The 144,179-nt window shown below is 46.2% G+C and overlaps 5 protein-coding genes across 6 annotated transcripts in view; 1 reads left to right on the top strand and 4 right to left on the bottom strand.

Annotated features, from left to right (window-relative positions):
• Positions 1 to 17,880, bottom strand: part of LOC120980458 (NAD(P)H dehydrogenase [quinone] 1-like) — a 26,184-nt gene extending 8,304 nt beyond the window's left edge. The window contains exons 1-5 of one of the 2 annotated variants that reach the window (XM_040409584.1): positions 17,775 to 17,880; positions 6,825 to 6,989; positions 6,385 to 6,515; positions 4,406 to 4,519; positions 4,005 to 4,106 (exon numbers count right to left, since the gene is read on the bottom strand). In XM_040409584.1, the coding sequence (XP_040265518.1) occupies positions 4,005 to 4,106; positions 4,406 to 4,519; positions 6,385 to 6,515; positions 6,825 to 6,933 (456 nt within the window). In that variant the 5' untranslated portion in view covers positions 6,934 to 6,989; positions 17,775 to 17,880. Of the gene's footprint in view, positions 1 to 4,004; positions 4,107 to 4,405; positions 4,520 to 6,384; positions 6,516 to 6,824; positions 6,990 to 7,875; positions 8,099 to 17,774 lie in introns of those variants that run through there. The other variant, XM_040409583.1, reaches the window with a different exon arrangement.
• Positions 17,881 to 29,307: 11,427 nt separating this feature from the next.
• Positions 29,308 to 39,508, bottom strand: NOB1 (NIN1 (RPN12) binding protein 1 homolog). The gene is made up of 9 exons (XM_040410168.1): positions 39,412 to 39,508; positions 39,207 to 39,339; positions 34,955 to 35,088; positions 34,654 to 34,725; positions 32,664 to 32,804; positions 32,232 to 32,501; positions 31,168 to 31,265; positions 30,669 to 30,813; positions 29,308 to 30,059 (listed from the first exon to the last, which is right to left on the bottom strand). The coding sequence occupies exons 1-9, from the start codon at positions 39,478 to 39,480 to the stop codon at positions 29,790 to 29,792; spliced, it is 1,332 nt and encodes a 443-aa protein (XP_040266102.1). The 5' UTR covers positions 39,481 to 39,508; the 3' UTR covers positions 29,308 to 29,789.
• Positions 39,509 to 45,008: 5,500 nt separating this feature from the next.
• On the bottom strand, positions 45,009 to 46,215 carry C10H18orf21 (chromosome 10 C18orf21 homolog). The gene has a single exon (XM_040409529.1). It carries the CDS (start codon positions 46,002 to 46,004, stop codon positions 45,357 to 45,359), a length of 648 nt encoding a protein of 215 aa, XP_040265463.1. The 5' UTR covers positions 46,005 to 46,215; the 3' UTR covers positions 45,009 to 45,356.
• Positions 46,216 to 46,291: 76 nt separating this feature from the next.
• On the top strand, positions 46,292 to 100,753 carry WWP2 (WW domain containing E3 ubiquitin protein ligase 2). The gene is made up of 22 exons (XM_040409614.1): positions 46,292 to 46,347; positions 50,448 to 50,519; positions 66,857 to 66,979; positions 67,086 to 67,143; positions 71,175 to 71,260; positions 74,444 to 74,636; positions 80,668 to 80,757; positions 81,131 to 81,305; positions 84,146 to 84,200; positions 89,023 to 89,104; positions 89,482 to 89,610; positions 91,606 to 91,690; positions 91,956 to 92,027; positions 93,650 to 93,738; positions 94,717 to 94,876; positions 94,963 to 95,096; positions 95,691 to 95,831; positions 95,917 to 96,037; positions 96,128 to 96,232; positions 97,076 to 97,172; positions 99,251 to 99,323; positions 100,208 to 100,753. Exons 2-22 carry the CDS (start codon positions 50,459 to 50,461, stop codon positions 100,305 to 100,307), a joined length of 2,229 nt encoding a protein of 742 aa, XP_040265548.1. The 5' UTR covers positions 46,292 to 46,347; positions 50,448 to 50,458; the 3' UTR covers positions 100,308 to 100,753.
• Positions 100,754 to 120,733: 19,980 nt separating this feature from the next.
• On the bottom strand, positions 120,734 to 129,999 carry PSMD7 (proteasome 26S subunit, non-ATPase 7). Its single transcript, XM_040409966.1, has 7 exons — positions 129,863 to 129,999; positions 127,738 to 127,829; positions 126,758 to 126,850; positions 126,582 to 126,679; positions 125,123 to 125,203; positions 123,307 to 123,398; positions 120,734 to 121,253 (listed from the first exon to the last, which is right to left on the bottom strand). Exons 1-7 carry the CDS (start codon positions 129,934 to 129,936, stop codon positions 120,803 to 120,805), a joined length of 981 nt encoding a protein of 326 aa, XP_040265900.1. The 5' UTR covers positions 129,937 to 129,999; the 3' UTR covers positions 120,734 to 120,802.
• Positions 130,000 to 144,179: the final 14,180 nt, after the last annotated feature.

Genomic DNA, 144,179 nt, shown 5'->3' with positions numbered 1-144,179 from the left:
TAAATTAAATGTATATATTTTACATGGATCGTTTTTGTAATCAGCATGATATGACTGAGAACAAAAGAGAAAAAACTTTAGCAAAACAACGCAAAGACACCCGTGTCCCTATCAGCGGTGTCCCCATCAGCACAAAAATGTCCCCATCAGCACAAAAATGTCCCCATCAGCACAAAAATGTCCCCATCAGCACAGCAATGTCCCCATCAGCACAGCAATGTCCCCATCAGCACAGCAATGTCCCCATCAGCACAGCAATGTCAGCATCAGCACAGCAATGTCAGCATCAGCACAGCAATGTCAGCATCAGCACAGCAATGTCAGCATCAGCACAGCAATGTCAGCATCAGCACAGCAATGTCAGCATCAGCACAACAATGTCCCCATCAGCACAGCAATGTCCCCATCAGCACAGCAATGTCCCCATCAGCACAGCAATGTCCCCATCAGCACAGCAATGTCCCCATCAGCACAGCAATGTCAGCATCAGCACAACAATGTCCCCATCAGCACAGCAATGTCCCCATCAGCACAGCAATGTCCCCATCAGCACAGCAATGTCAGCATCAGCACAACAATGTCCCCATCAGCACAGCAATGTCCCCATCAGCACAGCAATGTCCCCATCAGCACAGCAATGTCCCCATCAGCACAGCAATGTCAGCATCAGCACAGCAATGTCAGCATCAGCACAGCAATGTCCCCATCAGCACAAAAATGTCCCCATCAGCACAGCAATGTCCCCATCAGCACAGCAATGTCCCCATCAGCACAGCAATGTCCCCATCAGCACAGCAATGTCCCCATCAGCACAGCAATGTCAGCATCAGCACAGCAATGTCAGCATCAGCACAGCAATGTCCCCATCAGCACAGCAATGTCAGCATCAGCACAGCAATGTCAGCATCAGCACAGCAATGTCCCCATCAGCACAGCAATGTCCCCATCAGCACAGCAATGTCCCCATCAGCACAGCAATGTCAGCATCAGCACAGCAATGTCAGCATCAGCACAGCAATGTCCCCATCAGCACAGCAATGTCAGCATCAGCACAGCAATGTCCCCATCAGCACAGCAATGTCAGCATCAGCACAGCAATGTCAGCATCAGCACAGCAATGTCAGCATCAGCACAACAATGTCCCCATCAGCACAGCAATGTCCCCATCAGCACAGCAATGTCCCCATCAGCACAGCAATGCCCCCATCAGCACAGCAATGTCCCCATCAGCACAGCAATGTCAGCATCAGCACAACAATGTCCCCATCAGCACAGCAATGTCCCCATCAGCACAGAAATGTCCCCATCAGCACAGCAATGTCCCCATCAGCACAGCAATGTCAGCATCAGCACAGCAATGTCAGCATCAGCACAACAATGTCCCCATCAGCACAGCAATGTCCCCATCAGCACAGCAATGTCCCCATCAGCACAGCAATGTCAGCATCAGCACAACAATGTCCCCATCAGCACAGCAATGTCCCCATCAGCACAGCAATGTCCCCATCAGCACAGCAATGTCCCCATCAGCACAGCAATGTCCCCATCAGCACAGCAATGTCAGCATCAGCACAGCAATGTCAGCATCAGCACAGCAATGTCCCCATCAGCACAAAAATGTCCCCATCAGCACAGCAATGTCCCCATCAGCACAGCAATGTCCCCATCAGCACAGCAATGTCCCCATCAGCACAGCAATGTCCCCATCAGCACAGCAATGTCAGCATCAGCACAGCAATGTCAGCATCAGCACAGCAATGTCCCCATCAGCACAGCAATGTCCCCATCAGCACAGCAATGTCAGCATCAGCACAGCAATGTCAGCATCAGCACAGCAATGTCCCCATCAGCACAGCAATGTCAGTATCAGCACAACAATGTCCCCATCAGCACAGCAATGTCCCCATCAGCACAGCAATGTCCCCATCAGCACAGCAATGTCCCCATCAGCACAGCAATGTCAGCATCAGCACAGCAATGTCAGCATCAGCACAGCAATGTCAGCATCAGCACAACAATGTCCCCATCAGCACAGCAATGTCCCCATCAGCACAGCAATGTTCCCATCAGCACAGCAATGTCCCCATCAGCACAGCAATGTCAGCATCAGCACAACAATGTCCCCATCAGCACAGCAATGTCCCCATCAGCACAGCAATGTCCCCATCAGCACAGCAATGTCAGCATCAGCACAGCAATGTCAGCATCAGCAACACAATGTCCCCATCAGCACAGCAATGTCCCCATCAGCACAGCAATGTCAGCATCAGCACAGCAATGTCAGCATCAGCACAGCAATGTCAGCATCAGCACAGCAATGTCCCCATTAATGATGTCCCCATCAGAACAGCAATGTCCCCATCAGCGGAGTCCCCATTAGCAGCTGATGGGGACACCACTGATGGGGACACTGCCTTTGGGGACGCGGTTGATGGGGACACCCGTGTCCCTATCAGTGGTGTCCCCATCAGAACAGCAATGTCCCCATCAGAATGGGGACGCTGATGGGGACATTGCTGTACTGATGGGGACACCATTGATGGGGACACCTTTGTCCCCATCAGCAGTGTGCCAATCAGCGGTGTCCTCAGCAATGTCCCCATCAGCACAGCAATGTTCACATCAGCAGTTTCCACATTAGCAGCGTCCCCATCATTGCTGATGGGGACGCCGCTGTGCTGATGTGGAAACCGATGATGGGTCACCGCTGATGGGGATACCCATGTCCCCATCAGCGGTGTCCCCAGCAATGTCCCATCAGAACAGCAATGTCCCCATCAGCAGTGTCCACCGCAACATCCCCATCAGCACAGCAATGTCCCTGTCAGCGGTGTCCCCAGCAGCATGTGTCCCCATCACCGCTGATGGGGACACCTCTGATGGGGACATTGCTGTGCTGATGGGGACATCGATTATGGGGTTACCGCTGATGGGGACATTGCTATCCTGATGGGGACACCATTGATGTGGACACCCATGTCCCCATCAGCAGTGTGCCAAACAGCGGTGTCCCCAGCAATGTCCCCATCAGAACAGAATTGTCCCCATCAGCAGTGTGCCCATCATCGCTGATGGGGACACCTCTGATGGGGACATTGCTGTGCTGATGGGGACACCATTGATGGGGACACCCGTGTCCTCATCAACGGTGTCCCCATCAGAACAGCAATGTCCCCATCAGCACAGCAAAGTCCCCATCAGCAGTGTCCCCAGCAGCACAGCAATATCCCCATCAGTATGTGTCCTCAGCAGCTTGTGTCCCCATCAGCGCAGCACAGCAATGTCAGCGTTCCCCATTGTGTCCCCATCAGCGTTGTGCAACACTTGCCTCCGCTGTAGCCGGCTTCTGCTCCTCTTCTTTTTTTTTTCTTCTTGGACTCCTGAGTCCCGACTCCCGCCCGCTGCTACACACGTGGATTTGTTATTTCAAACAGCGGGCGGGAAGAGGGGAGGTGCCGCACCTGTGACGTCACTGGTTGCCGGGACATCGGCGGTCCCAGCAGCCAATCAAAAAGCACAGCGTGACAGCATGGGCGGTTGTGCAGCTTTCGTTCCTGCAACCTGTCAGCTGCGGGCGGGCGCGGAATCGAACACACAACACAAGCGTGACAGCATGGGCGGTTGTGCGGATTTGGTTCCTGCAACCTGCCAGCTGCGGGCGGGCCGGATCGAACGCACAAGCGGGCCGGTTCTGGCCCGCGGGCCGGGGTTTGGAGACCCCTGCTCTAAAGGAACAACTTTTAGCAAATGAAACAGTGGAAAAAATGGCCCAAGGGTCATTGGAAGGGGTTTAGGCAGAAACCCTTCTGTCCTTTGTGGGGGGCCTGGTTTGATCCTTGCTATGGGGCCCTTACTTCTCTATGTACGCCACTGCCTGCAGCCAGTAGAAGGGTCCCATGGGACTGAACTGCTAGCCGCCCTTCACCCCCTTGGATGCCATGTACAGAATGTGCCAACCTTGGGGCCACTGAATACGATCAGCATGAACACCATTGATAAAATACCTGTATAGGCCACAGAATAACATTGATGTCTCCATTAATGCCCCTGGGTGTAGTCATCGACCCGGGGCAACCGGAGGAGAAGGATAATAGGGCTTTCTTATTCTGTAAAAATAAAAATAAGAGGTTAGAATGAGATTGCATCATCTAAATTAATTTCACCTGGCATCTGATAATCCAGAAAGACTCATAATCCATAAATTATCATAATGTGGAGTTTCTGAGGAGGAGTGTAGCAGGGAATATTCGATAATCCGTCGTCTATAGGTTTCCTTTCATTCCAGATTAAAGGATGTACGATGTATATAGCAGTAAGCAAAGACCAGGTAAAGCAGTGGTATCTCGGCTTTCATGTGAGTTCATGTATGACGGCTCAATCCTACAAGTCAATGACGGCGGCATACCTTGAACGGTCCTTCAGAGTACATTGTTGGTAAGTTGAACGCAAACCCCATACAGAAGACTCGTTCCGCCCATCCTTTCATTATGGCGGGCATCCCGAACCAGTACAAGGGAAACTGGAACGAATAAGAAATGTCGCTTTTAAGACCTCAGCAGTCAGCAATACTCCGGCATACCACCATTTGAATTGACTAAATGTAAATGTGTTACAATATTTAATTTATGGCCCCATTTCTTCTTCTGCATTACATAACACCATTTGGGATATGGAAAGGGACACAAAAAAGGCCACGGAGAATGTGTGATGGCAGGGGGAGGTCGTGAGTCATGAAGAGATCGACTTTAAGGGGGTCATTTACTATCAGCGGTATGCCAGTTTTTGGCATCAAAAAAGTTCCCAAGACCCCGTTTTGTGACTTTTTAAACGCCCGGGCGACAATATTTGAAGGTAGCGAGGGCCTGGATATTATTGGTGAAAGACTACTCCAGTCAGGGCTCGTCATAAATTAGGTGCTTCCTCTGGTAGTACAGGGAGTATCAAAGACCAGCGTAAAAAAAAAAAAAGGGTCTTTGATAAATGACACCCTAAATATTCTGGCCTGTACAGAGCCAAGGGGAGTACACCTGTCTGATTTCAGGGATCCCAAGTCTCCCGGACGTTCAGGGAGTCTCCCGCTATTAGATAGCGGCTCCCTGACGCCCGCATGTGAAACAATATATCCCGGAATCCTCTGACTGAGCTGAACCCTGTGAAACAGCTCAGTCAGATAGCAGAGCAGAGAGAGCTGGCAGCAGGGAGGAGCGTAATCTGATCCTAGAGTGGAAGCTAGCCCCTCCCCTCCCCGCCCACCTCGGCCTGCAACCAATCAGAGCTCAGGCAAGCAGCACTTAGTCACACACTGTACAGGAGGGAGTCTAAGAATCACTAGAGTCACTAGAACAGTTTACACTGAGGCTGCAGCAGTGATATGGTTAAGGAACAGATGACTCAGAGTTTAGATTACAGGTTCAATTAACCCTTTAGGGTCAAATTGGCTTCTCAAGGAGATATATATGTTAAAGGCATCCCTTCTTCTGTCTCATTCAGTCGCTATATAACTATTGAGAGAGATGTATTTTTTTTTAAAATACATTTACACATTTAACCCTCCATTTTAATTATATTATTTACCCCAGTGTTAAATTCACACCCCCTGGATGCTTTAATCATATACATAAATATGATAATTTGGGGCAGGGTAATGAGCCCAGTCCTCCACACCATAGAGCAAAGTGTGCAGATACTGCATATGTTTGGAAAATGTAATAAAAAGTTTGTGAAAGAAAAAAAAAAGAAAACCTCCCTGAAATGAGTTTTTGCAGGTTGGGATGTCTGTGATTTGGACATTTAAAAAAAATAATAATTGCAGTAGATTCTGGAGAGGTGACTTGACCTGTGCATTAGGTGTGGTGGAAAAGCAGCAGATAGGACCAGCAGAGCCATACTTTTGTTGGCGGAATCAAGGTGTTTCCATCAACAAGGTCATCTCGGTGGAGATCAGGCGGCCCTGTGGTGGGATATGCATGAGCTAGATGGTAAAGGCAGCCATGGCAGAAGGGCATTTAGCTAGTCCCTCAGTATGGGTAGCTGCAGGTGGCCAGCTGCTGACCCAAAGGAACAGGACGAGAAAAGGGTGGTCCTGGCCAGAAAAATATTGGTCAGATGATCGGCAATGTAGTATAGTTGTGGAGTTTGTCCCAGGTTTCCATAAGATCTATAGAGGGTTGTACATAAGAATAAACCACCAGGAGACACGAAGCAAAAAATGATTTAATTTTTTTAAAATAAAGGTCATGTGTGAAACCTACCAGAAGTATACCTTGATGGCCTACCATTACGATTGGTGGTGTCCAACCCCTGAGACCCCCACTACTTGAATGGTGCAGAGCTACACTAGTACCAGCTACATCCACTCATAGTGCTGACATCTAGTACACATACCTGAAAGATTACAAGGTCGGCCTTCTCCACTTTCTTCTGCTCCTCCACAATGTCTTTGGAGAGACGCCCTTCCTTCCACGCTGCCTCAGCCTCTACTTCATAGCTGAAGTTACTCGGATCCTTGGGATTACCTGCATGAAAGCGGAATTGGTCTAAGTAGAGGACGCAGTATATATTGTGGGATGCCTCTTTTCTCTGCAGAGTAGTCAACCTGCTTTTCTATACTTAAAAAAAACAAACTGTATACTGAAACTGGAGAACCACAGGTTGGAGACCACATTTTTACAGTGCCTGTCTAATATTGCAGCCCAGCCCTACTGACTTCAATGAGCTGCAATACCAGACACAGCCTATGTATAAGAGTGGCAGTGTTTCTGAAAAAAGTTTTAAAGAAAATCTTATCCTGGACAGGCCATTGAAGTGCTGCTCATTATTCTTACCTAGGATATCATCACGTGACAGGATAGCATTAAACTTCATCTCGTAAAGATCAGACACGAGAACCGTCCAACCATTCTTCTTAAGAGCTGCCTGAGCTGCTTCCATCATGGCATAGTTAAAAGATCTCCGCTCTTGGTGAGCAAATACAATCAGCGCTGTTTTTCCTATTAATATCATAACACTCAATTAGTCATTTAGCCACAACTGGGACTTTTAAGGAATATCTGTCATCAGGATCAACCCTATTAAACCTGGCGTACTGTCTGGTAGGGTTGATCATGGAGACTAAAATGACCACTTCCTCTCTGCAATCGGTATGACCGATGCTGATCAATTCTGAGCACCGATTCACCTCCAGCTCTGCCCCTGCCAGTGATATTGATAGGGTCATGCATCCTCACGGTTCCGATGCCTGACCCCGAGTGCCGGTCCTATTGGCGCATGTGCAGTGAAGATCTCATAGTGGAGATGAATGCTGTCAGATCTTTGCTGCACCTGCAGAAGATTTCAGGGCAATATATCAAGACTAAGGCCTCATTCCCATGAACGTATGTATTTTGTACACATTCTGCAAAAAGATAGATGTCCTATACTTGACGGCAAAATGCAGTCCACGGATCCATTGGTCAATGGGTCTGCTCAAAAAATGGCTGCAACACGGATGTCTCACCGACATCATCCATATTTTGAGGAATGCAATATATTTATGGTTGTGTGCATGAGGCCCGACCGTGTCATTATTCCGGGCACAAATGCAAAAACCTTGCACACCATTATCTACAGGACTGGTTCTCCTTATGTAGGGTAGAGGGACCTTTTTGGCTCTTGCAGATTCCAGGTCCTATGGACAACAATAAACAACCCGTCCTCCAGGGCAACCGGCCAGCGTTTAGTAAACTATGACCTTGTGACCATATGAATTGCAAAATAGGTAGAAGAACCCTTAAAGAACCCTGGTCACCTGCAATCATTGTAATTGTATATTATATATCAGAAAAATGAGCAAAGCAAGAAAGGTTGGGGTTCCTAGAAGACCCACAAAAGACTCACCAGGCATTGCGTCCTCTGACTTTTTCTAAACCAGAGTCGGGTTCACCTTTGCTCAGTTGAAGTTGCTTTATTAACTTCCACGCTCAAACAGGACATTTGAGGACGTAACCTGTGTTTTTATAGATTAGCTGGCCCAATCAGATTTGACGTCACCAAGACACAGGTAAGAGAGAGGTGATTGAATCTACCTTACAATAAGACTTCATGCACATGACTGTTCCATTTTTTTTGCGGTCCGCAAACCGCGGATAAGCAAAAAACGGAAGCCGCCCGTGTGCCTTACGCAATTTGCGGAACGGAACGGGTGTCCCATTGTCGAAATGCCTATTCTTGTCCGCAAAACGGACAAGAATAGGACATGTTATATTTTTTTATGCTGGGCTATGGAACGGAGCAACGGACGCGGACAGCACACGGAGTGCTGTCCGCATCTTTTGCGGCCCCATTGAAGTGAATGGGTCCGCATCCGAGCCGCAAAAACTGTGGCTCAGATGCGGACCAGAACTACGGTCGTGTGCGTGAGGCCTAAGGCACACACCCCTCAGTGATAGAGCAGACCCCAGCCCAGTACCAGACAGGTTACTCTCGTTATTTCACGAGCAAATATCGATGTGTCTGCTGTATGTAAATCAATGGGAAGAGGAAAATATAGAATTACTATCATAAGCAAGAGGAATAGCAGAGGCGAACTAGAATTAGGTGCCTGTTCACACAGTAGTATATGCAAAACAAACAAAAAAATAAAAAAGGGATTGTATCTTAGCAAAGCACATTCGGTTTTCCAAAATGTGATCTTGCTACAAATTTCTTCGCATGCGGCATTTTTTGTTGCAGGAAAATCAGTTCCCCTCATCTGATCGGGGTTGTTTTGGCAGCAAGGACATTGTCTAAATGAATGGAACCGATTTTCAGTCACATAATCTGCAGTGTGTAAAAACACCCTTAGGATCCATTCACACGTACGTAGTGTATTGCAGATCCGCAATACACCCGGCCGGCACCCCCATAGAACTGCCTATTCTTGTCCGCAAGACAAGAATAGGACATGTTCTATTTTTTTCCGGAGCTGCGGACCGGAAGATCGGGTCTGCGCTCCAGAAATGCGGATGCGGAGAGCACACAGTGTGCTGTCCGCATCCATTCCTGCCCCATTGAGAATGAATTGGTCCGCACCCCTCCCGGATATTGCGGAACGGATGCGGACCCATTCCACGGATGTTAGAATGGACCCTTAGGGCTTGTGCACACAAACGTATTTTTTGTCCGCATCCGACCCGCTTTTTTTTGCATCTCGGATGCTGACCCGTTCACTTCAATGGGGCCGCATGCGGACAGCACACCGTGTCCTGTCTCCATCCCTATGTCTGTTCTGTGGCATCCGCAAAAATATAGAACATGTCCTATTCTTGTCTGTATTATGGACAAGGATAGGGCTGTTCTATTATGGCCCGGACATGGCGGCTGGTATACGTGTTTTGTGGATCGCAAAAGAGGCAACGGCCGTGTGCATGAGCCCTTAAAGACGTGGTCCGAGTGATTAATACTGATCGTCAGGATAGGTCATTATCTGATTGGTGGGGGTCTGACTCCGGGCACCCCTACAAATATGCTGTTTAAAAAGACTGTGGCGCTCCGTGAGGGCCACGGTCTCTTCCTAGACTTGTGATGTCACGTTCATTAGTCACGTGGCCTAAGTGCAACTCAGTCCCATTCAAGTGAATACCAAACACAGCTGCTATCCAATGGGTAGCACTGCTCAGTAAGCTGTGAGGAGGCAGTGCCGCCCACTGGTGTCGGACCCCCACGATCACATACTGATGACCTATGTTGAGCTTTAAACACTTGGAAAACCCCTTGAACAACCACAGATTCTAGTAATACAAATTCAATCCATTCTCGTGCAGACACATATATGACGCATAAACTAAGCCCAACAGAGTAAGGCTACCTTCACACTTGCGGTTAGCACGGATCCGGCAGGCTGTTCCGGCGGCTGCTGCCGCAAATGTGAAAGTAGCCTTCCATAATTGTTTATACCTCTGCTAATGGAAAGAGTCTTGTCTACTCCTTAAGATATATTAGTGCATAAACCGCTACATACTCGTATCTGATGGATATGCGACGCACGGGGGTTAACGGCCATGGGATCCCTTTAAGAGGGAAAAAGTTTAAATTGGTTTGTCGTGACGCCAGTTGCAGTGAAGCAACAAGGGCACAGGGCCCCTTTTAATGATATGGTGTTGGATGGCACCCAGGTGTAGAAATGCCAGAGTGGTGTAGTGTGGCCTAAATGTCCCTTAATGGTGTTGCACGTGTCACAGTGCTCCTACCTGGACACGCTGGAACCCCAGGCGTTATCGTGCGAAGCAGAAAAAGTGATAGTTGATGAAGGGGATGATGAAATAAACTGAGTCCAAACCTTGCAATAAAGTAGATAACGGCTTTACTTGCATAAACGTTCATCAGGAAACAATCTTCCAGCTTTGTCTTGGTCACCAGCAGGCTTTGGCATAAATTCTGGCAGGCAAACAATCTCGGCCGTGCTACATCTGTTGCTCTCTGGCTCTGCTGTGCTAACAGGATTAAATAGGAAACTTTTCCTTTCTGTTGTACTTAGCTTGGTAGTCTGGTCTGTCTCTGGTTTAATCCAGGGAACTTCCTCCTCCTGGCTTTAGAGGCTTCAGGCTTTGGCCTCAATATCCAGCAGAGCTGAAGGTGCTCTAGCTGGCCTACACAAGGCTCGTCCAGGAGGGACGGGCTCCTGCTGCACACCCTCCCTTTGGCAGGGGGTAAACTAGACTACCCTCTAACTAGCTAAACTCCTCCCTAGAGGGGGAGAATAGAATGGAAAGAAGGTTCCATTCTATGTAAGATAGCTCTGCCATGCTTGCTGCCACCTGCAGGTGAACCAGGCACATTACACTTGAACAGTTACATAACATTATTACAGATACACATTTTGCAGGCCCTGGAAATCAATACACAGGGTGACATTGGGCTAACCGTAGGAGATAGTAGAGAGGTGTAAAGGTGATAATGCACCTCTGGGGCGTTATAGATACTCTGATTGTGACTCCTGAAACCAAAGAATGTAGACATCTGTGTGGAGGTATGCCATAGCCGCCTCTAACTACCAACCGGGCATGGATCCACAAACTAACCAACCCTGATGACCACGGAGCTGCCCAGTAGTCAGTGCAGAGTCAAACTCATCATTTCCATTAGCTTGGAGAAAAGGGAGCATAACCCTCTTCATGAGCCCATATTCGTTTATTAATAGACCCCCGTTCAGGACCCTCATGTATTAGCCAGAGCCGAGAGAGAGGCTTCTAAGATCGTCTTGCATTCCGGAGGACCTGGCCAATCCATGCATTTAAATCACATTGCTCCCCCAATGTAAAACACGCTACAGTGTTAGGGGTTGAGCCGCTCCTCCAGTATTGCCACTATATTTCTGTGTTTTTGTCTTGTTTTATATGTAGTGTATGTGCCGTTACCTGGCATTCAAACACTCTTTTGCACCTGGTGACCTCCATCACAGGGTCTGATATGGGTGTGGCTTGCAGTCTTGGCTTTGTTCACATTGCACTAGTTGTCCTGCTAGGCATTTGTGTGGAAACCTGGCTGCGAGCTGGATTACATCGCCTTCAGACCGTGTTCACACCATAGGTAGCGTAGTGGTAGGACCCTTTGCCATGCTGAGTGACCGTGACGTGGTGCAATGATGGGCTCCGATATTTTCCTGACAGGAATATATTGGCGAAAGTCTCAGCTTTTAATATCTGCATTTATGACTAGCCAGTATAGTCAGTGGCATATCCGTTTGGTGCATTTTTTCTGTGATTTATATGATTGTATTTACATCCGCACAATGCTCCGTTTTGTGTAGGATGCCCTTGTGGTGCATGTGGACCGCGCCGACATCCTCCACCGTATGCATTTTTTGCTGGGGATAGTCGTTTGCTGCGGTCCACGTGCGGTGGGGCTGCTCCCCCAATGTAAAACACGCTACAGTGTTAGGGGTTGAGCCGCTCCTCCAGTATTGCCACTATATTTCTGTGTTTTAATCCATGCATTACACTAAAAGTCTACTGATTTCAATAAGAATTTTGTAATGCTTTATTTAGGTGCCATAGAAAAAAGTAACTATTTTCCATTGGGTTCTCCCACAGATGACCCTCAATCAATCGCTGGTTATCTCGCCACCAGAAAGCCTAGTGTATAGCTTCTTGTCAGGGGACTCCTTTAGGAAAAGGGTATGGTACAAAGCAGAGATCCCCTTGCAGGTGACTGCCCCCCTCCTCTATAGCTCATGTGACATGCATGGTGCAGTGCATATTACTGGTGCATAGTGCTTTCTATAAACATATCGTGAGACGCTGCAATCCAGATAAGGGTAATAATAGAGTAACTGCAAGAAGGAGCCTCAGCCCCGTGCTGAGTCACTGTGACTGGAACAGTAGAAGATCTGTCTCCCAGGCCGCTCTGGCATAATACTCCCGTCAGGTACATTCAGCTGCCTCATTCACAGCAACCATCTTATAACCCTGCCGCCCTTTCTATATTTGCTCAACAGTCTCTGCACACCTAGACTCTGTTCATCCCTGTCACCATCAAAAGCTGCCGCTAGTGACCAAGCTGAAAAATCAACGACAGCAGCACTATTAAATTTTTTTAAATTAAATTCTACTTATAAAATTTTTAGATAAATCACAAAAAAACATAAATATGGTCAGACATTTTTTTACCAGAAAAAAAGCCATAAAAATAACTTTTTTTTAATGTATTTATTCTTTTACAAATTAAATCTAGAAAAGGGATTAGGTGCATTGTTTTTTTTTTTTTCAGGTGTTTATTTCCCTACGGAGATGTAAAAAAATGACTGAAAAAAATGCTAAAAACTTTAGCATACTGTGTTAAAATAAAAGTCAATATTTGAAGGGTCAATGAGCTTTCCAAAAACTTTTAATACGGTATGTCATAGCAACATATCAAAAGTTTTGATTGTTGCAAGCCCGAGTGTTGAGACCCCTACCGATCGATCACTATAACCAAAAGAGAGAAACCCTTACATAAGTGGCGTACATAGAGGAGTAAGGGCCCCATAGCAAGGATGAAGCCAGGCCCCCCACACAGGACAGAAGGGTTTCTGCCTAAACTCCTTTCAATGACCCATGGGCCATTTTTCAACTGCCTTATTTGCTAAAAGTTGTTACTTTAGGGGGTAGAGTCCAGACCAAGTTTTGAGTTTTGTCCCCCAGTAGAAGAGGAGATGATCCCAACTAAGACTGGGCCCCCTCTTGCGCTGGGCCTCATAGCAGTCGCATGGTCTGCCGCTATGGTAGTTACTCTCCTGTCTTACATATCAGACTCTCTCTCCCCGCAGCAGGAGACGGGCTCAACAGAAATTTTATGGGCCTGTCTCGATTCATTCTCCTGCAGTGAGGAGAGAGAATGCTCTATATGAGTGCTTCTCTCTCCTCGTTCTAGTGATCGGTGGGGGTCTCAACACTCAGACTCCCAACAATCAAAACCTTTGATATGTTGCACCGACATTTTGAAAGGTTTTGGAAAGCTCAGTGACCTTTCCACAATTGTATGTATGCTTTATTATGCTTAAATGGTCACTTTCATTTCAATAAACTTAGCATAAATCAATAGTAGAGGATAAATATAAGAAACTTTGTAATATATCTTATCAAAGAAAAATGCCCTCTTCTTCCTCTAGCAGCTCACTCTACACTCTTCCGCTCTCCATAGTCTTCTGTGGGCAGCATGTAATCTGATCCTTCGGTGAGCTGACAGCAGTCATGTCTCTTAAGACAGATTCAGCATTGAAGTTTCTAATCTTTCATTCTCCTTATAAAAAACATTCAATCCTATGCATGCAACTGTGTAATATTTTTCCTGTCAGATCGTCTCCAACATATCAGCTCAGTGTAAATAATTATGCAATGGAAGAAACCCGTGAGCCTAACTCCCGAAAGAAAAACACTGTAGGCGCCTGTGTGGGGGTGTGCTAGAGCTGCCGAGTACCAGCCTGGCTTCCCACTCAGTTTCCCACCTATCTCTAGAACAGGGCCCCCAAAATTAAGAAGAGAGCACCACGCATGTGCGGCAGGAGCTCTCGGCTATTTTCAGAACTCCCATAGAAGTGAATGGACAGTGAACTACGCAAGCATGATCACCTCTCCATTCACCTCTATGGAAGTTCCAGGAAGTTTCAGCACTCCCATAAAAGTCAATACAGAGTGGGCGTGCAGACATGGTGCGCCCTCGTTCACTTTGGGGGCCGTACCTATCCTATGCCACCAAAGTGCGAGATGGGCCAACCCCTTTAAAAGGGTATTCTGGTAATCTGATAATCCACAGGATAGTTTTATATTTCTGACCACTGGGACTGCCCCATACCCCGAAATGAATGGAGAGGCAGGTGGAGCGTGCGCCTTGGCACTACATTTATTCTCTATGCGACCACCAGAAATAGCCAAGCACTGTCCTCAGCTATGCCCAGCAGTCCGATAGAGAATGAATGGGGCGGCAGGTGCATACACTACCTGCTGCTGCATTTATTTCAGGGAGCGCCATAGGGTATGGGGCCACTTTTTCATTATTGGAGGGGTTCCCAGACACCTAGCAGTCCTTCAATGACCTGGGGCATAACTACGGCACAAGTGGGGGGGTTAGTGCCAGGCGGTCTGTGACTGGCAGGAGCCCCTCTACTTGGCACACTACCCCCATGGCTTCTCTGCAATAAGGTATACAGTAGTTAGTGACGGCACATCAGATTAGCCAATCAGTGAGCAGAATCAAAAGTCTTTCACCTGCATGTGACCGGACACCTGATAGGAGGATGACGTTTGTTGCTATTCTGGCTGGGCTGGCGATGGAGATTCGATGTGTGAAGCACAATGTTTGATGAAAGAGCAGCGGAAGGTCTAGGCGCAAATGGCGACAAGACTACAAAGTCTTTTTGCCATTTTGCAATTCTAAGTCGCATTGGCGACCATTTTGGTCGCCATCTGGAGCCCTGATATATACTCACTGCTTCCTGGTCCTCGGCTGTTGGCTGTGCAGTGGCTGTGCACAGCGTGAGAGAGCTCTATGACCTCACGCTGTGCGCGCCGGTTCACAGCAGGGTTGTTTCGATTCCAAAATTTTGATTCGGTTTCGATATCATAAAAAAATATTGCGATACTCGATACCACACAAAAAATAAATAGAACACAAAAAAAAGCCACGTGCATTTCGCATTTTATGGAATTGCGAATTGCGCAGTTTTTATTAATTTTTTTCTGTTACGGCGTTCACCGCATTGGACATTTTTTTAAATATTTTAATAGATTGGACTTTTCGGACGTGGCGATATGTAATATGTTTATTTATTTATTGTTTATATATTTTATATGTAAAATTGGGAAAGGGGGTGGTTTATACTTAATATTTTGGTGGGGGTTCTTTTGTAACTTTTTTTTTACTTTTTATTTAATAACTATTTTCCCCCTTAGGGGCTAGAACCTGGGATCTTTTAATCCCTTGTTCTATTCACCCCAATAGAGCTATTTTAGGGTGAGTAGGAGCTCACACTCTCCCTGCTGCCCTGTGCATAGTGCACACAGCAGCAGGGAGATTACCATGGCAGCCAGGGCTTCAGTAGCGTCCTGGCTGCCATTGTAACCGATCGGAGCCCCAGGATTACAGCCCGGCGGCATGATGAAGAGGATCGCGCTGGAGGAGAGGAGCGGAGGCGTCCGGGAGCAGGAGAGGTAAGTGCTTTTTTATTTTATTTAATATGAGGCTGATGGGGGCTAATATAACATGGCTGGGGGCTGGTGAGAGGAAATGGTGCTCTTATAACGCTGCTGGGGGATGGTGACAGGCAATGGGGGCTCATATAAGGCTGCTGGGGCTAATGAGAGGTAATGGGGGCTGGTGAGAGGCATATAGGGGACTGATATGAGGCAATGGCATATGGGCGCTGATGAGAGGCATGGGGCTCTTATCTGAGGTCTGATTAGGGTCATTCACATTGGGGTCTGAGGGGGTCTTATTGGGGCTGTCAGCTGAGGTCTGATTAACATTGGGGGTCTGATTGGTGGCTTGACCAGAGGTGTAATGAAATTTTTTTTTTTTCTTATTGTCCTCCTCTAAAACCTAGTGTGTCTTATAGGGCGAAAAATACGGCATGTGTATGTGTATGTGTATATATATATATATATATATATATATATATATATATATATATAGCCAGCACTTTGGAAGGTGCATAAGGTCTTCAATATATCTTAGACATAGCATAGCTTGCTATGACGAAGATCTCTTCTGATCGAAACGCGTAAGCTAGTTATATACTATTGTATTATAGTTGATGAGTTTATGCCACCTTCCGATATATATTTTTATTACTGATTTTGCTTTCCATGATCTTTGGGAACTATATTTCGAGGACTGGGTGAGCTGACTACAAGTGTGCATATTTTCACTAATGTATCAAATTATAGAAAAGATAACTTAATCCTCCAGGTAGAGACAGTCATGCATCCTTTTTTCCAGATTGTTGCTAACCCCCTGTTTAGGACCCTCAGCCTGAGCTGAGGGTGGATTCTAAGATCTGCCTGCATTCTGTAGGGCCTGGCCAATCCATGCACTAATAGCCTATTTGTTTCAACAGGAATGCTGTAATGCTTTATTTGTCCTGCGGGGGTGCTGTAGGGAAATTAAACATTTGTTGTTGGCTTCTCTCGCAGATAATCGCTAGGAGAATCCCTTGTCAAACTTATTGTCAAGAGAACACTTCTAAAAAAAAAATGCATTGTTCAAAGTAGACATGTCTCATGCAGACCTCTCCTATACGGTGGGTCAGAGCAGTGTTTTCTGATGTAATGTGTCAGCGGGTGCAGTGCATATTACTTGTGCATAGTGATTCAGCTTTCTGCATACACATCGTGAGGGCCTGCAGTCTACAAAGGGATAACTACTAGCATGAATCAAAACATTTGTTATATTAATAACAGTATGGAAAGTCAGGAAGCAGCAGGCTTGGCGTCGTTCAGACCGATGCTGAGTCACTGTGACTGACATTAGGAGAATTGCTTTGCCGACACTCCTTCCAAATACGTTGAGCTGCCTCATTCACGGCGACAATCTGTTACCTGCCCCCACATTCAGCTTTAATCTCTCCTCCTTATCACCATCAGAGCTGACCGCACACGACCAAGCTCCAAAATCAATGCTAATGGCACAATAAAAAAAAGTCTAACCTATAGAACATGTCGATAAACTATCAATAAACAGTGCATCTCAAGGCTCCACTTATATGTGCAGCAGTTCCCTGACCATTTCTTAAAGGGGTTGTCCGGAGTGTCTCCTTCGCTCCTTTTACGAGTGGAGCATCGGAGCATTTCCTTGCACCAATGCTCCCCTTACCTTGCATTGCACAGGGCAAGGTCTGTTTGTTGTGAGCCGCTGACATACCGGCCTTCACATCAGTATGCTAGGCGGAGACTTACGCCTAGCAGGGAGCCCGGTGACGTCACCGGCACAAATGGGTGCTGTAAAGCGCTGTTCTGGGTGGTTTTACAGGTAGGTACTAGTGATAGCTGCCTCTAAAACCATCCAGAACAGTGCTTTATACCGCCCATTTGTGCCGGTGACATCACCGGGTTCCCTGCTAGGCGTAAGTCTCCACCTAGCATACTGATGTAAAGGCCGGTATGTCACCAGCCCACAACAAACATACCTTGTACTGCGCGATGCAAGGTCAGGGAAGCGCCGGAGCAAGGAAATGCTCCGCCGCTCTACTCGTACATGGTAAAGGAGTGAAGGGGAGCTTATAGCCGGGCTCAGCCCTGAACCCGGACAAATCACATTAACCGGGGAATGAACAGAACACTTACATCATGGTGTCCTAGATTTGCAGGTCCGCTAATTCGCAGGCTCCTCTTCTGCCATGTGTAGTAGTAACGTCCAGCATTCAGATCAGCACGGATCTAGGATGTGTTCACACCCTTTGAACAACCAGGAGAAAAAAAAAGTTCAATCCAGAAAGTAAAATCTGAAAAGTCTTTATTTCTTCATATCAAAACATTAAAAACAATATTTCCTCCTTAGGAGCATACCTCACGCGTTTCAACCAATTCAGGTCTTAGTCATAGAATAAAATATTACAAAAATATCACTAACTTTTAATTTAAATATCGTTAAAATACGTCCAGTAAAACAAATTCAAACCGGACTAATAAAGTCGTAGTACAGCAGTAAAGTCGAAAAAGCTGTTGCATAGGGACGGTCCGCAGCAGGAAGATTGGGTAACACAAATGGAATAACAGGTCGATAGAGAAATTTTCTGTCCCTATATTTACCCTAAAAAGATCTGCTCAGCCCAGAGATACGCCTTGATGGTAGAAGTACTCTGTCATTACGCAGCCCTATCGCCTATCTGATACAACATACATAATCCCTTGTGTACAGTAAAAACATAGTTCCTTTTCTGATACAGTGTACAAGGTCCCAATTCCTTATCTGATACAGTGTACAAAGTCCCAACGCGTTTTCCCTTGTAATAAACAAGGTTCATCAGGGCACATAAAGTGTAAGTGTAATAAGATACCTAAGTAACTGACAACAACAGAAGATAAAAATACAAAAAACCGGAGCGCCCCAAACCTGCAGTGGTCTGTATTGATATAAAGAGACAATAATAGGTCTCTAAAACAATGACCAAATATGATAATCAGGCAATTCAAAGAGTGACCCACAGATAAAGACCACTCATTTCATGCACGGTTGGAGGGCTCCAGGGGGGCAAAAAGATACAGCTCCATTAGATCTAGGGATCATGCTCACTTTTAAATGTTAAACCCTGGGCGGGTTAAAGCCCCATAGGTGCATCCAGGCTTCCGACCTGGGTATGCGCAGCTATTGGGCAGGTAATCCGTCAGGCTCCTCCCTATGTCATCGCCCCTATTCTATGGGAAGCCGGCTTGGTGGTGGCCGGACTGGAGTCCTCCAGCCACCACCTTGCGCGGCTCCGTTCTCGATATAGGTGCTGGGACACGCACCTATAAGAACACGTGAGCATATCCTAGCGATATGCCACCATTGTCCATGATGAGACAACCCCTTTAAGCCACCTATTAGCCTGGGAGTTTGGGGATATATAGATTGCAGTCACAGAGACGTTACCTATAGAACATTTTAGCAGAAACCTCCCGTCTGGGTCCATAATGGAGTCTTTATAGCCAATACCTATAGCTGTAGAGGTGGAGATAGGGCTCGGAGCACGATCCTCCACCAAACTGTCCACCACATCCATGCACTACAGATATCGGCTGGTGTCTGGCTCATGCAGCTTTATATCTGCTCCCCTACTTTTCCAACATGGCCAGACCAGAAGAAAACAAGCACTTTTACCTTTTGAATCGCCCCTGCCTCCTCATAGATTGTAAGCTCTTGCGAGCAGGGTCCTCGGAAATAGCCGAGCCAGCGCTATTTTGTGCCGGCCCCATAGAAAATGAATGTAGGGCGGGGCCCTGTTCTCGATATAGGTGCGGGTCCCACCTATAAGACAATGGGGGCATATCCTAGCGATATGCCCCCATTGTCCATGATGAGACAACCCCTTTAAGCCTCTTTACACGTCCGTGTCTGTGCTCAAATCCGTGAAAAGGTGGTCAGTGATGCATGCGTGAAGGATCCGTGTGTGGTCGGTGTGCCACGCATGTTTCACTGACCCTGCATAGCTGAAAAATAATTTTCAAAGCATCCCTTCCTAATGATCTGTGAAACATGGATGGCATCCGTGGCTTTCACTGGCCCTTTCATAGACTATAATGGGCGTGATGGATCCGTGCCACGGACAGTGCTAAAACACTAATGTCTGAATACACACATGAAAATGAATGGGGACGTGTACAGGACACGTCCGTGGAACACCGACGTGTGAATAATGAATTATGCCTCCACTCCTGATCAGTCTGCTACATGGGCGGCCCATAAGACAAAGATCCAACTGGATGATTTACTCACTTCGATAGCTAAACAACCCTCCGGAGCGAATTGAAAGACTTGTTCAATATGAAATCTGCCCAGTCATATTTAAGAGCTAGACATAAATATAACGCCTTTTGGTGACAAAGGTGATGGCAAGAGCTAGACAAATATTACGCCCATGGTGACAAGGGTGGTAAAGTGATGGCAGCTTCGGTGCATAGGGCTAAACAACGTACCCTTAGTAAGGAACACATTAGCGATGTCGTCAGGAGAAGTCGGTAATGAATTCTCACAATTCTATGGTGATTGGTACAATCTTCGCCAGGAGTCTCCATCCGATAAGAGATCTTCAGGAGAGAAATAGGACAGGCCTCTCCTACATTACTGAGTGTGAATTATAAGGAGTTGACATCCCCGGTAACAGCCCAGGAAATTAAACGCATCCCAGTCTCTATTCTGAATGGCCCAAAGGCTTATTATAAAACCTTCTTTCCGGTTCTACTACAACCTACTTCAGTTGGTTACTTACCGATGCCCTACCTGCTCCCCATTCCCAAGAAGCTCATCTAAGTCTAATACGGTCCTGATCAAAAGTTTAAGACCACTTGAAAAATGGCAAAAAATCATATTGAGCATGGCTGGATCTTAACAAGGTTCCAAGTAGAGCTTCACCATGCAACAAGAAGAGATGGGAGGGAGACAAAACATTTTTTGAGCATTCAATTTAATGAAAACAACAAATAAACTGAAACAGGCTGTTTTTCAGCTGATCAAAATTTTAGGACCACATGCCTTTAAAAGGCCAAATCTGTGCAAAGATGTGGATTCATTGTCATCTTCTGTCAGGTAGTCACACGTTGTGATGGCAAAGGCAAAAAAAACTCTCCCTTTTTGAACGTGGTCGGGTTGTTGAACTGCATAAGCAGGGTCTCTCACAGCCGCCATCGCTGCTGAGGTGGGACGCAGTAAGACAGTCATTTGGAATTTCTTAAATGATCCCGAGGGTTATGGAACAAAAAAGTAAAGTGGAAGACCAACATTTTTTTTCATCAGCACTGAGCCGGAGGATCCAATTGGCTGTCCGTCAAGACACTGGATGATCCTCGACCCAAATTAAGGCCCTTACTGGTGCTGACTGCAGCCCCATAACCATCAGACGGCATCTGAGACTGAAGGGCTTCAAAAACAAAAAACGTCTTCAAAGACCTCGTCTCCTTGAACGCCACAAAACTGCTCGTTTGGACTTTGCAAGAGAGCACCAAACATGGGACATTCAAAGGTGGAAGAAAGTTTTATTCTCTGATGAGAAAAAATGTAACCTTGATGGTCCTGATGGTTTCCAACATTACTGGCCTGACAAGCAGATCCCACCTGAGATGTTTTCTACGCGCCACAGTGGAGGGGGCGCCATCATGGTCTGGGGGGCTTTTTCCATCAGTGGAACAATGGAGCTTCAGGAAGAGCAGGGGCGTCAAACGGCCGCTGGCTATGTCCAGATGTTGCAGAGAGCATTCCTCATGACTGAGGGCCCTCGTCTGTGTGGTAACGACTGGGTTTTTCAACAGGACAACGCTACAGTACACAATGCCCGCAGGACAAGGGACTTCTTCCAGGAGAATAACATCACTCTTTTGTCCCATCCTGCGTGTTCCCCTGATCTAAAACCAATTGAGAACCTTTGGGGATGGATGGCAAGGGAAGTTTACAAAAATGGACAACAGTCCAGACAGTAGATGGCCTTCTTGCGGCCGTCTTCACCACTTGGAGAAATGTTCCCACTCACCTCATGGAAACGCTTGCATCAAGCATGCCGAAACAATAACGGTGGAGCTACTCATTACTGAGCTCATGTTTGGAAGTTGGATTTCTGTTTTTTTTTTTTTTTTTGGAGGTGTGGTCCTAAACTTTTGATCAGCTGAAAAACAGCCTGTTTCCGTTTATTCGTTGTTTTCATTAAATTGAATGCTCAAAAAATGTTCTGTCTCCCTCCCATTTCTTCTTGTTGCATGTTGAAGCTCTACTTGGAACCTTGTTAAGATCCAGCCATGATAAATAGGATTTTTTGCCATTTTTCAAGTGGTCTTAAACTTTTGATCAGGACTGTATTAATATATTTTTTCTTTTTGTTTTATGCAGGATATATGGTATATAAATATTGAAATATGAATATCGGAAACGTGTCTTCTCTATGTAGAGCTATTTCTACTGGTTTAAGATTGGACTTCTGATCGACATAATGATACACTTGAAGAATGAATTATGATGATTTCTAGCTATCACATATTATATGGTTTCTTTTTTCACTGGATTTTTCATTCACTATGTTGTTTTTAGGCTTTATATAAGGGGATACATAGGTTGTTCACATATTGAAAAGTTATTTGGTCATTGTGATCAATTAACAATGCATACATATTGATTTAATAATAGTAATCATGGGTTTTCACATTTTTTATCTTTTTCTACCCCAAATTTTTTTTTTTTGATATAATCATCTGTAGGCTTCACATTTGGGTTATATTAATCATGGGTGTCATGCAATTTTATTATAAAATGATATGTTTGGTTAATGTATTTTGTGTTTGATCAATTGTCAATAAGGGTATGTATTATAGTATATTGGATTATATAATTTAATTGCATATTTATATCACATAGGGTGCTGATATTTATTACACTTTAACATTGTGAAATATAATATTTTATGGGGTGGCTAGTTATAATATAATTAATCAGATGGGTATTGTCATAAGATGAAATTATTTATCTAGTTGTGTGTGATATTTTTTGCTGCACGTACGTGACATATATGAATAATATAATATGAAGATACATTTCCAGTCTTTCTTATATTTCATCACCTATTTTTTTATTTTATTTCATTGTTCTCTATACATTCCATCTAGGTTTTTATGCTATATGTTAGGGATCGACCGATTATCGGTTTTACCGATATTATCGGCCGATATTGAGGATTTTGACCGTTATCGGTATCTATTTTGCCGATATTCCGATAACGTATGGGGAACACAGATCGCGCTGCTCTCAGCGCTCTCTGTGTTCCCTCCGCAGCACAGGGGAGAAGGAAGCAGTGTCTCCTCCCCCCTGTGATGCTGCAGCCAGTGAGAGGAGAGAAGACAAGAGGAGGGGAGGGGCTGTGGCCGCTGCGCCACCAATGAAGATAAGTCTTTCATTAATTCATATACAGGAGGCGGGAGCTGGCTGCAGAATCACATAGCCGGCTCCCGACCTCTATGAACGGCAGCTGCGGTCCGCGGTAGTTAACCCCTTAGGTGCCGCGGATCGCAGCTACCGCTCATAGAGGTCGGGAGCCGGCTATGTGATTCTGCAGCCAGCTCCCGCCTCCTGTATATGAATGAGAGACTTATCTTCATTGGTGGCGCAGTGCGCCCCCCCCCCCCCCCCCAAGCCCCCCCAGTATTAACCATTGGTGGCGCAGTGCGCCCCCCAACCCAGTATTAATAATTGGTGGCAGTGGCCACAGGATCCCCTCTCCCCTGCTCCTCCGATCGGTTACCATGGCAGCCAGGACGCTATTGAAGCCCTGGCTGCCATGGTAAGCTCCATGCTGCTGTTTGCACAAAGCACAGAGCAGCAGGGACAGTGTGAGCTCCTATTCACCCTGATAGAGATCTATCAGGGTGAATAGGACAAGGGTTCTAGTCCCTAAGGGGGCTAAAAGTTAGTAAAAAATATATATATATATATATATATATTAAGTATAAATGAAAAAGATTTACAAAAAATAAAAAATACACGTTAACAATAAACATATTAATTTTCAGCAGATTTGTGTAGGAATTTTTTTTTTTTTCTCAAAAATAAAAATACCCAGAATATCGGTATAAATTATCGGCTATCGGCCTGAAAGTTCTCAAATTATCGGTATCAGCCTTAAAAAATCAATATCGGTCGATCCCTACTATATGTTATATGGATTGATCCTTAAATTGTATATTGTGCTGGGTGATCTATACACTCTGTTTCCATATCCAAAATGGGGCCCGCAGAGTGTGCGTCTCTCTGCGCAGCCACGGACGTGGTCTTGGCTCCGGCATGATGCATCCCGTGCTCAAGTGAGCGCGGCCGCCTCTTGCCCTCGCCGTGACCGCAGACGTACGTGCCGCCGGTGCGCGGCGAGTTGCGCGCCATATACACAGCGGTGCACAGCGTTAGTTTGGATTCAGGTGAGAACAATAACGTCACTCAGTTCAATCCGTTCTCATAGGCTGAATGTATTAGATTCTGCCCACCTTTTGATTATAAATATCCGGCTATCTAATTAGACGTCATAACCCCTTGAAAAAGCTGACGCGAAACGTGCGTCGGGGCACGGCTTGGCGGTGGTGTGGTGTAGATATTGGGATTGGGTTAGTATGTATTGCGTTAATTATATGCTATCTACCTGATATAGCCTTGTAACTATGTTGTGATCTTGCAGTACCTATTGTTGTATAATACTAGCAGTTGGCATCTATGGAACATCTTTTTGTGATAACGATTTTATCAACTTTATTTATGTACTTTATATAGTACTTATGAGTCTAGTAGAAGCAACACTAGATATCTGCTGTAGAATTTAATGGCATTTATATACCGTTGGTCAGTATTAATACTGTGAGCATTTATTTCCCTTACTACCCTATGTATATGTTTGCACTTGCACTTTACATTAATTAATTAATATCACCATATAACTCCAACCTAAGAGATTTTAAATGTTCTTAATTATGTGAAGCCAGATTCATGTATTTATGAAGTGTTTAATTAAAAAAAAAATATTATTTGAGTATACATTGTGTGGTGAAACTTAAGTTTAAGATTTGATCCATATATTTCTCTTTATTGGTTCCATCTATTGTGATATTGGATCATATATATACATATATATGGGGAAAGTATTCATTGGTTGCTCTCTATCTGCTCAGCTCCTCCTGGTCTATAACACACTGCCTGCAGATTACATGGTGACGGGTTCTCTTTATATATATTCTGCTCAGCTCCTCCTGCTCTATAACACACTGCCTGCAGATTACATGGTGACGGGTTCTCTTTATATATAATTTGCTCAGCTCCTCCTGCTCTATAACACGCTGCCTGCAGATTACATGGGGACAGGTTCTCTTTATATATAATCTGCTCAGCTCCTCCTGCTCTATAACACGCTGCCTGCAAATTACATGATGACAGGTTCTCTTTATATATAATCTGCTCAGCTCCTCCTGCTCTATAACACACTGCCTGCAGATTACATGGTGACAGGTTCTCTTTATATATAATCTGCTCAGCTCCTCCTGCTCTATAACACGCTGCCTGCAGATTACATGGTGACAGGTTCTCTTTGTATATAATCTGCTCAGCTCCTCCTGCTCTATAACACGCTGCTTGCAGATTACATGGTGACAGGTTCTCTTTATATACAATCTGCTCAGCTCCTCCTGCTCTATAACATGCTGCCTGCAGATTACATGGTGACAGGTTCTCTTTATATATAATCTGCTCTGCTCCTCCTGCTCTATAACATGCTGCCTGCAGATTACATGGTGACAGGTTCTCTTTATATATAATCTGCTCAGCTCCCCCTGCTCTATAACACGCTGCCTGCAGATTACATGGTGACAGGTTCTCTTTATATATAATCTGCTCAGCTCCTCCTGCTCTATAACACGCTGCCTGCAGATTACATGGTGACAGGTTCTATGTATATACAATCTGCTCAGCTCCTCCTGCTCTATAACACGCTGCCTGCAGATTACATGGTGACAGGTTCTCGTTATATATAATCTGCTCAGCTCCTCCTGCTCTATAAGACGCTGCCTGCAGATTACATGGTGACAGGTTCTCTTTATAATCTGCACAGCTCCTCCTGCTCTAAAACACGCTGCCTGCAGATTACATGGTGACAGGTTCTCTTTATATACAATCTGCTCAGCTCCTCCTGCTCTATAACACGCTGCCTGCAGATTACATGGTGACAGGTTCTCTTTATATATAATCTGCTCAGCTCCTCCTGCTCTATAACACGCTGCCTGCAGATTACATCGCCTTTTTATGGTGTCAGGTTCCCCTGAAGTTCTTTCATTGCTTGTGTTTGCTTTGTCTCTAATCTCTTCTTTTTATCTTCTACCTTATTATGTACCTAGATCCCTTTTCTGCGCCAAAAAACGCATGCAGAGCTTCCTCATTGATTTCAAAGATGAATCCACGTGTTAAATCATACAACCCTCTGTTTTTTTTTTTTTCTACTTGCGGTTTAAAAAACTGCACCGAAGGAAAAAATAAATAAAGTGTCCTGTCTACTCTTGCCGTGGATTCCGCACCCAGAATTTCTATTGAAAATGGGCAGGAACAAAAATCCTTGCCGAAACCACGTTTTTTTGTGGCGACTGTTTTTCAGCCCACAGTATAGTTTTTTGTTTCGTTTTTAGGATTTCTATGTTTCTATTTTGTGATGTATTTATTTTTTGTAAGGATTACATTTATGCTCCTTTATTGTAATCCACAAAGATAGATCAGTATTATACTCCAAAGAATCGGCCTCCCAAGAAGTAAAGCCGACCCATCCTACTTTTATTTTGACCCCCCAAGATAGATTTCAGATGTGCAGAGTTGTTTTCTCTTCTAGGTATGTAATAAATGTGTTGCGTGGTCTTTGACATCTTTTGGATATTTGTTTGTTTGCTTTGTTCTTGTTTGTTTTCAGCAATATAAGGCACTTCCTAATGTATTGCGATTCTCCATATTGCCTCCTTTGCTGGCTGGATTCATTTTTCCATCACATTATATACTACTAGTTTCCATTTTTATGGCCACCATACAATCCATGAGCAGTGGCTGTGCTTGCACTCGACAGGAAAAAGAGCCAGGACCGCAGGTGTGTGCAAAGGCTGGCACTTTTCCTTTAGTGTGCCTGCACGACCACTGCTGATGGATTGCAGGGTGGTCATAACCCCTGGATAGGATCCCTTTATAATGTGATGGAAAAATGAATCCTGCCAGCAAAGGAGGCAACATGGAGAATCACAATACATTAGTGCCTTGTAGTAACTTTCTCTACATGATAAATAAGGCTGGGTTCACGCCTGAGCGTATTCGAAAAGCGCTTTTTACAGGCGTTTTTGTATTTTGGAAACGCGCGTTTGTGTGATTAACCACAGAGGCATCCAATGAAAAACTGCCACAATACACCCCAAAGAAGCTCCTGTACTTCTTGGGGCGTAGGGCGTTTTACAGCGCATTCGTACTCGCTGTAAAACGCTCAGGTGTGAACCTAGCCTAACACTTGCTGAAGTGAGAGGACCCCTTCAAGGCTACCTGCACACAATGCAGATTTATATGCAGAAAAACCCACACTATTTATCGTGGTTTTGGTGTGGGTTTTTTTCAGCGGTTTTTTATTGTGGATTTTGGTGCGGACTTATATTGAGAAATATAGAGACCGGAGCCCCGCAAAGTGGTGGTTGGAGGACTCAGGTCCGGCCACCACCAAGTTCTCACATATAGAAGTGAATGGGAGCGCACTGCGCATGACCGGCCACTGCTCCCATTCACTTCTAAGGGCCTGACGGAAATAGCCTAGCCAGTGCTCGGCTATTTTCGGCTGCCCCGTAGAAATGAACGGAGGGCAAACCACTTCCAGGTCTCCCTTTAGGAGATAGGAGCAGGTCCCACTGCTGGGACCTATTAGACAATGGGAGCATACCCTAGCGATATGCCCCATTATATCAGATGAGACAACCCCTTTAAGCCTCATTCACACGTCAGTGATTGTGGGACTCCACAGACATCAGGTATAAGGGAAAGATCTGCTCCTGCACATTCGGCAGGGTCTCCAAACCCAGGGAAATAAATGGGCAGGTGCAATGCTCCTGTGTCTGCAATGCAAATGCATGAAAAGCATCAGCCCGCTCTTAGTGCCAGGAGGCAGTACATGCAAACATAACATATATCCTGATGAGTCTTCATATTACTGCTTGTTTGCTTTGAATGTGTTCCCAGAATGCTTCACTAAATTCAGCTTTAGGTGTGAATAGAGAAGAGACCATGAAACTTCAAATGGACATGTACAGCAGAGTACTTACCATGTCACATAGCTCTTACCACTGGGATGTAGTAAATCATTTATCTAAGGTGGAGATTTTTTTTATTTTATTTTTTTTACATCAAACACATACAGAAGGTTTTCCGGATGTTAATACCAGACCACACGTCTCAAAATACAACAATTTTTTTTAACGCTGCTAATTTGCTTAAAGCATCAACTGCGCTTTCATAAAACGTCCGACATGCCATAGTGAAATATGCAAAGTTTTTAATTGATGGGGGCTCGGGTGCTGAGACCACCAAAACTGCTAAAATAAAGTGGCTGGAGCTGAGCCGAGAGCCGTCTATCCTTCTAAGGGTCCATTCACAAGTCCGCAACTGTTTTGCGGACCACACTATGATAGAAATGCCTATTCTTGTCCGTGGCTGCGGACAAGAATACAACATGCTCTAATTTTTTTGTGGGGCAGCGGAACGGAAGTGCGGATGCGGACAGCATACAGTGCTGTCCGCATCTTTTGCGGCCGCATTGAAATGAATGGGTGCGCACCCGTTCCACAAAATTGCGGAACGGATGCGGACCCCTTATGTGGACATGTTAATGGACCCTAGCTGAAGACAAAGCTGATAGAAAATCCATAAACCCATCTTTCGCTAAGGGCTCATGCACACGGCCGTTGTTTAGCTGTGCCCGTATTGCAGCCTGCAAACAGCGGGTCCACAATATGCGGGCACCGGCCGTGTGTACCCCACATCACGGATGCAGACCCATTCACTTGAATGGGTCCGCAATCCGGAAGGTCCGGTGAGGAACCCCACTGAAGCACTAGAGTCCTTCTGTGGGGTTTCTCTCCGTGCCTCAGCACTGCAAAAAAAAAAAAAAAAAATAGAACATGTTCTCTCTTTTTGTGGTGCGGACAGATCACGGACCCATTAAAGTTGAATGGGTCTGGATCCGTCACAGCAGCTGCACAGATGGTGCTCGTGCATTAGAGACCGCAAATTGTGGCCCCCAATACAGGGGACAGCTGAACAACGGCTGTGTGAATGAGCCCTCAGGGTGAGAGACAGCGCTCGGTTAAAGGGGTTTTCCGCTTACGCAAACAAAAAAAACAGAAACACCAGCATTCAACTTTACTGCCGTCAGATGATGAAGTCCCGAGAGCTTGCGACCCACATCCCAGCACAAGACTCACAGGGAGTGTCTGTGGCATCAGGTCTCCGCTTCTCCTTCCCCTCCCAGATACAAGCCTGCTTGAAGCCCTACCGGAAAAAGAACCTACCCTAAATCCATAGCATCATTGCTGCCATCAAGTCTACATGGGGAATGGGCAGGGCAGCGCCCTTTAGAAGTGAGGACATTGATGATGTTATGTCTACATGTGCACGCCATGTCATCGGGCCAGGGTACAACAACAGTGGAAAATGTCAACTGACAGCGATGGACCGCAGGAAAATGGGGCAATCACTATTAGCGATTGAGAACGTGTTGTTTCCGGTCAACTGATGCTGAAAATAGCAAAACGGGAATACCCCTTTAAGCGCTTCTGCCCCGGTGTTTAAGTGATCAGTGGGGGTCTCAGCGCTGGACCCAACCCATCAAAAGGTTTTGCATACCAAAAGTTTTGTGAATGTGCAGTTACATTTTAAAAGGGAACAGGCCAGAACACTAATGTTTGTTTAGCAGCGTAGCCATCGCTACAAATCCAGTCATGTCCACTAGGTGATGACTATACTTGTAATGTAATTGCCAGTCCATATATCACACCCATTCCTCTACAAGGCCAGGCCAACTTAAGGCACATTATAAATAAATGTCCTCAGATCCATCATTCTGCCCTACCCCGCAATTACAGAACTCATCTCTTCTTTACTCCTTTTTTTCGGGGTGCATTAGGGTTCACCCGCCTTCGCCCGGCTCCTATTGCTCCATCTCTGATGTTCAAATTAGCAGCACGGCTGTATATGTCATTTTCTGCAAAGGGCGAGGCTCCAGCAATGTAATCAGGGTTAAAGACGTCCGTTTTGGATCTGGCCTTTCTGGAGAGACGCTGCTGGGGGAATTGTTGATCACAGACTAAATGTGGATTTGATGCATGCTTGCCACCTTGTGGGGCTGGCAAGGAGTACTGCAAGAAGACAACGAAGACATGGTCAGCATGTATTAGCATTACCACGTCCTGCCTGCTAGAAGGTTGGAGCTACAAAGTCGGATTCCTAGCAGCTGTACAATCACAGGAACTTCCGGGGTGCAACGTGACCCCATTCACTTTTACTACACTGATCTTGTGCTGTGGCTAAAGACGTCATGTAGCCCCCAAGCCAAATGTTTTACTCCAAAACGAAAGCGAAATTCTATATGCATACATTTCAGAAGTATGGGCAGCTAAAAGGGGATGACTGCCACCTAGTGGTCACTCTTGAAATAGCAATAGTTAAAAAATAAAAAGGTGGCCAATCATTGTGAAAAAAGTGCACAAAGATAACAAATTCACTATAAAACAGCACATCTCAGATGCCTTGTGATCGCCACAAGTGAGTGAAGAATTGTGCTCAATGAAGGGAGAATATACAAATGCAACTATACAAGTGCCAAAAGCAGCATAGCCATGCTTTTATATAGTAGTATAATAAGAGCTGCACTGGAAGCTACCGTCATATGGGCAACACCGCAAAACGCTTTCCTTTGCCGAATGTTAGCTCTGATATCAGCTCAAGCATATTCTATAATGTCTTACCCGCATCCCACGAGTATTGAAAACTTTGGGGTTTCGGGAGAAGTGCATATGGAGGCTGCCATCTTCATTTACAGACACGGCAATCTTCTTCAGAGTCTTATTCCCACAGCTGGGACAGAACATCTTGGTCACATCGGCTGTAGTCCTGAAAGAGAAGAGCTGTTCAATGGATGCAACTGGGTCACCGACCGACCACCTGAAATCCCAGGTGCCAAGACTAATAGGGTACCCTGCAATTCTCAACTATTTATACCATCCCAGACACATGTGGTATACGGGGAGTTCGCCAATGCTGCCCATGCAGTGTAGTCTGTACACCATTTATGTAAGCCCCCTGGCGATAATGCTGGGAAAGAACACTATGCACACGTTTCCCTGCAGCATTGCATAACGGTGGCAGACACGAAGTCTGTACAGAGCAAGCATGCCAAAAGGCCGTACTGCACACGTTAACAAAGCCAAAGCAATATTCAATCCTACCAGGATAGCCTCCACTCACTTGAAGCAGCCATGACAGCGCAGAACGTAGTTTCTGGTCTGGCGGATCAGCATACCGTCCACGGAGAGCACGTGCAGCCCCATCTGTATGAGTACGTTCTGAGGACAAGAAAACAGAGTGAGAATGACATGCCACGGGTCAGGGTCATCAGTGAGGGTCGTAGGAACCAAAGGTTACATTTTAAAGGGGTTGTCCAAGTTATTTTAATTGATAACCTATCCTGAGGTTATCAGATCTGCAGGGTCAGGACACCCAGAATGCCTGCTGATCAGCTGGTCGAAGAGAAGGCAGCCCGCCGTGCCAGCGCGGCTTCCCTTCATTGTTTACTTGCTTGCCGGTGTGATTACACCTAAGCCGTCCCATTCATTTCAATGGGACGGCTCATTCTTATACACTTAGGAATGGGGCGGCTTCTTGTAATTCCACCTGCTCGCCGCTGCAGTTGGGACAGCGAGCTGGTAAACAATGAAGGGGAAGGCCTCGCTGGCCTTCTCTTCAAATAGCTGCAGGACCCCCACCGATCTGATACTGATGACCTATCCTGAGGGTAGGGCATCAATAAAAATAACTAACTGACAACCCCTTTAAAATGTCAGTTTTTGACTGAAATGTTACATCTGTACTAACTGGAGAGAGATGCGAAGGGGCATCCGACACCGCTTATCTCAGCGATTATCAGTGGATTTTGTTAATATCAACAGCATCTGCCCAATACAACCTAAAGTAGTTTTATTCTAGGAACAAGAACCATTGGCGACAACAGCACAACTGGTAATTAAAAGGGTTCTCCAGGCTTTTACCCTCAGGATAGGTCACCAATATCAGATCGGCAGGGGTCCGACATCCGGCACCCCCGCGCCGTCTCCGGTCTCTGTTCCTGCTCGCTGCTGCTATTTCTATGGCAAGCAGGAAGGGAGAAGGGAGACGGCGTTCCCTTTATACAGCCGATCAGCAGGGGGTGTTGGAGCCCCGACGATCTAATATTGATGACCTATCCCGAGTATTAAAAGCCCAGAGAAACCTTTTAACTGATGGACTGGACGTGGACCATTCTGCTGTAATACCTGCATGGCAAAGTCTGTACACACGCAGCCGACCACCACATTCACTGGAGCCTCCCGACTGCCCATATCCTGCTGGATTTGTCTGATGTTACTGGGCGTTATCCAGCCTCCCCCATCATCCTCCTCCTCCTCCTCTTCTTCACCACCACCATCATCTGCGTTGTCCTCTTCGCCTTCCTCCTCAGCATTGACAAATGTATCTGCTATATGGCCCAGCACAGACACAGGAGCCTCCTCTGGGCTTGTAGTCACAGACACGGACTGGGCATTCTGCAGGGTAAAAACGGGTATAGTGTTATTTACAGGGTGCATACAGGAGATCGAGACCTCCGAGCGGAGAACCCCGACCGCTATTATTATAAAACCCTCAAGAAGTAGGATAAGGCTGCTCAGCTGGGCTCATGCTGTGGTCGGGGAATATGCCATATATACCATTAATTCCAGCAAATCATCCTCGATGTTCGGCAGGGGGCTTCTCCAGAAGGAAAAAGAATTGTACTCTTTGTTCTCTGTGGAGTCTTCAGTCTCCCCCGTCACCGCTGGCTTCAACGAGTCGTCTTTTTTACCTGTGGACTGAAAATGCAGAAATCACTCTACGTTCATGAAAAAAAATGGATGAATTGGCATTTTTATCCCAACCCCTGCAGTGCCCTCTGTATACATAATGTCCCCCATAGTGCCCCCTGGGCATCAAATCCCCCCATAGTGCCACTATTATGATTAATACCCCATTAGTGCCCCTCCAGTATTATGAACGCCCCCCCTCAGTGGCCCCCGGTATTATGAGCATAAAACGACATATGACGTAATAGTACGTCATGGTGAAAAGTGACCGGAGAGGTGACCGCCCCCGATCACTGCAGGGGTCCGGCAGTCCCTGATAGCCGGGCCCCTGCTGTATCCGCCAGCATCGCTGTAAAAGCTGACCGCGGCATAGAAGAGGTTTGCGGCGGATGAGGGAGCCCATCGGGGTGTTGTGGCTGCTGTGGCGGGGGCCTGATGAGTGACAAGGTAGCCCGATGCCATGCACAGGCTGCCCGAAGCCTTTCATGAGGGCCGAGGAGATCCAGCCTCAGGCCCGTCTCCTAGGCAACCTGTTAGTGTAATACACCGAGTCATACACTAACCGGCAATGCATTACAATACAGATGTATTGTAATGCATTGCAGAGGGGACCAGACCCTCAAAAGTTGAAGTCCCAGAGTGGGACAGAAATAAAGTTAAAAAAAAAGTGTTAATAAAAAAAATAAAAAATTAAGTTTCAAGTAAAAAAGAAATGCCCCTTTCCTCTGATTTTATCATAAAAAAAAAATTGATAAAAAAAACAAAAAATAAAAATGTCACAGTAATTTGCATATATCTTTACTAATTCATATACATAATACAACACAATAAAAAACAAAAATCAAAAACTATTTCATACACCCTCTATATGATCACGGTCCCTTTAAATGCGGAGCTCTCGCATATATAAAATTCATATAAAAGTTATCTTAAAAAACTGTTTCTTTGTCTTTTACTTCATCTCTTTGGTGTGCAATTTTTAGTATCGAATTAATATTTACCAATTGCATCAAAGAAAAGATAAAATTGCTAAATATTAATTGATAATAATTGCACACCAAAGAGATGAACTAAGAGACAAGGAAACTGTGAATTTTTATATGAATTTTATATATGCGAGAGCTCCACATTTAAAAGGGGTCATGATCATATAGAGGGTGTATGAACTTTTGTTTTTTTTCTATTTGTTGTTTTTTATTGTGTTGTATTATCTATATGAATTAGTAAAGATATATGCAAATTACTGTGAGCCAGCCATATTAAAATCCATCAGCCCGATCTCTCTTTCCCTTGACAGGTCAGGTCACAACCACACACATTAGCTGCTCAACCAGTCCCGCAAAATTACATTTACCTAAGGACTCATGCACACAAACATATTTTCTTTCCGTGTCCGTTTCCTTTTTTTCCCGAACCGTATGCAGAAACATTAATTTCAACAGGTCCGCAAAACGTGCATTCCATTTCCATTCTGCAAAAGAATAGAACGTGTCCTATTATTGTTCGCATTACGGACAAGGATAGGACTGTTCTATTAGAGGCCGGCTTTTCCATTCCACAAAATACGGAATGCACATGCGTATTTTTTAGCGGACCGCAAAATACATACGGTTGTGTGCATGAGCCCTTACATGTATGACCAACCTCTGGCTCATATTGGCCTGATTTGCAGCCACTGGCCGGATAACCTACCTGAGACAGATAGGAGCGCAATCCATTGGGGTCCTACTGCGCACATTCCTAACGTCTGATATGTCAGACGATATATAAGTGCATGGAAATAGAAGGATTTCCTTCCATCCATATCCAGATAATCCCGTCTATTTTACTACACAAAACTCATGCAAACATTGTTTACCTTGGAGGGGAAATGGAAACCAGCCACATTGAGTGGAGCCTCCGGGTGTTGAGCTGTGGAGCTAACAGAGATCTGGGGAAAAACAAAAAACACATCTTAATCATAGGACCTGTAACATGTATACACTGTATGAATCCTTCCACAGGGCCTTAAGGGGAGGAGCATGACACAGATGTCATCCACGCACCAAGCACTAGACAGTGTATCATTCATCGATATAAAATTTGGCTCAAATTTTTACAAAATTTCAGTTTCTACAGGAATTTTTATTTTGTGTTGTTCGAGTCAGATAGTCACCTACCTTCTGTGGCGGCTCCTTTCTGATATGTTCTGTGCCAACATGTTCAACTTCAAGCTGATAGGTGAGAGCAAGGACCTTGATGTCAGTGGCTGAGAGGCTGACATAATCCCCGGTCTTCTTAGAGAAGTCTGTCACTATAGAAGAAAGATGTGATTACCAGGCAGCTGAGGAATGACCCCCACTGTAGCAACCTCCATACGGAGGCCGCATGCACCGCTGTAACCATAGTGGTCGTCAGCCAGCGTTTCTAAAAAATATATAAAACTATCAGGGCATGTCAACATGGCGGAGACCCCCTTAAACTCCCTAACGCTTGGGCGGCAGGGTGAAGGGTGTGGCCGCTTTAAGCCTTTACACCTCGGCTCTGTAGAAGATAGCGATATGGGCCTGGCAATCTAATCTTTAAAACAAGACCAGAACCGCAGCATTATCCATTCTACATCAAGAGATATAGCAGGACACTTATGAAGACGATGTCGGTTTTCGTCCCTCCTGCACTGGCAGTTCATCCGCCTAAGTTATGTAGAGGCACAGCAAATAACCTTTGCGCCGCAACTTGCGACAGATATACGCTAAAAAGTGACGTATATTTGTTCGTAAGTGACCCCCATAGCCTTTATAATTTGGGTCAGGAGTGACATCAGCTAAACATGAAAAAGCAGCTTTCAACTGCTATCACTCCAGATCTATATTTCCTGATATAGAGGAGATAATTCTGAGATTCTAGTGTTTCAAACAAGCCCAGGCCCATATCTCTATCTTCAACAGAGCCCGAGATATGAAGGGTTAAACAAGTCGTCGTCCCCCCCCCCCCTTTGGCTGGCTGTGATCTCAGCCAGCCTGAAGGAGGAGGGAGAGTCAGTGGGGGAGCTGACAGCCTGCAGTATAATGCTGGGTTCAGACCTGAGCGTCTTTGATATGTGCGTTTAACGCGCGTTTTTGACGCGCGTTTTTTATGCGCGTTTTTTGCAATAGTAAACGCGCGTTTGACGCGCGTTTGTGTGATTGACTGCAATGTCCTATGGCCACAAACGCGCTGTAAAACGCCCCAAAGAAGCTCAAGTACTTGTTTGAGCGTAGGGCGTTTTACAGCGCGTTTTTCAGCGCTGTAAAACGCTCAAGTGAGAACCAGGGCCATAGGGAAGCATTGGTTTTCATGTGTTGAGCGTTTTACAGCGCGTTTGAACGCGCTGTAAAACGCTCAAGTGTGAACCCAGCCTAAGGGTTTGTTCACACGAACGTATGTGTTCTGTTCCGTGCATTGGGCACCGCAATTTGCGGTCCCCAATGCACGGAGAACGTTCGTGCAGGCTCCGGGATGGATCCAGACCCATTCAACTTGAATGGGTCCGCAAAAAGATAGAGAAAGTTCTATCTTTTTGCGGAATGAAAGTACGGAACGGAACCCCATGGAAGCACTCCGTAGTGCTTCCGTAGCGTTCCGCATCTCTGGATTTGCGGACCCATTGAAGTGAGTGGGAGTGAATTCAGTGATGCGGAATTCACACGGAACGGTGTCCGTGTATTGCATATGCAATATGGAAACGGAACTCATACGTTCGTGTGAACAAGCCCTAAGGGTAAAAAAAAAAAGAATCGACCTCTCTCATGATAATCACTGGAGAAGTATATCTAATATATTCGCCCTCACACCGTAAAAATACTCCTCGGTCTTGGAACGCAGCGACACAAAATAAAAAATGGTGTTTTTATTATGCAAGTATTATAAAATAATAAAAACTAGATAAATTTGGCATCATCATAATCATACCGATCCACAAAATAAAGTTACTGTGTTATTAACCCCTTCAGTACCGAGCCACTTTTCACCTTAAATCCCAGGCTGATTTTTGTAAATCTGACATGTGTCACTTTATGTGGCAATAACTCCGGAACGCTTTCACTTATCCAAGCCACTCTGAGATTGTTTTCTCGTGACACATTGTACTTCATGTTGAGTCAAAATGTTTTACCTTTATTTTTTTTAAAATCTAAAATTTACAGAAATTTTCAAAATTTGAATTTCTCTGTTTTTAAGGGCTCATGCACGCGGCCGTTGTGCGGCCGTTCCGCGCATTGCGGACTGCAATTTGCAGTCCCCAATGCACAGTCAACATTCGTGCGTCGGCCGGGACGGATTGAAACCTATTCAACTTGAATGGGTCCGTGATCCGTCCGCACCGTAAAAAAAATAAAAAATAAAATAAAACTAGAACATGTTCCATTTTTTTGCGGTGAGGAGGCACGGACAGAAACACCAGGGAAGCACTCCATAGTGCTTCCATTCCGCACCGCACCTCCCGGATTGCGGCCCATTCAAGTGAATGGGTCCGCATCCGTTTTGTGGGGTGCACACGGCCGGTGCCCGTGTATTGCGGACCCGCGGTCGTGTGCATGAGCCCAAAGGCAGGTAGTGCTGCCTCATTAGTTATTACTTTACATTCCCAATATGTCTACTTTATGTTTGCATCATTTTGACGTAAGAATTTTAGAAGCAAATCTTCAAATTTAAGAAAATTTCCAAAACCCACTTTTTGTTTTTTTTTTAAGGACCAGTTCAGTTCTGATAAGTCACTTTGTGGGGCTTACATAGTAGAAACCACCCCATTTTAGAAATTACACCCCTCAAGGTATTCAAAACTGATTTTACAAACTTTGTTAACCCTTTACGTGTTCCACAGGAATTAAGAAAATGGAGGTGAAATTTCAATATTTCACTTTTTTTTTTGCAGATTTTCCATTTTAATCCATTTTTAACTGTAACACAAAAAGGGTTAACGGCCAAACAAAACACAACATGTATTACAACATTCTGCAGCTTACAGAAACTGGTTGTAAACTGTTGTACGGGCACACGGCATGGCGCAGAAGGGAAGGAGCAACGAATGGCTTTTGGAGGGCGGATTTCACTGGGATAATTTAAAGTTACTATGTTGCATTTGAAGCCCCCCTGATGCACCCCTACAGTAGAAACTTCCAAAAAGTGACCCCCAATTAGGAAACTACGGGATAAGGTGACAATTTTATTAGTACTATTTTGGGGTACATATAATTTTTGATCTACGTTTTTTGTGAGGCAAGCTAACCAAAAAATGGCTGTTCTGGCACAGTTTTTTTTTTACGGTGTTCACCCGCCAGGACAGATCATGTGTTATTTTTATAGAGCAGGTCATTACGGACGCAGCGATAACCCAATGTGTCTATTTTTTATTTATTTATTTCAGTTTTACACAATAAAAGCATTTTTGAAGAAAAAAAAATAAAGATGGTTTTGCGTCTCCATTTTCTGAAAGCCATATTCTTAAAACTTTTTTTGCCGATCATCAGCGAGAAGAGTTGACGTTTTTATTGGTATCATTTTTGGATACATATGTTTTTTTTTTAGTTTGAATCGACTTTAAAAAAAATCACCAAAAGTGCGATACAATTGCCAACAGGACACGTCATGTACCGCGGTCAAATTATCTGGACAAACGATTGCACCAAATAAACTCTAACAGTCAATAACCGGTGCACTGAAAGTTTAGACACAGATAAAAGGTGTGGGACACACAAGGTCGGTGCCCGTATATTGCAGACCCGCTGTCTGCGGGCCGCAATACAGACGTGGCGGGCACACACATGGGCCCTTAGGCTAGGTCTACACACGACATTTTCATAATGATAGTCTATGGCAAGGATGCTCAACCTGGGGCCCTCCAGCTGTTGCAAAACTACAACTCCCATCATGCCCTGCTGTGGGCTGATAGCTGTAGGCTGTCCGGGCATGCTGGGAGTTGTAGTTTTGCAACAGCTGGAGGGCCGCAGGTTGGGCATCCCTGGTCTATGGTGTCGCGCTGCGAGATGGATTTTTCTACGACTGTCGCGTCGCGACACCATAGACTATCATTACAAATGTTGCAGCGTGGTTGTGCCCCGTCTGTCGCGCGACACATGCGGTCGTGTAGACCTAGACATATGCCGGGCCCCTCGCACTGAATATACTTATCTCGCTCCTCGCACGGCCACAGCTGCTTCTCCCCGTTTGCGGATGAAAACATCCGGTGTCATCAGGGAGCAGGCGGTGACAGGGATGAGCCTCCCTAGGGTCACCCGCAATGCTAGGGAGGCGCCCAGAATAGACTTAGACATAAATAAAAAAAATCTAAAATTAAAAAGGGACCTTCCCCCCCCCCCCCTTTAATGCGACAGTTGTGACGTCACTGGCCTATCAGGCATCCTGGGACCTGTAGTGCCTCAGCAGTCTCCTTACCCAGCTGGATGCTCTCCGCCTTGGGCTCCCTGAACAGGAGCTCGTAGGGCAGCACAGCCAGGCGCCTCCTGGTCGGCTTGTCCCGGATCTCGTTCACCACGTCCCGCACGGTGTAGATGTGAGCCCCGATCTCCTGCAGACACATTGAGCATTAGTCAGAGCATACAGACGCGGTACCGGCCCCTCCATGCTCCGTTCCCCTCACCTGTAATGCGGCATTTCTCAGGAACGCTCCGGAATCCGCCACTACGTGCGACACCTTGGAGGACGCCATGTTTTTTGGTTTTTTTTTTTCTGATTGCCACGCGGTTCAGCCAATCAGCAAGCGCTCACCGCTTTTACCCACTTGCTGTGTGTTGCCGCCACCTGCAGACCACAAGAGGGTACTGCAGGCTGCGATGAGTCTGGGAATAAACCATCATCATTATAGAGAACACAGGACGTTCATTTCCATTATTATTATTAATATAGTCATTATTTCAGATTCCATTATTAATATAATCATTATTAAAGTCCATCTGTCAGCAGATTTGTCCCTATGACACTGGCTGACCTGTTACATGTGCACTTGGCAGCTGTGTTGGCCCCATGTTCATACGCGCCCGCATTGCTGAGAAAAATTATGTTTTAATATATGCAAATTAGCATCTTGGAGCAACAGGGGCGTTACCGTTGCTCCTAGAGGCAGCTGCCGCGCCCTCTGATTGACAGGGCCAGGCATTGTGAACATCATCACACCTGCATCTGTCAAGTATGGCGTGTCATGTTTTTTCACGGAATCAGGGTCAAATGACTCGGGAATATTTAATATTCAATCACTAGAACTGGGGCCTGCGTTGCCCCCTTTGCACGGCGAGTTGCACTCAACCCTCTGAGGCTGCCACATATAGCCCTGCGCTTGTATGCAGCTACGGTGCCTTGAAAAAGTATTCACACCCCTTCAACCTTTCCACATTTTTTTCACGTTACACCCACAAACTTAAATGCATTTTATTGGGATTTTATGTGATCGACCAACAGAAAGTAGTGGTTGACAGGTCATCAATATCAGATGAGTGAGGGTCCGACCCCATATCCCCAATGAAAACTATCTAGTGATGGAAGGCACCATGCACTGGGCAGCCTCTGGCACCGACATACTACAGCTCAGCTCCCATCCCCCACACAGTAGATCAGTAGGGATGATGGGTGTTGGAACCCCCCACCAACCCGATATTGATGACCTATCCGGACCATAGGCCATCAACATCCAATTCCCAAAAAAACGCTTTAGGCCTCATGCACCCAACTGTATTTTTTTCTTGCATCAGATCCGCATTTTTTGTGCAGCAGATGCAACAAGATGCGGACAGTACACGGCGCGTATAAACGTGTCTGCAGACAAGAACAGGCATTTCTACAATAGTGCGGGAATGGGAAAATGCAGGGTGCACACGGGCAGTGTCTGTGTTTTGTGGACCCCAAAATGGACACGGCTGTGTGCATGAGGCCTTAAAATAACCTATATTACAGAATTTCTTCCTATGAGTGATTTGACCCTCCAGGAGGGCACCGGTGTGAATTACCCAGCTTTCCTACCAATGTTTCCTTTACTACAGAAACATTAGTATCAGATGGCAGCAGATCCTTACATCTCGCGTCTACACTGGCATTCTGCCTTGTGCCCACAAGGTGATCGCCCTGTACATGGGATTTCCTAACGCACCACACATCTTTCCCTGTGATGCCCACTGTCCCATTGCCGTGTCCAGCCTTGTTCACACAACACAGCGGGACGTTCGTGGATGTCAGTCTGCCAGTACCACGGTGAAGACAGTGAGCGCTACTGCCTCCTGCTAACCTCCAATGGGAAGCTAGGTGACAATCCCAGTGGCAGATATAATGACACGGAGAAAAAAAAAACCACAATGCACTCTGCAAACACAAATAATGTACAATCATGCCATAGTTATAGAAAGTCATCTGGTGCTAATGCTACGCTTATTTTGTAAATTTGATATTCTTGGCAAATACATTTTGTACAAAATTAGTTGGGCCCGTCTGCCAGCGTCAAGGCAATCTCTATAAGACGCGAATCTAACACTAAATACTACCTGTTACGTGCCATACGGGCCGCCATAAAATACAGGTTCCACATGCATGCTAGGTCCACTCTGGCCAGTATGGCACATAACAGGTAGTATTTAGCGTTAGGTTCCAGTCTTATAGAGATTGCCTTGACGCCGGCTGACAGGCCCAAATACTTTTATACAAAAATGTATTTGCCAAGAATCTCAAATTTACAAAATAAGCGTAGCATTAGCACCAGAATACTTTCTATAACTATGGCATTATTGTACGTTATTTGTGTTTGCAGAGCGCTGCTGCGTTGTGGTTTTTTCTTTGTGTTTCTAGCCATGGCGGCATGCACCTGCCCATTGGGATGTGCTGACTGACCCCTTTTTCTTGCAGATAAAATGACAGCCACATTGGTGGTCACCCAAATTTTCATCAAATTGATAAAACCTAGGAATGCTAAAGCTGAAAATACTATTTTAAAAAAGAAAAAAATCATGCATTTTTTTTTTTACAGCATTTACCCGGCCAGGGTATCCCTCTGCCAGCGGTCCCACGTGGGGTTCCCTTCTTTGCGGGACAAGGTGACGCTTTTATTGGTACAATTTTGGGGTACACAGTACCTTTTGATCACTCAATACTATGGTTTTTGCGAAGCAAAAATGGCTGTTTCGGCACAGCGTTTTTATATACACTGCTCAAAAAAATAAAGGGAACACAAAAATAACACATCCTAGATCTGAATTAATTAAATATTCTTCTGAAATACTTTGTTCTTTACATAGTTGAATGTGCTGACAACAAAATCACACAAAAATAAAAAAATGGAAATCAAATTTTTCAACCCATGAAGGTCTGGATTTGGAGTCACCCTCAAAATTAAAGTGGAAAAACACACTACAGGCTGATCCAACTTTGATGTAATGTCCTTAAAACAAGTCAGAATGAGGCTCAGTAGTGTGTGTGGCCTCCACGTGCCTGTATGACCTCCCTACAACGCCTGTGCATGCTCCTGATGAGGTGGCGGACGGTCTCCTGAGGGATCTCCTCCCAGACCTGGACTAAAGCATCTGCCAACTCCTGGACAGTCTGTGGTGCAACGTGACGTTGGTGGATAGAGCGAGACATGATGTCCCAGATGTGCTCAATTGGATTCAGGTCTGGGGAACGGGCGGGCCAGTCCATAGCATCAATGCCTTCGTCTTGCAGGAACTGCTGACACACTCCAGCCATATGAGGTCTAGCATTGTCTTGCATTAGGAGGAATCCAGGGCCAACCGCACCAGCATATGGTCTCACAAGGGGTCTGAGGATCTCATCTCAGTACCTAATGGCAGTCAGGCTACCTCTGGCGAGCACATGGAGGGCTGTGCGGCCCTCCAAAGAAATGCCACCCCACACCATTACTGACCCAATGCCAAACCGGTCATGCTGGAGGATGCTGCAGGTAGCAGAACGTTCTCCACGGCGTCTCCAGACTCTGTCACGTCTGCTCAGTGTGAACCTGCTTTCATCTGTGAAGAGCACAGGGCGCCAGTGGCGAATTTGCCAATCTTGGTGTTCTCTGGCAAATGCCAAACGTCCTGCACGGTGTTGGGCTGTAAGCACAACCCCCACCTGTGGACATCGGGCCCTCATATCACCCTCATGGAGTCTGTTTCTGACCGTTTGAGCAGACACATGCACATTTGTGGCCTGCTGGAGGTCATTTTGCAGGGCTCTGGCAGTGCTCCTCCTGTTCCTCCTTGCACAAAGGCGGAGGTAGCGGTCCTGCTGCTGGGTTGTTGTCCTCCAATGGCCTCCTCCACGTCTCCTGATGTACTGGCCTGTCTCCTGGTAGCGCCTCCATGCTCTGGACACTACGCTGACAGACACAGTAAACCTTCTTGCCACAGCTCGCATTGATGTGCCATCCTGGATAAGCTGCACTACCTGAGCCACTTGTGTGGGTTGTAGACTCCGTCTCATGCTACCACTAGAGTGAAAGCACCGCCAGCATTCAAAAGTGACCAAAACTTCAGCCAGGAAGCATAGGAACTGAGAAGTGGTCTGTGGTCACCACCTGCAGAACCACTCCTTTATTGGGGGTGTCTTGCTAATTGCCTATAATTTCCACCTGTTGTCTAGCCTATTTGCACAACAGCATGTGAAATTGATTGTCACTCAGTGTTGCTTCCTAAGTGGACAGTTTGATTTCACAGAAGTGTGATTGACTTGGAGTTACATTGTGTTGTTTAAGTGTTCCCTTTATTTTTTTGAGCAGTGTATTTTTTAGGGGCTCCTGCCGCTGATTGAGTTGATACAATTTCTGCGCCTGTCTGATCAGTTAGCCGCACACGTACGGCATTTGTCCGGAACTCATTGCCGACTGCACCGTACCCGTATGGCCCATGTCTAGAGGGTGTTTCAAAACTACAGTTCACCCCGCAAAAAAACAAGCCCTCACACAGCACCTTGGATAGAAATGCAAAACAAAGTCATGGCTGCCAGAACATGGAGTAAGACATAAAAACTATATAAACTTGATATCGTCGTAATCGTATTGACCTACAAAATAAGGTCATCGCCATTTTTAGCAGACAGTGAACACTGTAAAAACAGGATCCATACAGTGGACGGTATGCAGCCAAGGATGCGGGTACTTCTGGTCAGGGATGCCTGGAGTCCCCCAGAAAGCAAGTAGATCAGCAGGAAGATGTGTCCCAAGGCGCAAAAAACCTTCCAATGGTTCGGATTCCAGAGATTTATTTAGCAAGTGGTACAACACATTTTGGGGACAATGGCCCCCTTCATCAGGTACGGACTGGTTGCATACAAGCAGTCTGTACCCGATGAAGGCGACTATTGTCCCCGAAACGCGTTGTACCACTTGCTAAATAAATCTCTGGAATCTGAACTGAACCATTGGATGTTTTTTTTTGCGCCGTGGGACACATCTTCCTGCTGAACACTGAATGAAACTGAGCATGTGCGGCCTTCTCAGTGAGCCGGACAAAGAAATAAGAAAAAGACCAAACAGCAGGTGGCGCTATACAGATACTTTTTTTTTTTTTTAAATATAATCTTTATTGGTTTTTGTCATTTTTCATTCCAACATCATGTCACAATGGTATGATAATTTGACAGGTGATAACACATACAATACAATACATCTGGAGTAATATAGACAAAATTTAATATGCATGTAGCTGCATTACAACCGGTACTGCTTGTATATTGTCATGATGATCATTCAAGTCAATACAGATACGTTTTATTGAATAACTCAGTAGTAGGGATGAGCAACCCGAACCCCATTAAAGTCAACGGGGACCCGAACTTCACTTTATTATTTTCCGTTATAACGGAAAATAATAGCATTCTTAAGACAGAATGCTAAATAAAATGGACATTGAGGGGTTAAAAAAAAATCTAAAAAAAATTTCCTCATCCACTTGATCGCGCTCATCTTCTTTCTTCAGGATCTGAAAAAAAAAAAGGACCTGTGGTGACGTCACCGTGCTCACCACGTGGCGAGTGCAGTGACATCACCGAATGAAGAGAGAATCTTCATTCAGCAGGACCTGCTGTGATGTCACCGTGCGCGATCAAGTGGATGAGGTTAGTTTTTTTAATATTATTTTTAACCCCTCAATGTCCACTTTATTTAGCATTCTGTCTTATTATTCGCCATTATAACGGAAAATAATAAAAATCACCCGAACTTCAGTGAAACAGTCCGGGTTCGGGTCCCCGAACTCGCAAAGTCCGGGCTCGCTCAACCCTACTCAGTAGCTAGAATACATTTTTAATTACAGACAATTGCAAAAGTCTTCAGATCCAGGGGCCGGTTTGCAAACTGCAGAATATTTTTCACAGGAGAACCCCTTTAAGTAATTAGAAACGTATTTATACCGTTTATACCTTTGAGTAAACCTTTTTTGAAAAAATGTATATCAATTATGTCATTTTTAGTCAAATCCTATATCTTCTATCGTGCGTATGACAGTCAATGCGATATTTAACAATCCATCAAACGCGGAAACATCCCTATTCGCGGAATAGCGGAGCGAGCGATCGGGTCTTGGCGGTATTGCTATTTTTCGATCCGCAGCATCAGGAAAGAGAGGTGAGGAAATTCAGCAAATTTTGCTTTATATTTGGTTCCTTTTCCTCTTGACTCAGCATCATTTTTAACCTTGAAAAATGGAATTTGCCCTTCTTGGAGGACCTTGCAGCGGTGACGGGTGAAGCCGAGGCGGAGGCGCACAACCTGGGGGTCCGGTTTTTAGGGCGCCGCTTCTCTTCGCTGTAGGACAGGTTGACTTTTTGATTCAGCCCAGCCTTTCTTAAATGAGGGGACACTGAATCGCTCTTGGCCTTGGGCGTGCCGGGGCGGTTTGCGGTGACCACCCTGCTCTCGCCCGGATATTTGGACACCATGTTGCAGGTGTTGCACGTGACCACCAGGTAACTCCTGCTGGATCTGTATTTCCTAAGCAGCCTGGTTTGCTTCAGATTAAGCCTGTGGCACCTGCCCTCTTTTTTGAGCAGATTGTCAATCTGAGGGGTTATTCTCATTTTTGGCTTCAGGCGAACCTTGTGATTACCGGGCAGCCGGATCTGAAAACAAAATGGACACGTTTCTTCTTCATTGCTTTTGCTCCTTGCGGGCAAGGGGTACAGTGACATAAGGTGCCGGGACAGCCCGGGACACGTGTCCTTCACGGCAATGGCCGCTTTTCTAAGAAACGCCGCCGCCATAGCCTTTCAGTTCAGACTGGCTCTCGCACGTGTCGGGCAGCAGGTCACGTGACTGGCGGGACTTCCGGTCCGAGTCTCAGTCTGTATGACCACTTGGGAAGACGTGGCTGCAGGTGACGTCCGCCACACTGGAATGCAGGCGCTAAACAGTGACGGAACCGCGCGGGTGCAAAAGAGAAAACTGCTAGAGAGGACAGGAACTTCCGCCACGCTCAACATGGCCGCGCCGAAGTACCGACCAGCGGCTGTACTTCCGGTGCGCTGTCACACTCACTTCCGGGTCAGCTGACAAAGGCGATGGTCACATGATCGAACGTGCAGGAGGCGGAAGTAGGGAAGACAGGTAATGTCAACACAGACTGACGGGGGATTTATGGCGAATTGAAGGGGGGCACAGTGAGAAAATAGAGAGGGAAAGGGGGTTCACGAGAATGGGGGGAATTGTCCGTACAGTGGGGGCCAGGGCTCGGGCAACCCATTAATTTGCCAAAGTCCCAGCAGGCAGATCATTAAAAGGATTGCTGGGAGCTGTAGTTCTACAGCCTGGGCTTCACTCAGGTTAGTGGGACTGCAGGAGTCCATTAGTGCAGGCAATGGGGCTGATTTATCAAAACCGGTGTAAAGGAAAACAGACTTAGTTTCCCATAGCAACCAATCAGATTCCACCTTTCATTTTTCAGTGCTTCGCTGGACAATGAGAGGCTCAATCTCATTGGTGGCACCATTTTTGCTAAATCTTCTCCAATGACTTGTGGTCATAGTTCACACCTGGCCACAGAGAAGACATTGAACATAAGGACCCTGAAGGCAGGGCCTGCTTTATATAGCGGTTTGATTCTGCAGAAGGATACTGTGGGGACACCTCCCCCCCCCGATGATATCCCCTCTATAGGTAGATATGGCCGACGTCCGCCACTCATCCCTCTACCACTACGGTGTACTGCAGAGGTCCTATAAGGGTGCGTTCACTGCAGTACATGTCAGTCCTATCCACAGGCCCTGACGGAGGCCAAACAAGTGTCCTTTTGCTGTCTATCAGGCCGGTATGTAGTCAACTGCACTGTGTGAGTTGGAGTCTATAGGTGTCCTTTTCTTTAAAGGAGTTCTCTGGCTGAAGACATTGGTGACCCATCCTCAGGAAGGGTCAGTATCAGATTAGTGGGGGTCTGACACCCTCCCCAATCAGATGTTTTGGGCTGCTATGGCGCTGGTAACTGCACAGTGCTCCATACACTGTATGGTTACCGGCAGCCAGAAACAGCTGATCAATAAGGGTGCCGGGTGTCAGACCCCCACAATCTAATACTGATGGCCAGTCCTGAGGATAGGTCATTTATGTTTTCAGCTAGAGAACCCCTTTAACCACCTAACGGTTTTCCCTGAGGCCAGCCGGGGCTGTGGGAAAAGCACTTAAAGGGGTTGTCCGGGTTCAGAGCTGAACTCGGACATACCTCCATTTTCACTCCGGCAGCCCCCCTGACTTGAGCATCGAAGCAGTTCATTCTCTGATGCTCTCCTTTAGCCTGCGCTAAATCGCGCAAGGCAAAGGCATTTTTTGGAGGTCCGGTGACGTACTGGGGCTTCCAGAAAGCCCGGTGACGTCACCGGCACTGATGGGCGGGATTTAGCGCTGCTCTAGCCAGTAAAACGCCCGCCCATCAGAGCCGGTGACGTCACCGAACACACTGTGGGGCGGAAGTTTCTGCCCGGCAGTGTGTTATTGTAAACAGAAAAGCCTGTGCCCTGCGCGATTTAGCACAGGGCAAAGGAGAGCATCGGAGCATGAGATGCTCTGATGCTAGCCTCAGGGGGGCTGCCTGGGTGAAAATAAGGGTATGTCCGGGTTCAGCTCTGAACCCGGACAACCTCTTTAAGTGTTCTGCCTGAGCACAGCTCAGGCAGAAAGGGGGGGGGATAGGGCTAGCTTTAGCGTCTCATACCTCCTGATACATGGCGGTGTTGCTATTTTTCAGCTAGATACATGGGTCTTGTTTGAAAGCTGGCATTTCAGGCTTTCATACAAGACCAAAATGACGGCATTAGCACAATATAAGCAGGAGATATCACTGTTGGAAATCAAGTCTGGGATAAACACGGTAAAACCTTTCATTCTCAGCTGCGTTCACTGCATCCCAATTTCTAACAGCGCTATCTTCTTATGTACTGAAGATATTGCTATGATTCTAGTACTGTTCGAAAGATTGAATTGTCAGCTTTCAAACAATACCTGTCTTTAGCTGCTACCTATCCAGAGATATGAGCAGCTAAAGCAGCCGCCCCCTCCCTTTCAGTCTGGAGGAGAAGAGGGAGCAGTTGGGAGATGATAGCCTGCAGGAGGAACGGAAAAATAATTTAAAAAAATATATAAAAGTTTGACATTATCATCATTGTAGTGACCGACATAATAAAGTTATATTATTTATGCCACACAGTGAACACGGTAAATATAATTTCCCAAAATAATGTAAAAATAGCATTTTTTTTTATCTTTCCCCCTAAAAATAAAATTATAAGTTATTTGATACGCTATATATACCCCAAAATGATTCCAAAAAAAATCTACAACTAATCCCGCAAATTAAAAAAAATATTTAGAGGAGAAAATTAAAAAGTTATGACTGCCGGAACACAAAGTGGGAAATATTACTGGTCCTTAGAGCTAAAATTAATTATATCACTAAGGGGTTAAAAATGCAATAGTGTCCCCTGAGTTGTGCGCCAACAAGAATTAACATAGTAACAGTTTATAAGGCTGAAAAAAAGACATTTGTCCATCCAGTTCGGCCTGTTCTCCTGCAAGTTGATTCAGAAGAAGGCAAAAAAAAAAACTGTGAGGTAGAAGACAATTTTCCTCACTTTAGGGGGAAAAAATTCCTTCCCGACTCCTATCAGGCATCAGAATAACTCCCTGGATCAACGACCCCTCACTAGTAGCTATAACCTGTAATATTATTACGCTCCAGAAATACATCCAGGCCCCTCCTGAACTCTTATAGTGAACTCACCATCACCACCTCCTCAGGCAGAGAGTTCCATAGTCTCACTGCTCTTACCGTAAAGAATCTTCTTCTATGTTTGTGTACAAACCTTCTTTCCTCCAGACGCAGAGGATGTCCCCTCGTCACAGTCCTGGTGATAAATAGATGATGGCATAGATCTCTGTACTGACCCCTGATATATTTATACATAGTTATTAGATCTCCCCTCAGTCGTCTTCTTTTAAAAGTAAAAAACTCTAATTTTGATAATCTTTCAGGGTACTGTAGTTGCCCCATTCCAGTTATTACTTTAGTTGCCCTCCTCTGGACCCTCTCCAGCTCTGCTATGTCTGCCTTGTTCACAGGAGCCCAGAACTGTACACAGTACTCCATGTGTGGTCTGACTAGTGATATGTAAAGTGCATGAGCAACATCCGTGCGGATTCCGCAGATAGATCCAAACCCATTTTACTTTAATGGGTCCGTGATCCATCCGCATCACAAAAAAATAGAACATTCAATTTTTTTGCCGGGCAGAGGCACGGAGATAAGCCCCACTCCGTAGTGCTTCCGTGGGGTTCCGTGCCTCCGTTCCGCACCGGACCTTCCGGATTGCAGAGCCGTTCAAGTGATGCGGGGTGCACACATCCGGTGCAGGCTGCCATACGGGCATGGCTGGGCAACGGCCGTGTGCATGAGCCCTAAGAAGATACCATAATCTTGTTACAAATTTTGCATTGGGGTTCATAAGCTTCAGGTTATGCCTCTGACCTCTGCAAACAGCTCCTTATACCTCAGCTTCCTGGATGTCTGAGTGGGATTATCCGCTGCATCTTTTATCCCGTTTTCTGTAAGTTACTTGCAGTCACACCCACACACACCTTTTCCGTGTCACGCCATGTTTCTCAGTGAAAGCCACTAAGATTGAGTCACAGTCTGCAGAAGAACAAAGACGAGCGGCGCTCGCTGTATTGAATGCAGTTTTATCTTTTTAATTCCCACATGGAGGAACAAATGACGCGTTTGACAAAGACTCGTGTTGAGTCGAAACGCGTCATTTGTTGCTCCATGTGGGAATTAAAAAGATAAAATTGCATTCAATACAGCGAGTGCCGGTCGTCTTTGTTCTTGGATTGATGGAACGCGCGCTCCGCTCGCCATATATACGGAGTGCCGGCTGATATATTTTCTGTGTGTCATCATATTGTAGCCTCTCTTCCTCCATTATTTAGTTCTGTGCCTCGACTTAAAGGTGTAACTAGTGAGATTTAGTAAATCTAGTACCAGGGAGAACCCCTCCACCTTCCTCTCGGGTTTGGATCATTTCCCCCCAGTATAAAGTGATTCGCCGGCGTCTCAGAGTTCATGACGGCAGATGTGGTCTGATGAGTCATTGTCTGAGTGCGCATTGTATGGGTTTCTTCCTCTTAGAAATACTATAAAAGATATTTTTTTTATCTTGCAGGAAGTTGGAAGATGGCGTCTGCAGGATTAGAACAGGCGAATGATGGACAGAAATTGCACCTTAATCTGAAAGGTAAGGGTTTAATTTACTGTGCTATGCCGTGTCGGCTCCAGTGCGGTATTATAGGTTGGCACGTTGCAGTTCATCATGGCCCATAAACCTGGCCAGGTTCAACCAGTATGCCTCGCAACAAGACACTACAGTATACTGGGGGAAAAAAACAGGAAACTGGTGCTGCAGAATAGCCCCTGCCTTACACCCAGGCAGAATTGGAGACTTTAGTTGTATGACTTGAGGATAGTTCTGGCTGTGTTACAATCTGTAATATACTCTAGAGCTGCATTTACAATTCTGCTAGTTGCTATTATCAACACATTTGTTAAAGATACATTACTAGTAGCTTACCTGAGCTCCTAAAAAGCAGGTGGCTCCTTTTCCCACATACGAGTACTGAACGGTGCCTGGTGTAAAGGTGATAATTCCCAGAATGGAAATCACCAGATCAAGCTCTGCACAGGCTCGATGTAATGTATGTACACAGTGGCTACACCAGCAGAATAGTGAGTGCAGCTCTGGAGTATAATACAGGATGTAACTCAGGATCAGTGCAGAGTAAGTAATGTATGTACACAGTGACTGCACCAGCAGAATAGTGAGTGCAGCTCTGGAGTATAATACAGGATGTAACTCAGGATCCGTACAGGATAAGTAATGTATGTACACAGTGACTGCACCAGCAGAATAGTGAGTGCAGCTCTGGAGTATAATACAGGATGTAACTCAGGATCCGTACAGGATAAGTAATGTATGTACACAGTGACTGCACCAGCAGAATAGTGAGTGCAGCTCTGGAGTATAATACAGGATGTAACTCAGGATCAGTGCAGGGTAAGTAATGTATGTACACAGTGACTGCACCAGCATTATAGTGAGTGCAGCTCTGGACTATAATACAGGATGTAACTCAGGATCAGTGCAGGGTAAGTAATGTATGTACACAGTGACTGCACCAGCAGAATAGTGAGTGCAGCTCTGGAGTATAATACAGGATGTAACTCAGGATCAGTGCAGGGTAAGCAATGTATGTACACAGTGACTGCACCAGCAGAATAGTGAGTGCAGCTCTGGAGTATAATACAGGATGTAACTCAGGATCAGTGCAGGGTAAGTAATGCATGTACACTGTGACTCCACCAGCAGAATAGTGAGTGCAGCTCTGGAGTATAATACAGGATGTAACTCAGGATCAGTACAGGATAAGTAATGTATGTACACAGTGACTGCACCAGCATTATAGTGAGTGCAGCTCTGGACTATAATACAGGATGTAACTCAGGATCAGTACAGGATAAGTAATGTATGTACACAGTGACTGCACCAGCAGAATAGTGAGTGCAGCTCTGGAGTATAATACAGGATGTAACTCAGGATCAGTGCAGGGTAAGCAATGTATGTACACAGTGACTGCACCAGCAGAATAGTGAGTGCAGCTCTGGAGTATAATACAGGATGTAACTCAGGATCAGTGCAGGGTAAGTAATGCATGTACACTGTGACTCCACCAGCAGAATAGTGAGTGCAGCTCTGGAGTATAATACAGGATGTAACTCAGGATCAGTGCAGGATAAGTAATGTATGTACACAGTGACTGCACCAGCATTATAGTGAGTGCAGCTCTGGACTATAATACAGGATGTAACTCAGGATCAGTACAGGATAAGTAATGTATGTACACAGTGACTGCACCAGCAGAATAGGGAGTGCAGCTCTGGAGTATAATACAGGATGTAACTCAGTATCAGTGCAGGATAAGTAATGTATGTACACAGTGACTGCACCAGCAGAATAGTGAGTGCAGCTCTGGAGTATAATACAGGATGTAACTCAGGATCATTACAGGATAAGTAATGTATGTACACAGTGACTGCACCAGCAGAATAGTGAGTGCAGCTCTGGACTATAATACAGGATGTAACTCAGGATCAGTACAGGATCAGTAATATAATATAGGGTTACTTATTTTCAAAGATTTAATCACTTGTTAACTTTGACAACCTTTGTGCTTCCAGTCAGTGCTGCAGTTTATTTTTGTCTCAGTGTTTAACTACATACTTTTGTAATTCCTTTGTCCTTCCGGCTTCTTTCAGAATGCTAGTCTCTACACCGATGGCTACAGGACAATACTGATTGATGGGGGTGCCGGGTGTCGGACCACCACCAATCAGATATTGATCTATTCTAGGGGCAGGTCAATACTAGGAGCTCAGAAGATCCCTCTAAGTGCACCGAGGACAGGCCCAAGCCCCTCTGCACAGTTGCTCCTTCTGCTCCTCCCTCTCCTTCTTGATTGATAGGGCCAGGCTCCTGCATAGTCATCCAACCTTATCCTGGCCCTGTCAATCAAGAGTGAGATTGAAGGGCTGACACAGGAAGCAGGAGGAGCAAGGGTCCACAGGGTGACTTGGGCCCCTGGCCATTTGCATATGGATTAAAAGTACTTTTTCCCAGAGTGAAGCCATGGATCCAAGGAATTGTTGAGATTTTCCAGTGTCTAGACCAGCGATCCGCAACCTCCAGCACTCCAGCTGCTGTGAAACTACAACACCCAGCATGCACTCTTACTCGTCTGTTCTTGCATCTCCCATGAAATGAGCATTCTGGGAGTTGTAGTGCCGGAGGTTGCTGATCCCTGGTCTAGACCAACTAGGATTTGGCTGCTTCAGCTTTAGTTCAGAAAAGGCACCACTCGTGGCCAAGGACTTTTCTGGGAATTAGAATAATAGTGACTGGGCTGTTCTGCAACTTATATTACCCTGGTGCCACGAATCCTTTGTGGCACGTCACCAGTGGATGTCCTGCCATTCAGACCCCCACCAAAGCATGTCATTGATATACCATCACTGCTTATGGTGTGAATGCTGTAATAGACTTTGAATCATAGGGGGTAGGATTTTTTAAAAAGGACCTTTGTTATGAAGCGCGGGGCCTAAATGTAGATCTCATCCCAAGAGCCAAATGACAGTGTTCCTCCGCACAGAGGCAAACCATAACCTAGAAGACAGTGGCCAAATATGTCTGTGAACGTGGCTGTGCCCCTGGGTGTAACTGTGTGCCCTTCTGTTTGGTGACTGGCAGCAGAACACATGGTAGACGTCCTCTGGACTCCATCCATGCCCATGATGACATCCCTGGCATAATGGTCATATGTTCATCCGTGAAGGTTCTGTGTTAGGACCCTGTCATTCCTAGGATGGAAATTTAGATTCCAGAGCATCTCCTACCAATGGTATGTGAAGACCACAGACCAAACATGGATGGAATCGGTTTGTGTCCATGGTTTTCACAGACCCATTAACTATACTGTGAGTGAGGGATCCGTTATCATGGACCCCTCCATGGGGTCAACACAGTCAGTGGAAAATCACTGATGTGTGAAATCACACATCAAAGTCAATTGATACGGGAGTGGTCCGTGGAGACCACCGACGGCATACATCTGTGACGCACTGACGTGTGAAAGAGGAATAGAAATAATCAGTTCCCTGACACGTAAAGGGGTGATCCAGAATAGTACAAACACCCCCTACAGTGCCCGGGCCCGTCCTATAGATACTTACCCAGTCCCTGGCACCTGCGTCCATCCGGATCCCTGCAGGGCCACCGCTGCATCTCCCCATTGTGCGGATAAAAGCCAATAGTAGGCTGCGACGGTGACCAGCCTCCCTAGCGTAATCCGCGACGCTAGATAGGCTGGTCACTGTCACGGCTTGCTTTTGGCTGCTACCCCCGCCGCTGGATGTTTTGATCCGCACAACGGGGAGATGCAGCGGTGGCCGTGCAGGGATCCGGAAGGATGTGGGTGCCGGGGACCGGGTAAGTATCATTTATAAGAGGGGCTCGGGCATTGTGGGGGTATTTGTACTATTAGATCACCACTTTAAAGGGGCTTTCTAAGATTTTTTCAAACTGATGACATAGACTGATGACATCACACCCGGGACCCCCACTGATCAGCAGCAGCGCCGCAACCTTCTTGCAGCTTTGCCTAGACCATGTGACATCACGTTCATCGGTCACATGGCCTAGGCGCGGCTGAGCTGCTATACGATGCGCGGTGCTGAGCTTGGTGAGATGAGAGAAGGCCGTGGCACGGTGCCTTCTCTAACAGCGGATCAGTGCTGGACCCCCACTGATCCTATACCGATGACCTAGAGGATAGGTCACCAGTTATAGAATCTCAGAAAACCCCTTTAAAGGGGTTGAAAATGTCCAATCAACTTCATAAAATGTGAAGATAAGCGGCGCCTATCATGTGTGGTAAGTCTGCAGCATCGCTAGTAAGCACTAGGTGTATGCAGTGCAAATATGGCGGCCTGGCATTTACTACCTGTGGGTAGGTGCAGATCAAGAGCCCGCATCTAGCTCATTTATACCCAGCATTACAGGGAAGTTTAACCGCCAGCGTCCGCCATTGCTTATTCTTGCAACTCAAAAAAGCAACCTACCAAGATGGCGGACCAATATTTGGAGGGAGGAGAAACTTATGATGCATAGAGCGGGCTCCTAACCTGGAATACATGTCGATTGTACCTTGCTGTGTCAGGACACAGGGAGCCTGTAATAGTAGAAGCGGATGACACATATCGGGGTTAGGCGCTGGCACGCTGGAGCCTGGTCGCGGAGGCATATCCAGGTTTACACACTGCACTTTTTGTTCATTATGAAGCTGGATATTGTATGGTCCTGGTACAATGGTGGCCTGTGTCAGCCCTCTCCAGGTAGCCTGAGGTTACTGCAGTGAGTCAGCCGGGGACACGCAGCGTTCACAGGCTCATGTAACATTCCTCAGCTTGGTCTGGGGGGAAGGGAGTAATAGTCGTTTCGGCGGTGGCGTGCCGGAGGTGATAATGACATCTCCTCTGGGAGTGCCCAACTTTCAGTTCACGCTCTTCCATTCTCTGCTGGTTGCATCAGCTGAAAGATTTTCACCGGTAATTCATTAATCACCGATTACACGGTAACCTGGTGCAGGCGTTTCATCATAGTCTCATAGATCAGTAAATTGCCAGGACAACATAGCGTTATATAGCAGTACGACAATGAAGTGCGTGGCGTGGACTTCTGACTCCAAGCGGCGCAAGGTCAGGGTCCAAATGCCCCTGAACGGTCCAGGAATGGTCTAAGGCTACTTTCACACCAGCGTTCTTCTTTGCCGGCATTGAGTTCCGTCCTAGGGGCTCTATACCGGAAAATAACTGATCAGTTTTATCCTAATGCATTCTGAATGGAGAGTAATCTGTTCAGGATGTCTTCAGTTCAGTCTTTTTGACTGATCAGGCAAAAGATAAAACTGCAGCATGCTACGGTTTTATCTCCGGCCCAAAAAACGGAAGACTTGCCTGAATGCCGGATCCGGCATTTTCTTTCCATAGAAATGTATCCGGCATTCGAAATGCCGGATCCGTCCTTCCGGTCTGCGCAAAAGGTAAAAAAAAAAAATGGCGGATCCGTTTTTCCAGACGACACCGGAAAGACTGATCTGGCATTTCAATGCATTTTTCAGACTGATCAGTCCTACAAATGCCATCAGTTGGCATACGTTTTGCCGGCGACGGAACTGCTTGCCGGGTCACTCTGCCGCAAGTGTGAAAGTAGCCTAAGGCCTCATGCACACGACCGTTGTTGTGTTCCGTTCTGCAAAATGGGGTTCCGTTGTTCCGTGATCAGTTTCCGTTTTTGTTTCCGTGTGTCTTCCTTTATTTTTGGAGGATCACCAGACAAAAAGGAAATTAAAAATAAGTCTAAGTCAAGTTTGGCATGCAAATGATAGGAAAAAAACGTACGCGGATGACAATCTTGTGTGCCTCCTCGTTTTTTCACGGTCCCATTGACTTGAATGGGTTCGCAAACCGTTTTCTGTGAAAAAAATAGGACAGGTTATATTTTTTTGACGGACTGGAACCACGGATCACGGACACGGATGACAAACGGTGCATTAGCCGAGTTTTCAACGGACCCATTGAAAGTCAAAGGGTCCGCAGAAAAACGGAACAACGGACACGGAATAAAACAACGGTCGTGTGCATGAGGCCTTAGGCAGGGCTCAGCAACCTCCAGCACTCCAGCTGTTCTGAAACTACAACTCCCAGAATCCTCCTTTCACTTCTATGGAAGTTACAAGAACAGCTGAGAGTGTGCATGGTGAGAGTTGTAGTTTCACAGCAACTGGAGTGCCGAAGGTTGCTGATCCCTAGGCTTAAGGGGTGTTTGGTTTAGGTGTATTTCAGGTTCCTAAGTATAGGATCCCATGTTGTAAGTGATCTGACTCTTTAGGGTGTGTTCACATGGGGCAGATACGTTGCAGTTTTTACTTATGCCGTGGGAAAAATGCATGAGGAAAATTGACCTGCGAGGTGGATTTTAAAGGGCACCTATCAGCAGGGTCAACTCTATTAAGCCAGACAAACTGCCTGGTAGGGTTGATCCTGCTGATTAATATGATGCCTGTCTTGCTAAAATTGACATTCCCATCAAAATAGGGTTTAATTCTTTATTTTATTTTTTTTAAACTCGTTTTATTGAAAATTAACAATAAGCATGGTTCAGCATATTTTGGAGCATTGACACCCCACGCAGGGGGGTCTCCAGCTCCACATAGTACAAACGTGATACATAATGTGTCAGGTGATTCTCAGCAATATTTCGCTACTTGGCATCAAACAATACAGCATATCTACTTTCTAGTGTTTAGACATTTAATGCAATGCTACCCTCCGACACAGAGTGCAAGTGCACAGGTTGCAAGGAATGATTTGAAGAGCACCACTCTCCCCACACTTTCTGAAATTTCCCTGGGCATTTTCTATGTATGTATACTACTTTTTCCATATTCATTGCATGGTTCATCAAGGTCTTCCATTGGTTCACTGTGGGGACTCTATCCGCCATCCACCTCAATGCTACAGCCTTCCTAGCCAGGAAGAGGGCTTCCCCTAGGAATATTCTCTGGTGATGTGTCCACTGTTCCTCCTCTAATATCCCTAGGATACATATTTTTGGGCAGGCTCCTATCGATACAGGCACTATCGTAGACAGAATCTCTAAAACCTTATTCCAAAATACTTGTAAGTGTCTGCATCCCCATATCAAGTGCCAGAAATCAGCGCTCCCCTCTTGACATCTATGGCAACTGCTGCTAGGTAGTCTCCCCATCTTATAGAGCCTGAGGGGGGTTAAGTAGCTTCTATGCAATATGAATAATTGTATCAGTTTATTATTTACCGACGGGGAAACCTTAGTGGGTACCAACATAGCCTCCTCCCATTCTTCAGCATCAAGAGTTGGGATATTAACCTTCCATTTCGCTTCTACTTCCAATGGCTGAAGAATCATGCGATCACCTAGTAAATATGTGTACAGTATAGAGATAATGCCCTTAGGTCCCTGCGATCTTAGCACCCCTATCAGAGGATATTTGGAAATACTGCGACCTGTCCCTCTAAACTGATCATTTAGGGCGTGCCGTAACTGAAGGTACCGAAAAAACAAAGAATGGGGAATCTCAAATTTCTCCTGTAGTTGTTGCAAAGTTCGTAATACGCCCTCTTCATACAGCTCAGCTAATGTCAACACTCCGCATCCCTTCCATATCCCTGCACCCTCCAATGTTTCCAAGTGCGGCCACATGGGATTGTCCCAGAGCGGGATTGCATCTGGTAAATCTGCATACGAATTTAATTTGGCTGCTTTCCATATTTGGTTAGCCAGTCTATGAGCAGGAAGTAGTTTCCTGGATACTGTACTTGGGGACTCCAAGACAGGCCACAGATTAGAAAGATTAAGATATTCCCTCAACCAATATTCCGGTCCTGGTAGTTCTCCCTGTTTGACCCATGCCGCTATATATTTCAACTGGCCGGCTAAGTAATATAGAAAAAAATCGGGTAGAGCCGCTCCCCCCCTCGTCTTAGACCTCTGTAATACTTTCTGCGAGAGCTTCCTCCTAGCCTTTCCCCACACAAACGCCGTTATCAGGGAGTGCAGCCTGTCAAAGAAGGCCTTTGGTACCGGGGCGCATGCATGTGACAGGAGATACAGGCCCTTGGGGAGCAGAATCATTTTAACTAGGTTCAATCTCCCCATCACCGAAATCGGTAATGCCTTCCAAGTTTTAAATTTATCAATAAATAAGGACTCTATCGGTTCTATATTTCTCGTCACAGACACTCCAGGGTCCCTTGTGATCACGATGCCAAGATACTTAAACTGGTCCACTACCGGTAAATTATGTATACTCTCCGGCCACCCATGATCCCAAAGAGGCATAATAGCTGACTTCGTCCAGTTTATGAGCAAGCCCGAGTATGTGCCAAATTTCCCTATTACCTCAATTGCTCTGGGCAGAGTCAGCTCAGGCTCGTCCATAAACAGAAGGAGATCATCTGCATATAAGCCTATCTTCTCCTCTCTGTCTCCTCTAGAGATCCCCATGAAGGACCTGTCCTGCCTCACTCTTAATGCCAAATGTTCGATTACCACCGCAAACAAAAGGGGGGAGAGGGGGCATCCTTGTCTAGTACCTCTATGCAGAGTAAATGAATCTGACATGGTGCCATTTACTAGTATATTTGCCTTAGGTCTCTGGTACAGTATCTCCACCCATCTTATGAACCCTGGGCCAAACCCGAATTCCTTCAGGATCCGAAACAGGAAAGGCCACTCCACAGAGTCAAAGGCCTTAGCCGTGTCAAGTGATGCCATGGCCCATTCACGCCCCTCCGCCACTCCTACCTGAGCAATAACCTGAGCTCTCCTGATATTGTCAGAGGTGGTCCTCCCCGGCATGAATCCCGCCTGATCCTGGTGTACTATAGACGTTATTACTTTATTTAAACGAGAGGCTAATAATCTGGTTAGAATTTTGTAGTCTAAATTGAGCAACGAAATCGGCCTGTAAGAGCCACATACAGTTGGATCCTTGTCTGGCTTTAATATAACAACAATAGTTGCATCATATAAGGTCTCGGGCAGTTGGTGACGCTGGAATGATGCTGAGTACAGCTTAAGGAGTTGGGGGCTAAGAGTTTCACTATATCTAGAATAAACTTCAATTGGGATCCCATCCGGGCCCGGTGCTTTCCCAGTTGGTATGTCATGCATGGCTAGCTGGATTTCTTCCAGAGTTATATCCTTGTCCAGGAGGGTCACTTCCGCCTCGCTGAGCTTAGGATGTTCCACCTCTGAAATATAGTTACTTAACTCCCTCTCCGTGTAGTTAGCTGCTGTGCTGTACAGCGATTGATAAAACCGTTTGAAAGCGTCAAGTATTCTCTGCCCGGATTCCTCCAATTGTCCCTCAGGGTTCAGAATTCGAAGTACCGGGGGGGACGACTGGTTGGCTCTAGCAATCTGAGCTAAAAGCTTACCCGCTCTATCACCAGATTCAAATGACTGTTGCTTCATAAAGAACATTTTGCGTTCACTTTTCTCCTTAAGATGCATCATATACTCCCTTCCTCTAGTCATCCACTCTATCCTATTCCCTTCTGTGGGGTCCGAACAAAACAATACCTCCGCCTCCCTACATTTATTATGCAATTCTACTTCCTGGCGGGACGTGTCCTTTTTTACATAGGATATTGAGGACTTCAGACATCCCCTCAGGAAGGCCTTCAGGGTGTCCCACAATAACAATTCCTCTGTTTCATCTCCCTGCACATCCAGGAATACTCTCAGCTGATCGGGGATTCTATCATTTTTTGTCAATAAAGAGAGCCAGAAGGGATGTATTCTCATCTTCCCCCCTCTAGATGCAATCCCGGGAGTGTCAAAACGTGCCACAACTGCAGCATGATCTGAGGGTCCCCGCGACTCATAGTTAATTGCAATCAAGTCCGTATAACTAGCAGCATTTCCCAGGACATAGTCAATTCTCGAGAGTGCCCCCCTAGCGGGAGTGAAACAGGAGTATTCCCTCAACTGCGGGTTTCTAATCCTCCACATATCTATCCATCCCATTTCTGCAGCAATTCTAAACAGAGTGGTCGTCGAGTGGACCCCAGTCTCTCTCCCTTCAGGCGGTCTAAATCTATCTACCTCTTCCTGCATTACCATATTAAAGTCTCCCATGCAAATCAGCCGGGCTGAGGGATATTGCGCCGCAAACCCCAGGATAACATGAAGGAGTGAAATACTCGCCGGGGGGGGATTATATATGTTAATTATTACATACGGGATGTGGTCAATAAAGCCATACGCCAGTATATATTGTCCCTCCGGATCAGCAACTGACTGCTGCGGTTCCCACAGGAGGCCCTTGCGCACTAATATAGCCGCGCCTCTAGAATTTGATGAGCCATATGACTGAAGTGACCACTGAACCCATTGTTTTACAATTCTGTGCCCCGTGTCAGCCGTCAGATGAGTCTCTTGAAGTCCCAGAATGTGAGGGCTATAGCGTCGTATATGCGAGAACACCGCTATCCTTTTGTTCGGATTTCCAAGTCCCCTCACATTCCAGGACATCACTACTAGAGGTCCCATAGTACAATCTTAAAGTTATCCTTCCAGTAGTACAGGATGTCATCCGGCCCTTGTGGAGTAACCTCACCCATTTTAATAGTTCGCCCCCCTCCCACACTACTGATGCATAATTGATGTGACCATGCTTTCAACAACTTACCAAACATATAACATAACAGGTAAACTTCTAATACCTCTGAGCAAACATCCAGTGCATGCATCATAGTATTAACTAGGTGACAATCTATATTCGGAGACCAGTGCGGGGTGAAGATGTTATGCCCGCACAGGTAGCCGAGCATTCCCTGGTCAATGTGAGTTTCATAGCTGCAGGTACATCTAAGCCTCAATAGGTGCAGACACTCATATTCAGACAGCCTGTGAATCAACATCTACAGTAGGACTATAACCATGCTTACAATGATCTGCTATCTGAAAGAGCACCATATTGCATTCAAGTAATGCATATTGCATTCAGGTAAAGCTAAATATTGCACCATATAATAAGGATAAACCACTCAGTGACAAGGCCTCTATAAAGTGCCTTTTCAGAACTCAGTAATACTTGCAACTCAGTCCCAGTGTTTCAGATCAGTGCATTCTTGGACGTCTAGCAACCCAGTCCTCAGCCTCCTTTGGGTCGGTGAAAAATATCGGCCGTTCGCCATCCACTACGCGTAGTCGCGCTGGGTAGGCCATCGAGTATTGCAAATTTAATTCCCTGAGGCGTCTCTTGACCAAGACGAAGGTGGCCCTCTTTTTCTGCAAATCCGCGGAGAAGTCCGGAAAAAGTGACACGTTGGTGTTTTCGTGCATCAATACACCTTTGCTCCTTGCTTGGCTAAGAATTAAATCTCGATCCTTCCAATTTAATAGACGGGCGAGCAGGGGCCTTGGCGGTGCGCCTGGAGGTGGTGGTCTGGCCGGTACTCTGTGCGCCCTTTCAACTGCATAGGCCGCTGAGAATGTGGCTGTAGGGAACTGGGCCTTAAACCAAAGCTCCAAAAAGCTGGCAGGATCTCTCCCCTCCGCTCTCTCTGGCATCCCCAGGATTCTTACATTATTGCGTCGGGCCCGGTTCTCCAGGTCGTCGCATTTCTGCCTCCATAATCCAACGGCTCTTTCCACCTCCGTCAGCCTCGAATCTAGCGGCCTGGTGTAATCCTCCAGCTCCGACACCCGATCTTCAGTGTGTTTAACTCTTTCCCTCAGCTGTTGCACGTCTTGCCTCAACAGGCCCAGGTCGACACGCACCTCCTCAATTTTGCAGGTAAGGGAGGATTGGCAGGAGGAGATCGCTGTGAGGAGCTGCTCTGAGACCGCTTTCAGCGTTATCTCCGGTTCTCCAGCCTCATCAGTTTCTATCTGCTGCGCGGCCTGTCCGCGCGTCACCGCTGCACGTGGAGTGGCGGGAGCCGCGGCGCCATGTTGGTTTTCCTGGCGGGCATATTCTTTAAGTTTGTCGGCCGCGGTCTGCGCCTTGCTGGGACCCATATCTTGGTTCCTGGGTTTCCTCCGTCTCCTCTGCACTTGCCACTCTGAGTCTGAGGAATGCAGCTTGGCAGGATTAGTCAGGATTGATACCAGGGACCGGAGCCGCTCTCAAGTGCGTGCGGTCATGCCGGCAGTTAGCCACGCCCTTAATTCTTTATTTTGCAATAGAAAGCTCCAGTGCATCGAGGGCCGTGGCCTGCATTGGAAAGCTGAGGTCCCAGGCCCCACCCCTTGGTGCATTTAAACACTCATTTGCGTAAAAGATAAAAAAACAAAAGTTTTAGTTTTTTTGAGCACTGCAACCAGTTTGCACAAGACAGGTATTGTTTTAATCAGCTGGATCAACTCTACCGGGCAGTAATAGAGTTGGTCCTGCTGACAGGTGCTCTTCAAAATAAATTTCCACTGCAATGCATAACTTCGGCGGATCAAGCGCCGAAGTGATGCAGCAATCTGCGACTTTTCCCCACTCACTCCAGGTCGACAAAAGTGGGCGTGGCTGGGAAAGGGGAGGGGCCGGCAGGGCCCGTCTCATTCATCATTTTCTATGCCTGTTTTAGGGATAGAAAATGGTCTAAATCTACGGCAGCAAGGAAGCTGGCGTTGATTTAGAGGCGGCGGCGGAACCGCCGAAGTTGTGCAGAGGCCGGCGCCTCGACATGACTTTGGCATATCCAGCCCAGGGGCTTCCTAAGACTTAATAAATGACCCCCTTTGTCTTTTATATGGGGCATTGTCCTTTGATGGTCCAGCACTTGTTCCCATAGCAGGTCACTTTTATGGTGATATTGGACCATTACTGTAAATTAGAGAGACAGATCCAGACCCTTCAGCTTCTGTAGAACTACTACTCCCAGCAGGTCGGCTAAGAGTGTGGCACGTACAAAGAAACTGAGTGTAAAGGTGCCCATGCACATTAGATTACCATCGGCCAAACCTGCTGATTTTGGTAGGAGCGGACGACCGTCTGATAGCTATGGGGGTCGCCTGATTCTGTTGGGGGAAAGAAGGGCCAGGCATTTTGGATGCCTATTCGGAACACATGCATTCTGCATCGAGCCTAGCATGCATGTGTGTGGGGGGTCGGGATGACTCGCTGTGGGCCAGACGAGTGTCTCCAGGGTGTATGGCCGCTTGGGGTTGGCATGGTGAGGGCCGGACGGTCATATTGCGCTCCTTTAGGTTGAGTATTCTCTCCATACTCCATCTCTCCAGGATTCTGGGTTGTACGCCTGCAGGGAGCCTTACTTTACACCCCGCCATCTGTATTTTTGGGTGGTCACATCATCCTTTAGGATATAAAATATTTTACAAGCTTCTTGGGGGGGAGGGGGGGGGTGGATTTCCTTCGTGTTGACATTTTGAACTGGATGCAGGAAAATAAGGAGACGGCTTCGGCATTGGGTCCCGGAAGTGGGGGCGACCTACGGAGGCATCGGCACATTTGCAGCTCGGCGTATAGACGTCCGGGTCATTGGGGGCATTTCGAGATTTCGGCAGTCGCTCACCTTCCAGCTCTAGTGTGATGGGGAGGCTAGCACCCCCACCTTGCAAGCCATGAAAGGGTTAAGCCCGGCAATGAATAGGAAATCTTTGTTCGCCCACCACCAGCCCCTCCCAATTAAAAATGGAATTGGCTTCTATGTGCCGCGAGGGGTCTGCTCTGCTCCACAAACAGCACCGATACAGCGGCTACAGAGCATTGCTGTGTGCCGGGGAGGGGGCACAGAATACCCCTCTCCACTGCCTGTGTTTATTTAACTTCAGAAACAGAGAGGTGTGTGTGAGGGGACGAGGGGGATGGGGGTTAATTCCCCCAATTTGATACACCTTGTAAAAGCGGGGGAGTCTGCTCGGAGCAGACCTACTTCCTCCAAGTCATTAGTGTCATTAGTAGAGGGGGGCGTAACGCACAATGAGCTCTGTGTGCGCGCCACTCCCGTAGAAAGAAGCCTTCATAGACACGTTAGACCCCCCCCCCAAAAAATGGCTATGCACCCCTATCATCTACATACGTGTCATCTCGCACAATTCACATGTGAATGGCATGTTGCGCGTCCCGGGGATCTCCTCAGACATTTTCCAAAAGAATGGTTTTTTTCGGGTTCAAATTTCAAAGAACGGAGCAGATGTTGGGCTAGCGGTAGAGAAGCCCACGTGGGTGGCACGCTGGCACAGTTGTTAAATCCTATGCATTGCGTCACCAGTGTCACCGAACGGATGCCAAACGGGGTCACGTCGGCACCTAGGCAGATATATATCGTCTCACGGCTGAGGGTTTGCTACAGGTGTAGACGGTGTGTACAGCAATTTTTTTTGTGTGGTAGGTAATGATATTCCATGGCGTCCAGTGCACCTTTTTTAAAATTTATTTTTGTAACTACAATGTGCGACATATGCTGCTATGTATGTAGCCCAATTCACTGGGCTAATATGCGTGTAATGATCCGCCGCGGAAATCGCATCAATAATCCACAATGCAGATTTCAGACCCATACACCAAATGAACTACTGCACAGATTTCCATGTAAACCAATGGGCTGCCTAACTATTTTTATGCACGGAAAATGTGCCGGAATTCACATTTACAAAAAAAATTAAAAACACACTGCATCCTCGTACCGTCACAAACTGTGTTGTCTCTATACCAATTTTCAGCTGCTGAATCCAAATCCATTCACTTACAGCAAGCAGATGTCTTGAAATTGGTGAGCGGCGCAAAGAGACTTCTTATACTCGTCTTAATTTTTAAAAAAAATACTTTGGCGTAAGGTGTCCAAAATTTATTAAGTTGTGCATACCTCTTAATAATGTTGGCGCATCTCTGGAGGTCCGCCAAAAACTGAAATGCAGTGTTAACTTTGTTCGGCCCCTGTCCGCGTTTTAGAAAGCGACAGACTTGGTGTAAAACAGCAAAAAGTAGCACATTTTTGCAGATATGGGGGCTTGTGCGAAATTTTGCATCTTCACGGGACTTGATATATTCCCTCCCCAAAGCGTATTAAAAAGTTGCCCTGATACCAAACATGCAGAGGACACACAAAGTCCACCCGGCTACGACGCGGTCGTACGTGTTAGATGTACGTCAGCTGAACCCGCCGATTTCGTCAGGTTTGGGCAACCATTTAATCTGTATAGGGGGGGTCTCCCAATTCTGCCCGACGGCTGATGTTGGGGAAGATGAGGCCTCATTCATGCTTCCATGATGTGACAAGATGGTCAGTGGTTCATCCGTGAAGAATCTGTGTTTGGTCCGTGTGCCACCCGTATTCCACGAACACTGCTAGGTTGACAAATAGTTTCCAGACCAGTCCAGCAACCATCCGTGGTTTTCACAGACTATAATGTGCGCAAGGGATTCCTAATCGCGTACAAAATAGGGCACGCTTCCGTGGTGTCACAATGGCACTGATTTGAGAATCCGCACATTAAAGTCAGTGGATACGTGGAGTCCATGGACTGGTTACTAACTACGAGATTCACTGACGCGTGAAACAGGCTTAGGGCTCATGCACACAACTGTATATGTATTTTGCGGTCCGCAAAAAATACGCATGGCGTCTGTGTTTAGTGGAACGGAACAGCCGGCCGCTAATAGAGCAGTCCTATCCTTGTCTGTAATGCGGATAATAATAGGACATGTTCTATTTTTTTGCAGTACGGACATACAGAAACTGAATGCACACAGAGTAATTTCCGTTTTTTTTTTTCGGCCCCATTGAAGTGAATGGTTCCACATACGGGCCATAAAAAAACGGAACGGACACAGACATGGAAACAAAATACGTTCATGTGCATGAGCCCCTAGGGATCAGTCATATTGGATTTCAGCTGCCTGATCCTTTTGCTCTCGGGGAGATAAGCTGCTGTCAAAAGTGTCTGTCGGCAGCCTTCTTCCTCTCTCCCAATCATTACAAATGCGTACTCGACCGGGCTGAGCATGAATATGTATGGGAAGGATAGCTGTCAGCCAGACCGTCTTATGTGTATTACCCTGCTCTTCTCGCAGGTTGAGGGGCAGGGGTGTCGAACGACCCTTGTAGGCCTGGGAAGCCCCTTAAAGGGAACCTGTCACCGGGATTTTGTGTATAGAGCTGAGGACATGGGTTGCTAGATGGCCGCTAGCACATCCGCAATACCCAGTCCCCATAGCTCTGTGTGCTTTTATTGTGTAAAAAAAACCGATTTGATACATATGCAAATTACCCTGAGATGAGTCCTGTATGTGAGATGAGTCAGGGACAGGACTCATCTCAGGGGACAGGTTCCCTTTAAGGAAATAATATACACAACAGATACAGTTCTGCTGAGTATGGCGACCCTATGTACATTGAGAAGACTCATGTTGGAGGTGACGGTCTGCCAGAGTATAATTCTTCTTTTCTCACTTCCAGTGAAGAATTCCCCCCTGCTGCTGAACGTACAGACCCCCACAGAGCCCCCAGGCAGCCTGGAGAGCGGAGGGGACACGGACTGGGGTAAGCCCTGTGCCGAGCCGGGATCGCCTCCTGAGGACGGTGAGTGCAGAACACGTGTGCGGCTCCTGCACAGCGCTGTGGAAATGAATCACAGCACTTGTTAATCTCCATTACCCTCTGACCGTGTCTGGTTTTTACCTTGCAGAAGCCGCAGACTCTGAGATGATATTTGAGAATGGTCACTTTGCTCTAGACAAAGTCAGGTTTGTACGCCCACTTCCACGTATATCACTGCACACATTGTACGGCCCTGTATACATCTCTGTATCAGAATGACCGCATTGTGCCGGCTTGTATAAACAGCAGCAGCAGCGTTGAATACTTCTTCCTTCTTCGGCTGTTGGCCTAGCGCCTGTTTAACCGCTTCAGCTCCACATTTGCTTTGCTGGTTCCATTCACTGACAGGAGGCAGAGGGCAGAGATCTTGAAATGGGACAGGAACTGATGCACAGAGGGTTAATCTTAAACCAGAGAATTTTTATAAGGATTGTCTGGGCTGGAGCACTTTGCACATATTGCAGTCTCGGTGGTAGGTACATGCTGCAGTATGTTCTTAACAAGGGGGAAGTTCTGTCCTGAAGGAAAGTAGCTCCCTCCGCTGGCTTACTGCCGGATTCACTCTATGCATGATGCTGGGCAGCTGCTTTCCTACAGTGAAGGTGGTTGCTTGCCTGGGAGGTTGCAGTATGCTCACGTTCATGTGATGATAGGATACAGTGCGATACGGTACACTTTATTGTCAAGTAAAGTTCCGTAATTTGCCACCCATTGGTCTGGAAACCCCTCTAAGGCCTCTTTCACACGGGCGTTGCGGGAAAAGGTGCGGGTGCGTTGCAGGAATATGCGCGATTTTTCCGCGCGAGTTCAAAACATTGTAATGCGTTTTAAACGCGCGTGAGCAAAATCTGCATATTTGGTACCCAAACCCGAACTTCTTCACAGAAGTTCGGGCTTGGGATCGGTGTTCTGTAGATTGTATTATTTCCCCTTATAACATGGTCTGAATACAGAATGCAAAGTACAATAGCGCTGGAGGGGTTAAAAAATAAATAAAAAATAATTTAACTCACCTTAATCCACTTGATCGCGCAGCCCGGCTTCTCTTCTGTCTTCTTTGCTGTGTGCAGGAAAAGGACCTGTGGTGATGTCACTCCGGTCATCACATGGTCCGTCACATAATCGTTTACCATGGTGATGGATCATGTGATGACCGGAGTGACGTCACCACAGGTCCTTTTCCTGCACACAGCAAAGAAGACAGAAGAGATGCCGGCTGCGCGATCAAGTGGATTAAGGTGAGTTAAATTATTATTATTTATTTTTTAACCCCTCCAGCCCTATTGTACTATGCATTCTGTATTCAGAATGCTATTATTTTCCCTTATAACCATGTTATAAGGGAAAATAATAATGATCGGGTCTCCATGCCGATCGTCTCCTAGCAACCATGCGTGAAAATCGCACCGCATCCGCACTTGCTTGCGGATGCTTGCGATTTTCACGCAGCCTCATTCACTTTTATGGGGCCTGTGTTGCGTGGAAAACGCACAAAGAGGAGCATGCTGCGATTTTCACGCAACGCACAAGTAATGCGTGAAAATCACCGCTCGTGTGCACAGCCCCATAGAAATGAATGGGTCGGGATTCAGTGCGGGTGCAATGTGTTCACATCACGCATCGCACCCGCGCGGGAATACTCGCCCGTGTGAAAGGGGCCTTAGTCATTGTGCAACACTCTGGATGTTAAAGACAGTCCGTCCATCCGTATTGCTGCCAGAAACCCCCTCCCCGATTTACTGAACCAAACTCAGATTATCATAGGAATCCCCCCCCCCCCCTCCCCGCACAGACACACATGTTACATCTGTGAGGCTATGGCTGGTATGTGAATGGAGATGCCACAGACGTCTGCTCCAAACGGGTCCTTGGACACTTTGGAGCGTGACGGATGCCAAGAGAGAATTTTTTCTCTCCACGTTTGCCGGGCCGGTCTAAAGCTCTTTTTCAGACTGCGTCATGCAGCGCCCTTTTTGAGGTTTCCCGTCAGGAGGATTTACCAATGGGAACCTTGCAATTATCCATTCAACAGATGCCACTGATTGGCACCCATGGGCGCCCATGTTAAAAAATAAATAAATGCTGTGTGGTGTATATTGGATGCCTCTGTATAGAAAACTGCAGCAGATTAAAAAAAAAATGATATCCCTGATGGACAACCAGGGGTGCACCACCAATGAGGCCAGGTGAGGCAATCGGCTCGGGCAGCAGCGGAAGGGCCGTGGGCAATGAGCGCTTTCATTGTGGCAAAGGGGTTAAGTTAAGAAATTTGCATTGGGGGGGGGGGGGGGCCTTTTCAGTTTTCGTCTCAGGCAGCAGAACGGCTAGGTGGACCCCTGTGGACAACGCCCCACCAGAACCCAAAACTCTTCTGGCCTCAGGCACCAGGTGAAGGGTTGCCCGTGAGTCCATATAATGTATGTGCCAGGAGCTTTTCCAGTGCATATGGTAAATTTACAGAGTGAGCGAACCCTAAGCCATTTACCTTTCTATACATCCTTCCCAGTGCAAAAAAATAGTACATTACACCATATACCTATATACACGGGTAGCTTCTGGGCGATGTAGAGTGTATTAAAAAAGTATTCGTACCTCTTGAACTTTTCCACATTTTTTCACCTTACACCCACACACTTGATTGATTTTATTGGTATTTTTACCCACAGGTGGACTCTATTTACTAGCTAGGTGACTTTTGAAGGATCTTATTTAGGGGTATCCGAGTACAGGGGGCTGAATACAAATGCACATCACACTTGTTAAAAATTTTGGAAACCATGTATCATTTTCTTTTCACTTCACACAGTCTTGTACTTTGTGTTGGTCGATCACGTAAAATCACAATAAAACACATTTACGTGAAAAAATTTGGAAAAATTCAAGGGGTATGAATACTTTTTCCAGGCACTGTATGTGACTGTATCGCATACATTTGCATACTTTTGGACAAACGTAAAGCTCATATGGATACTGTAATGCAGCCACAGGACGGACATGTGAATCCCGCCTTATGCAGGACGACACTCCACTACTACGACGAGGCAAATAATGTTTTTTTTCCCCTCTGTAGAATGAATAGTCTTTACGTAATGTACTGGAAACCCAGCTTTCTCATTTTTTCCTAGTGAGCATGGCCTTGCTTTCTTTTCTTGGGCCTGAACAGATCTTTATATTTAATTTATAAAAATGCCATCACTTTTTCCATTGCACCTCCAGTAATTTGATCTATTTTATTTTCGTCTGCTCCTTGTCTCCGGGAGATGTGGCTCGGCCTCGTGTGTTGTCCTTTACTTCACACTGCCCTGTAGAATGTCTCATAGGGTTGTATCTATGAGGCGCTTCTGATGGGGTCATTGTTTCTTTCACCTACTTACTAAAAATTTGCTGAGAATCCACACAGGAGCTGATCCATGGGTATATGCTCCCGGTAGCTTTGGTGTGTGTCTTGAATATTTTAGGATATTTCCCATTGAAACCTTAAAGGGATTGACCTGTCGTCGGGATAGGCCATCTTTTATCTGATCGGCGGGGGTCTGACCCCCTCCGATCAGCTGTTGTGCAGTCATTCCGGCCCCAGAAGTCGCCCATCGCGCGGTGGATGGAGTTGGTTGCTGCAGCGCTGCTCCCATTGAGAGTGAACAACCCCTTTAGAGAATCAAAGTTTTGTGACATGCCCTCGATTGAAGTGGAAAACCAAAACGGGGCTTCTTTTTGGTGCATTTGCTTCATAAATAGGTCTAAAATGTGATGCAACGTTGCACAGCAGAAATGCATCAGATTTTGGTGCATTTCATAACAAAGTCTGGGCGCAGTGACGTTAGTAAATTTGCCGCACTGTAAATTTTGGCTGAAACGTAAGAATGATTTTTGGTTAAACCTAGTTGTGTCCCATGATTGTCGTCAGCTGACCAGCAGGGTGTTCATTCACAGGTCAGAGAAAAGGGTTAAAAAATATATATATATATACCGCAGAATACACGTCAGCAGAGCAAGCACTGTGCAGATATTGAGCCAGCAATGAATGCTGGCAGATTGCAGCTCTGAAGGGAGAAGAATTGTGGTCGCAGCTATAATGCAGGCTTTATCTTTTGTTTATTCTGAATGTGAAGCTATTTTGTCTTTTTTGGTTCTGTTATGTCGTGTTATTCATTTGTTTTGGATGATATTTATTACATAGAGACTACAGCTCTCAGCAAACTACAGAAAACGATTCTGGACAGCCCGTTAAAAGCCAGACGGACACAAACGAGGTCACTGTGATTGGTAAGTGTTAGAATAAGTGCAAAAACAACTTGGGCAGATTATTATTTATCGTCATTGTACCAGCGGCCATCGAAGCTCCCTCCCGTCATAGGTCAGTAGCGTGATTCTGTTGTCCTGGATCAGGGGAGGTATAATGTACTATCCCTTTAGTCCAGACTGTTTATCTCAAAGACGATTGTCTAGACTGGATACAATTGTAGCAATTGGAAAGTGTATTAAAATGCCCGTACACATTAAAGGGGTCCTCTCACTTCAGCAAATAACTTTCTCTACATGATGAATGCTAATACAAGGCACTTCCTAATGTATTGTTATTCTCCATATTGCCTCCTTTGCTGTCTGTGTTCTTATACACGGCTCATTTCCATGGTTATGACCACCCTGCAATCCAGCTTTGGTGGTCGTGCTTGCACACTATAGGAAAAAGCACTAGCCTATGCACACTCCCACGGTCCCGGCAACCAGAGAGGCCAGTACTTTTTCCTATAGTGTGCAATTACGACCACTGCTGCAGGATGGTCGTAACCATGGAAACAAGCAGTATATAATGTGATGGAAAAATTAATCCAGCCAGTAAAGAAAGCATTAGTAAATGGTTTCTATCAACTTTCTCTACATGATTAAATTCCACTTGCTGAAGTGAAACAACCCCTTTTAAATAAAGGGGTTGTGCAGTCAGTTCATAATGATGACCGATCCTCAGGACGGGACGCCAACCCTAGGACACGTGCACCACCACGTAACATCCGTAGTGCCGACCTGACAAATATTATATACTATCCTCAGGATAGGTCATCAATATCTGATCTCCCGGCACCCCCGACGATTATCTGTTTGAAGATGAGGCTGCGCGCATGCGAGCGCTACTTCCTCTTCAAAATTACACTGCGCGGTGTAATTAAAAGTGCTCATCCCATTCAAGTGAATGGAGCAAGCACTTGTGATTACACTGCACCTCTGAGACCAAGCGCATTGTAATCTTGAAGAGGGCCGCAGGACGCCTTTAAGGTTGGCTAAACCTGCTGATTGTGGCAGGATCGGGGGCAAACAACTAATATGTAATGGGGGGTCTCAACTTTCCCCCTACAGATGATGTTGCCAAAAGGAAGTTCAGACATGTTGAATTTCAAGGTCCACTCCTGCTACTTTCACACTTGCGTTTGGGGTTCCGCTTGTGAGATCCGTTTGAGGGCTCTCACAAGAGGCCCCGAACTGATCCGTTCATCCCCAATGCATTCTGAATGGATAAGGATCCGCTCAGAATGCATCAGTTTGGCTCCGTTCTGCCTCCATTCCGCTCTGGAGGCGAACACCAAAACGCAGCTTGCAGCGTTTTAGTGTCCGCCTGGCCGTGCGGAGCCAAACGGATCCGTCCTGACTTACAATGCAAGTCAATGGGGACGGATCCGTTTGACGTTGACACAATATGGTGCAATTGCAAACGGATCCGTCCCCCATTGACTTTCAATGTAAAGTCAGGAGTCCCTATTAATATACCATCGGATCAGAGTTTTCTCCAATCCAATGGTATATTTTAACTTGACGCGTCCCCATCACCATGGGAACGCCTCTATGTTAGAATATACCATCGGATTTGAGTTAGATCGTGAAAACTCAGATCCGACAGTATATTCTAACACAGAGGCGTTCCCATAGTGATGGGGACGCTTCAAGTTAGAATATACTAAGAACTGTGGACATAACTGCCCCCTGCTGCCTGGCAGCACCTGATCTCTTACAGGGGGCTGTGATCCGCACAATTAACTCCTCAGGTACCGCACCTGAGGGGTTAATTGTGCGTATCATAGCCCCCTGTAAGAGATCAGGTGCTGCCAGGGAGCAGACCCCCCTCCCTCCCCAGTATTAAATTCATTGGTGGCCAGTGCGGCCCCCCTCCCTCCCCAATATAAAATTCATTGGTGGCCAGTGCTGCCCCCCCTTCCTCCCCAGTATTAAATTCATTGGTTGCCAGTGCGGCCCCCCCTTCCTCCCCAGTATTAAATTCATTGGTGGCCAGTGCGGCCCCCCCTTCCTCCCCAGTACTAAATTCATTGCTGGCCAGTGCGGCCCCCCTCCCTCCCTCCCTCCCTCCCCAGTATTAAATTCATTGGTGGCCAGTGCGGCCCCCCCCTCTTTCCCCCCCCCCCCCTAATTAAAATCACCCCCCCCCCCCCCATTATTGGTGGCAGCCGAGAGTTCCGATCGGAGTCCCAGTTTAATCGCTGGGGCTCCGATCGGTTACCATGGCAGCTAAGACGCTATTGCAGTCTTGGCTGCCATGGTTACATAGCAATTTTAGAAGCATTATACTTACCTGAGCTGTCTGTGGCCGGCCGGTCGCTCCTGCTACTGGTAATTGAAAGGTCTGTTCGGCGCATTGCTTATAGCACAGACCTGTCACTTACCAGTAGGAGGAGCGACCGGCCGGCCACAGACAGCGCAGGTAAGTATAATGCTTCTAAAATTGCTAAGTAACCATGGCAACCAGAACTGCAGTAGCGTCTTGGCTGCCATGGTAACCGATCGGAGCTCCAAGCCCCAGCGATTAAACTGGGACTCCGATCGGAACTCTCCGCTGCCACCAATGATGGGGGGGGATTTTAATTAGGGTGCGGCACCAGAGGGGTTAATTGTGCGGATCACAGCCCCCTGTAAGAGATCGGGGGGCAGTTATGTCCACAGTTCTTAGTATATTCTAACTTGAAGCGTCCCCATCACGATGGGAACGCCTCTGTGTTAGAATATACTGTCGGATCTAAGTTTTCACAATGTGAAAACTCAGATCTGAAAAAGCTGTTTATGCAGACGGATCCGTTCTGAACGGATGCAAGCGTTTGCATTATAGGTGCAGATCCATCTGTGCAGATACCTGACGGATCCGCACCGAACGCAAGTGTGAAAGTAGCGTTTTAAAAAGAGATAAGCTACTGCCGGTGATGTCTTCACCTTGAAAACATGCATGCGTGGCCAAACCAAGTGTGCATGTGTGTGGTGCAGTCCTGGAGAATAGCTGTCCACCAAGTGAGCATTCAGACCACAGCTATTGAAGGTGTATGTGCTTTTTCAGCCTCTAGCTCCAAACAAGAAAGTTGCTCTCACTAAAGTAGCCCCCCCACCCTCCCACGGATCTGATTTTGTAAATCTGCATGTAATTTGTAATTTTTCTTTTCTCCATCTTCACAGCGAATGGCGATCATGACCACACGTCTGGGTCAAATCCTGTGACCTCTGTAGGAAGCACCTTGACCAGCAGCGTCTCCAGTTCATCACCTTCCCCTGGCTTAGGGTTACCACCCGGGGCGAACGTAGAAACATCCGAGACCAGCTCATTGCTGTCTAATGCTGCCACCCCATCGTCAGACGGCTTGCCATCTGGGTAAGTGGGATGCACAGGATAGTCATTTTTTGTACAGGAGTGGTGTGTACAGGAGACTGCAGTGGAGTCCAAGCAGCCATGAATGCTTCATTATGTATTTGCCTGAAAGACCTTCTTTCTCCTGACACAGTGCCGGCCTGTTTGTGTACATAGGACAATCCCGTCCAGTCACACGCACCTCACTAGAGATGGGGGAGCTTTGTCCGCTCTCAAGTCCTAAACATCTCCACCCCTCTACATGCCACCGTCCATGTTTTACGGTCATGCATACCATTAATGCCCAGATACCCGCTGCGTTGGGACTTGCCATGTAGCTTCAACATAAGCATGAGACATACTACTGAATATATTACAAGGCTAACCTCCGGGTTAACTAGTTCCCTGCTAGGGACTCTTAAAGCAAATCAGGAATATTCTGCATAGCACGGAAGATCACGTACTGTATGAAGAAACTGTGTCCTGTTGATTGAGGTTTCCAGACCCGCAAAAATGACTTTGTTATAATTACCTTCATAGGCCATCACTTTATCATCATTGGGGGTCCAGCTTCTAAAACCAATGATCCGGAGAACGTTTGAGCGCTGCGTTGCTTTCATTGTTATTCCCCGGCCGCCCACTGTACAGTGAATTGCAGTGCAGCCTCGTTCTAGTGAATTGGCGCAGCTGCAGTTTCTAGCACAGCTGCGCGGGGGTGGTAGTGAAAAACGTGGACCAGCGTGTGACACCTTCATTCTCAGGACCCAGAAGTGAGCTAACCACCATTCATAAAATGGTGGCATATCCTAGCTAAAGTGTGCCATCACTTTATAAGATTGGAATACCCCTTTAACATTTCCACATCGGGGCTCCCCCCCCCTCCCCACCACTCTTCTGCACCAGGTCCTGCACATGGTCCGATTCACTTAAATGGGGCCGTGCTGCAGTCCTTTGTTCTCCAGATCAGTGCGGGTCCCAGAGGTTGGATGGCCACCAGTCCTAACAATATACCATCATTTACTGAGATGGGGGTACCCCTTTAACTGTAATTTGCATATGTTTATGACTAGGCATGGTGTTTCTAAAGCAGTACTTAAAGGGGTGGTCTCGCTTTCTCTCCTCTGAATAGGTCATCGGTATCTGATTGGTGGGGGTCCGACACCTGGGACCCCCGCCGATCAGCTGTTTGAGAAGGTACCGGCTATCCTGCGAGCGCTGCGCCCTCTCTTTGCTCACCAACCACAGCGCCGTACATTGTATATCGGTTGTGCCCGGTATTGCAGCTCACTTCAATGGGGCTGAGCTGCTCCTAGGCCATGTGACCGATGAACGTGACGTCACATGGCCTAGGAAAAGCAGGGAGAAGGCCGTGGCGCTACTGCGAGATCGGCGGGGGTTCCGGGTGTTGGACCTTCACTGATCAGATACTGATGACCTACCTAGAGGATAGGGCATCAGTAAAAATATACTGGAAAACCCCTTTAACTTAGTCTACATGATAATTGGCATCTGCTGAGGTGAGACAACCCCTTTAACTAACACGGCAAGTGTTTGCTGACCACAGGGGGCGCTACTGGCAAATGCTGCATGTTTATTTACTTATGCAACAGTGACGCTGGCCCCGTCGGCTCCTCTGCCTGGATGACATATGTATGTAGATGTCTATGTTCAAATCCCGCCAGACACAACATTGCATCATACACTTCGTGTTTGCCAGATCCGCACACAACACTACCACTATTACCGCTAATAATGCTGTATAGTAATTAGAACACCATGCATTTCATGTTCTCTGCTGGGACTTGTAGTGCCATAGCAGCTACTCGTACCTTATCTCTTCTGCAGACCTCCCCATTTGGCATTATTTGGAAGGGGCGCAGCAGAGTTTTTGCTGCTCAGTGGGTCTTTGTACCATCGGTGTTTGTTTGTGTGACAGGGGCGTCAACCTGCCGCTGCTGCCTTTTGTACAGAGAAGGGTTAATTAGCGGCCCGGGAGCCCTTGTTTGTTTGGTCGGTGAGGTCAGAGGCTGGGAGCAGTGTCAGTCACAGGTAATTAGGGTTGCGCTCTCACAGGCTCTTTATGTGCTGTGTGTAAGGGCCTCTGTTCTCCGCGCACGGGCTCTTCCTGCCCCAAACTCCTGGAAAACTTTTGCATCAACTGTGAAAACCCCCTTTATGTGATCTGGGGCCCTTCTATACAGAACATAGGATGGTACAAGGGCAAATGTAGTTTACCCTCTTTCGAAATGACTCGACGTTAGCAAATAAAACAATTTTGACGTAAATATATATTATTTTTTATTTTTTTCCTAGTGCAAGGAAATGAGAAAAAGTGACGTCTGATATTTGGGCATTAAAGGGATTTTTCAGGGTACCTCATAGAGCATTTTTCTCAATAAAAAAAAAAAAATAATCAGTTGAGTTTTTTCATTCATCAGATTAGTTAAAAATCCCGTTTCGCTGTTTTTGAGAAGGCTGAGCGCCGGCCAAAGCCTTCTCCGTTACATCCTAGCTTTTATAGAGCCCAGAACTGCAAGGGACCTTTTACAAGGGCAAAATGACCGCTTGTAAACGCCTTCACACAGGCCGATAATTGCCTGAACGGACGACCGCACGAGCGATCGGATCATTCGCGCGGTTGTTCATTTACATAATTGTGGACAACACATCCCCTATTGACACAGATCAAAGCACTGATGGCGGCAAGCGAGTTTTTACATGGATACATTATTGAGCACAAGCGTTCCTTTTGGTCGATTAATGGCCCAAAAAGGGGTTAGCCATCTTTTAGGGGGTTTTGGGCAAACCCCCCCCCCCCTCCCGCTCCTGGGCACACCTGCTAAGGGAAGCATATTTGCATGGTCCCAGTTTTCAACATCCATTGCAGCAAATCGCTGGCCACAGTGTTGACCTGCTCCCCTTGCGTCATATCAGTGACACAAGGGGACCAGGTCTCCGCTGCAGCCAGCGATGGGCTGCAGTGTGGTCGAAGCAAATATTGATGGGGCCTGAAGAAGGCGGGGAGTGAAGAAACCAGGAACCAGCAGGGGAAGCAGGTAAGTATGCTTCCGTTTGCAGGTCTGCCCAGTAAGGTGGTTTGCCAACCTCCCCCTCCCCAAAAGGTGGCCAACCCCTTTAAGTGCTTCTATATAGTCAGGACACTAATAAGGTTGGGTGACAACCCACCCTAGGAGCTGTTGTTGGACCCTTGTAGTTGTCATCAAGGCTGCTCCGGTCATGGCTTTCTGGCCCATGGGGATTGGAATCCATGCTCAGATTGGTTGCTGCCCAATGGCACTACAACATAAAAAACAAGTGCGATATGCCATTCTGTTCTTGTATGGTTATGTGGTGGCACCAGGAAGGGGTTACATTTTTAAATTTGACTATCAGAGTCCCCCTCTCCTCTAAAAACATCCCTAAAAAAATAAAGCGGAGCGGTAGAAGTCAGTAGACTGAAATAATGAAATGATCTGGAGGCGGCTGCCCCTTTAAGCATCATTGTCTCATCTGGACAGGGTAGGTAAATAAAAATGTGTCAGCCCCATGAATGTTCTTGGCCAAAAGTCCTAGAACACAGACATAGACGTGTGAGATGGGCTGGGCAGAAGGTGGACGGGGACCGTGGAACACACAGACGGAAAGACTAGGTGGAATGGAAATGCAAACATTGGCTCCTCGGCAGCCATTTTTATTGCCTGTACACCGTTATACCTCTTGCTTTTGTTATGGGGGGTGCTTGTTGCTGAATGTATGCTGCAATGTGAGCGTCGTGAAGGCAGAGAGCGTCACGTCAGGGCTGCGGTGTGGGCAGAGTTCTTCTTTCTTCTGCTCACTTGGCTGCTGTTCGGCTCTCTGTCTCACACAAAGACACTCTGTCTGTCCCTCTGGCGCAGAGGCAGCGGTTTCCTCCTGCAGTTAAGAGAGGCTCCTTGGCAGCGTAATTGAAGCCTTGTGCCCTGACTATACAGAAACTGGGCAGAGCTGCTGTGCCACACGACGGCACAACCCCGGCAGCTTCCAGCGAGTGTCTCCTGTGTGCATCGAGCCCATCCTGCGACCCGCTGTGTGCACCACGTCTGTACATTAGGGCAGTACCCACCAATGCAAAGTGCGTTAACCAGACAAAGAGCTTGTAGTTTGTAGGGACATGGCGCGGATCAGATGTCTGTGCCAGGTGTACTGGATGGGATACAGGCATGGGTATGACGGCATTTCCCGTCACTGTCGCAGGCGCACACCAGGTTATGCTTATTTGAGCAATATCCCTGCCGTTTGTTTTATATGAAGTTTTGAAGTTTTATTTTGTAGGTGGCCGAATAGGTGGAATATTGAGGAAACTGGCCACGTTTTTCTGTATGAATATACATATAGCACCACAATTTACCATGGGGGTGCGTGATGGGTTTGGTCTTCCTATAACAAAGTTATAAACAATGGGTAATTCAACCTTCAAGGTTTGTGCCATGAAAAATATTCTACATTTTTTTCTAACCAGCCCCTGGATCTGAATACTTTTGTAAGTGCATGCAATTAAAAATTTTGCATAGCCACTGAGCTATTCAATAAAATGTATCTGTATAGCGCCACCTGCTTTTCCGTATTTCTTCGTCCACCTCACGAAGGTGGTCGCGCGTGCTGAATTTAAATCTTCAACTGCTACCAGCCATATTTTCTGTTGGAAGCTGTTGCAGGGAGAGGGCTGCAGCAGAAAGGCCATGCCCCCTGAGCTGTGATAGGGAGAGAGCTGCAGCAGAAAGGACATACCCTCTGAGCTGTGATAGGGAGAGAGCTGCAGCAGAAAGGACATGCCCTCTGAGCTGTGATAGGGAGAGAGCTGCAGCAGAAAGGACATGCCCTCTGAGCTGTGATAGGGAGAGAACTGCAGCAGAATGGACATACCCTCTGAGCTGTGATAGGGAGAGAGCTGCAGCAGAAAGGACATGCCCCCTGAGCTGTGATAGGGAGAGAGCTGCAGCAGAAAGGACATACCCTCTGAGCTGTGATAGGGAGAGAGCTGCAGCAGAAAGGACATGCCCCCTGAGCTGTGATAGGGAGAGAGCTGCAGCAGAAAGGACATGCCCCCTGAGCGGTGATAGGGAGAGAGAGCTGCAGCAGAAAGGACATACCCTCTGAGCTGTGATAGGGAGAGAGAGCTGCAGCAGAAAGGACATACCCTCTGAGCTGTGATAGGGAGAGAGCTGCAGCAGAAAGGACATACCCTCTGAGCTGTGATAGGGAGAGAGCTGCAGCAGAAAGGACATGCCCCCTGAGCTGTGATAGGGAGAGAGCTGCAGCAGAAAGGAGCTGCCAGCCTGAAATAAATTTAGCAGAACAGTTGGAGCAATGAATGGGAAGATCTCTGGATCCATGTGCTGTACAGGACTGGTTCTAGCTTTGTTAGAAAGAGACTGACCTGTACTGTATGATGTCTGATTTTCATTTTTTGCATCATTTATGGAAGACCCCTTTTAAACAAACACCGATCAACTTGTTGTATCGTCATTTGGCAGTTGTTAGGGGCAGATCCATGTGAAAGGACGATCAAGCCCAGCCTGATTTCTTCAATCTAGATCCTATCGCCGTCTTAGGCCACTTTCACACTAGCGGCAGCCTTCTCCGGCAGGGGAACAGCCTGTCGGATCCGTGCTACCGCTGGTCCACCGTGCCACTGGAAGTCCTCTCCGGCCCCCTTCATTATAATGAGGGAGGGCCGGAGGTCCAGCTGCAGTACGGCAAACATGCCGAGAGGCGGTCAGAATAAAAGTATAACATGTCGTAGTTTTATTCCGGCCGCCTCTCAGCATGTTTGCTGTGCTGTGACCGGACCTCCGGCCCACCCTTATTATAGTCAATGGGGCCGGAGCGGACTTCCGGCTGCACAGTCCACTAACGGTAGCATGATCCGGCAGGCTGTTCCTATGCCGGAGAAAGCTGCTGCTAGTGTGAAACTAGCCTTAAAAAATGGCTGCCTGCAGAGGCTTTGTATGAAGGCCAGTCTTGCATATTCAGCAGTTGATTTAATTTCACTCTAAATAGTTTTTTTCTGATTTAGATGGGAACAGAGACAACTGAGCAATGGCCGTGTATATTACGTGGACCATAACACGAAGACCACCACTTGGGAAAGGCCGCTACCTCCTGGGTAAGACCGACCACACCAGGACATTGTTGGCTCTCAGCCATGCTACATATAAGGGTCCATTCACATGTTCGCGGATCCGCAAAACACTGACATCGGCGATGTGCGTTCCGCATTTTGCGGACCGCACATCGCCGGCACTTAATAGAAAATGCCTAATCTTGTCCGCAATTGCGGACAAGAATAGGACATGTTCTATTTTTTTCGGGAACGGAATTCCAGATCCGGGCACCACATCGTGCGGCCCCATAGAAATGAATGGGTCCGCAATTCCATTCCGCAAAATGCGGAACAGATGTGCGGACGTGTGAACGGACCCTTAATCTCTGCTGCAGTGTTGGTTTCATACATTGACGATTACCGTATCTCTTTGTAGATGGGAGAAGAGGGTGGACAATCGAGGACGGTACTACTACGTGGACCACAACACTCGGACAACCACATGGCAGAGGCCTACTGCTGAATATGTCCGCAATTATGAGCAGTGGCAGACCCAGAGGAGCCAGCTACAGGGGGCAATGCAGCAGCTCAGCCAACGCTATCTATACCAAGTGAGGAACGGCCAGGAATACATTGCAGTAGATCAATGTGTAAAGTCCCGTTGCATTTCATGTCAAGCACCTCACCAGTGCACATTGCAGATGAACAGACTTCGTCATTGTATCAGTCATGGATCCACGATGCCAGTCTGAACAGAGCAGTAGGTTCTGCTTAGGCTTTGTTCACATGAGCTCTGTCAGACGACATCCTGGGTTTTGTCACTTTTGACGGCATAAATAGCACAGCAAGTAGTGCTAGTCTTCCCATCATAAAATTGTGGAACCTAAAAATAAATCATCACATTATAAGTCAATGGGACATGGTTACCCACCAATTAAGAATGAGCCCTCTATGGATGCGAATGGAGCAGAGGGGGGGTGCACATGTGACCACTTCTCCATTCACTTTTATACAGCGCTCGGCTTTCTCCATTGGTCCCACAGAAGTGGACTGCCCAACGATCATTTATTTATCCTCTGTCTATTGGATAGGTGATAAATGTTGTCTGTGGGTCAACCACTTGTGGTAGAGTATCTGACACTGTATTTTTCATTTCGATCCTATAAAAACAATATCTATATATCTAAGGCTACTTTCACACTGGCGTGTTGGTTTTCCGTTTGTGAGATCCGTTCAGGGCTCAGCGGTCCAAAACGGATCAGTTTTGCCCTAATGCGTTCTGAATGGAAAAGGATCCGCTCAGAATGCATCAGTTTGCCTCCGTTCCGTCTCCATTCCGCTCTGGAGGCGGCCTGCAGCGTTCTGGTGTCCGTCTGACGAAACTGATCCGTACAATGTGAGTCAATGGGGACGGATCCGTTTTCTATGACACAATTTGGCACAATAGAAAACGGATCCGTCCTCCATTGACTTTCAATGGTGTTCAAGACGGATCCGTCTTGGCTACTTTAAAGATAATACAAACGGATACGTCTGTGCAGATCCATTACGGATCCGCACCAAATGCAAGTGTGAAAGTAGCCTTATGTCTATCTATCTATTATCTATCTATGTATCTATCTAATATCTATCTATCTTTATAAATTATTATTTTCCTAAATAAACAGCAATTCGGCAGCATTATGCTGTTTCTCTGTTACTCCTCCTATAAACGTATGAATACATTGACAGCTGGGTGGCACCACTCCCATTGTGAAAGGGTTGTGTCCCTGGATACTGTCAGTGCATAGAGACACGTTCCTAACTGGTAACACCCATTTGTGAATTTATTCATAAATTTCCAGGAGGAATAACAGAGGTAAGACGCCGTCCAGAGGTCTAAGAAAAGTTGCTCCAGAATCCAGTTCTTTCTTGGAGAATAGAATTACAAGTCAGGAGAGGCGACAGGTTCCTGAATATTGACTCTTGGTTTCCCTTTAGCGCCCCCGCTGGACAAGCAAAGCCTAGCAGCCTGTCTGTGTAGAAACACGCAAATCGTTTTATATGCATAGGGATTTCCATTTTATATTCCGAGTTGCACCTCTATTCAAAAAGGGTAAATAAGGGAAACTGAAGGTCAGAGGGAAAAGGGACGTTATATGGAATTTCCCCAAAATTGGACATCCCCCTTGTATACCTTTTTTTTATCTAGGCGTCTTTTAACCCCTTAGTGACCACTAATACGCCTTTTTACTGACATAAACAGCAATAATTACATGTACCCAAAGTGGTGCATTAAAAACTATGACTTGTCCTGCAAAAAAAAATAAGACCTCATACAGGTAAATTGATAAAAAAAAATAAAAAAAAGCTAAGGGGTTATTAAGAAGTAATATCCATTCTAGCAATCGTACATTTTCTACGCAGGGTCACGGACTAAATCTGTCTCACCGACTTAACCTTATATCATCTGACAGACGTTGAAATGACGCGAATCTGACATAATATAAGGAGAAACCGCCATTTACAACATGACTTTCATTGCACTAAGAAACTTGAGGAATTGTGAATGCTGTGGAGTACCACAAGTACCAGCACATGGTGCATAAATATGTATATTTTATATCTACGCTATCTATCTAGATATAGATTTATATAGATATAGATACACACTGTGTATACCGTATATAATCCTTTTTTTTTCCTGTTTAATTGCAGTATAAAGCTTGCCGCCATATGACACGTGTTGAAAATACATGCACCATACACCTTTGCATAAAGTCCCCCCCCCAGGTTATAGAATAGCGCAACAATTGCGTGTTTCATCAGGATAAGAATACCCGCATAGACATTACATGTGTTTTCACAACTGTTCTTGTATTTCTGGGGGATCTTTTCAGGAGGTTGATACAAAACTCCTCACAGTGGAGCCTGGTCCTGATTCCCCGGGGACTTCTGAGCTGGTCAGAGGGGGAGTTATATAAACATTAGCACTCCGCACGCCCCCACCGCACCTCCCAGCAGTTTCACACCCCCCTCTTCACACACCTCCTCCTTCCCTCTAAGCATCCCCTCACTGCAGAAAAAGAAAGGTGCATTGTAAGCCAGGATCTAGGGGAAGGGGGGAGCAGCCTGTGCCTATAAGTTGCTGAATATTTCTTCAGTTTGGGCTACTCTTAAACACCGCTCTGCCAAGGGACGGGCTTGGGTTGGGAGGGGAGGAGGTGAGAGGGGCTCTGCTTGGAAAGGGGGCCAGGATCCGAGCCCAAAAAGCCGGGAAGAGCTGGGCGTTTACTGGTGGCTTGTGGGAATGATTTCATTTGAAAGGCCTGCAATATTTTCCCCTCTGGTCTGAGTGCAAGTCGTCCAGCTGGGGACGTCTGCAGAGCGCATAGCATCTCCACCATCCTGCTGACTCCGCTCCGTTACCTGTCTGCCTTCCCTCCTCACCTTGCTGTCTCTCTGTTTGCAGTCTCCAGCCAGCGCTCCGGACAATGACCCACTTGGACCTCTTCCCAATGGATGGGGTAAGTGACTACACATTGTGCGACTGGGCCGTTTGTCAGGATAACTTTCTTTTTCGTATCCACGCTGCTTTCCAGCATTGCCAATGTCAATTCAGACCTAAAGGGGAACTCCATCTTAGCAGCAGTGTTGTTGAAGCAAAAAATAGCTTGGCGCTGTGTCAGGAATGAGTCTATGGCACAGGGCATTTTCCCCACAAAGCTCTTTTCAATATGGGACAAAATTAATAAATTAGGTCGGAACTCCCCTTTAAGTGACTAGCTCTGTGGGCAATTTTCAATGTAGGACACATCGAAATAATGAATGGATTAGAGTGGAACTCCCCTGTATGGGTTCTGATAACATTTTTCCTTTCCCAACTCCAGTCAAAGGGTGTGTAGTACCAGGGGTGTGTATCGCTCCAGAGGGGGTGTAAGTGGCTTGATTTAACTTTTCATGCCAGAACGGAATTTTCCATAGCCCACGTTTTAAGAATATATGTGCAATGGCTGCTCAGCCTGTAGCGAGATTGGCGCATACCCACATTTGCGTAGAACACAGCACGGTTTAATGCAAAGAGTCATTTCCCATAATGCAAGGATGGCCAACCTGCGGCTCTACAGCTGTTGCAAAACGACAACTCCCAGCATGCCCAGACTGCCTACAGCAGGGCATGATGGGAATTGTAGTTTTACAACAACCGGTTGGCCGCCCCTGCCATCATGCATCACTTATGTCCATACTTCATCTGCCTACGGTTGAGCTTGGAACTTGGCATTGTGGGAAAATCCTCAGCGTCCTAACTGATAAAGAGCTCTTTAATCAAAGGGGGGAAGATACCGTTTTCGAACAAGTCGCTTGACATGTGCTAGGGAGGCTGCGGTTTTGTACTTTGGAAAACTGATAAAAGGTAATTGCTCTGCACAGAAGGACGATCTCCTGCCAAAAGCTCTGGAGCGGAGTTATGTCGACGTTAGAAACATCTTGGTCCTGTCTGAGACCTTTTAAGTAGGACCCCGAGGCGCAGCTGCGCTCAAAGTAATTGTTTGTTCCTTGGCTGTAGTTCAAGCTGCACCTGCTCTTATGTAAAAAGAACGGGGTGAAGAGGGGCAGGGTTCTTCTGCTTCTCTTACCACCTCCTTAAATGGCCGTATCTGCGGCTTAATTTTATCAATTCCAATTTAAGTTGGTACACTTTTTTTTTAAAATATTATTATTATTTTATTATGTTTTTTATTGAGATTTTACAGAAGAACACTAACCATAACATATGGAAAACAGTTCTGGACATTATGATGGAGCCCACTAGTCCACATTAGGGTATAGGGCGTATGGTAAGGCTATCAACTGTTAAATCCAGTCGCAAAGGGTTGGTTTTTTTTTTGCAAAGAGTGTCAGATTTGGGCCCGAAATGGTGCACTATATTAATAAATATGAATCGTTGCAAAATGGTTCATATATGATCTTGAAGTTGGCGTTGACTACTTTGTTACGGAGGTTTGGCTCTCTCTATTGTGGCTGCAGGCCATTGCTATCCTCATAGTCCTGTACAGGAGGCTGTGCGCGGTTAGTAGGGGGCACGGATGGAGCCCCACTTCTTGTACTTGATGGATAGCATGCAGAGGAAAGTCTTAGAGACCCCCTTGTTAGTTTCACTGGTTGACATTGTGCTGGGGGAACTTGTCCCATCTGTCCTTGCGGAGTCCCCGTGGTGCTATTTGCTGTCCCGGGTGCGGTCGGGTTCTTTTCCAGCCCCAGCATTGATCCATAAATACTTAGCATTTAGCACTTGAGCGACATCTGAAGAGCCTTATCTGCCCAATCGTAAAGGGGAACCCAAGTTATTGAACCACAAGTATAAGGGGGAACCCTGTCACAATGTGATAATGTATGTGACAAGAAAAGGTAACAGGATACATCATTTACAGCTCCCTGTCCGTAGTTTATCACTGATTTGCTCTCCAGCGGGTTTAAGTTGTGACCGGATGCCCTTAGGTTACAAATAAATTTTCACTTTCTATATGTATGTCTGTCTGTCTGTCCGTTCTTCCAACTATCTATCTATCTAATATCTATTTGTGTCTGTCCGTTCATCTATCTATCCATCTATCTATTTGTGTCTGTCTGTCTGTCCGTTCTTCCAACTATCTATCTATCTAATATCTATTTGTGTCTGTCCGTTCATCTATCTATCCATCTATCTATTTGTGTCTGTCTGTCTGTCCGTTCTTCCAACTATCTATCTATCTAATATCTATTTGTGTCTGTCCGTTCATCCATCTATCCATCCATCTATCCATCTATCCATCTATCCATCTATCTATCTATCTATCTATCTATCTATCTATCTATCTATCTATCTCATATCTATTTGTGTCTGTCCGTCCTTCCAACTATCTATCTGTGTCTATCCATCTTCTCTCTATGCATCTCATGTCTGTCTAATATGTGCCTATTTATTTCTCTCTCTCTCTCTCTCTCTCTCTCTGTGTCTCTGTCTCTCTCTCGCTCTCTCTTTCTCTTTCTTCCTGTTTCGGTAATTTTCCATGAGATCTCACCACACATGGAAATAATTCCACCATATTTTTTCATTCTGCTTAAATCCCATGACTGATGCTTGATGGAGGGGTGGTGGTAGGTGGGGGCTGCCTACACGAGATGGTCCCAGATATGGAGCTTTGATCTCCTCTTATGGTACTCTGCGCTCGGACGTTAAGACCTGAAGGATTTGTCGGTGTGTGACAAGTCCTACAGCTCCATCATGGCGGCTTCTGTTTGAGCCCCGGCCAACGTTAAGCTTTCCCCTGGAGAACAGCGGCACTCAGCGCCTGCCTTAATGACTGCCATGTCTGACGCGCGCGCGTAGGAGACCTGGGCAGGAAGCCGTGGCCGCGCCGTAGAACAGTGGAGCTGTGTACCACATTATATACACACTTCACTAAAAAATACTGTGTGATTTTTGGCATTTCTGTAGGTGTTATATGATAAGCAGCTGGTCCCCCCCATGCCCGGGAGCCCATAATTTAAACCCCTTTCAGGACTTTAGTACAGACTGGAGAATGGGCCAAGTCCAGTGATGAAATCAGTTCTGTGCGCTAAATGGCTAAATTACACCACCGTGTCCATCTCGGGGGAGATGAGCGCAGAAGATGCCATGTCTGGTTGGCGGAGCTGGGTTTATATATAGACGGTCGGGCAGGGAGACTGTGTGGTAAGAGTGAGGTCAGCACAACTGACATAACGCTGTGCAATTAACGAAAACTCAGACTCGTGTCCCCCGCTGAACATAAGTTATGTCATGATTCATACTGCTATTGATTTATATCTATGGCTGTCCAACTGCTCTGCAACTACAACTCCCATCATGCGCAGTTGGAGCATTTATCATATTGTAGTCCAAAAAATACTGGACGGACCTGCTGCACCCCAACATCTGCTGGAGATGGCAAAGATCAGGTACGTTGGGATTCAACATGGCTAATCCATTAGTCCATCTGGAGATAAGCGGTGCCAGAGGTGTCCTATCCAGATGACACGTAGGGACAGCCGATCCAAGCAATAGGGAAGCACGGTGACTCGGTGGTTAAATTTGATGCCTTGCAGTCCTAGGAGGTGGCAAAGATCAGGTATGTTGGGATTCAACATGTCTGATCTATTGGTCTTCTTGGAGATGAGCAGTGCCAGAGTTGTCCTATCAAGTAAGCAGGTAGGCACTAAGCCTGGCTCAGTGGTTAAATTTAATGTCTTGCAGTCCTAGGTTCGAATCCAACCAAGGACAACATCTGCATGGAGTTTGTATGTTCTCCCCGTGCGGTTGTGGGTTTCCTCCGGGTTCTACGGTTCCTCCCACACTCCAAAGACAGACTGATAGGGAACTTAGATTGTGAGCCCCATTGGCGACAGCCGGATGCTAATGTCACCGCTATATAAGTTCGTAAAATAAATTAGAGGTTACCTAATTTCTATATGTAAATCCAGCCATAGCTGGGGGCTTTTACACAGTTGGTAATACTCCAAATGTACAAACAGTACATAACAGTCTTCCGCTAAATGTGGGACGACTGGAAGTACACAGTACAGATTTTTTTTTACAGTATTGTCCGTCAATCCAACGTCTTAGGAGGTCTAGATTTCATAGAGGCGTATGGCTGGCTGTAGAAATGCAGATGGTAGCAAGTCATTCCAGTGTGGTCAGTCATAATGTCTGCTCTGATTTCTCCATTGCTATGTACTTTCAGCCTGTCGCAGCACATAGGTTTATTTCATATTGGCAGGAGATGAGCGGCTGCCTGAGCATCTGATGCCGCTTTATCGAAGAGCAGCAGAATAGGAAAAATCCCACCTGTCTTCTTCTCCCTACATTATGTGTCCGGGAACGTCCCATAGACGTAGAACATTAATATCTAGCAAATTGTCTTCATGGTGATACAACTCCCATCATCTAAGAGAGCAAGTGAGCGGTGTACGGGCTCTTCAGAAGTCTATGAATCTCTGCTCCGAGGACAGATAATCAGAAACGGAGGAGCAGAGCGGTCAGCTGAGTGCGTCTGCCAACTCTTTTTAAGGATTGGTAGGGGGTGGGGGGTCTCAGCACCCATACATCCACTGATCGAAATGTCTGATATGTCACTATGAAAGTTCTATGAAATGAGAGATGCACTTTAACCCCCCTTTACCTGTGGAATAACTGGGTTCTTTCCATGGCTCAGATCTAGCCATTAGACCGACCTCATTTCTCACCCTAATTTTTTGGTCCTAAGAGATAAGTAAATACCGTTTTTCAGGTCCATTGATGAAGTAAGATGTCTTCTCATCGCTGACACCTCCATTTATTTTCTCTTTCAGAGAAGCGACAGGATAACGGGAGAGTGTATTACGTGAATCACAACACACGGACGACACAATGGGAAGACCCACGGACACAAGGGTGAGCGCATGGGACCATCCTGTCTATTATATAAGCTAAAATGGGACATCGGTAAATAGGATGAGGGTCTGTTTGTCGTATGCACCAGGAAAGCTCCTGGGACGTACGTCCAACATATCCACAGACCCTTGTTCACCAGATAGAGGCCAAACGAGTGTCACTTTGGCTTCTGTCAGGGTTGTATACATCGATATACCTTTTCATATTTTAACTTGGGTGCCTATGGGTGACATATGCCACTCTGTGGCATACGTCGGAGGTATATGCTGGAGAATGGAGTCAGACGTATTGTGAATGCACGCAGACCATTAGATGTCCTTAATCCAGCGGTTGAGTATCTGGTGTTGTGAGCTAAACCATCGCCTTCTCCTCCCTAGTATGATCCAGGAACCAGCGCTCCCTCCAGGATGGGAAATGAAGTATACCAATGAAGGGATCAGATACTTCGTAGATCATAATAATCGCACCACGACCTTCAAGGACCCAAGACCTGGATTTGACTCTGGGTAGGTGCAAGATGCTTATCGCCCTAATAGGAGGGCAGCTACATTATCGAGAATTATAAGAAAAGGTAGAACCACAGAGTTTGCAGCATCGTGTATGGACTTTATGTTGTTGTCCTTCGTTCAGGCTGCCGTATAGAAGATTGGGATAGAGGCATTACATGTAAAATGTTTGCTTATAGCACCTACATCAGAGTTATACTTTAGGACCATCACCTGACCTATATCTCCAACATATCCACAGGGCTCCATTAACTCAATGGAAGCCAAGATTGTCCATTTTTTTTTAAATATATGGAATAGCATAATAAACCACACTATTCCATAAAAGGTATATAGTAATAAAAGTATACTGCGCATTACACTTTTACTTTTTTCTATCATGAGAGCCCATTAACCACTTAGACCTGCACAGTGGAATACATTAGGGCTCCCCATGGTAAATGTAACGTATGGTATACTTTTATTACTACGTACCTTTTTATGGAATAGTGTAGTTTATTATGCTTTTCCATACAGCAAAATAGGTATATCACCCCAGTGGAGGCCAAAAAGACAGTCTTTGCTTCCGTCTAGTGAATGGCGCCGTATGGATACGTTTGGAGTCACGAGTTTTTTCGTAGCCTGTAAGGCTCCATTCACACGTCCGCAATTTTGTTTCCGCATTTTGCGGGAACTGAATTGCGGACCCATTCATTCCTAAGGGGCAGCACGATGTGCTGCCCGGACACGGTATTGCGGATCCGGACTTCCGGGTCTGCACAAAAACGTAGAACATGTCCTATTCTTGTCCTCAATTGCAGACAAGAACAGGCATATTCTATTAGTGCTGGCAATGTGCGGTCCGCAAAATGCGGAACGCACATTGCCGATTTCCGTGTTTTGCGGCTCCGTGGATGTGTGAATGGAGCCTAAACGTGTTATTACCAGAGCCATAAAGGTTTTCATACACATTAGTGTATTGAGAATGGCGGGTACGGCTGACAATCTAATGCAGGGATCTGCAACCTCTGGCACTCCAACTGTTTGTGAAACTACAACTCCCAGAATCCTCCATTCCCTTCTATTGGATTCACTAGAATAGATAAGCAAGTGTTCATGCTGGGAGTTGTAGTAGTTTCACGGCAGCTGGAGTGCCGAAGGTTGCTGACCCCTGATCTAATGTGTTTGGGCAGCTCCTGATTATCCCTTGACAGATGATGTTGGGCAGAGAACAGATCAGGTGAATCAAATTTCTTTGGTCTCCCAGGAGATAAGCTGCCACCAGAGGTGTCTGTCTGCCAGCGCCTTTCTTCTCTTTACCCATTGAAAGCACATACATGCTCAGAAGATGTATGTGTGTGTGGGGGGGGGGAGTCAAGAGAGATAGCTGTCGGCCAAACAAGGATTGGACCGATAGATATTGAAGGTGTTTGAGCACTGGAAATATGTCTGGAGCTTCTCAGAACTGATAGGAGAGATAAAGTACGGGTCATGGGAGCAGGGACCTTTTCTGTACTTCTTGTCAGTAACCACTCTGCAGTTAGTCTGCTGATAACTGGGAACAATAGATTGCAATAAAATGTACAGCAAATGTCCATTTGATTAAGGGCCCCTTTACATGGGCCGTTTATTGGGAGAAACAATCGTACAAACACTCACTCCTGATAGGTGTCCTGTGTAAAGCTGCTGCCGATCACTCACATCATTGACGTTGTATCTGGGATTCTCTATGAGGACGTGATCACAGTAGTGATTGCTTGTTCCCATACAAATCAATTCTCGCCTCATGTGATGAGCAAGCAGACGTATTTTTATTTTTTTTTACCAATAATTGCCTGCTCTCTTGGCCTTAGTCAGGCATGCTCAACCTGCGGCCCTCCAGCTCTTGTAAAACTACAACTCCCACTATGCCCTGCTGTACGCTGAGCGGGAATGCTGGGAGTTGTAGTTTTGCAACAGCTGGGAGGGCCTTTTATCTAGGGTTTTTGATTTTAAATGATTTCTTTGTCCTCTCAGAGTCAAGTCTGGGGGCTCGCCGGGAGCATACGATAGAAGCCGAAGCTTCCGATGGAAGTACCATCAATTTCGGTTCCTGTGCCATGTGAGTTTTTAAAGTTGCCTCTTTTGAAAAATCCTTACATCCGTCCACGAGACTCCTACCCACAGGTTTCCTGGCCCATTTCCTCTGCTCCAGAAAATCCCACCCACGTATTTTTCTAAACCACTCTATCCGTACGGATGTATCTGTTGCTTTTATACTATAGCCATCAGTCATTTACTGTATGGATGACATGTTATGATAGAGAATCTGAACCTTCTATGTACTGGCCCTTAATTACTTATTGTTTTCTTGATTCTTTTCCAAGTCAAATACGCTCCCGAGCCATGTGAAAATCAGTGTATCCAGACAGACGTTGTTCGAGGACTCCTTCCAGCAGGTAACGTGAGACAGTATGCTAAAGAGCTATATTCTAGAAGATGATTTTTCCATATAATCCCAGCCTATGGAGTGCAGGTTTAGGATTTCATGCCCCAGGATCCTCACATTACAAGAATATAATGTTCTGACCCATCCAGAGGGATAGGTTGAAGCTCTTGGCCTTCATTGCAAACACTATAACTACACCCTCCACCTAAGCTCGGAGAACATGTGCAATGCTTGGCCAAGATCAGCTGGCATATGTATGGGGGAATTGCTGTTGGCCGACAACTATCTAAAATGTATGGCTGGGTTAAGGAGTCACCAAGGTAGTCTGCTGTTGTAACTGCTACACCTACACACCCTATAGCTACACCACTGGTCCCTATTTTTGCAGGAACTGTAACTTCATTTTATGCTGGGAGCCCATATCTGGCTGATCAATATAGTAAGGTACTTTGCTGACGGTTGCATCTGTCTACTAGGTCAATCCTTATGATAGCCTTTTAATTAGTTCTTTTTTACCTTTTTTAAAAAAAAAAAGAAGCTATATTCACCGGCTCCCCGCCGCTCCGTTCCTACTCCCTGGCTCTGCTTACTGGTTTTCTTGTCCCCGTCTGTAAAGTTGCGGATGGATGCAGTCATATGAGCTGTTGTATGCTGTGAAGTGACCCCCAAGTGGAACGTGATCCAGCAGTTGACATGCCGCTTGAGGACACGTCACCACTGAAGCCAGTCGTTGGCTGCAGCGACACGCGTGACCCCATCCATGCATAAGTTTACAGACAGGAACTGGAAGACCAGTGAAGGGAGCTGTAACAGAGCTCTAAGCATGATTTTATTTTTCCCACAGGTACGGTAGAATGGGAGGGGAATTTGAAAAAAAAAAAAAAAAAAACGCTGGACAACCCCTTTAAGTGTACATTAAATAAACATCAGCCGAACCGGCCACTTTTGGTGGGACCAGCCAACCAGTTAATGCTTATGGGGGTGTTCTGGCAAAGACCTGTAGGATTTTAAGCATGCCCAATCTATTGTGTTTGGCAGCAGCTTACACATGCAGTCTCAGCCGGGCTCAGCATGCATGTGTATGGAGGGGTTGGTAGGAATAGCTGTCGGCCAACAGATGTCTAAGGCTATTTTCACATCACCGTTTTTGCTGGATCTGATCAGTTATCCGTTATGATAATACAACCGGCTGCCTCCATTATAAACAGATCCGGTTGTGTTATCTCTAAAATGACCAAGACGGATCCGGCACTAAAACCATTGTAAGTTAATGGTTTTCTTTTGGATTCGCACCATTGACTTACATCCATCTTGATCAGTATCCCATGACGCACAACAAAAACGCTGCCTGCAGCGCTTTTGTGTCTGGCATGGGAATGCGACCAAATGGAACAGAATGCATTCTGGTGACTCCGTTCCGTTCAGTCTTGTCCCCATTGACAATGAATGGGGACAAGACTGAAGTGTTTTCCTCCGGTTTGGAGATCCTATGACGGATCTCAATACCGGAAAGGGAAGAAACGCTGATGTGTGTGGCAATGTTAGATCTTTAAACTGAGAAAGACCATTGCCCTGTGGGATATGATTACACGGAAGAGGCGTAACCTGTTTTCATTTCTCTCTATAACTTAGATCATGAACATGAAGCCATATGATCTACGACGCCGTCTTTACATCATAATGCGTGGCGAGGAAGGTTTGGATTATGGAGGAATTGCCAGGTAACTAAAGACTGAAGAAATCTATGCGTACTACTCTTTATGTGATCTGACCATACAGCTGCAGGATCTACAAGCTTATGTACGGATCGACTATGTTATATTAAGACTACGCCTTCTCTACTGTATACGTCACTGCCATTAGAAGACATTGATCAATACCGTGACTAGTGAAAGTGTCACTTTCCTGTCTGATCTGACGTGGAGGTGGGGAGATGCAGGTAGTGCGGCGGGTGGTACAATTACAGAGCCAACCAGCCTATGCTTGAGGAGTCTAATGGACGGTCCTATTCTAATTTATAGGACCTTTGCATAGGCTCTTAGCTGCCCTTGCAATTGCAGGTAAAAGGGCAATAGTAAAATGATATAGACCAAGCATACATAAGTCACGTACAGGTGTTTGCACATATGAGTACCGCTTGTGTGCTATGTACAGCTGTATCCATGTAGCATTGTTGTATCTGTCCTTCACATTGTTCTCCCTTTGGTACATTGGCTTTGGGTTTTCTATGTCTTCAGCTCCTTCAGTTCGACAGTATTAGGCATTGCTAATTCTTCTGGTCCATGGCTCCCATGTCTGCACCCAGTTGGCACCTTGACCGGAGTTCTTGCATCCTACCTTCTCTTTAGACTGTTGTGTCTTCCATGGTGCATTGGCTCCTGGCTCCTCTGTCTCTCTCGGTGTCCTCCCAGTGGTTTTACCCTATGGTAGGTTACGTCAGGCTGTTCTACCACAGGGTAGAACCACGGACAGGATACAGGGAGCTCTCACCATTGAGCCCACCGCCGTTGTACTTCCAGCCTGTTGTCTCTGTAGCTGCGGGAGCCCACGCTGCTCGATATCCAGCTTCCAAGATTAATGTCTGAGAAAATAAGTCTACATTTCTTTGTAATGCTGTCAGTCATGTCACACTTATCTACCTACCACCTTTGCATATCATGACGTCTTCATCCATACATCCCCTGTATCTCTCTCCGCAGGGAGTGGTTCTTTCTCTTGTCCCACGAGGTGCTGAATCCCATGTACTGCCTCTTTGAATATGCCGGGAAAAACAACTACTGCTTACAGATAAACCCAGCCTCGTCCATCAACCCCGACCACCTCACCTATTTCCGATTCATTGGACGCTTTATAGCTATGGTTAGTAGGGAAGGCTGGCTCTGCTTAATGCTGGGTCATCCATGGTTGTCTGTTCTAAAGAAGAACTTCTATCTTGTCTTCTTCAGGCTCTTTACCATGGGAAGTTCATAGATACAGGATTCACTTTACCGTTCTACAAAAGGATGCTAAACAAGAAGCCAACTTTGAAAGACCTGGAATCCATTGACCCAGAATTTTACAATTCTATTATGTGGATCAAGTAAGTGCAGAGCTGAGTAGCGCTCATGTTGAGACTGTAGAGACTGCAGCCATCTGGAGACTAGATATACAGCTTTACTGCTGTCTTATGGGTGCATGCAATGCGGCAGTGCTACCAGGCAGTGTAGTCATATGTATGTCAGATAGCACTGCAAATCCAAAGACTCTGTATAGCCCCTGCATCATTACAGCATTGGTATATTGCCTCTAATTTAGCACAACCAACAACATAACCACTTTCAGGGTGAAGATCTAGGACTCCCACTGATCCTGAGAATAAAGGGGCTGCAGTGCTGATTTTAGTCTTTCCCTGCAGTTTGTAAGACTAAATCAATGCTGCATAAGGTTCGACCTCCCCTCCTCAAGTCATAAAGTCATGGCATATCTTACAAATATGCCATCACTTTATTAGATGGAATACCCCTTTAGTTTTGTGGTCACTGATTGCTCCCAATGAACAGTGGCCTTAGATCTTCCCTCACGAGGCTCTGTTTATCCCCCTTTTCCAATGAGCTACTTTCCCCATGTATCTGTTGCATTTGTATTGTCCGTGTTCCCCAATGCCCGACTTTCATTATCAGTTTTATTTCTGCAGAGAAAATAATTTGGAGGAATGTGACTTGGAGCTTTATTTTGTGCAAGATATGGAGATTTTAGGAGAGGTGACTTCTCATAAGCTGAAAGAAGGCGGTGAGAACATTAGGGTGACAGAGGAGAACAAGGAGGAGTTTATCACGTATGTAGGCTGTATATCTTCCTCTTCTTCATCGGTCATCGGCTTGGACGTGTACAAGCTGTTTATCATGTCCTGTGTCTCTCAGGCTCCTTACTGACTGGAGATTCACTCGTGGCGTTGAGGAGCAAACCAATGCTTTTCTAGATGGCTTCAACGAGGTTGCCCCTTTGGAATGGCTGCGATACTTTGATGAGAAGGAGTTGGAGGTGAGATATCCAATCGGCGACCTGTCACATAATCTATGTATCATAAAGCTGATGGCTGTACTAGATCTAAGAACGTATTCTCGGTTTCAGCTGATGCTCTGCGGGATGCAGGAGATTGATCTCAATGATTGGCAGAAAAACACAATCTACCGGCATTACACCAAAAACAGCAAGCAGGTCCAGTGGTTCTGGCAGGTAGGTGGCAAGAAGCAAAAGTTGTGAACTGCAGAAACGCAGTTGCCAGCAGCACCTCATCCATATGTTTTAAAGGCTTCGTACACTAGGTCAGAGATAACAAGCCATCAGCTGAGTTGCCCGAGGAGGAAACAGTAAAATTACATAGCCTGCTACTAGAGAATCTCAAGGCTGTACAGAGAAAGGGGCTCAACATTAATAAAGACCAATAGAAAAAATAATTTTTAGCCCAAAATAAGTACAATGCAATAATAAAAAATGCCCCCAAATGTGTACATATAATTTAATTACATTTCTGGGCATCTTTGAATACCCTGTGAAAGATATTGTCAGTATATAGCTAGGATATGCCATTATGTCAGTTTAGTAGGGGTCTGACCAACGTGACCCCACCAGTCCCTAGAACAAAGTTTCCATCTGCTGCGCTTGGCCCTTTCCAGGCAGCTGCTTGGACGGCCATCGACTAAGGAAAGTGGCATGGCGCCATCCTAGTGCCACTGATACTTTGTTTTATCAGTTGGCTGGGATCTCAGCAGTCAGACCCCTGTCGATTGAGACATTGGTGGCATATTAGGACAGCTGCATCCTTTCCACACTCTCTCTCTGAGATCACCATTCTTGGGCTTGGGATGGCCAACCTGAGGCTCTCCAGCTGTTGCAAAACTACAACTCCCAGCATGTACAGACTTCCTACAGCTATCAGCCTACAGCAGGGCATGGTGGGAGTTGTGGTTTTACAACAGCTGGAGAGCCGCAGGTTAGCCAAGCCTGGATTAGATGGTGGCTTTTCCACAGTCTCATCTTTTACATGATTCTGCTGCTCATTCTGAGATATCTTTACAGGTGGTGAAAGAAATGGACAATGAGAAACGGATCCGTCTGCTGCAGTTTGTGACTGGAACATGCCGCCTTCCCATCGGAGGATTCTCAGAACTGATTGGTCAGTGTTCGCTTTTATATTGATATCATATTGCCAATTATTTTCTTCACTAGAAGAGATATCCAAGGGCACCATGGAATACCCATACCCATTGTAATCCTAGAACCACTATCATTCATGTCACAAGTGTTCTGACATGCTTGAGTTAGTGGGCTAAAATTCTATGATCCAAGATCATTTTATTTTGGTACTACTCTCTGTCCACCCAGAGCAGATTTCTCATTTTAAAGTAGTATTCCCATCTACAGGAATTGCCATAATTGCATGATATATGTGGGTTCCACCTCTAGGACCCTCACCTGTCGGTAGAACAGGGGGGTCCGGAGATTCCCATTCTCTGATTCATGGAGTCAGCCCTCTCTATAGCCTGCAATTGAGAGGTGGCTACGCTTACACTCTGCTCTTCCCACCTGTCATGCAGTTATGAAGGATTAGAATATCCCTTTAAAGAGAAGCTGCCATTTCAACATGCAATGTAATCTGCAGGAAGCATGTTATAGAGCAGAAGGAGCTGAGCAGATATATATAAAGAGAACCTATCACCATGTAATCTGCAGGCAGCATGTTATAGAGCAGGAGGATCTGAGCAGATTATATATAAAGAGAACCTGTCACCGTGTAATCTGCGGGCAGTGTGTTATAGAGCAGGAGGAGCTGAGCAGATTATATATAAAGAGAAACTGTCACCGTGTAATCTGCAGGAAGCATGTTATAGAGCAGGAGGAGCTGAGCAGATTATATATGAAGAGAACCCGTCACCATGTAATCTGCAGGCAGTGTGTTATAGAGCAGGAGGAGCTGAGCAGATTATATATAAAAAGAACCTATCACCATGTAATCTGCAGGCAGCATGTTATAGAGCAGGAGGAGCAGAGCAGATTATATATAAAGAGAACCTGTCACCATGTAATCTGCAGGCAGCGTGTTATAGAGCAGAAGGAGCAGAGCAGATTATATATAAAGAGGACCTGTCACCATGTAATCTGAAGGCAGTGTGTTATAGAGCAGGAGGAGCTGAGCAGATTATATATAAAGAGAACCAGTCACCTTGTAATCTGCAGGCAGCGTGTTATAGAGCAGGAGGAGCTGAGCAGAGTATATATAAAGAGAACAGGTCACCATGTAATCTGCAGGCAGCATGTTATAGAGCAGGAGGAGCTGAGCAGATTATATATAAAGAGAACCTGTCACCATGTAATCTGCATGGAGCATATTATAGAGCAGGAGAAGCTAAACAGATTATATATATATATATATATATATATATATATATAGTGAACCTGTCACCATGTAATCTGCAGGCAGCAGGTTATAGAGCAGCAGGAGCTGAGCAGATTATATATGAAGAGAACCTGTCACCATGTAATCTGCATGGAGCATGTTATAGAGCAGGAGGAGCTGAGCAGATTATATATAGTGAACCTGTCACCATGTAATCTGCAGGCAGCTGGTTATAGAGCAGGAGGAGCTGAGCAGATATATATAAAGAGAACCTGTCACTGTATATAATCTGCAGGCAGCGGGTTATAGAGCTCAGCTTCTCCTGCTGCCTTCAGATTGCACTATAATTCATGGTGACCAGGATGTCTTTAAAGGTTATGCCAAAATCATTTTTTTGTTTGGTCTGAATTTAAAATATTCAGTGGTTTCTGTGATACAGGAGTTAAAAAATGTGTCTGTTTTCTGGCATTTACTGTGTTTGTCTTGCATCCCATCATCTGTTGACTCATGTGTAGTTCTTATCTCTGATCTCCTGACCCTCATTTCAGAGATTAGGACTACACATGAGCCAACAGATGACAGTATTTAAAGAAAACACAGTGACCGCTTGCAAACAGACTGATTTCTAACCCTTGTAGCTCAGAAACGGCTGAACATTTTTAATAATGACCAATTAAAAAAATTATTTGTAGTCCAAAATGAGTAAAATACTATCATAAAAATACCCATGAAGGTATCCGTAGCCTTTAAAGGTAGTTCTCCTAGTAAGTCATTTACAAAGTCCTTATTGACAGACCCGGTCTCTTCAGTTTTTCTTGTCTTACCCAAGGTTTTACCATGCTGGTTATATCTTACAGGTAGCAACGGACATCAGAAGTTTTGCATTGACAAGGTTGGAAAAGATACTTGGCTTCCTCGAAGTCACACCTGGTGAGAGCATTCGATTATACAGTGCACATTGACAATACTACAGTACCAAATCATTCATATTGATGATAGTGTCATGTCTCTAGATATACCTATCTCTCATCAAAGGGGTTATCCAAGACTAAAAAATGTCCCCCATATGCCAGAGCCCCTCACACTGAATATACTTACCTCGGTCCCCGTGCCGCTCCTGGTCCCCGTGCACGGATGAAAACATTCGTTGTCGGGGGGAGCAGCCAATGGCAGATGGGACTGAGCCTCCCTAGCATCGCGAGTGACGCTAGGGAGGCTCGTGCCCGCCTGCCATTGGCTGCAGAAAATCATCTTTGTGAAAGCGCCATGGCGCTTGGGCAAGTGCTGTAGCATCTTCATTGTATACCAAGCACAGTGCTGTACATTGGATAGCGGCTATGCTTGGTATCACAGCTGAGTCCTATTCACTTGAATGGGGGTGAGTAGCAGAAAGGACGTGTGACTGATGGATGTGACGTCACAGGTCCGAAGAAGAAGCCACAGCGTTTGCCCAATCATAGCAGTCACCCTGTAAACATGAGGTCAAGCAGGGGGGTCGGGAGTCAGACCCCCCAGTGATCTGATATCGATGACCTATCCTCAGTATTTAAAGGGGTTGTCCCACCATAGAAACTTATCACCTATACAATTCGACTACTCGGACCCCGAGTGTTCCCTAGAACTAGTGTTGCTGAGATCCAGACTACTTGTCATCTATCATAACGATGGGTGATGAGATTTTATAGTAGTCCCGGAAAACCCCTGTAACCTCCTCCTCTCAAGCAGTTACTTATGGATTCCTTTTAAAATGGGCGGCGCTGTGACCACTGATAAAAGTAGAACACCGCTCATTGTTCCTGCCTTTCTCTCTTTAGTTTTAATAGATTGGATTTGCCTCCCTACAAGAGTTATGAGCAGCTCAAAGAAAAATTGCTTTTTGCCATTGAGGAAACGGAAGGGTTTGGGCAAGAATAATCCTCGACTGTGTGCGAAGAGTAACTGGGGAAATCCTTCTCCCGGCCCCAGGTTCCACAATGCAATTGCTTCAATGTGATCTGGATTTTGGAAGAATGGTGTCCATGCTTTGCACAACATGGAGCACTATGATGGTAAAGGTGCCCGTCACTGATGGAGGGTAAAAGGCATCTATTCATTGGGCACCAAAGATGCAAAGAGAATGGATAGATCTAAAATGTACCTTCTTTACCATTCACTGAGACTAGGAAGAAGTCCGACAACCAAAACCTGTAGGAAACTACTGTGATTTTTCATTATTTTCCGTTCTGCCTTTTTCCCCCCCCTGCATCCTGTTTAGTATTTTGATGATTTTACTGTGAAGCAGTCTGAATGATTTATCTCATGGTCCATACACCCATAGCTGATGGCATAATGACCGTCGGCCATCTTTCTCACCTCTATACTTAAGATACATTAAAAAAGTTCAGCCGTTTCTGAGATACAAGGGTTAGAAATCAGTCTGTTTGCAAGCTGTCAGGCTACTTTCACACTTGCGTTCGGGGTTCCGCTTGTGAGTTCCGTTTGAAGGCTCTCTCACAAGCGCCCCCGAACGGATCCGTACTGCCCCAATGCATTCTGAGTGGATAAGGATCCGCTCAGAATACAATGGCTTGTGTGTGTATGGGCTCAAAAAAGGGGTTTTGCTCCCCGTACATGGTACCCACACCATGTCCCAGATGCAGTAGCTTGGCTGTGCCTTCAATTGAATAAAACAGATGCAGTACCAAGCACTGCCACACTCGTAATTGTGGCGCTGTGCTCATGTAAAGGGGCAATAGCATTCATTATGCATATAGGGGATGTCCCAAGTATTAGACCCATTCAGATTAGACATCATGTACCTGCAAAACCCCTTTAAGAGCCTCTAATGACTACGGCGTGTCACCAGCAGAAGATCCCATGCTATAAGATGTAAATCAGGACTGAAGGAACCTGTGCAAAAGTCTCCTTTTATCTCCAGTGCAAGAGCCTTAAGATTGCTTGTTGCCAATGTAGAGACCTTCTGCGCGGCGGCCGTTTTAAGCACCTTCACGTTTCCTTTGTTTTTAAAGTACAACGAAAAAATTTTAATTCGAGGTTTTAAGCAGAAATAACATCTGGCGACCATCCGCTTTGTGGTTGCCGCTAGCACGCAGCCTTAGCTCGCCAATGTGGATTCAAATAAAGCAGCCTGAGACAGCGCCACCTTTAGTTGGAGGCAGGTACTGTATACAAGACTGTAAGACGCATTGTAGTTATCATGCTTGGTATATCTATATTCGGATGCAATCAGCGTTAAAACCGATTATCATTAGGCCTGTGGTCATGCTGTTTTAAATTTAGCCTCTTGGTAATATACGGTCCCTTTTAGCTGTTCTTACTCGTCTCTTAGTTTAGTTGTACTATGTGTACGGCGTGGAAATAAAACCTCTACCTGGAAACCACCAGCAAGCAGGCTAGCAGCTGCCAGCGGATTTTTATTAGTTCTATTATCTATCTGTCGTCACTGATTTTCGTCTGTGTGCAGTCCGCATTTATTGGCACACCGGCCCATTCCTTTCTGTGGGGCCGGGCAGGATCTGTGTGGCCATTCCGCAAATTGTAGAGCATGTCTTCTAGTCTGGATTGCGGACGGTGATGGGGGTGAGAAAAATACAGAATGCACATGAATGCAGACTGAAATACGGCCTCGGCCTGGAACATGTTGTAGGTCCAAATGGTCCGTTCAGAACTGCTCAAATAAATATCTAATGTTAAACACTTCGGGCATATTTGTGCCCCAAAAAAGGCTATTTGGACTTGTTAATGTGCCAATCAGACATGCAGTGCATTCAGGGTACCCCCCAAATCCTGACAGGCCTCTCACCCAGTTAAGCCAGTACTCTCTGCTCTGCACTGATGAGGGGCAATCACCCCGAAACAGCTGTCTGCAGATGAGATGCTGGCTTACCTAATATCCGAGTCATGTCTCAAGGCTTATTTAAAGAGCTGAACATTGACTTACCTTACATCTGGTGGCATTGGAGGCAGAGCTTGTTAAGAACTCATTTGCATCCCTTTCTTCCCCCCCGGGAATGTACAAGACACGCAGGAGAAGTTACCTGCTTGTTGATGGTTTCCTGGGTTCAGATATGTATTTTACTTTGCCCAGAGTGAAGAGGCTAGATTCTACATTTGCGTACACCAGAGCATATAGTAATGAAATACAAAGCTTTGAATGAAATGCTTTATTCACAATCCCTAATTGCGCGTGTGATACATTTGTACGTCAGGTTTGGCACAGATTTGCTTTGCTTTTCAGTGGTACCTTTGCAGAATCCAACCAGTGCCTCCGCTTTCGCCCACTTTGAAATCATGAAGACATGAAGGCTCTGCCGCTCCCATTCATTCCTGCTGTATAGATTTATTACTTTTTTGTACTTTTTTTTTTTTTAGTTGATCTCTACAATTGTAATGAAATACATATATTGTACATAGAGTGTATATAATAAATGATGCCGTGTAGATATATATATATATATATATCTACATCTCTATGAAATAAAAAGATATTTGCAGCAACTCTGGAGATTTGTAAGGGTCTGATCTGCATCCATGATGCTCTACTCCTTGTGCAATAAATACATACGTTTGTATATAAGATGCGTGTCTAGATAAATGTATCAGGCCGCGTTCAGACGTGGCGAATTTTCTGCCGAGCCTTAACAGTACAATGCTTGTGAATGGGTGGCCCTGAATATACAGAGGTTGTACAGGATTAGAGAAACATGGATGATTCTTTGCAGAAAACAGCGCCACACCTGCCCATGGTTGATTCTGGTATTGCAGCTCAGCGCCATTGAAACGAATGGTGCGGAATGTTAAATACCACACACACCCAGTGGACGACCAGTTTTTGGACGATGACATCCATGTTTCCCCTTCCGTGTACAACCCCTTTAGCGCGTTTTTTTTTTGTGGCATTTTTGTGTCTTTTTGGTCCCTTTGCGGGGTTTTTTATTTTATTTCAGCAACTCTTGATGTGTGTTTTTTTTTATACATTATTTATATATTATACACAATTAAAATGCGTAACTAAAGAACACCACACCAAAAAAAACAAAGTTAAAACAAAGACCGCTCTGATTTCCTACATGCTTGGATCCATATTTTTGATAGGGGGCAGGATTATACTTGTTAGTTTAGTACCTGCAGGGGTCAGTATTATGTAGCAGCAGTACTGCTTTTTATAGCACCCAATGAGAAGATGCATTTGGCTATTTTATTGCTTGTAGACTTCATTGCCTCCATTATACTTTATAATGCATGGCGCCGGAAATCAACCTCACTTCAATTTTCTCAACCATCTCTCTGACATTTTTTTTTCCCGGGAAAGCTGTGTGACCACCAACATGCCTCCAACCACAGCTTGAAGAAAAGTTGTCACCCATCTTTCCACACCTATATACACCATACACCTATATCCACTGGATATAATGAGTATATTGGAGTTTGGAAAAACTGGGTGATGACCCTCGCGTGAGCGGCCATAATAGGTAACATTAGAAACCAAGAAGAGGGGAATTTTTTTTTTTATTACAGACATTACATACCGATTTCAACGGGCCTGGCCGACCATCGTGTGTGTGTGTAGGTGTCGGTGTCCCAACTCTACCCTGATGATAGATGTTAGGAGAAAGAAGAATTGGGTATGTTGGATTACAATATGTCCAATCCTTTTTTTTTTTTTCTCGAGGGAGATAAGTGGCCAGCTGAGGTGCCTGGCAGCGACCTGTTCTTTTTTTTTTATATTGAGAACACATGGACACTTAGGGGCCCGGCATGAATGACGTACGTTCAACAGTTATCTAACGTGTAGCGCCATCTTGACTTTTACAAATACGACTTATTCACTCCACTCTTAGTTGGGGGAGAGGGGGTGAAATTGTCATAAAGGAAAGCTGTACCCAACACGCAGTTCTACTCTGTGCAGTGGATTTGCAGCTCTCTCCTCATTCTCCCGCTTTGCCCTTCCCTCCTGCTCTCTTTATTGCTTCATCCTAGCCTTGCTGTGTCTGGTGCCAGCTGGGAGAAGCAGGAAATGCTTTCATGTAAGGGAGAAATGTGGAGTATGTGAGCTGTTCCTGTGCAAATACACAGTCGGCCACCTTACAAGGATGGCATTGACAGGCTGCCTCACCTTCTATAATAGCATCCTTGTGTAATGCGAGACGTGATGTGCAGGCAGAGAGAAGGTACGTCAGTTCCAGGACCGAGCCCAAACCTTGGTGTCCGCACCGTCTGAGTGATAGGCATGCTTCACTACTGAGCGCCCCAATAATAGACCAAATGACATGTTCTGTACACAAGAAAAAAAATCTAATATACTAATTTTGTGGACACGCGTCTGGAGCAAATTCTTCAACCAGCCAATTATCTGCAGCCCTATGTAAAATCATATACTCACGCTCAGCTCTGCTAAAAAGACATATTTTCAAGAAACAGAATGTATTTGGCAACAATGTGTGCATATTAGGAAATTATAAGCAATTCCCCAAAGAGTAGGGATGAATGTAGGTGTAGAGCAGGCATGCTCAACCTGCGGCCCTCCAGCTGTTGCAAAACTACAACTCCCAGCATCCCTGCCTACAGCAGGGCATGGTGGGAGTTGTAGTTTTAGGGCCGCAGGTTGAGCATCCCTGGTGTAGGGTCTGTAACCATCACCACCGGACCTAGTTCTCTTGACAGAGATACACATCATAGAACAGGGCTCTGCAACCTTCGGCACTCCAGCTGCTAGGAAACTACAACACCCAGCATGCACACTTATTTGGCTATTCTTGTAACTCTCTCTCAAGCGAAAGAAGGATTCTGGGAGTTGTAGTTTCAGAACAGCTGGAGTGCCGGAGGTTGCTGATCCCCGTCATAGAAGGTACCTGCATGGGGTAATGGACGTATAGTAGAAAACTGCTCATAATGCAACTCCCAAATATATCCGTCATAAACCCAATGATGGAGGTTCACTTTGTCACCACCATTACATCGCACAAGCAGAAAAAAAAGACACCCTCTGATGGGCGCTTTGGCATCCTGGCGCCCTTGGTATATTCTTACCCATAATTCCCAAGCAGCCGGTTGTATTTGGAATATTGTCGAGGGACTGATCTTTGATTTGCATTTGTAACACTAATGGCTATATATCTGTCCTCCTGCCTCCCATTCTCATTGAATAAGCCCTTTTATATGCTTCAGGTCATTTATCAAGCAGAGAAATTTAATGCAAACCTCAGCGTAGCTTGCCAAATTCTGCAAAACCAGCCCCCCCTCCTTGCTTCCTCTGCCAGCACATGGCGGTTTCATAAATGGACAAGCTCTCTTTTGTTGCGCTCTGGGTTGTTTTAAAGGGAAAAAAAAAAAAGTCGATTGGCCTTAAGACTAATAAGGGTCTAAATACGGAGTCCTGTGAGGGGGCACGAGCAGCCCCCGCTGCTCCGATCTTTACGTTCCTACAGGACGTGCCAGCTATGGGATGTGTTAATAGTCACTGACATACGTATTATACAGTAATCTCCTCATACTCTTCACAGTTCATTAATTGTACACAATTATGCGCGTCCCTATCTGTCCTATTAGACTTGGATGGAATAGCAGGGGGTGGGCCACGGGTTATTTAGGGTGAGCGGTGAAGGGTCTTTAGAGGAAGAATCACTGTACACACGATCCACATAAAGTCACCTCGGCTGGCAAAGGCTAAGCAAATGAATAGAGGCTTATAATATTCAGATGTATGTTGATTATGTTATCATGTCTTAATATTATAACTAGGCATGTTACAGTGTAACAGGGGGTGGCTCCTTGGGACCCCTGTGAGGAGTGGAATGTTTTTTTCCCTTTTAAGCCTCGCTTTGGCTGCGCCCTTGAGTAAAATTCGCAACGGGTGTTTGATCCAAGAATCGCCCAATACATTTCCTGGTTCAATTAGAATTGGTATTTAAACAGTCCTCCTCATCATGCTGTTCACATTTGGATATCATGAGACCAAGACGACACCTAACAAGTGTTCATCAGTACCTCGCCATTGCGAGGCTTCAAGCAGGTTGTTAGACGGAAGTGGCCACTGAGCTTAGAGTGTCACAGAGTGTCATCAGCAGGTTGTAACACAGATACTGAGAGCCCGGAAGAGTCACACAAAGGCAGAGAAGTGGCCCCATCCCACACTGATGACCGCTTTATTGTGAACAATGCCCTGCGGAACCGGATGATGAATGCCACACAACTCTAGGCACATTTGGGCATCATGCACACAGCCGTCGCCTGGCTGTGCCCATATTGCGGCCCACAAATAGCGGGTCCACAATATACGGGCACCGGCCGTGTGAACACCGTATCTCGGATGCGGACCCACTCACTTGAATGGATCCGCAATCCGGAAGGAGTGATGTGGAATGGAGGCATTGAACCCCAAGGAAGCACTACGATCATATTCAAGTTCAAGTTGAATGTGTCTGGATCTGCCTGCGGCTCCCGCACGGATGGTGCCCGTGCATTGGGGACCGCAAATTAACTTGTCACAGAGGTCCCCAATGCACGGAACAGCCGACACACGTTCGTGTGCATGAGGCCATAAGGGAGGTGAGAGTCACACAAGTGTCACCTCAGACCATTCGAAACCGTTTACATCAGCGTGGTCTGCGTGGTGGACGACCTGCAAGGGTACCTGACCGCACCACCAGGCACAGGAGTCATCATCTTGCATGTGCCAGGGGGCATCTATTCTGGACAAGAGACCAGTGGGCCGCAGTGCTGTTCACTGATTAAACCGATTCATGCTGAGCAGAAATTATGGCCGCCAACGGTGATGGAGACGTGAAAGAGAGCGCTGTGCATCAGTTACTGTTGTCACCAGACAAGCTTTTGGTGGTGGTGTTACAGTGTAGGCAGGCAATACAGAACTGCCCTACACTTTGTGTATGGTACAGTGACAAGTAGGGATGAGCGGACCCGTGGATGTTCGGGTTTGCCGGGTTCGAACCCCATTGAAGTCAATCGGGACCTGAACTTTGGTGCACTAAAATGGCTGTAAAATAGACGTAGTAAGGGCTAGAGGGCTGCAAAGGGAAGCAAAATGGGGGGAAGAGCAGGACAATTGCCCTGCAAACAAATCTGGATAGGGAAATGACTTAAAATAACATAGAATAGAATTAAATAAAAAATAATAATCATGAACTAGGAGGCGGAGGTCAAAGTGGAGTAGGGGGTTGAGGAGGCGGTGTAGGTGGAAGCAGCGGTGGAGGAGGAGATAGCCAATAATGTTTTTTCCCCCTTTATTTATTTTTTATAAATTTGGGAAAACCCCAAAACATTGGGAAATAGAAAAGAGAATGCAAAGAGAAAGTGCGCTGTAGTATAACAATGGATGGGTAAGGTCGATATACATGTCTATTCAGCACAAGGTACGGCCAAGTGCTGTGGGATCCATGCCTGGTTCATTTTAATGAACGTGAGCTTGTCCACGTTGGCTGTGGACAGGCGGCTGCGCTTGTCTGTGATGACGCCTCCTGCCGTGCTAAACACATGTTCAGACAATACACTGGCCGCAGGTCAGGCCAGCACCTCCAAGGCATAAAGGGGAAGCTCAGGCCATGTGCCCAATTTGGAGACCAAGAAGTTGAAGGGGGCAGACTCGTCATTCAGTACGTGTAGGCGTGTGCACACATACTGCTCCACCATGTTGGTGAAATGCTGCCTCCTGCTAAGACGTTCCGTATCAGCTGCTGGTTGTTGTGGCGTGCTGACAAAGCTTTTCCACATTTCGGCCATGCTAACCCTCCCTTCTGAGGTGCTGGCGGTGCCCCAGCTGCGTTGGCGACCTCTTCCTCCTCCTCTGCCTTCGCCTTGTGCTTCCACTGAGCCCCCGCTGTCAGGTGTGAATGCCATCAGCAGCGCGTCTACCAGCGTGCCCTTGTACTCGCGCATCTTCCGATCACACTCCAGTGACGGAATTAAGGACGGCACATTGTCTTTGTAGCGGGGATCCAGCAGGGTGGCCACCCAGTAATCAGCACTGGTTAGAATGTGGGCAACTCGGCAGGCATTGCGCAGACACTGCAGCATGTAGTCGCTCATGTGTGCCAGGCTGCCCAGTGGCAATGACCAGCTGTCCTCTGTGGGAGGTGTATTGTCTGTGTCCTCTGTATCCCCCCAGCCACGCACCAGGGATGGCCATGAGCTGGTTTGGGTGCCACCCTGCTTTAAAACATGGTTCCTCCTCCTTATCCTGCAGAACTGTGCCCTGGCTGGACAGTTGTGTACCTGGCCTCTGTTGGTGCAGGAACCCACCCTCCGAGCCACTTGTGAATGACTGGCCTGATATCCGTGGAAATGACCCCTCTTTCTCCTCCTGTACCACATCCTCTTCCATCATCGCCCCAAAGTGTTTTTTTCAAGGAGACATAGAAGTGGTATAGTAACGCTGAGGACGGCGTCATCGGCACTGGCCATGTTGGTGGAGTACTCGAAACAGCGCAACATGGCACACACGTCCTGCATGAAGGCCCACTCGTTGGTGGTGAAGTGGTGCTGTTCCGCAGAGCGACTCACCTGTGCGTGCTGCAGCTGAAACTCCACTATCGCCTGCTGCTGCTCGCACAGTCTCTCCTGCATGTGCAAGGTGGAGCAGGAAGGCCAAAGTTACGCGGCAGCGCAGACAGGCGAGCTGCAGCAGGGTGAGAACGACAAAAGCGCGCACAGACGGCACATGCTTTCTGCAGCAGCTCTGACATATCGGGGTAATTTTTCAGGAACCTCTGCAGCACCAAATTCAGCACATGCGCCAGGCAAGGGATTTGCGTCAAACCGGCTAGGCCCAGAGCTGCTATGAGATTTTGTCCGTTATCGCACACCACCAGGCCGGGCTCGAGGCTCAGCGGCACCAACCACTCATCGGTCTGTTGTTCCATGCCCATCCACAGCTTCTGCGCGGTGTGGGGTTTTTCCCCCAAACAGATGAGTTTCAAAACTGCCTGCTGTCGTTTCCCCCTGGCTGTGCTGAAGTTGGTGGTGAAGGTGTTACGCTGACCGGATGAGGAGCTGGTAGAGGAGGAAGCGGAGTAGAAGGAGGAAGCAACAGGAGGCAACAAGATATGTCCTGCAATCCTCGGTGGCGGTAGGACATGCGCCAAACTGCTATCCGCCTCAGGCCCAGCCGCCACTGCATTTACCAGTGTGCAGTTAGAGAGATATATAACGTCCCTGCCCGTGCTTACTGGTCCACGTATCGGTGGTTATGCGGATCTTGCCACAGATGGCGTTGCGCAGTGCACACCTGATTTTGTCCGCCACTTGGTTGTGCAGGGCAGGGATGGCTCGCCTGGAAAAGTAGTGGCAGCTGGGAACCACGTACTGTGGGACAGCCACTGCCATAAGGTTTTTAAAAGTCTCTGTCTCCACCAGACGGAATGACAGCATTTCAAAGGCCAGGAATTTTGAAATGCTAGCATTCAGGGCCAGGGATTGCGGGTGGGTAGGGGGGTACTTCCTCTTTCTCTCCAGTGCTTGGAGATGGCAGCTGAATGCTTCCATGGGACAGTGTGGAGATGCTTGGTGACAGTGGTGGAGGTGGTGGTGTTGCTGCCACATCCTCTGTTTGCGGGGTGGCAGGTGCCACTGTCACTCCAGAGGGGGAGGAAGAGACCGAGACTGCAGCAGAAGACGGAGCAGGAGGAGACTGAGATCTTTCATGGTTTTTCAGGTGTCTACTCCACTGCAGCTCGTGCTTTGCATTTAGATATCTGGTCATGCAAGTTGTGCTCAGGTTTACAACATTTATGCCTCGCTTCAGGCTCTGATTGCACAGCATGCAAGCCACTCGCGTCTTGTCGTCAGCACATTGTCTGAAGAACTGCCACGCCAGGGAACTCCTTGGAGCTGGCTTTGGTGTGCTCAGTCCCTGGGTGCGGTGGGCAGTAGCAGGCGTACTGGCTAGGGGACGGCCACTCTGCTTTTGAACCCTGCTCCCTCTTTTGCTGTGTGGCTGGCGCTGTGTGACCACCACCTCTTCCTCCGAACTGCCCACGTCACTCGCATGACCTTGATTCCATGTGGGGTCTAGGGCCTCATCATCCTCCACATCATCTTCCACCCAGTCTTCACCCCTGCCCTCCTTGCCGGTCTGCACACTGCAGAAAGCCGCAGCAGTTGGCATCTGTGTTTCGTCATCATCAGAGACGTGCTGCGGTGGTCCTCCCATGTCCACATCCTGAAACATAAGTGGTTGGGCATCAGTGCACTCAATCTTTTCCACTTCTGGGGCATGGCTAGGTAGATGGCCTACGAAAACCCTGCCAGCAGAGTCATCAAAAAGCATAAGAGACTGCTGCATGACTTGGGGCTCAGACTGCTTAGCTGATTTGCAAGGAGGTGAGGTGAAAGACAGATGCCCATGGGCTGCAGGTGCCAACTCTGCGCTTTCAGCAGGGGACCGGATGGGAGACAATGTGAAGGAACTGGAGGCACTGTCAGCCATCCAATCTAGTACCGCCTCTACTTGTTCTGGCCTCACCATTCGTACACCGGTATTCGGGCCTACAAAATAATGCTGAACGTTCTGTCGCCTACGTGCACCTGAGGAAGGTGTTTCATTTGGGCATGTAGCTGGCACAGATCGACCACATCCTCTCCCTGCAACAGGAGCTCCACCAGCAGCACCACGACCAGGGCCATGTCCCTTATTTGATGCTCTCCTCATTCTTTGAGGTCACCCACTGAACTAACAGACAGATTAACTATATTAATTTCCCTGTCACATATGCAGTGCACGTGTATCTCACACCAAAAATGGGTATATGTCACCCACCGAAATAACAGACGGATTAACTATTATATTTTAGTGTCAGGGGTACAAAAATGGTGCATTGCACCTACAAAGAAAATGCTATAGGTCACCCACAGAATTAACAGCCAGATTTATTATTATATTTCTGTGTCAGGTGTACAAAGCTGGTGTATTGCACCCACAAAAAACTATTATAGGTCACCCACAAAACAAATAGCCAGATTCCTAACACTCTCCCTCACTTCAGCTGCCTGCTTCCTGTCCCTGCACTACTCATAGCTAATGGGCGGTGCTACACGTGATCCAGCTTGTATAGAGGCTGGATCACATGATGCACCTGCCAATCACAGCCATGCCATTACTAGGCATGGCTGTGATGGCTTCTAAGTGCTGTGAGAATTCGCTCTGGTAGTTAGGATAAGCAGGCGCAGTAGAGAGGCAAAATACAAGTTCGTAATTCAAACTTCAGTTTATTCACACATGGTGCCAAAAACAAAACGTCACTTTTGCAGCGTTACTATTACTTCACATCCAATGGCAAGTTAATAAAACAAAAAGTCACCTTGGTGGCAGTTCTGCCTCAAAAGTCCAAAGACAGGCTTTAGGCGGCCTGTTCCCTTGACACACGGGTCTCAGCTCTCCAGCCCAGCACAGGCCTCAGATCCCAGCACACAGACCTGGCTTCTGAGCCCAGCTGCCAATTTAAGGACAGCCAGGTGCTGCCAAAACCCGGATCGGCACTTAAAATCCAGTCCGGTATTTGACCTCGCCTGGCTGTAAATCAGCCCCAGCAGAAAATATCTGTTTTCCCAGACCAAACCTCTCACTGTGTCACAGCTTAAAAGCTTGTTGATTGGCTGCCTTTTAACATGCTTTATTAAATGCCCGAACACCGAACTCGAACTTTTCCGGGAAAGTTCGGGTCCAGGTAACCGAACTCCCAAAGTTCGGTATGGAATCGAACTTTACAATTCGGGTTCGCTCAACACTAGTGACAAGCCCATACTACTTGTAGAACATCATTAATCCAGTCATTGTGCCTCTGCATGAACAACACAGACCTAATGTCATCTTCATATAGGACAATGCACCAGCTCATCGAGGTCACATCATTAGGCAATGGCTGCTGGAGACTGGGGGACCTCACATGGAGTGACCTGCACTTTCTCCAGACCTGAATCCCATTGAAAACCTCTGGGATCAGCTGAGTCGCCGTGTAGAGGCTGTTAACTGTATCCCAGAACCTCAATGACCTGAGGGCCGCCCTTCCAGAAGAGTGGGATGCCATGCCTCGGCAGACAATAAGACGACTTGTGAACAGCAGGAGACGTCGTTCTCAAGCTGTAATTGATTTTCAAGGCCACAGGACAAGTTCCTGAGACACTGACATTTTGTGGTGGCGGTATACCCAGCACTGGTGTGGGCTTTTGTTTCAATAAATTGTTTGAAATTAGGAAATCACCATTGCTGCTTTTAATTAATGCCCGACTTTCATGATATAATATGACTGAAGCCAGAAACACAATCCAACTAACCTAATAACACACAAGCACGTTGAATAAACTTCCATGGTGCAGGGAGAAAAAGTAAAACCCTCTGTGTTACTGATTCACCAAAAGATGTTTCCGCGAAGTAGATGAAACTGGGGTGACTTCCCCTTTAAGGCATCAGCAAAGATTAAATGGACCAAAAAAATATAAAATATAGTAATAAGCAAGGAGCGCACTGGCCATAGACCCTACCGGGAAATATCCTGGTGGACCAATGCCCACAGGGCCACCTGCACTCTCCTCATGACCGCCGACCGCCGGCCGGATACTTTAAGGGACTGTCCCATCTTGGACATTGGGGGAATATTGCCACGCAAAGTGCAGGAGGGGGCACCGACTGGGACTGCCAAAAATAGAGCGCTAAGCCCCATAGAAGTGAATGGAGCGGTAGCTGCGCTTCTGCAGTGAGCTTCCCATTCATTTCAATAGGACTTCCGAAAGTAGCTGAGTGTGCTGCTTGGCTATTTTCCGCCGTCTCATAGAAATGAATGGAGTTAGTCTCCATTCTAAGAAAAATTTCAGACATTGGGGGCATATCCTAATGATAAGCCCCCAATGTTCAAGATTGGACAACCCCTTTAATGATCTGATGCTCTCGGCATTAATTAATATAATGTGCATCAGGTACATATGCAAGTGGCCAGCGGACGCAGATGTCCTCCTGAATTCAACTATATCGCCATCCTCAGTATGGTATTTGGTTCTGCTGGGGCAGTATATTGTGCTGCACTGTGGTATCTGGTTCTGCTGGGGCAGTATATTGTGCTGCACTGTGGTATTTGGTTCTGCTGGGGCAGTATATTGTGCTGCACTGTGGTATCTGGTTCTGCTGGGGCGGTATATTGTGCTGCACTGTGGTATCTGGTACTGCTGGGGCGGTATATTGTGCTGCACTGTGGTATCTGGTTCTGCTGGGGCGGTATATTGTGCTGCACTGTGGTATCTGGTTCTGCTGGGGCAGTATATTGCGCTGCACTGTGGTATCTGGTTCTGCTGGGGCAGTATATTGCGCTGCACTGTGGTATTTGGTTCTGCTGGGGCAGTATTTTGTGCTGCACTGTGGTATCTGGTTCTGCTGGTGCGGTATATTGTGCTGCACTGTGGTATCTGGTTCTGCTGGGGCAGTATATTGTGCTGCACTGTGGTATCTGGTTCTGCTGGGGCAGTATATTGTGCTGCACTGTGGTATCTGGTTCTGCAGGGCGGTATATTGTGCTGCACTGTGGTATCTGGTTCTGCTGGGGCAGTATATTGTGCTGCACTGTGGTATCTGGTTCTGCTGGGGCAGTATATTGTGCTGCACTGTGGTATCTGGTTCTGCAGGGCGGTATATTGTGCTGCACTGTGGTATCTGGTTCTGCTGGGGCAGTATATTGTGCTGCACTGTGGTATCTGGTTCTGCTAGGGCAGTATATTGTGCTGCACTGTGGTATCTGGTTCTGCTGGGGCGGTATATTGTGCTGCACTGTGGTATCTGGTTCTGCTGGGGCTGTATATTGTGCTGCACTGTGGTATTTGGTTCTGCTGGGGCGGTATATTGTGCTGCACTGTGGTATCTGGTTCTGCTGGGGCGGTATATTGTGCTGCACTGTGGTATCTGGTACTGCTGGGGCGGTATATTGCGCTGCACTGTGGTATCTGGTTCTGCTGGGGCGGTATATTGTGCTGCACTGTGGTATCTGGTTCTGCTGGGGCAGTATATTGCGCTGCACTGTGGTATCTGGTTCTGCTGGGGCAGTATATTGCGCTGCACTGTGGTATTTGGTTCTGCTGGGGCAGTATTTTGTGCTGCACTGTGGTATCTGGTTCTGCTGGTGCGGTATATTGCGCTGCACTGTGGTATCTGGTTCTGCTGGGGCAGTATATTGTGCTGCACTGTGGTATCTGGTTCTGCAGGGCGGTATATTGTGCTGCACTGTGGTATCTGGTTCTGCTGGGGCAGTATATTGTGCTGCACTGTGGTATCTGGTTCTGCTGGGGCAGTATATTGTGCTGCACTGTGGTATCTGGTTCTGCAGGGCGGTATATTGTGCTGCACTGTGGTATCTGGTTCTGCTGGGGCAGTATATTGTGCTGCACTGTGGTATCTGGTTCTGCTGGGGCGGTATATTGTGCTGCACTGTGGTATCTGGTTCTGCTGGGGCAGTATTTAGTGCTGCACTGTGGTATCTGGTACTGCTAGGGCGGTATATTGTGCTGTACTGTGGTATCTGGTACTGCTAGGGCGGTATATTGTGCTGCACCACTGCCTACTTATGTTGCCCACCTTCTGTCAATTTGGACCCACCTACCACATGGACCCTCTTTTTTTTTTTTTTCCAGGGCCACTTTAAGCTCCCTGTCCACCCCCGGGAATAAGGACATGTTTTCCTGGAGTTCCCCTTTAAACACAGTTGTAAATGATAGAACAGAGTATGGCCTTATACAGTAGAGACCCTGATTTTGTTCTTTTTCTTAAGTCTGGATAATAACTTGCAGGACACAAAGGGTTCGATTTCTTGTAGCCAGAGCATGTGGGTCGGAGCAGTCTGCAGAACATTAATAGAAAAGACGAAACACAGAACATATGACACAATGAAATCGAACAAATCCTCCAATCCCTAAATATAGTAACGTCAGGAAAGCACCAAACCACAAAAACAAGAGGAAAAGGAAAACTTTATTTTTGGCTCCCGACAGCTCGAGGAGGGAACTTTGCTGTCTGGCACCCATGAAGGTGCAAGTTACAGAGTGTTCTCACACAGCTCAGATATTGGAGAATGATGAGGTGATAATATCCTCCAGTCACCGTCCTCACCGCTGGAGCAGGCTGGGCTTTAAGGGGTCCCGCTCATAGATGTTATGAATGCAGGCCAGCGTAACAGGACGTCGTCGCCTTTTCCATTGTGCTCCCTTATGTCAGTGTTTTATTGTCGCCGGCCATTGCAGCGGAGCGGGCGCTGGATGCAGACTGCGTTGTGTAGCGCCAGGTCCGTTTCCACTTTTTCCTGGCACCTGTTCATTCAGAAAGGTTGCAAACTGCAGGTAGCATAAAGTGAGCGCTCCTTGCAGTCACTGGGCCCGGCCAGGAAGCTTCTTATTTTTGGACAGTCCCTATTTAAATACAATACCCCCTTATGTTTAGAGGAGCTGCTCATTTTCCAGGCTGGGCCCACGAAGCCGTTAACTGTCTGCACGCCTTGTGCAATACCAAAGAGTCATTTACTCGGGGAAAGGATGGCGAAGCTATGGTATAATTATAAGGGTATGGTCATAACCCGTATTTACAGCGGAATCTGCTGCAGAAATCGCGGATTCGTGGCTTGTCATGACGCAGATGCAATCCTTGTGCAGATACCTGGCCGCAGTTTCCACGTCAATAAGGGACATTTCACTTCTTGATGTGAATTTCAAAATCTGTGGCCACATGAATGTCAATGGGACGCAGATTTGCTGCGGTTTCGTTGCAGAATATGTGCCAAAAACCACATAAATTTGAACATTGCCCAAATATTCAGTAGCAGTAAGCGATTCTTGGCAGCCCCACCATAAACACGCATGCTCTGCTCAGTCTAGCATGCATGTGTTTTGAATGCCATCTTCACCATTAGAATCGGGTGTTAAAATGCAACTTGCCTGATCCATTTTCCCTCACATCATCTGTCGGGGGAGAGAGTCAGCTAGCGACATAAGAAAACCATGGTCAAGTAATTGTAATATATTGAGAGGAACCTATGGGGTTTAAAGGGATTGCCTAGTTAAAGGGGATGGGTCATGAATATCAGACCCCACTCCAGGCTACCCCTGCCGATCAGCTGTTTGAAGGGTAGCAGCGCTCTCAAAATTACCTGCATGTCAACTACCTTGTAGAATCGAGGCAGTGGAATTACAACTGCTGGTCCCATTGAAGTCAATGTATTGTAGTTACACTGCATAGGCTCTACAAGTAGTGATCCCACAAGTGCCGCTAACAGCCGATCAACGGGGACTGCCAGGAGTTGGATCATCCCCACCGATCTGATATCCTGAGGATCGCTCACCAATATTAAACCATTGCACAACCTCTTTAAAAGAAAGCTCATTTTTTTAAACATGCTGTTGGGGAATTTGGAGTTGGAGATGCAACTTTCAGGACCCTCCTTAGTAAACCAGAGCGAGCAGACCGCTGCTACAATGAGAGACCCTCACTGTGGAGGACCCAGCAATACACCAACAGCCCTTCGCTTTCAGTATGAACTATGTAATGCTTCATATCCCCTGTGGTGGCGCTATAAAGATACTGATCTCTCTTCATATGTTCTCCCCAGAGCAGGGGCGTAACTACCATAGCGGCAGACCATGCGACTGCTATGGGGCCCAGGGCAAGCAAGAGGGGGCCCAGTCTTAGTTGGGATCATCTCCTCTTCTACTGGGGGTGAAAACTTGGTCAGGACTCTACTCTCTAAAGCAGGCATCCTCAAACTGCGGCCCTCCAGCTGTTGTAAAACTACAACTCCCACAATGCCCTGCTGTAGGCTGTTCGGGCATGCTGGGAGTTGTAGTTTTGCAACAGCTGGAGGGCCGCAGTTGGTGGATGCCTGCTCTAAAGGAACAACTTTTAGCAAATGAGGCAGTGGAAAAATTGCCCAAGGGTAATTGAAAGGGGTTTAGGCGGAAACCCTTCTGTCCTATGTGGGGCCCTGGTTTGATCCTTGCTATGGGGCCCTTACTTCTCTATATACGCCACTACCCCAGAGATTATCATAGACCGACCAGCAATGGCAAACCTTTTATAGACCAAGTGCCCAAACTGCGACCCAAAACCCACTTATTTATGGCAAAGTGCCAACACAGCAATTTAACCTGCATACTACAGTCCAGTGTATCTTCCATGTACTTTATCATTTACCAATAACACCTGCCTACATTCAGTGCGCTGCCTGTGCCTTCATAGTGCGCCCTGCGCTGATGAATGGCAGGAAAAGTCTAAGGCATATTGGTACACCATAGACTTTTTTTTAGGGTGCGGGTGCCCAAAGAGAGGGCTCTGAGTGCCGCCTCTGGCACCCGTGCCATAGGTTCACCACCACTGTCAAATACCATACATTCTTAGGCCTTATGCACACAACAGTATTTTTTCACGGTCTGCAAAACGGGGTTCCGTTGGTCCGTGATCCGTGACCATTTTTTCATCCGTGGGTCTTCCTTGATTTTTGGAGGATCCACGGACATGAAAAGTGAAAAAAATAACTAAGTTAAGTTTGCATTGAAAATGATAGGAAAAACGGATCACGGACGCGGATGACTATCTTGTGTGCATCCGTGATTTTTCACTGACCCATTGACTTGAATGGGGCCGCGAACCGTTAGCCGTGAAAAAAATAGGACAGGTTATATTTTTTTCACGGCAGGAAACACGGGTCACGGGCGCGGGTGACAAAACGGGTGCAGCAGCCGAGTTTTCAACGGACCCATTGAAAGTCAATGGGACCGCAGAAAATCACGTCAAACGGAACAACGGCCACGGGTGCACACAACGGTCGTCGTGTGCATGAGGCCTTAGTCTAATCCACGTGAAAAAGGGGTTTTTTTGGGGGGGGGGGGGGGGGGGTGATAAAATAATGCAGCATATACCAAATGGTAAGTAAAGGCATAAACTGCATTTTGTCGTTCTAGAGGATAACAGCCGGTATTGATTCCTGTAAACCAAGAAGCAGCGTGCTAAACATTAACAGATCTCTGTAAACAAGACTAAATATGAAGTCCTCTCCTCTAGCCAATACTACTGTGTTACCACATTACAAGCAGCACATGTGTTTCTCATCAGTGCAGTATATAACATGCAGACTTCTAAAAGGGATGTAATAAAGGACCCAAGGATGGCGTGACTTGGTCTACTCTGACACCTAGTGGTCAAATATTGTATAGCAACACAGGAAAATATCCTAACCTTCCTCAACTAATTACCGCAAAGGAATCCCGGAGAGAATGTTTCTACCCCCCGAGGAACCCCTATATCATTCATATCTCAAAGAAGCTTGGTGCAAGGGCAGGTAAAGCACAAAAATGTGGAATGCAATCCGTTTTTTTGCGGGCATGCTGAACTGTGTGCAAAGAAATGGATCTGCATTTTTGCGGACAGCCTACGGCCGTCTGAATGATCCCATAGGGCTCTTTCACACGAGCGGATGCCATGCGGGTAATCTGCTGCGTGAGAAGAGAGCCAAACCCCGTTCTGGACAGCAGAGACACGGAGCATTAACATGATTGATAATGCTTTTTGCTACAAAATCACGGTGACAAGTTTATCTCAATGTGATTTTGTAGTAAAAAGATCACGGAGCGTCATCAATCATGTTAATGCTCTGTGTCTCCGCTGTCCGGAACGGGGCTTGGCTCTCTTTCACGCAGATTACCCGCACGGCATCCGCTCGTGTGAAAGAGCCCTAAGGGATCATTCAGACGGCCGCATGCTGTCCGCAAAAATGTAGATCAATTTTTTTGCACACAGTTCAGCATGCCTGCAAAAAAAACGGATTGCGTTTCACATTTTTGTGGACCCATAGACTTCAATGGGGAAGTTTTCACCGACAAGTATAGGACATGTTTTATTTGTTTTGCGGAGCCAACGAACGGAAGAAAAGGGCCCCATAGAAGTGAATGGGTCTGCTTCTAATCTGCAGCACATGGCCGTCTGAATGAGCCCTAACTCTCATAGTGCTATATTTGGCTCAGATATGTTTGCTGCTTTGCACCGCTAAAATAAAGGTACGTTTACACGATGACCGTCACATGGCCGTTTTCAGAACCATTGCAGACTATGGGTCTACAGCACGCGAAGAATTGGCGTAAAAAACTAGGACATGTCCTATTTTTGTCCGTTTTCACATTAGAGAGTCTCCGTATAATGCAGGGGGGCAGTTTTTGATGGCTGTTTTTCAGAAAGACATCAGTGTAAAAATGGATGCTAAAAATTGACAATTTTGCCGTTACTAAGAACTTTTTTTTTTTAAGGGTCATGTGAATGTAGCCTTAGTTTGCCTTCTCTATGGTAAAAGCAACAGGTCTTGTTGTTGTCGTGTCCTGGGGAACTCTGATAGGGTCTTGAGGAACCCCCACAGTCTAGTCAGAACAGAATGCCTTCACTTTTCTTTTTACCAATGCCCTGAATGGGATTAAGGCCTCGTTCACATTTACGTGTCAGTGTCACATCCATGGAAAAAAGCGTACGCGTTTCATCCGTGAAGGATCCGTGGTTGGTCCATGTGTCCTTTTTTATCATCCGTGTCATCCATAATTCACTGACGTTGCTCAGCTGAAAATTAATTTTCAAAAGAATCTCCTATTAGTCTTCAGTGAAAAACGGACGCAACACGGATGTCAGTGATTTTCACGGACCTATAGACTTCAATAGGCGTGCTTGGTCCGCATCATGGATCAAAGTAGTGCATGTCTCCGTGATTTTTTTACTGACCCACGGTCAGTCAAAAAAAAAAAATAATAATAATAATGAAATGTGAACAGACATTTAAATCAACGTGTATGTGTGCTGTCTGCAGAAAATGCTTGTCAGTGAAAAACGGAAATGTGAACGAGGCCTAAGCCTTACATTAGGATCATCTAAGATACTGGATTGTCCCACTTCCCCTGAAACACAATACATCCAAGTTTACAAACAAGAAATTTTAATGTTTTGTTTTGTTTTTTTAGCAAGAAATGACATTACAGCTGGACTGCCCCCAAAAGACCTGAATTTTCCTCAATTTTACAGGACTCCGATTTAAAGAAACTATAAAAAGTTCAGCATGATGACAAATAAAGCTTATTGAAAAGAAAACTGTCTGCACCCACACTTTGTAATATACAATATTATGTGCTGCAGGTAATCAGGTTGAGTAGATTACAAAGTCTGAGTCCATCCAGTGCATCCATGTATTTATAGTGTCCCCTGAAGCACAGCTAATGTAATGACCCCTGCACGTAGCAGGATCCCACTAAAGACTGGGGTGGGAAACCACGAGACTGCATGACGGACATGTGGCTTCCATAGTAGACCCTTCCTCGGTATACACAGGACAGCTGGGTCGGGCATATCTTATTTTTATTAGACTATTAATCCACCAGCATACATACAAATACTAACAGTGACAATCTCATTTCTTCTCCTTCTTTTCCTCTTTCTTTGCGTCGTTCTTTTCTTTCTCTTTCTCTTTCTCCTTCTCCTTCTCGTCTTTCCTTTCTTTCTTGCTCTCTTCTTTCTCCTGCCCTTCCTTCTTCTCAGCGTCTCGGTTGGCGATCTTGTTGTTGATGAGATTGTGAAGGGCGACCACTGAGCGGATTAGGGAGGCCAGATACACCACCACCATCTGGTCGTTAGTCTTTAGGTAGAAGGCTTTGACGAACTCTTGCAGGTTTACGTCTGGCAGCAGGTTGAAGACATCCTGGAGCTGGTAGATGATCTGGTGGTTGATGGGCAATTTGCCGCTAGATACTTTCTCTAGGTAACTCCTGATATCCAGCAGTTTGGAGTTCAGTCCTTTCAGCCCATGCACCTGATTTGTGATACGCTGTGATAAGGTCCCCACTGTAGTGTCTTTGATGTCTCTGCAGGAATACAGAGAAGTAAATGCATCACGAGATGACCATACACATTTGCCCCCTTACTTGAATTTACACACGCAATCCTGTCCAAAGGAGATGAGCAATGCCTAGCATCAGCTTATTCCTAACCCCACTATGGTAGTAACATGCACGCTTGGCCATTCTGAGCATGCATATTTATGGAGGAGTCAGGGGAACTGGCAGTCAGATGTCTAAGGTCTTTTCACACGGCATCTGCAGTGTACATTTACTGTAGGCACCAGATGTATACAAGATACGGGGGAGATATATCAAACTGGTGTAAGGTAGAACTGGCTTAATTGCCCCTAGCAACCAATCAGATTCCACCTTTTAATTTTCAGAGCTCCTTTGGAGTTCTACTTTACCCCAGTTTGCTAAATGTCCTCATGGGCTCCAAAACAGATATATATGGCATCCAGTGGAAACCATGGCGTATATCGCTGAACTAAGGCCAAATTAACCTTTTGGTCTCTCGCTTGGTATGATGGGAGTCTATGGGTCAGTTTAACATATGCACTGGGAGTTTTCCTGCCATATACATCAGTGTAAAAGGGTTGCCTTACTTTAGCAAATGTCATTTATCATGTAGAGAAAATTAATACCAGACACTGACTAATGTATTGTGATTGTCCATATTGTTTCCTTTGCTGGCTGGATTTATTTTTCCATCACGTTATACACGGCTCATATCCAGGGGTTATATGACCCACACTGCAATCCAGCAGCGGTGGTCGACCTTGCAACCATAGGAAAAAAGCACCGCCTCTTTGGTGGTCGGGACCATGGTAGCGCACATAGGGATGCATGCGCAGCAGCTCCCGTCACAGCCACCTTGTATCTGCACTGCAGCGGTGGTCGTATCCCCTGGAAACGAACCGTGTATAATGTGATGGAAAACTGAATGGAGCCAGCAAAGAAGGCAATATGGAGAATCACGATACATTAGTGCCTTGTATTAACTTTCTCTACATGATAATTGTAACTGGAGTGTTGGAGTGACACAACCCCTCTAACTATACACATCTAAATTCCAGATTTCTGCATACAGGCCACTTATAGCCAGAACCCTATGTATAATGGCCATTTGACTACCAATTAAAAGGGATATTCATTCTTCTTAAAAAAAAAAAAAAAACTAGCATACATAGACTTCTCACCTTAAATTAGGGTAATGTCCCCAAGACACGGAAAGGGAGATTCCCAGTAACACATATAATTTCAATTGACCACATCCCATGGTCCAGAAGATATACCCAGTCCCTCTTTCCCGTTTTAAAACTTTATTATGAGAATGTCAGTAAGTGAATAATGTGCAGTAATTTATCACTAATGTACATGTTTGGCCTATTACACTCACTATCTGAGCTCATCACACTCAGGAACGCTCCCCCCCTCCCCAATGTGCTTATTATCAACTGCACGGTCAATCACAATGGTGTCTTTTAAACAATAAATAGCCTTCGCAGTATTCGTCCTTCGTGTTCAATAACAGAAGCAATGCCTCACCACTTCTGTTTCAAAGCTTAAGGGTCCCTGCCGGTCTCTACTTTCTGCTCCCAACTGGACACCAAGCAAATGTCCTATCAGTCAATCACTGACCGCAGTGATGACCCCACCCCCCCATCTCCGCCATTGAGTGGCCGAGTAGACATTTCCTGTGTGTCTACCCAGTATGTAGAGACCATTGGGGACATAGCTAGCATCAGGGCAGGAGTGGTGAGGTATCAATGAGGGAGAGTAAGCCTTTAAAAAAAAAAAATTATAATAAATAAAATGTAACCCACTCTGAGCCCTTTGACCTGCAGGAAACCACTTTCACTACACTGAAGGAGGAGGTTAATACTTTTAGCACATGGGATGTGGTCTATTGGAATTAAGAGTTGTAGTAATAAAACCAATCTGAAAATCCGGTACCAGAGAGCTGATCTCAGACGGTAGCACACTATCTGCATACAGTCTGACTTCAGTGCACACAGCTATAACATAAAGAGAAGACAATAGATATGACATTTTTAAAAGAACGCTTAGAAATTACCGTAACAAGTGCTCCACTCCTACTTCTTCTGCCTCCTCAGCTCCAATTTCACTGGTCACATGTTCAAATGTCTTAGAGGTTGGAGTACCATCCTGATGGAGTAATACACAACGTTGGAGTAACAAAAAATAAATATTCATGCATGGCAACCATAGGGAACTATAGAGGACGATGCCCAGCACCTAAGGAGACTGTCATTGGAGCAATTCTCATCATGGACACAATGGGAAAGTAAGCAAAATATGCCAGAATTCCGGCTCAAATTGTGCCAAAACTCTTGCACACATGCCATGCCACTGAGACCACCTTGTCGCTTGGTAGGTGGGCTTAGATGTGTTTTGATCAAAATGCATTGACCAAGTGTCTCAGATTTTATCAATAGAGTGAGGGCTTAGTCCATATGTTATGCTTGCATCTATTATTATAGTGCATTCTTTTCTGTGACTGCATACATGCCATTCGCCTAATTTCTTACATATTTCAGATGCTTGTTGCACCTCGATGGACAGTTTTGAAGCGTCTAGAAAAGGGGATGTGGCCAAGCAGAGTCTTAACATGAACCGGATTTAGCATTGGCATGCGGCACAAACAAAGAGAAAAGTGTCTACTTTCACAGCCCGATCCGGCAGGGATCAGCAAAAACGCTTCCGTTACTGATAATACAACCGTCTGCATCCGTTATGAACGTGTCCGGTTGTATTATCTTTAAAATAGCGATGATGGATCCGGCATGTAAGTCAATGGATGCCGGATCCGTTTTCTATTGTGTCCAAGAAAATGTTTTGCTCTGCATCCCATGCCACACAGAAAACCACAGCTTGCTTTGGTTTGCTCTCCGGTATGGAAACGCAACCAAGCAGAACAGAACGCATTTTGGAGCATTCCGTTCTGTTTCGTTTTTGTCCCCATTGACGATGAATGGGGAAAAAAGTGAAAACGTTTTTCTCCGGTATTGTGATCCTATGACAGATCTAAATACCGGAAAAGTTAAAGGCAAGTGTAAAAGTAGCCTAATATGACTTGCAAGATGTGTCAAATCACACAGCACAGTGATATAATTGGTACATCTTCTGCCTGCCTAGTTTAATTTTAAGATGTCCCACAATTGACAACATCACCCCTGTTAATCACAAGAATGGGGACCCTGCGCTTAACATTTGAATAGCGCAACAGTCATGCATGCATGGTGCTGCTCTATGTTCTGTAGGAGTGCTGTACTCTGCTATCTCCAGCAGTCCCACAGAGAAGGAATGGAGCAGACCAGTGCACATGCTTGACCGCTCCTTTCAAATGGGGAAAACAAGACCCCCATTTTCGTGATTGTGGGGGTCACGGCAAGCAGACATTTATCACCTATCCTGGGCATAGGTGGTAAGTTGTCATGGTGGCAGTACTCATACATTTCCCCCATAGTGTGCGCTGTTTTTCCTTCTGGTAACACACACCATGGGGTTCAGTACGTTAAATGCATACGCATAGAGCAGGGCTGGCCAACCTGCGGCTCTCCAGCTGTTGTAAAACTACAATTCCCACCATGCCCTGCTGTAGGCCGATAGCTGTAGGCTGTCTGGGCATGCTGGGAGTTGTAGTTTTGCAACAGCTGGAGAGCCGCAGGTTGGCCACCCCTGGCATAGAGTTTATATGTTACCCCTGTGGCTTCCTTCCAAAACCAACAATATACACAAGTCTGTTGGCTCAGTTTAAAACGATTCCTACAATGTAGTACGAAGTCAGTATCGTACGGTGAAAGGATGTGCCTACAATCTACCACTGGCATGGAATAACATTAGGATAGAGAATCATTCAAGTGACTTACATCATGAACTTCCTCCACTGAGATATATGCCTCAGTGGGAAGACCCAGGTCTTTCGGCTTCACATCAATGATCACAAGAACCTAGAAGTAAAATAAAACAACAATGAGGATAGCTCATTTCTATCCAGTCATCTGATAGAGGAAAGAAGACAAGCACTTAAAGGGTTGTATCACCAAGACAAGCCTTTTCAAAGCAAAGTCTGCACGGTGATCATCTGTTCGCTGTGAGTCTGGCTTCTCTAACCTGGTGATCAGCGGTCGTCACTGGTGGGATTCATATGTGCACACTCATTTATCCTAAATGGCTTGTCCAGGTCTTAGGCTACATTCACTATAATGGAAACTGTAATGTCTTTGTCCGGCCAAAACTCTGCACTTGAGCCAGAAAGCAGCCAGATCCCAATACAATCTAAGAGGTCCAGCAGTATCCAGCAATGCCGGATCCGGTGAACTCTGGCAGGCTGTTCTCTGCTGGAAAAGCCTGCTGATTCATATTACCGGAGATGTGAGCATAGCCTTACAGAGGGGGCCTCCGTTCTGACTGTTCATGGAGGAGAGCCCCCTCCATGATGTATATATGCCTACATATAGCAACAAAATCTGTGTGATGCACAATCTCTTACCATTTCTAGGATGATGCTCACTGGGTCTGAGGACAGAGAAGATGCTACTTCTGGTGTAGAGACATCTCCCTATAGCTGCACTATATCTAAGGCTCTGTGCACACAGCATTCAGGCCCTTCATTGGCAGTATACGCTAGGAAGATTTCCTGACACAATCATTGAATAGGCATACAGTGGCATATGTTGTCCACTTGTCACAATCAGTGATGGCCAGTTCGCATTGTTCGCCCGCGAACACATGCGGGCTGCCATCTTAAATTACAAGTCCGGCAAGGCACAGGTAAGCCCTTACCTGTGCCTGCGCCGCCAGCCGGTCTGAAACAAATGCGGTCAGCGGGAGCAGGCAGTTCCGAGAACAGCCGCCGGGTGCCTTTAATCGGGCTGTTCTCGGAACTGCCTGCTCCCGCTGACCGCATTTGTTTCAGACCGGCTCGCGGCGCAGGCACAGGTAAGGGCTTACCTGTGCCTCGCCGGACTTGTAATTTAAGATGGCAGCCCGCATGTGTTCGCAGGCGAACAATGCGAACTGGCCATCACTAGTCACAATGTCAAAAAAGTATACCACATGGTTCACGTATTTTTGCAGTGACAGGAAGGTGTAGAGGAAAGCAGTTTGCTGATCATCACTATGAATTAAAAAGGAATCTGATGTGTATCAGCCCAATGGAGGTCTAAAGGATGCTCTTTTGACTTCTGTCCAGCAAATGGATATGTTTGATTGATTCGCCAGGAGCTTTTCACAGTATACACACCAAAGGGAGGGACCAAACATTTTCTAAACATAACCTAAGCTCCTTCTCAACTTCAAAGCCATTGAACAATAAATAAAATGTACCGAATTTGGACAGTATCTTTTCATCAGCTCATTGATTGCAATGTCATTCTTGTGCAGCTTGGGTCCTGTGTGGTACCAGCCAACGATCCGTTCTCGAGCTGAAGAAACATTTCAGAGATATAATTATGAGCACTGGGTGTGTTAATGCACACGGCACTGTGAGAAGCGCAACTCACCATTTACTTTCTTGAACATGCCATACATATTCTCAAGATAGTCGTGGTCCAGAAACCAGACGGAGTCGTCTTTATCATCTTCATCAAATGGAACTGAGGGAAGGGATAATCATTTTGGTTAGCAGGTGAACCTGGAGACATCAGATGAAGTGAACCTGAAGACATCAGATAAATAGTACTGTATCTGCCCTGTGTGGGATGCGTGAGTGATAAAATCCCTGGCAGGAGGTACATGTCATGCATCGTGAGTAGGCCAATGTCAACACCCTGCACAATCAATATCTTATGAGGGACTCCCATTAAAAGGGTTCTGCATCATCTATGGCAGCTTCAATGCAGACAAATATAAAATTACCAGATCTCACGTAGAAACCTTTATAGTAAATGCAGTGTGGAGTCATGCCGGCTGACCTGTCACATGTGCGCAAAGTGTGGCTCGGCCTACTCTACAGTTTCTGTAGCTCTGACCAACCCTCAACACCGCATCCAGGCTGGATGAGGCTGAGTGGAGGGACATACGTATATTGGAATACCCCTTTAAAGGGGTTGTCCAAGATGACTAAAAACAGAATCCTGCAGAAGCACACAATGTAATAAGGTCTATTAAAGTGGTTGTTTCATCATGGACCATGGGGGCATATCTCTAGGATATGCCCCCATTGTCTTATAGGAGCAGGTCCCGCACCTATATTGAGAACGGAGCCCCGCAAGGTGGTGGCTGGAGGACTCCGTTCCGGCCACCAACAAGCCGGCTCCCCATAGAAGTGAATGGGAGAGCACCGCGCTTGACCGGCCACCTCTCCCATTCCCTTCTATGGGCTCAACGGAAATTTTTGGCGGCCCCATAGAACATGAAAGGAGGGCGGCTGCGCATGGGCAGTGCGCCCTCCTTCACTTTCGGGGCTCCGTTCTCGATATAGGTGTGGGTCACAGCGGTAGAGACAACCCCTTTAATGCACAGAGTTGAGGAAGCTTCTTACCGGCAAAACTATTCGAAACATCTAAGATCTTCTTGTGCCAAGAGCCTAATAAGACACCGACCACGCGCTTCTGGTTTCCAACTTTCCCAATTCTGTGGGTATAAAATACAAACATTAAATGAATACAGGACAGAGTATGCGAGATGTAATGGTCTACAAACTTTACTTTTGCACGGCTCTTGTAAATGTACTACTTTTCCTTCTATGCTTTGAATAGGCAGGCTCGTCCTGGTGGGGATGATTCCCTTTACTTCCATGTAGGCCCTTGCTGCGGGATAATGGACAAGACAATCCATCTGCAGCTTCATCCCCCTTGGGGGGGGGGGGGGGGAGTAGTCAATGGAAATATTGCATGCCTGCTGGGGGCACACGTTTTCCACTAACAATGGGTCACCATACTTTGCTCCACAGAGAGGTTAGATTTATACCCATTTGCTTCTTCGCTGCCATCTAGGAAAGCGGTGCCTTAGACATAACAGACGCTTATCCCCTAGATCAAGGTAAACATGTATTAATCTACACTTAATAGGGCCCAGCTTTCTTGGCAACAAAGGGTACATTATAGGCTATGAGAAAACTCCTTTTAGGGTTAGCAACCGCTGGCACATAAGCTGTTCAGAAACTACAACTCCCACCATGCTCCATTCACTTGTAGGGAAGTTCCATGAACAACCTAGAAAGTTTGAATGCTGGGAGTTGTAGTTTCACAGCAGCTGGAGGTTGCTGATCCCTGCCCATAGGTTATAATGCAGAACGACTATGATTGGAGGTCCAGGCAACCCCTGCTCTCGAGATCACAGGGACCCACAGTGATCCGACATTCATGGTTTATGATCCATACGTCATACAAGCGGGCAATGGTCCCGTGTCTGACTCTGATCAGTGGCGGTCTAACTGATGTGGCCCCTGCCGACTGCACATGCTCACCGTTAGAAGGGACTGGCAGACATACACATGTGCCCACGGCTGCATTGAACTCTATGGGTCTGCCGGAGATAGTCCGGTACAGGAGGAGCTTGGCTATCTCCTACAGTCCCATAGAGGTGAATGGTGCAGCAGTGCGCATGTGTGACCACCACTCTAAGCAAACGGGGGAGTAGGGGCCCCAGCGATCAGACCGCCGCTGATCAGTCACTTACCTCCCTTATTCTGCTGATGGCATTTAAAGGGGTATTCCCATCTTAGACAATGGGGGCATATTGCTAGGATATGCCCCCATTGTCTGATAGGTGCGGGTCCCGCACCTATATTGAGAACTGAGCGGGGAGCGCTGTGGCTGGAGGACCCCAGATTTCCCAGGGTCCGTCCACCACCAAGCGCTAATCCCCGCCTCTCCCATAGAAGTGAATGGGAGCGTGCCGCACATGCGCGGCCCATGCTCCTCTTCATTTCTATGGGGCAGACGGCAATAGCCAGAGCCAGCGCTCAGCTATTTTCGGCAGCCCCATAGAAATGAATGGAGGGCGGCTGCGCATGCGCACTCTCCTTCACTTTCGGGGCTCCGTTCTCGATATAGGTGCGGGTCCCAGCACCTATAAGACAATGGGGGCATATCCTAGCGATATGCCCCCATTGTCTGAGATGAGAAATCCCCTTTAAGTTGTCTTAAAAGGTTCTCCGGGCTTTTAATACTGATGACCCATCCTCAGGATAGGTCACCAACATCAGATCAGCAGGGGGGTCCGACACACAGTACCCCCACCGATCAGCTGTATGCTGCGGGGTGTCGGACCCCCACCGATCTAATATTGATGACCAATCAATAATAAAAGCCCGGAGAACCCCTTTAATGGGTCGGAAGTCCTAGATAAAGAAGGTCACTTATGTTACGACCGCGTCCAGCTTCAGTCTGTGCAGCCACTGTCACATATCAGGACTTCTCTATGGCTGCACTCCTACAGAGGAACTACAAGTACCAGCGTGCCCACCAGACTCCTATGCCATGCGCCTGCAGCCACACAATCTATGCCATCCTCCATAGCCAGATGGGTTATGAGCAGATGACACGGCAGAGGTTAAGTGCCCTGTCACCGTGCGGCTGTAGGCCTAGCTGAAGCCGGGTCTGGTAATGGAGGCCTTGCCAGCCGGTGACTCAGCAGACTTCCGTGAAGAATGCGGGGCTCACCTGTTGAAATGATCCACCACACTGAGTAAGACCAGCGGGTGAACCACCACCCTTTCTACCGCAAGCTCCGGCATCTTCTCCGGCTACAATGACTCTCACACACCGGCCGGAACCACAACTGACGCGGCTTCGCATTACTTCCGGAAACACCGCTCCCAGGTTGCACAGCGCGCCGGAAGTGCTCCGCCGTCCTGAGGCGGGCGCCATGTTTGTGCAGGCAACTGGTACAGAAAGTAACTGTACGCCTTGAAATATCACCCATACATTATCAGATAGCGATACTTAGCTGCTATATGTGCAGATATGATTTATTATGTTAATATTTCATCTGTTTATGGCCATGATAGTCTGTGCTATGGTTTCACTAAGAATTTTTATAAGCTGTGAATGACAGTTGCCTCACCATGACGCCCCATCTTTCTTATTACACTCACCATGCACCTGGGCTAACAGCAAGTAACTAGCACTTCCCATTTTTTTGGCAGTCCCGTAGAAATGAATGGAGGGCGACTGTGCGTGGGCAGGCGCTATTCGAAATATAGATGCGGGTCCCAGAGGTGGACCCCGAGTATCCGACACTTGGGGCATATCCTAGCGATATGCCTCCAATGTCCAAGATGGGAATACCCCTTTAAATACTTGGCTAGGCGGAGTTTACTAGAGCAAGCTCTTATCTTTAGTAGGGGTACGGTGCACAGGAACCCCCCCCCCCCCCCCCCAGGACATCTTTATTGTCTAATAGCATATATGCATAGGGGTTGTCTTCATGAGAGTCCATATTACTGTCTTAAATGGGTTCCTTTTAGACAGATGTACAGGTATGAGAGAAGCATCAATGCATAGCTAGGCAACACCCATGGAGCTGTAATGGCGGCAGTAGTGGTTGTCACTTACATTTTCCCAATATAAGTAATAAAACGGTTATTGGAATTCTTAACAACCTGACCGAGAAAAAATCCTATGCGTATATTTAGGGCTCATTCACATGATCATCTGGCCGCGGTGCCTGTATTGTGGACCGCAAATAGCACCGGCTGTGTGAACTCCGTGCTGCGGTGCGGACCTATTGACTTTAATGGGTCAGCGATCCGCAATATACGGACAAAGGTAGTACATGTCCTATCTTTTGCGGAGTGGAGGCACAGAATCCCACGGAAACACTCTGAAGCACTTCCGTGGGCCTATGGGTCTGTGCTTCAGCACCGCAAAAGATCTTTTGCTGTATTTTACGGTTCGTGGACCCATTCAAGTCAATAGGTCCCCACCACAATAGGGTCAATCTGTATATCATGTATTGTCAGTATAACAACAGCTGTTCTGTGAAGGCCTCAGAGGTTTGTTAGAGAACAGTAGTGATCAAACAGCATCATGAAAACCAGGGAACAAACCAGACAGGTCAAGGATAAAGTTGTGGAGATATGTAAAGCAGAGTTAGGTTATAAAAAAATAATGTCCCAAGCTCTGAACATCTCACGGAGCACTGTTCAGTCCCTTATCCGAAAATGGAAGGAGTATGGCGCAACTGCAAACCTACTAGGACATGGCCGTCCACCTGACAGCCCAGGCAAGGAGGGCACTAATAAGAGAAGAAGCCAAGAGGCCTATGGTCACTCTGGAGGATCTGCAGAGATCCACAGCTCAAGTGGGAGAATCTGTCCACAGGAGAACTATTAGTCGTGTATTCCACAAATCTGGCTTTTATGAAAGAGGGGCAAGAAGAGTGGCATTTTTAAAAACAAGTCATATGAAGTCTCGTTTGTAGTTTGCCACAAGCCATGTGGGGAACACAACAAACGTGAAAGAAGGCACTCTGGTCAGATTAGACCAAAGTTTAACTTTTTGGCCTAAATGCAAAATGCAATGTGTGCCGGAAAACTAACACTTCACGTCACCTTAAACACACCATCCCCACTGTGAAACGTGGTGGTGTCAGCATCATGCTGGGGGGAGGCTTTTCTTCAGCAGGGACAGGGAAGTTGGTCAGAGTTGATGGGAAGACGGATGGAGCTAAATACAGGACAATCTTGGAGGAAAACCTGGTAGAGGCTGCAAAATACATGAAACTGGGGTGGAGGTTCACCTTCCAACAGGACAACGAACCGAAATTTACAGCCAGAGCTACAAATGGAATGGTTTAGATCAAAGCATCTTCATGTGGCCGACACAGTCCAGACCTAAATCCCATTGAGAATCTGTTCACAGATGCTCTCCATCCAATGTGACTGAGCGCAAGCTATTTTGAATGGGCAAAAATTTCAGCTTCTAGATGGGCAAAGTTGATGGAGACATACCCCAAAAGAATTGTAGCTGTAATTGCAGCAAAAGGTGGTTCTACAAAGTATTGACTCAGGGGAGCTGAACACAAATGCACGCCACACTTTCCAGATTTTTTATTTATTAAAAATTTTGAAAAACATGTATCATTTTCTTCTCACTTCACATATACTCATACTTTGTGTTGGTCTAGCCCATAAAATCCCAATAAAATACATTTAAGTTTGTGGGTATAACGTGAAAAAATGCGGAAAAGTTCATGTATCTATCTACTGTATCTCACAAAAGTCAGTCCACCCCTCACATTTTTGTAACTATTTCATTATATCTTTTCATGGGACAACACTGAAGATCTGACACTTTGATACAATGTAAGGCCTCATGCACACGACCGTTGTGTGTTTTGCGGCCCGCAAACCGCGGATCTGCAAAACACGGATGGCGTCCGTGTGCGTTCCGCAATTTGCAGAACGGCACAGACAGCCATTAATATAACTGCCTATTCTTTGCCACAAAATGCGGACAAGAATAGGACAGGTTATATATTTTTTGCGGACCACGGAACGGAGCAACGGATGCGGACAGCACACGGAGTTCTGTCTGCATCTTTTTCTGCCCCATTGAAGTTAATGGGTCCGCATCCGAGCCTCCAAAACTGCGGCTTGGATGCGGACCAAAACAACGGCGGTGTGCATTTGGCCTAAAGTAGTCAGTGTACAGCTTGTATAACATTGTAAATTGGGCGTGCCCTAAAGATAACTCAACATACAGCCATTAATGTCTAAACAGCTGGCAACAAAAGTAAGTGCACCCCTAATTGAAAATGGCTGAAATGTGACTCGTTAGTGTTACAAGGTCTCAGGTGTGAAATTTGGTGTTATCGCTCTCATACCGGTCACTGGAAGTTCAACATGGCTCCTCATGGCAAAGAACTCTCTGAGGATCTGAAAAAAAAGAATCGTTGCTCTACATAAAGATGGCCGAGGCTATAAGAAGATTGTCAGCACCCTGAAACTGAGCTGCAGCACGATGGCCTAGACCAGAGGTAGGCAACCTCCGGCACTCCAGCTGTTGAGAAACTACAACTCCCAGCATGCATACTTGTTCTGCTCTTCTTAGAACTCACATCTAAATGAATGGAGCATGCTGGGAATTGTAGTTTCACAACAGCTGGAGTGCCGAAGGTTGCTGATCCCTGGCCTAGACCATACAGCGGTTTAACAAGACAGGTTCTACTCAGAACAGGCCTCGCCATGGTCGACCAAAGAAGTTGAGTGCGCATGCTCAGCGTCATATCCAGAGGTCTTTTTAAAATAGACGTATGAGTGCTGCCAGCATTGCTGCACACGTTAAAGGAGTGAGGGGTCAGCCTGTCAGTGCTCAGACCATACGCCGTACACTACATCACATTGTTCTGCATGGCTATCGTTCCAGAAGGAGCCTCTTCTAAAGATGATGCACAAGAAAACCGCAAACAGTTTGCTGAAGACAAGCAGACAAAGGACATGGATTACTGGAACCACGTCCTGTGGTCTGATGAGTCCAAGATAAACTTATTAGGTTTAGATGGTGTCAAGTGTGTGTGTCGGCAACCAGCTGAGGAGGACAGAGACAATAGTGTCTTGCCTACAGTCAAGCATGGTGGTGGGGGCGTCATGGTTTGGGTCTGCATGAGTGCTGCCGGCTGTCGGGAGCTACAGGTCATTGAGGGAACCATGAACGCCAGCATGCACTGTGATATACTGAAGCAGAGCATACAGTTGCAAGAAAAAGTATGTGAACCCTTTGGAATGATATGGATTTCTGCACAAATTGGTTATAAAATGTGATCTGATCTTCATCTAAGTCACAACAATAGACAATCACAGTCTGCTTAAACTAATAACACACAAAGAATTAAATGTTACCATGTTTTTATTGAACACACCATGTAAACATTCACAGTGCAGGTGGAAAAAGTATGTGAACCCTCGGATTTAATAACTGGTTGAACCTCCTTTGGCAGCAATAACTTCCACCAAACGTTTCCTGTAGTTGCAGATCAGACGTGCACAACGGTCAGGAGTAATTCTTGACCATTCCTCTTTACAGAACTGTTTCAGTTCCGCAATATTCTTGGGATGTCTGGTGTGAATCGTTTTCTTGAGGTCAGGCCACAGCATCGCAATCGGGTTGAGGTCAGGACTCTGACTGGGCCACCCCAGAAGGCGTATTTTCTTCTGTTTAAGCCATTTTTTGAGTTTTTATTGAAGTTTTAGATTTTAGGTATTTTTAGGGACTGATATTGTCTCCGCTGCAGCGATTGTTATTTTTTTTTTGAATCAAATCGTTTTTATTAAACAATAAATACATATTATAACATAATACAATATGTTGACTTTTTCTTTCTTTACATTATCCACTATGCAGATTCAGTGAACAACAATACTCATAAGTATATCACCACTCAGTATTATCATGAATCCATACAATACATATACCTTTGCTAAAACATATTATGGGCAAAAAAAAAAAATTACCAGAAACTTGACCTTTCCAAACTCCCTCCCCCCCTTACCCTACCCTAACCCCCCAACCCTAACATTGGTCTTGACCATCACCTGACTATATAACCACATGGGTATGAGATAACCATTCAGTCCACATTTTTTCAAACTTCTGAGGGCACCCTCTCTTCACAAACACCCCTTTTTCGAGTACCAGCATGTCATGCACCTTCCGTTCAAACTCACTCAGTGTGGGCGGACTCCCCTGGATCCACCTCATAGCGATCAGTTTCCTGGCCACATATAGCAATCTCCCCGCAGCTACCCTAACCGGTTCATTTCCTCCAATTTCAGACACATACCCCAGAATACACACCTTAGGATCTTTTTGAATTCTTAATGTCAATTTACTATTAATCATCTCTACAACTTCCTCCCAATAATTAGCAACTACTGGACAAGACCACAACATATGTAACAAGTCTGCACCATCTTCCATACACTTTGGGCACTTGTCATCACCTCTTACTCCTATCTTTTTCAGGAACACCGGTGTTTTGTACACTCTGTGTATAATAAATAGTTGGGACAGTTTGCCCTGTTCACTTAGAGACACCTTGGGGACTGCTTCTAAAATATCTTCCCACATATCCTTAGACATATCTCCCACGTCAGCCTCCCACTTTTTCATTCTTGAAAGCGGATATCCCTCTAAGAATTTTTCCATTAGAAGAGCGTACACCTGTGATATTAACCCTCTTTTTCCCCCTCCCGACGGAAGAACAAGCTTATGGACCACCTCCATTTGAGCTATCACACATCCCTTCCGCATCGTGACCCCAAGGGCATGTCTTATTTGAAGATATTTATAAAACCACTCCTTCGGGATATTAAATTCCTGCTGCAGGTTTTGAAATGACTTACATGTCTTGTCCTTAATTAATTGTCCAATTCTCGTCACTCCATAAGTTTCCCAGTTCCTAAGTCCTGGTATGGCCAATAGTTCTGGCAACAAGTGGTTCTTTCCAATAGGTGAAAGTTCACTAATACCTCCCACTCCTCTTAGCAGCTTCACTTTTGCCCAAACTTTTTTCATGAGTTCAATCAGAGGAAGTTTTTCCCTCCCTGCATGCATTCCTAAACCTTCCAGAATGCCCATGAGGTCACGACTGCCCAGCCAATGCTGCAATATCTGCCCAGTCATATCCGGTGCTTGTAGATCAATCCATCCCTTAAAATGCTGACATTGGGAGGCCAAAAAATAAATCCATGCGTTAGGGACAGCTAAGCCCCCTTCCGACTTAGAATACTGCAATGTCTCCAGTTTGATCCTAGCCTGTCCATACTTCCAAGTAAGATCTCTAAATATAGAGTGAATTTTCTTAAATCTATCCAGAGGGATCCAAACTGGAGCATTATTCAGTATATATAACAGTTGGGGCATCATAACCATTTTTAAAAGGTTAACTCTACCTACCACCGAAAGAAAGAGCCTACACCATGACCTCACTTTAAGCCTAAAAGTAGCTAGCAAAGGGGATAGATTTAGTTCTTCAAAATCCGCTAGTCTCGGTGTTATATGTAATCCCAGATATTTAAATTTATCCACCCAGGGCACCACACTATCTACTTGTCTGCCTACCAGGGCCTGCCCGTCAATTGGCATCAAAGAGGATTTCTGCCAGTTTATCCGTAGTCCGGAAAAGCTACCAAATCTGTCAATCAATGCCATGGCCGCATCCAGGGACGCACCAGTATCGCCCAAGAAAAGTAGGGTATCATCAGCGTACATAGCCACTTTATTATGCAGTTCACCATATCTAAACCCCTCTATACTTGTAGATAAGCGAATATGCGCCGCCAACGGCTCTATTGCAAGAGCAAACAATAAGGGCGACAGTGGGCATCCCTGTCTGGAACCCCTGGCGAGGGGAAAACAGTCTGATAATCCTCCATTAGCTCTAATTCTCGCCTTAGGGCTAGAATACAGAACCTGTACCCACTGAATGAACCGTTCACCAAAGCCCATAATTCTCAGGACCCCCCACAAATACCTCCATTCCACACTATCAAACGCCTTAGCGGCGTAGCGATTGTTATTTTAATATTGTATTGTGATGTTGTATTTTAATATATTTTGCCAATTAAATATTGTGTAACAACACTATTACTATTGCTCTATTTCCATGCGAGGGAGTGCCAGTCTCATACTACATAATATATACTTGTGATTGTCTATTGTTGTGACATAGATGAAGATCAGATCCCATTTTATGACCAATTTGTGCAGAAATCCATATCATTCCAAAGGGTTTACATACATTTTCTTTCAACTGTAAAGCCCTGCCTTCAGAAACTGGGCCACAGGGCAGTATTCCAACATAATAACGACCCCAAACAGCTCCAAGACGACCACTGCCTTGTAAAGAAACTGAGGGTAAAGGTGGCCAAGCATGTCTCCAGACCTAAACCCTATTGAGCATCTGTGGGGCTTCCTCAAGCGGAAGGTGGAGGAGCGCAAGGTCTCTGACATCCACCAGCTCCGTGATGTCATCATGGAGGATGGAAGAGGATTCCAGTGGCCACCTGTGAAGCTCTAGTGACCTCCAAGCTCAAGAGAGTTAAGGCAGTGTTGAAAAATAATGGTGGCCACACAAAATATTGACACTGGGTACAATTTGGCTATTCTCACTTAGGGATGTACTCACTTTTGTTACCAGTGGTTTAGACATTAATGGCGGTGTGTTGAGTTATTTTGAGGGCACACCCAATTTACACTGTTATACAAGCTGTACACGGACTACTCTACATTGTAACAAAGGGTCAGATCTTTAGTGTTGTCCCAGGAAAGGATATAGTAAAATAATTACAACATTTCGAGTGTACTCACTTTTGTGAGATACTGTATCCATCTGTCTATCTATCTATCTATCTATCTATCTATCTATCTATCTATCTATCTATGGCATGCTATTCATAAATATACCTTTAGGTCTATGAATATTACTCTATACCGCATTTTATGCACATCTCTCATACATTTTCAGTAAGGGTGGGTTCACATCACATTTTTGCCATACAAAAAACCTATGCATTAAACAGATGCCATACAGTGGCATCTGTCACCATAGAGTCCAGTTGTGAAAAAAAATGTGTACATTAACATATGCTGTTTTTAGAAGACTCTGTGGGATAGAAAAGAGTGGTGTGCTATGCTTTTGTATCCTTTTTTCCCCGAACATGTGTATTAAACAAATAGCAAAAACACGATGTGAACCCCACCACCTAAGCTATACAGAAGGTTAAATAGTTTTCTATCTATCTGTCTATCTATCTATCTATCTATCTATCTATTTATCTATCTCATATCTATCTATCTATCTATCTATCTATCTATCTATCTATCTATCTATCTATCTATCTATCTATCTATTATCTATTATCTATCTATATATCTATCTATTATCTATCTATCTATCTATCTATCTATTTATTATCTATCTATCTATCTATCTATCTATCTATCTATCTATCTATCTATCTATCTATCTATCTATCTCATATCTATCTATCTATCTATTTATCTCTGTGTTTACAGTATCTGTTCTGCAATAGTGAATCAGTTCTGAGAAGTGCTTCTCTTACAGATGGGGGTGGTGAGGGAGGTGGACATATGGGTTATGGTAAATTAGTTGTTTAACTGACGTACTAACCATTTACGGTAATCAATTTTGCATTGATGTACTTATGTATATATTTATTTACAGCTTAAATATGGTAATGACAACCAGGGCCTGGCCCGGCAGGGAAATCAATAAGACTTTCAGGTAAGGACAAATCATTGTAAAAAGGTCTGCTGGAGCAGTAAAAGTCTATTGACTTAAGATCACTTGTGCTATTGACATATGTGTTTTGTGTTAGGCCTGAATAACGATAAGCCATCATCTTGCATTTTCCTGAATGTGCTGATGATTATACTGCTCTGTATTTTGCAAACATTCATAAGAGTATAACTACATAAATATATTTAAAAACTGACCTTTTGCTAAATGGTTTCAATTTTCATCTGCAGATAAATTGGGATCAATGATCTTTGCTCTGTACGTTAAAGGGGTATTCTGCTTAGAAAAATGTATTCAAGCCCAGGATAGTCGATAACTAACAGAATCGTGGGGGTCTCTGACTAATGGGACCCACATCAATCATGAGAATAGATGCCTAGTACCCTGAAATGAATGGAGTGGCAGGTCGAGCATGCACATTGATGCTTCATTCATTCTCTATAGGGCTGCTGGAGATAGCAGAGTACAGTTCTTGGCTATCTCTGGCAGTCCTATAACCAGCTGCTCCATTTGAAGAACGTACCCCCATTCTCATAATCAGCGGGGGTCCCCTTGGTTGGACTCTCACCAACCTAATAGTAGCTTCTTCTAACCAGAATTACCCAGGCATGTGCTTCGGGTGCTGAGTGCCAGGGTGGGGGCACACAAGCCATTTTGCCTTAAAAAGGACCCGTCCCCTCTCCTGACAAGTCATTTTTAGTAACTAATTGCATTCCCCATGTGATAACAATTCTGGGGCATCTATTCTTATGACTCTAGGTTGTGCCATCCCTCTATTATTCCTGATAGAAGTTATGAATTAATGTCTTGCAGTTTGCAATAGATGGGCATTACCAGTTGAGGGTGAGTCCCTGCACAGTCTGACACTGTCAAATTGTGCAGCGACACCCCCTCAACTGGTAACACCCAGCTGGAACTTCATTGCACACTGCTAGCCATTCATTTATAACTTCCAGCAGGAATAATGAAGGGATGACAAAACATAGAGTCATATGAATAGATGCTCCATGGAAAATCATAACATTATATCGTGGGAATGTCCCTTTAAAGAGCAATTTTACCTTTACATAGAAATGAAGACATTTGAACGGTGTTCGCCTATCTTTGGCTAGTTTCCCACTTCCGTGCCAACGGTAGTCCACCGTACTGCCGGAAGTCCGCTCCGTCCCCATTCACTATAATGGGGGCGGGCCAGAGGTCCGGCCGCAGTGCGGCAAACATGCCTAGAGGTGAATGCTGCGGCGGCACAGTGGGCTACCGTTAGCGCAGATCCAGCAGTCTATTCCCCCGTCAGAAACAGCCTGCCGGACCCTGCTGCTGCCAGTGTGAAAGTAGCCATTCTCAGACTTCTAGCACACATGAAAAAGGATGTACAGTGCAATGGAGGAAAACTTGTCATTGTAAAGTCTGGTAAAGTTTGGTGACAACCTCTGTGGGATATACACTGCTCAAAAAAATAAAGGGAACACTTAAACAACACAATGTAACTCCAAGTCAATCACACTTCTGTGAAATCAAACTGTCCACTTAGGAAGCAACACTGAGTGACAATCAATTTCACATGCTGTTGTGCAAATGGGATAGACAACAGGTGGAAATTATAGGCAATTAGCAAGACACCCCCAATAAAGGAGTGGTTCTGCAGGTGGTGACCACAGACCACTTCTCAGTTCCTATGCTTCCTGGCTGATGTTTTGGTCACTTTTGAATGCTGGCGGTGCTTTCACTCTAGTGGTAGCATGAGACGGAGTCTACAACCCACACAAGTGGCTCAGGTAGTGCAGCTTATCCAGGATGGCACATCAATGCGAGCTGTGGCAAGAAGGTTTGCTGTGTGTCAGCGTAGTGTCCAGAGCATGGAGGCGCTACCAGGAGACAGGCCAGTACATCAGGAGACGTGGCGGAGGCCGTAGGAGGGCAACAACCCAGCAGCAGGACCGCTACCTCCGCCTTTGTGCAAGGAGGAACAGGAGGAGCACCACCAGAGCCCTGCAAAATGACCTCCAGCAGGCCACAAATGTGCATGTGTCTGCTCAAACGGTCAGAAACAGACTCCATGAGGGTGATATGAGGGCCCGACGTCCACAGGTGGGAGTTGTGCTTACAGCCCAACACCGTGCTGGACGTTTGGCATTTGCCAGAGAACACCAAGATTGGCAAATTCGCCACTGGCGCCCTGTGCTCTTCACAGATGAAAGCAGGTTCACACTGAGCACATGTGACAGATGTGACAGTCTGGAGACGCCGTGGAGAATGTTCTGCTGCCTGCAACATCCTCCAGCTGACCGGTTTGGCATTGGGTCAGTAATGGTGTGGGGTCGCATTTCTTTGGAGGGCCGCACAGCCCTCCATGTGCTCGCCAGAGGTAGCCTGACTGCCATTAGGTACCGAGATGAGATCCTCAGACCCCTTGTGAGACCATATGCTGGTGCGGTTGGCCCTGGGTTCCTCCTAATGCAAGACAATGCTAGACCTCATGTGGCTGGAGTGTGTCAGCAGTTCCTGCAAGACGAAGGCATTGATGCTATGGACTGGCCCGCCCGTTCCCCAGACCTGAATCCAATTGAGCACATCTGGGACATCGTGTCTCGCTCTATCCACCAACGTCACGTTGCACCACAGACTGTCCAGGAGTTGGCAGATGCTTTAGTCCAGGTCTGGGAGGAGATCCCTCAGGAGACCGTCCACCACCTCATCAGGAGCATGCACAGGCGTTGTAGGGAGGTCATACAGGCACGTGGAGGCCACACACACTACTGAGCCTCATTTTGACTTGTTTTAAGGACATTACATCAAAGTTGGATCAGCCTGTAGTGTGTTTTTCCACTTTAATTTTGAGTGTGACTCCAAATCCAGACCTCCACGGGTTGAAAAATCTGATTTACATTTTTTAATTTTTGTGTGATTTTGTTGTCAGCACATTCAACTATGTAAAGAACAAAGTATTTCAGAAGAATATTTAATTAATTCAGATCTAGGATGTGTTATTTTTGTGTTCCCTTTATTTTTTTGAGCAGTGTATTATGGTAGCCATATTGGTTGTGAATCCATATTTTTTATTTTTTATGGGGAACCGTTCAATGACTAAGGGTCCATTCACACGTCCGTGGGTGTTTTGCGGATCCACGAATCTGTGGATCCGCTAAACACGGACATCGGCGATGTGGGTTTAGCATTTTGCGGACCGCACATCGCCGGCACTTAATAGAAAATGCCTATTCTTGTCCGCAATTGCAAGTGTGGATCCGCAAGTGCGGATCCGCAATTCCGAAGCCCATAGAAATGAATTGGTCCACAATTCCGTTCCGCAAAATACGGAAGGAAATTGCGGACGTGTGAATGGACCCTAAAAAGAAGATAGAAATGTTGTTGTGCTATTTATTAGGATTCTCTATTAAAGGGGTCCTCTCACTTCAGCAAATGGCATTTATCATGTAGACAATGTTAATACAAGGCACTCACTAATGTATTGTGATTGTCCATATTGCCTCCTTTGCCTGCTTTCTTCATTTTCCATCACACTATACACTTCTTGTTTCCAGGGGTTATGACCACCCCTCAATCTATCAGTGGTGATCGTGCTTGCACATTATAGGAAAAAGCGCCAGCCTCTTTGGTGGCCAGAACTGTCAAAGTACACATAGGCACGCATGCGCGGCAGCTCCTATCCTGGCCACCTCATATATGCGCGGCAGCAGTGGTCATAACCCCTGGATATGAGCAGTGTATAATGTGATGGAAAAATGAATCCAGCCAGCAAAGGAGGCAATATGGACAATCACAATACATCAGTAAGTGCCTTGTATTCACTTTGTCTACATGGTAAATGCCACTTGCTGAAGTCTCCATATACAATAAAACATTTTCCTTTCTGCTAATATTATATTGTTCTTTTCTCATGGTATTTTCTCTGTTAAAAACTCAATAAAATGCAAGGAAAGGAAATACATTGGTACACAATTAAAATCTGCGGATATTAGGGCATATTTGTAGCCTAGGATGACGGTAATAATTTTGTCCAGCAGAGGGTGCCATTGCTCTTAACATAGGATAAATGGCGCGCTATGACGGTCTCTTTTGTCTTTTTTATCAATATACGTATAAAACTCAATGTTCAAATTAACTAGTTCAATAAGTAATTTAGCCCATTGATTTTTGGGCATATCCTAAGTGCCATTACAAGCTACGGATACTTTAAATGCCATTACCTAATAGGAGGAATGTTTTAAGCACCTTTTATTGATTTTATTACTGCTTTATTTTGCTGTCTTGGTTTAAAATCATTTTAACCACTTGGTAATCAAGAAGAAATATATTGTTGGTGAAATACAGTCAATTCCCCGAAAACCTTTGACATCGTTAAAGAAGGATTTACTGTTGTTAAATCATGTCAGACAGTAACTGTAGCACTGAAAGATTTCACATTTGGAACAATGGATGAGCATACCCGTAACGGTAAACCGCGCTCACCTTTGTCTCTCTGTATGGCCATCAAACTTCAATTCTTTACTTACTTTTTATTGCAGATTAACATCATTTTTTATGTTCGCATGCCAGGAAGTATGTTAAAAATTCTCATCAAACCTTCTCGTTATAACGGTCTGCTGTCTTATTGTACTGGAAAAAGCCACTTTTCCTCTCAGATCTTCAGAATTCAGCAACTTCGTATATCATATCTTCATTGCATCATATAATGTAGAAACAAGGTAAAAGTTAAAGGGGTACTCTAACATCTGAGAAGCCCGTTTCATACTTGCAGACTCCAGCTCCAAGCTCATTTCTCCTTGCCTTTTAGTCCCCACTGGACTGGAAATGTGAGGTGCCATTTAGGCTACAGTCACACGACCGTATGTATTTTGCGGTGCGCAAAATGCGGATCCACAAAAAAATACGGATGAGGTCCGTGTGACATCTGTGCAGGGGCGGACTGGGAACTTAAAGTGACCCTGTAAAAAATACTAAAAGTGGCCCCGTTTTGTATTCGGGTCCAATTTGATGGAAGGCAGGGCCAGCAATACCATATTGCGGTACATTGTACCACCCCACAGTCCATCACAAAATACTGCCAGCAGAACAAAATACATCCCCAAAAACTTCCACTGGCTCAGGCGGCCCCCTGGGCATCAGCCCACCAGAAAACTTTCCTGTAAGGTCTATGGCCAGTCCATCCCTGCATCCGTGTTGCATCCGTTTTTTTTGTGGATTTATTGTAATATTGCCTATTAGAATAGGACATGCTCTATATTTTTTGCAGGGCTATGGAACGGACAGCACACGGTGTGCTGTCCGCATTTTTTGCCGACCCTATTGAAATGAATGGGTCCTCATCCAATCCGCAAAAGAAAAAATGGAACAGACACAAAAAAAATACGTTCGTGTGAATGTAGCCTTGGGGCTCGTTCACACGAACGCGTGCTGCCCGTTGCCGTGATGCGGACCGCATTTGCAGATCCGCAATACACGGGCGCCGTTCCATGGCCATTCCGCATCACGTATGCGGACCCATTCATTTCAATGGGTCCGCAAATCCGGAGATGCGGAACGGAAGAACGGAACTGAACACTACGGAAGCACTACGGAGTGCTTTCTGGGGTTCCGTTCTGTGCTTCCGCACCGCAAAAAGATAGAACTTGCTCTATCTTTTTGCGGAACAGAAGGATCGCGGAGCCATTCAAGTGAAAGGGCCTGCGATCCCCATGCGCCTGCCCCACAGAC

This window comes from Bufo bufo, chromosome 10 (genome assembly GCF_905171765.1).
Source record: "Bufo bufo chromosome 10, aBufBuf1.1, whole genome shotgun sequence".
Classification (NCBI taxonomy): Eukaryota; Metazoa; Chordata; class Amphibia; order Anura; family Bufonidae; genus Bufo; species Bufo bufo.
This window is presented reverse-complemented; position numbering and strand designations above follow the sequence as displayed.

What these genes read in the sequence shown, in the direction of transcription:
- NOB1 (XM_040410168.1), bottom strand. Translation starts at nt 39,480, where the DNA reads ATGGCGTCCTCCAAGGTGTCGCACGTAGTGGCGGATTCCGGAGCGTTC. An exon ending in TGAGAAATGCCGCATTACAG is followed by an intron (nt 39,340 to 39,411) that starts GTGAGGGGAACG and finishes ATGTGTCTGCAG; the next exon opens with GAGATCGGGGCTCACATCTA. An exon ending in CGCTGTCATGGCTGCTTCAA is followed by an intron (nt 30,814 to 31,167) that starts GTGAGTGGAGGC and finishes CTTCTCTTTCAG; the next exon opens with GACTACAGCCGATGTGACCA.
- C10H18orf21 (XM_040409529.1), bottom strand. Translation starts at nt 46,004, where the DNA reads ATGGCGGCGGCGTTTCTTAGAAAAGCGGCCATTGCCGTGAAGGACACG.
- WWP2 (XM_040409614.1), top strand. Translation starts at nt 50,459, where the DNA reads ATGGCGTCTGCAGGATTAGAACAGGCGAATGATGGACAGAAATTGCAC. An exon ending in ATTGCACCTTAATCTGAAAG is followed by an intron (nt 50,520 to 66,856) that starts GTAAGGGTTTAA and finishes TCTCACTTCCAG; the next exon opens with TGAAGAATTCCCCCCTGCTG. An exon ending in TTGGACGCTTTATAGCTATG is followed by an intron (nt 94,877 to 94,962) that starts GTTAGTAGGGAA and finishes TGTCTTCTTCAG; the next exon opens with GCTCTTTACCATGGGAAGTT.
- PSMD7 (XM_040409966.1), bottom strand. Translation starts at nt 129,936, where the DNA reads ATGCCGGAGCTTGCGGTAGAAAGGGTGGTGGTTCACCCGCTGGTCTTA. An exon ending in GTGGTGGATCATTTCAACAG is followed by an intron (nt 127,830 to 129,862) that starts GTGAGCCCCGCA and finishes TTATACCCACAG; the next exon opens with AATTGGGAAAGTTGGAAACC. An exon ending in CAGTGGAGGAAGTTCATGAT is followed by an intron (nt 123,399 to 125,122) that starts GTAAGTCACTTG and finishes TTACTCCATCAG; the next exon opens with GATGGTACTCCAACCTCTAA.